Source organism: Melopsittacus undulatus, chromosome 3 (genome assembly GCF_012275295.1).
Source record: "Melopsittacus undulatus isolate bMelUnd1 chromosome 3, bMelUnd1.mat.Z, whole genome shotgun sequence".
Taxonomy (NCBI): domain Eukaryota; kingdom Metazoa; phylum Chordata; class Aves; order Psittaciformes; family Psittaculidae; genus Melopsittacus; species Melopsittacus undulatus.
Window position 1 is genome coordinate 111786883 of NC_047529.1, and position 122376 is coordinate 111909258.

The following is a 122376-nucleotide window of genomic DNA, read 5'->3' on the forward strand; positions in this document are numbered from 1 at the left end:
AAGCACCAGCATGACACAAGCCACACAACAGCCTTGGTTTTGCAACCCCAATTTAAGATCTCATTAAGCTCAAATTTCATAGCAAGAGGGCTTGCAGCCACACAGAGTAAGGTGACAGAAGCACTGACAGAGAAGAAATGCTTTCATTTGCACATCCCTCCATTAATGAAGGTGAGTGCAGAAGGCCAGCAAAAGCAGATGACATTTTTAACGTCACCTTTCCCTTCTCTGGTGCTTTGCATTATATCTCAAGCAAATCTTGATTATTTCCTTGTCAAAGGTGAGTAAAACGAGCAATAGTGTAACTTTATGTTTGACTATCACCCAGTGGCAGAAAAAGAGAGCGCAGCAAAGTCTGCAGTCTCAAAGCATGACTCAATTCACTAAATGACACAGATAAACAATGGCTTTAGTTCTTCGAGATGCAAACCCTCTTATTTAAAATGTAACAGTACAGCCTTTCCTTTGTAGCAGCTGTCAGGAAAGCATTCTCTGCATTTACCAAGCAGGGTACCTGTTAATAGAGGAAGTAAACAATTTCCTCTGGAGATGCCAGAAACCATCCATGAGTTACTACCACATTCCAAGATGTTCTACCAAAGCTTTCCTCATCTGTTACTACTGTATTTTACAGAGGCCTTTTAGTCCATGCCCATCTTCAAACACTAGTTTCCCCAAAATATTTACCAGTTCTCCATAAAACACATACTGAAGAGGGTTCCTGCAGCTGGCCCTCTTCCCTTCCACATCCCTCCGGAATGCCCACTTACATCATGTACAGGAGACATACAGGACCTGGTAAACATGGAGGAAATACCACCACTGACCCCTTTTAAACCAGCTGGAACTAGTCTTTAATAACATAGAAAAATGCAGCTTTCATTCATCATCTGACTACAGTGCTATAACGAAACACAGGAATCCACAGATCACGCGCAAGTTGATTCTGCATCTTGATTAACAGTTAATTGTAGTGTCTGATGTTGATTACACAGGCTGGAACTGAAGAAACCCAAATGGTGTAACTCGATTTCTAGGCATGTTCTGGATGTTGCTGCCTCTACCACAGCACCATGGTATGACATTAGAACATGCACTGTAATCTCTCCTGAACAGGAGGTCCTAAAACAGAAATAAACACATGCAAGACATCCTCTTCAATTCGAATCATACACAGTTAAATTCCATACATCACAAATCCTCCCAGTATAAGAAAACATACAGTTACATTAAAGGTGACAGATGATATTTAGGACAACTCCAAACAGAGCTGGGCATGGAAAAGCAACAGATTTTCTTTAAGGAGCACATAACAGTATGAAGATGCCCCACCATACTCCTCAGATACCAACAATGAGGCATGCCAACTCCAAGACAAGAGCAGACAAAACAAGGAAAAGGACAAGTACAGCGAGCTGTACATTTTCCTCTGGCACAAGAACAGAGCTACTGCACATGAACAGATTGTCTTTCACGTTTTGTCCTTGGTCACATTCTGGCTGAAGCACACACTTCCCTCGTACCTCTGGAGTATTCTAGGACAGCGGCACTTTATCATGGATGGGCAGTTAAACATGCTGAAGATTCAGTCTGCAAATAAATGGAGACCGGAAGGAGCCCAGGTAAAGATATCCATTGTGCTCATGTGCCTCACTAACATAAGCTACTGTTACCCCATTGGGATCATGAAAGCTTCTTTTGTAGGCTCCTGTCTCGCTTAGTTCAACAACAAGGCTGTATTTGGGCACAAATTTTGTCACAGTTTCCTGACTCAGCAACTAAAAGAAAAAGAGAAAAAAAAACAGAATTAACAACAGAAGACTTTGTTCTCCACAATTAGATCTCAGACACCCAGACAAAGACCACTCTCCTTGGAAGAAGCAGCCAAGAACATAAGCGCACATTTTGTGTAAACAGTATTACTCTGTTCTATGTTCACCTTTTGAATTTCAACTAATGCTTTAACACATGGTGGTTTTCCTTCTGTAGGACCAGGACGATTTTTAAAGCCGTAACTGAGGCTCTAAGAACAGGTCAAACTAACTGTTCATCTAGAGCCTGGTGGATGAAAGTAAGGATTAACCAAAGTCACTGTCTTTGCATGTGTACTACCTAGCTATCTTAATGCCATCTTCTTTCTCAACAGAGGCAATGTAAGCATACAAACTTGGAAGAAAAGGATGCCAAGAGAAGACCTGGCCAAGGAAATGACCCTGTAAGAGGCCATCCTAAAGTGTCTATTCCTTCACTGCAGTAATACCTCACTGAAAAATATAATTTCACATTTTCAGTTTTTCAAATCTTAGAAGTTCAGTTACACCAGTCCAGAGAACACACTGAGCAGTTTTCAGATGTTGTCATATATTGCTACCAAGGACTGATACTTTCAAGCCATAATTGAAGACACATGTAAATTCATGTACCTGTGTTAACTCTACTCACTCAAGCTGCTTTCTTATGGAGATATAGTTTTTCTCTCTCTAGTGAAGGCTTCAGTCTATTAAAAAACCCTGTTCTTGCATTTGTCACATTTGCTGGAAACATTTTTTTGGCTTGAAAAATGCTGTATTTATTCTGAGAATGAAGAGAAGACATCTTAAAATATCAAGGAAGAATTCAGAAACTCATTCTTTTTGAGGAACATGCCTTTTTCCCCCTTGGATTTGTCTGCCTAGAGCTCAAAACCAGACTGATACTGTCCCTCACGCTTTCCACACAGCTGAATGATTTTGCAGTTGATCGCTTCCACTGGCAAAAAGGTGTGAAGACATGTATGAAGGAAATCTCACCAGGCAGTTCTGCAGCCACTCCTCTTGGCAGGAATTAAAAAGTCTGATATTTATTTTCATTGAGAATAGGTTAATGGTTGGACTCAATGATCTTAAAGGTCTTCTCCAACCCAAGTGATTCTATGATTCTATACACAGGCTTAATACGTTAACTTTCACCTTAAATACTGCTTGTTTATTTATTTGGGTGGTTTTGAAAAGTGTTTTCAAGTCTTTGTACTGTTTAAAAAGCACCATGCCACTTCTTCAGCATCAGATACTCCTTATAAAATACATTATTCTTGCTCATCCTCATCCTAAAGGGTAGATGTGACACAATAACGGGCACATTGAGTCAGCACCTAGCAGCACACCTAACATGTACACTCTCCTAGGATGCCTAGGGTAGTCATTAGAACAGGTCAGACTTCCCAAATGCTCTCGAGATATCTGGCAATAAGTAGTTTAGGCTCTTTGGGCACAGAGGTGAGGTCTTCACATATCCAGCTGTAGATCCTGTGTTGGTGCATGACTAGGGCAGAAAGTCTTTTTCCATCAAGATGGAAAGCAACTTAAGAGATGTGTACCTGCTACTCAATGCGTACCTGCTACTCAGAAGTAATTGTTAGTTTTATGAACACAAAAGGGCTGTTCTGCCTGGGGACAGCCACAACAGTTTTAAACATAGCACTAAAAATTGTAAAATCTTCTTGTCAAGAGGAAGAACCAGGGCAAACTAAATATTTATCCCTTCTACTCCTATACTAAAGGTGATTTTTCTAAAGAATATTTTTTTTACTTTTTTTTTTTACCTTAAATATCATTCTTTTAATCCATGGTTTTTCAGACAAGAAATCCAACAAAGAAAATCCAGGATTGGGCCGGACAGCTGCCATAGCTACCCAATATCCTCCAGAGCTGCTTAATCTGATATTATCTGGAAGGCCAGGCATATTCTCAACAAACATATCTGCTCCACCTTTCATCAGCCCAGACACATAATACCTGAAAGGTATAGACAGTAGGATTAGGACATCTTAACTCAAGCATGAGCTTAAACCATTACAATAATAAATACAAGTCCCAAAAGGAATGGACTTCAAAAACTGAAACTAATTGATTTTTTCCTTCTTTTGGTGCTGGGAAATGCAGCACAGCCTCATTCTGCTCCCCAGGAAAGGAGCCTATGATAAAAAGATTATGCAGTCCAGATTCAATTCATTTATATAAACAGAAAGTAGTAATAATTTCAGCAAAATCATACTCACCTCCTGATTCTAGCCATGGTTGTCTCCTGCACCAGGACAAAGTCTTCCGCAGGAGAGAGCTGGACACCATTGGGAAACCTTAGCCCCACCATTAAGACTTTCACTTCTTTTGTCACTGTGTCATATTCCAGCAGACTGAAAAGAAAGAATATGATTTAGAGTGAAGACAGATTTACTCATCCTGGCTTTCTTCTCCAGGCATCAGATCTTCTCTCACATGCACTTCACCCAAGTTAAAAAGCCAGAATAGCCAGGAAGTATTTGTTTATGAACAGAGCAGAAATATTAAGGCACTTGAGAGTGGCAGCGTTCATGAATGATGTAGGCTGGATGTAATGCCAACATCTCCCCTTTTAAAACAACTGTTTCATACAATTCCTCTTGAAGGAAAAAGAGGAATCTCAATTATTTCACTGCAGTTTTCTTTAGCCACATCCACACCTTCTCTCACCCTCTCCTGGGCAGTGCAGTGTTTACACAGGGGGTGCATAAACAGAAAGGGACAACCAAGGAAGTGGTGGAATACCTTCCTACAGCTGAGCTTACAGTAAGTTAAATGTCTTAGGAAAAGATACTTGCCGCCCATCATCTGAGCCTTCCATGATCAAGTATAAGTAGTCTCGCCTTTGCCATTTGCTACTGGAGTCAGTGAAGTAGATTTTCCTCCCATCCCTGGTCACTGTAAGGTCATTCACAAATGACAGCTTCTGACCTTCAATTAGTGTTCTGGTTGACACAAGCATTTTCGTTTCACCTGGTTACAAAAAGAATTAAAAACAGAAGACATACAGGACAAGCTTTTTTAATGTCCTGCCTTGGAAAGGAGTGAAATACTAACAGGAAATTAGCAGGTACTTCATCTTTTTCTCATTCATGCCTCTGTTAACTAATAAGATTCTGGGCTATAACAGAACAACTCAACAACAAACGTGAATGACCAGAAGAAAATGTTCTTTGGAAAAATTGGAATAGAAGATGATGTTCCCTACTGGTAAGTGCATGACTTTCCAGGTTTCTTAAGCTCATATGAAACCAAGTACTAACTCAGCCCCTAACCCAATAAAAGGATGCAGGCAAGCCAAACACTGTTGCCTCTTTCCCTGTAAATTTGTAGGAACAAATAGTACTTTCTCAACATTTCTCATCAACAAGCATCAGAAGGTTCACTAAACTGCTCTGCCACATTACCAGGCAAATCTCTAAAAATTAACCAAAAAGCTATTAAAATAATCTTTGGGTATGAGTTTTCGGTTGGTTTGGTTGGTTTTGTCATGACTGAGGCAATATGGCAGTTGTCCCATCAAAAGGGGAGACCTTGATCATACACTCCCAATGCCACACAGTCTGAGCCCTTCTGTTACATCTCACCCAGCATTTGGCTAGCCCTCCTCTCCCTTCCTGAAGCCAATTTGGAGATGTAAACCGTCAGAAAATCAACCCTACACGAAAGCAAATCTTGCTTTCTGACAGCACAGCTCCTGAAACTGAGTTCTGGCTCAGGGACGTACAATGAAGGGCACGAAGCAATAGTGCTTTTCTCAGCAGGAACAAGCCACTTGATCTTCAGCAGCACCAAAAATACATCTTTCTTCACTTTCTATCGACTGGAGTTACAGGGAGTTAAAAGCTCCTCACTAACATACTGCAAGGTCAAAACAGAAACAAAAGTATGGCAAAAAGCTTGTGTAACAGCAGTATTTTTAACTCCCTTGATGAAAACTGAAGCAGCTACATAAAGCTTTATTCATGGATCCTGAGGTACCAATTTTAACAACCAGAAAGCATATGTCACAAGAAGATAAGCCACTGGTAACTCTGATCCAGACATACAGATAGAGAGATGAAGTGATTGCTACAAGACAATAAATACCAAGTCCTGCATGGTATATTTCATCCAGACAGCTCCAAGGCACTCTACAAAGCAGCAGGCATTGCTTTGCCTGCAATGCCTGACAAAACTGCAAATGAAGCCCAGGTTTGTCAGTGGAAGAGACCTTCTGAGCACAAAAGTCATACCTGTACCGGGATTAACTTCATAGAGTCCATAATAAGCATCTGCCACAAAAAGGGTGTTATTTGGTCCCACTCTGATGCCAAGTGGTCTTCCACATGTTGGCTCATCATCACGGGTTCCTTAGGAAAGAATTTTAAAATGGTTTTCCAAATAGAAATAAATACAAAGCATTCAGGCTACCTACACATGTCAAACTGTACACACAAGACTCTGAAGACTTTTTTGTGAGGAAGACAGGGAATACGACAGCAAATCTGTATTTGTCTACTTGAGTGAGTCCTGAGGAACATCTGTAGTTTCAAAGATCAGCAAGTGAACTTCTGGAGAAGCCAATCAGCCTTTCCACATCCCTTCTGAACTCAAAGCAGGGCAAGATGAAGTCTACACTCCCCAATACCTCGTTGGCCCCAAAGAAATAGGGCAACATAATCTTCCCACCTCTCCCAAGGTGTATGAGTTTAGAAGAAAGGAGCTTTATATCTGCTATATAAAGGAGCTTTATATCTGTTCCAATCCACATTCATGCTTAAGCAGCAGCTGGAAGTGCAGCTGGCAGCAGACTGGCTGTCAGTGCCAAGGCTGCCCTACCTGTTAGGCACCCAAGAGAGCTTCCAAATCAGTCCAGAGCCTAATCATAGAATCAAGCAGGTTGGAAAAGACCTTCAAGAAGAGAAAGCTCAGGGGTGGCCCTTCACCTCAGAATTCTGCTGACTTCAGCTTCCATAAATACCAGGCCAGGTTGCTGCCCATTTTTTTGTTTGTTTGCTTATTTGTGACATGTGCTTTTCCTAGATCAGCTAACAGGAAAAGGAATGTTATTTGTGATGCACTTCAACCTTGTCTTTCTCTGCTGGTGTTAGACAGGATCTTCTACCAACACATCAGGCATTTTAGTCAGGCACTGGAACAGGCTGCCCAGAGCAGAGGAGTCACTGTCCCCAGAAGTGTTCACAAACCATGTAGACAAGGTCCTTAGTGACATGCTTTAGGGGTGGCTTTGGCAGTCCTGGGTCAGCAGCTGGACTTAATGATCTTAAAGGTCTTTCCCAGCCTAGCTGATTCTGAGTCATCTATGCTGCAGCCTTGCGAGAGTGCAGGCCTTGTAGTCATGACATAAACCAAGTGCACCCACTCTCATTCCTTGGGCCCTTTGTTCTACTGTTCCTTCCAGTGCTTATATACATATTTCCATTCATGCTTCATTCATACAAATCTATTCATATTTCTGTTATCATAGAATCATAGAATGATCAGGGTTAGAAAGGACCTTAAGATCATCTTGTTCCAACCCCCCTGCCATTATAAATCTCTATCAAGGAAGATATGCACTTGCATGAGGAAACTGGGCAGAACACCAGTTTAATCAACACAAGCCTTGACCCAGACACTTTGAGGCACATGATGTTCAGATGTCACTCACCACAAGGACCGTGGCCAATTCTGGCTATTGTTTGTATTTCACCATCTTCAATTTTGATAATCTTCCCATCAGCTGTCCCAGTAAATAGCACATCTGCAAAAACAACTGGTGTGATTAGCTTGATCACAAAACTTTAGTGGCACACATCCTTCTATACAATCCTTCTATTAGCATGTTTAAGGTAAAGTAACAGTCTTCTTCAGTCATAGCAACAGAATAAAGGGGGAAGGGGAAAGATGAAGGCAAGCAAGAGTATTTAGTTAGATTTTTTTCCAGCTGAGAAAGAAGAGGAAGGATTGAAGCCCTAGGAATTACGAGTATGGGATATAAAGCTTTTCACCCATAGTAGTCCAAATCTTTGCTTAAAGATGCATGTAACAACTTCATGGCTAGTCACTATGTTGATCCCTCTGGGCAGATTTCTAAATAAGCATCAAATTGGATCAGGCACTGCATCCATCCTACCACTCTTCAACAAGAGCCTGACTAGATAAGACTTCTCATTCTGATACAGTCCACAGGCTGCTGGACATCTGCCAATGCTCATATTGTATCAGGTCTGAAGAAGAATTGCAAAACCCACAGCAACTGAACAACCACCCAAATCCAAATCATTGCCAAATTACTATATTCATGCCAAGTGATAGCATCAGGCAGATTCACTGAATACAAACAATGCACAAACTTTTCCTTACAACCAAATTAACTAAAAGACCACTGGATTTGAAGAGCCCACTGCTTCAACTTCTCCATCTCCAATTTAACTGATTTAGCTTTCAGTTTGCTAATTACACTTTCAAAAGGGAATAAGAAGACTTCAACATTTATTCATCCCAAACTTATTTCCAAACAGATTATTTCACCCATAAGTCAGTTGTCCCTTACAGGAAGATTTCCTTCCAATATCCAATGAGACTGACAAAACATTGAAACATTACCAGTACAGCTACCTTGTTAAGAAACTGCTCAGAGGTGGTGTGGCAGCTGTAATGCATGTGCCACAAATAAGTACATACACTATTTATCAATCTGAGATATTTTTTCTCGCATATTAGCAAAAATTAACACCACAAAACTTGGCTCCCTCAACAGCAGTCAGCATTAAAAGAGTAGGCATTACCCTCTAAATATTAATTCCCAGTTAACAGCTAAAGAGATGAAAATTGGAACCACTGCCTCCAAATATAAATGGCCCCTGACTACCTTGTTGCTGCTTTCAGTCCTGGAATACAGTGATTTTTAATCTGAAAACAAGATTTATTTTATACCGGGTAAAGAGGAGAAAAGCAGTATCATAGAATCTCAGACTGGTTTGGGTTGGTAGGGACCTTTACGCTAATCTAATTCCAACCCCCTGCCAGAGGCAGGGACACCTTCCACTAGACCAGATTGCTCCAAACCCCATCCAACCTGGCCTTGAATACTGCCAGGGATGAAGCAGTATATAGCAGCCAGGTTTTGTTGCATAACACATGTATTTCTAGAAAAACCCTGCACATTCAAAATAACTTGCAGAGTTTGTTATCTAAGAGTTGTACTGCTGAACAAACCTTGACCAATGCAGCAACATTTTGAGACCCTTCTTTAAAAGGTTATTTTGTCAGTGCTTACCCCCGATGTTGGCAATGGACTCGGGTCCAAGCAGCTGATTTTCCCATAACCTCTCAGCTTTCCGCAACTTGACATTGGGCTCAAGCACACCCGTCAGGAGCGGAGGTTCCTTCAAACTGCAAAACAGAACACAGACCTCATGATCCCTCCCTTAGATCTGCAAACACGCTTGAGCAACGCATTGCACCATTTTCTTTTCCTGGTTTGCCAACTCCTGCAAACCTGACCTATGTCTTACTTACAGCATATTTCCAAAAAGAAAACACAGCTGACAAGCTGAGAAATTGGCTCTTGTTCATCAAGGATCATAATTTTCTGGTTCTGATCAGAAAAGTTGCAGTTATGTTTTCCTAAGACATATCTGGAAATCCATACAGCTTAAAGTCCAACAACACTTTATCGCTCTCTACAATTACCTGAAGGGAGGATGGAGCCAGGAGGGGGCTGAGCTCTGCTCCCAAGGAACAAGTGACAGGACAAGAGGAAATAGGCTCAAACTGCATCAGGGGAGGTTTAGGCTGAATATTAGGCACAATTTCTTCCCCAAAGGGCAGTCAGACATTGGAACAGGCTGCCCAGGGTAGTGGTGGAATCACCATCCCTGAAAGTATTCACAAACCGTGTAGACAAGGCCTTCAGTGACATGGTTTAGGAGTGGCCTTGACAGTGCTGGGGAACGGTTGGACTGGATCATCTTAAGAGTCTTTTTCCAACCTAGCTTATTCTATGATTCTGTGATTTCTGCACTGTCACCACACAAATAACTGCTTACTTATTTAGCTGAACAAGTTGTTTGAACCAAAATATATTTCCCAAGTAGAGATAAGAAAATTCCAAAGCAAAAGAGCTTTAAAATGTAAAAGCATGGCATTTTACAGCACACTGAGAGCTGACACTGTACAGCGCTTTCATAATGAAACAAATAATAAAAATTGCTAATTGGCATATAGCTAGGGAAAAAAGTGCACCAGTACTTGGAGCACCAGCACACACCTGCTTCTGTACCAAACTGAAACACATTCCTGTTCGTGACTTGAATTTATTCCCATAGAGAAAGGCCAACCCAAAGCAGTAAGTTATATAAACTTAATGGGTACAGACTCAACTCTCAAAATAAGGTAAAATCTTGCAAACCTTTATTCACAAAAATAGCCATGTTCAAGCCAACTGGTGTTCCAAATAACTATAGAGATGTGGAGAAGTAGTGAAAGGCTTACACAGCTTCAGCTTAAATACCAGGCTCAAAAGCACTGTGCTTCAAAAACAGCCTTAACTGTGCTGGCAAACTTCAAGATGTTTGAATCTCTTAGGTTCTTACAAACCTCACACATAAGCCCCTGCAGCCCCCATGAGTTAAGGATTTCAAGTTACTACTAAAAACTGCACACATGTCCAAAGTGGTAAGCTTATTAGAGGTTCATTCACAAGAGTATGCTAAAGACTCCTCCCATGACCATATGCAAATACCTTCCACCTGTAGAACCTTAAAAAGATGAGTTTTGACTCCCAACCTTGCCCAGGTTCACAAGATCCAGGACCTATTTGTAATCAACCACACTGCAACTCATCTGGTAAAAACCATCACAGTTTCTAAAGCTGCAGTGACTGGAGGAAGTCAACTGAAGCTGCAAACTATAAAAGCCATGACAACTAAGGACAACAGGTTCACAACATGAAGAATTCAGAAGGAGGGAAAAGATAGATACTTTTATCTGTCTGGCTACAGGCAGCAAACCTTCCTTTAAGTATCTATTACTACAGTGGCAAAGCCAGATGAATTACTAGCTTCTGTCACAGGTGATTTACAGCAGAGTTGTCTTCAAAATCCTAACACAAATTCAGTTTTCATCCCTTTTTCCAAGCATAAGAGAGGTTAAGATGAGAAGCACAGCCTTCTGATAAGGAACTCATTTGCTGGGAACTTTGGACAGCTGTGTTTGCAAGCAGAAAATCCTCCCCGAGATCAATATTATCCAAGACAGGCTCATAGAGAAAGGAAATAAACCACAGTTGCAGGACTTTCACATCTGATCCCTATCTTCCCTCTTATTCCTCATTATTTCTAGTGGCTTACAGGAATAACATCACTATTGGCAAATGAGATTTCTCAAATGTGTCCTTTCACTGAAGGGATTGATTCAGGCCACATTCGCATCCTTGAGCTTTTTCCAAACATCTCAAACATCACACAGAATCATCCTTTCTACTGTACAGACTGGAACCACCCCTAGCAATTAAGCTAACAAGGTAATTGAGAATGTACAACAATGTAAGACAGTGATTTGGGCAGGAAGAATAATTCTCTCTGTCTTATAAAAGTCACTTAAAGTAAGAAATGTAAGCATGCAGAATGCTTTTACTCTGCACAAGAATCAGACCAGGCCTATATAACAGAAAAAGCATCATAGCCTTATCCTACTGGCTTTCAGAATTACTGTTCAGTTGCAATGTACTTCAGGGAATTGGGATTTGTTAAACCAAACTACAGCAGAAAGCATTTCATTATAATTTGAAATAAGGCAGATTATGTCTAATAGCCTAGTGGCAAGTACTACCACATTAACACTTTCTTTCAGCTCTAGAGATATTTACAGTGCTGTTGTTCCTTTTCAGTAAGGATTTATAGAGATGATAGTAAATATCAGACTGAGCATTTTCACTTACTTCAATGCCAGGAACATTAAAAAGCCTGACTTCACCCTCTGCTAGCAGTCAAAGCACAATTCCCATAACAGGTCACATCATCTCACATAAAGGATTCACTGTTATGCTACACATTTGATACAAACCTCAATTTAGACAGGGCAGGAATCACTTTGCTGCATTACTTTATGAGATTTGGCTTTAAATATAACATCACTGTGTGGTGCACTACATCAACCCAGTCAGGTTATCCATTTTGAACTTACGTACTCAGACAAACAGTCTCTTTTTGCAGAACTACAGTAACGGGTGCAGCTTGGTCCTTAGTGAAAATGCAGTTCTTGCCTCACAGAAGGCAAGAGTGCGCATAAGGAATCACAAGCGCCATTGACACCTTGGACAGCATTAAGTCATTCAGCTCCTTCAATGATCAACAGCACAAGACAGCTCAGAAACAGGCTGGGTATGCAAAGCAAGCCATGGCAGTGGATAATAATACAATCACTCCCCAGTTTCTTAACCCAGTTAGAAACCCTTTACACAGTTGACTCCTGTTTGGTGAGGAAAAAAAAAAGCCACAACCAACCAACCCAAACCATCAAAACCAGCAGCAGAACACATACAAGAAGTCATCCTTCAACAACATTTATTTCAAAGCAATGCAACAATTTACCTTATAGGCTGAGGGTCTATAGGACAATCCAGGAGAACCGTTACTCCAAGCAGAGGTACAGTTAGAGATGCAGCCAAAGTCAAGAAAGTAACCCGGAACACCTTGCTGCTGTAAGCACTGCCAAACCAGACAAGAAATAGGATTAGCATGCTAAACTGTTTCAAGATACAATAGTCTACAAAATCTTTAATGGCCTATTGCTCCACAAAAGGAAACAGGAATACTTTTACCTAATCACCATCCTGAATGATTGCTAAGGTCCATTTTGAACTCACTGAGATAAGAGAAAGGAACATTTACATCTGACTCAAAACCAGTAAAAACCTAGAGCAACACAAGAGTAATATGGACCTTCCCCCAACATAAGAGGGACTTGGAGCTGTTGGAGCAAGTTCAGAGGAGGCCAAAGAGATGCTCCAGGGGCTTGAGTAGCTCTGCTCTGGAAACAGGCAGAGAGAGCTGGGCTGGTTCAGCCAGGAGAAGACTCCTGAAGGGGAGACCTTAGAGCAGTTTCCAGTGCCTAAAGGGGACAACAAGGTACCTGGAGAGGGACTTTAGACAAGGGCCTGCAACGGCAGGACAAGGGAGAATAGTTTTAAACTGACGGAGGGGAGATGGAGAGGAGACATTAGGAAGAAATTCTTCCCTGTGAGGGTGCTGAGGCCCTGGCACAGGGTGCCCAGAGAAGCTGTGGCTGCCCTTTCCCTGGCAGTATTTCATTCTGATGACCCTGAAGGGCAGAGATAAGAATCTACAAAAGTACTCCAAGCTGAACAAACATAAAAGATGGGGAACTAAAGAATTAAAAAATCATTAACTACTTTATTTAGTGGAAGGCAAAGCAAACACCACCACTTCCTTACTGCAGCTACTGCATGTAGTTGCAGTGAAGCTCATTTTTTATAAAATTCCTAAACAGAAAATTGTAAATGAAATCTTCTTTAACTTAACCACAAACAAATAAGATTTATAAAATTATTCTTCCTCAGGCATACAACGCAGTTTTTAAACCACAGATTATTCTTTAAACTATTGCCAAATATAAACAGGCTAATCAGGGTTATACAGGATTTAATTACACACGCAATAAACCTGTGCAAGCCACAACGGGATAACTGCTTTTTCTTCATAGCGAGATATAAACTGTGCTCAAATGGACCCATTGAAAAAACAAAACAAACAAACAAAACACACCATAAATTAAACTGTTTGATTTATGCTAAAAGCTCTTCCTGCAGTGTGGCAGGTGTGCAGGCCCTGCCCCAGACACTCCTCCCTCTGTCAGCCAGCCCCAGCAGAAGATGAGCACTGGGGAGAGGAGCCTGTGCTGCAGGGTTAGGTGTAATCCCAGGCTGACACCCACGGAAGCCCCAGCACCAACCTGCGCTGCCACCCAGGAGAGGAACCAAGGCCTCCCTCCAGCCCCTTTCACTGCCTCCCCCAGGGCACTCTCACCCAGACCGGGGGCTCCCCCACCCCGGCCAGGCCAGGCTGGTGGAGCCCCTGCATTTCCAGCACAGACAGAAGAGAATCACAGAACCAGCTGGGTTGGAAAAGCCCTTCAAGCTCATCCAGTCCAACCGTGCCCCAGCACTGCCAAGGCCACCACTAACCCATGGCACTGAGGGTCTCGTCTACATAGTTTGTGAACACTTCCAGGGACGGTGATTCCAGCACTGCCCTGGACAGCCTGTTCCAATGCCTGACTGCCCTTTGGGGAAGGAATTGTTCCCAATATCCAGCCTAAACCTCCCCTGGTGCAGCTTGAGGCCGTTTCCTCTTGTCCCATCCCTTGTTCCTTGGGAACAGAGCCCAACCACCTCCTGGCTCCATCCTCCTGTCAGGCGGTTGTAGAGAGCAATAAGGTCCCCCCTGAGCCTTCTCTTCCCCAGACTAAACCCCCTCCTCCCCGGTCCCTCAGCTGTTCCCCATCACACTTGTGCCCAGGCCCTACATCAGCTCCGCTGCCATTCTCTGAACCCAAATATCTCCCTCAGGCCGGGCTCAAACATCACCCTACAACACATCTACTATGAACGCTCCTCAGCTCCCCGGACCCTCCCCTCGGGTGAATCCGAACAACCCCTCTCCCGGCCCAGGCCCGACCCTCAGCACCCCCCACACCGTCCCTCCTCTCCGCTCAGGCTAGGCCCAGGCCCAACTCCGCGGTCACCACAAGCACCTCTCCCCTGCCCATGGCGGGGGGACAGCGCCAGGCCCCACCTGCCCTCCTTGTCCTGCTGTGCGTGGCTGTCCTCGGTGATGACCTGCGGCCGCAGCGGCCGGCGCTGCCGCAGCCCCTCCGCCTCATTCATGCTGCCGCCGGCGCTGCCGCCCTGCCCCGCCTCCTCACACACCCCCGCAGGCCCCGCCTCCGCGCTCCCCTCCGCCCGCAGCCGCCCGGCCAGCCGGCGGCCAGCATGGGGCTGCGGACCCCTCCGGTGGGGCTGTACCTGATAACGGCTGTAGAGCCTGATAACGGTTACGGGTGGGCTCCGCCGCTGCCCGCTGGGCGGCCTGGGGCTGCCGGTGCGCGACCGTTCCTCTGCCGGTCGCGACCGCCAGAGCAGCAGGGCCCGCAAGATGGCGCCAGGAAACCGCGAGGGACGGAGGGAGAGCGGGCGGGGAAATGGCGCCCGGTGGGAGCGGGAGGCGGAGGGGCCGCAGAGGGGGTTCTGGAAGGTAAATCCTTCTTGGGTTCCTAGTAGCGTGAGCTGCCGGACCCGCCGTTGTGTCCCCCTGCACCCAAGGGTGATAACGCAGGCATGAAGGCTGACACCCAGCTTGGGCTCCCAGCACATCCCTGTTGGGCACAGCACATACCTCTCTTGGCTAACACCGTGTGCTCAGCAGCAGCAGTGCTCAGTAAAGATCCCTGGTGCCCGTGCCAAGATCAGCCCCGGGGCTTTGGGAGCACTGCAGAACACTTCTAGCACGTGAAACTCGAGTGCAGCTCAGCAGACAAGGGCTGGAACAGGGACTGGCCCGGCTGCCAAGGACTGGGAAAGGTTATTTGGCATCATGCCTAGGAAACAAAACACGTGTGTTTTGCAGAGAGGGGCTGTGGCCAGGATAGGGCTGGGAATGGCTGGGAATGGCTTTGCTCTCTGCTGGGTTGAATTCAGGCAGCAGCAGCTGCAGGAGAGCTTAGCAGCGCTGTTCCCTGCACACCCATCTCACCCCAGGCCCTGGGGTAGTGTTCCACATGAGGCTACTGGGGGTGCAGAGGAGTAAAATGGCAACTCCAAGGTCTAATAGGTAGAAAAAGAAATGTGATTGAATCTTCCTGCATGCCGGGTGCAGGATGAACACTGACAAGCACTGGGTTTCCATTCAACTGCAACCACAGGGATACACACCAGCTGCAGAGGAACCGAAGCAAGAGGGCAAAAGCTGCTGTAGTACATCACTCACCATCAATGGTTGTGGGCTGGTAATTTTGCACAACCATCACCATTTCTACCCCAGATGATGGTTACATCCCATATCCTTCCATCCACAACAAAGCAAGGCTAGGCTGGCTGCCATGAAAAACATGCTGCACCTCTGTACTCAGCCAGAAGGCAGGTCCTTGGCCAGAACTGTCTGTTCCAAGCTGAAAATAAATAAATAAATCTTTTCCTGCTTAGATTAAAAACAGAAACACGTTGTTGAAATAAGTTTCTGTAGCTTTAACGGGACACAGAGACGGCTGCTAAATATAATTGTGTTAGGCTGCAAAACAAGCCTCCATTTTACCAGTAAATTAATGAGGGCAGCTGCAGTAACAAGCACAAAGTGAGGAGATGAGCACCTGCCTTTCTCTCTAGGCCTTCCATGACTTGTCACTCTCTAGGAGCAGCATTGGAAATGTTCCAGAAGCTTTAGCCAGAGGTAACAGGAGAAATGGCTAATGAGGGTGTTCAGTGTCCATATCCCTGTGTTACAAGCAGGGTGCTGCTCACTTGGCACACAATCTTCCTCGCTTCTTCATTGACAAGGCACGCTGCAGAGGATGTGTTCCTGGCACTTCAAATGATCCATGGCACCTGGAAACAAATTTCTTCTCATCTGCTCAGCCATGGGACAGCTAGATGCTCACTTTCTACACCATGCTGTCTTTCATGTTCCCCACGCACATCCCATTTTCACTCCTTTTCTACGTGTGCATGTTCTGTATAAAACAAGGAGACACATAGCTGAGCCACCCATACTATAGGTTGAAAAAGACCTTCAAGATCATCCAGTCCAGCCATTTCCAGCACTGCCAAGGCCACCACTAACCCATGGCACTGAGGTCTTACCTACACGGTTTGTGAACACTTCCAGGGATGGTGATTCCAGCACTGCCCTGGGCAGCCTGTTCCAATGCCTGACTGCCCTTTGGGGAAGAAATTGTTCCCAATATCCAGTCTAAACCTCCCCTGGTGCAGCTTGAGGCCGTTTCCTCTTGTCCCATCCCTTGTTCCTTGGGAGCAGAGCCCAGCCCCTCCTGGCTCCATCCTCCTTTCAGGCAGTTGTAGAGAGCAATAAGGTCCCCCCTGAGCCTTCTCTTCTCCACACTAAACATTCCCCCCCCCCTCAGCTGTTCCTTATCAGACTCATCAGCTAACAGTATCAGCTAATGGTAATTAATTGTTCCCACTAATTGTTCCCCCTTTGCATCAGAGGAAAATTAGTGTAGAGCAGTGGGACCTCAGAGACATGCAGCATATTGATCTGCAAACACTACTTCAACTTTGTTACGCAGGGGAAGTTTTCTGGTAGTAACTCACTTCCTGTGAGCTACTGTTCAGAGCAAAGCAAAACAACAGTTCGGTCCACAACATGACTCATCCTGACCTCAGCCTCTTTTGGCAGACTAAAACAATCAGGCAGAAGCAAGACCAAAGAACTGAGAAAGTCCCAGACCCTTTGAGGCATGAAAGACCAGACACCTACAAGACAAAGCCAACCCATAACACAAAGAAAGGTATTTCCTTTAATGAAAATATGAATACAGAGATCATTGAAGAAACTGATTTTGGTCAAGGACAATAAATGTGTTTAAAGCATGATTACAAATTAATCAAATTAAAGGCTTAACATTAGACTGTGCAACACACCCCTCATCTCTAGAAAGACGGACTTTCCCCTTCTAAAGCCTCACCACCCCTCTCCCCATCCTACCAGATCACCTAGCCATTTCCTTCCTGCCTCCAGTTAGGTGCACACATTGTCTTTCCAGTACACAGTCCCCCTGGAAAAGGCAGCACTGCTCCACTTAAATCCAGCAATAAGCTGACCCTGGAAAAATAGGGTAAAACCTGGCAATTCTGACTATTACTATGAGGTCAAAACACAGCTCCATGAAACTAAACAGACTGTCACCTGAGAAAGACAGAGGCAGGATTACAAAGTTTGGAGTGACCCCAGCCACAGGGTGCCATGCCCCATAGCCCCTCCAGCCACTCCAAACCCCTCAGCCAGCTTAAATCAAATTAAGCAATGGCAGAAGTATCAAAGACATCTGTCACCTACAGGCTTCTCCATGACCTTACTAGAGGACAGGAGACCTACTAACAAATTCTTCTGAACAGCCCAAATATAAGGAGTACTTCAATCAAAATGTGTCCCTCATGAAATGCATCCAGAAATAAACCATTTAATATAGTAGTTGCAATTTTGAAAGTATATGAAAGGCAAAGGTTATTGTTCCCTGCTATTCTGAGGTTGCTGGTCTGGAATGCTATCACTTTCTAAGGCATCTAAAAGGCACTTGTTTCCCGTGGGTTGTGCAGTTTGCGGGTTCCCACATGGCACTTGATTCTTTGGAAGATCAGCATGGCAGCATGCTGATTATTGAAACAATAAGCATTAACTCATAACTTCTGAGAGGAGAACCAACCTACCTCCAAACTGGGTTCCTGTCTTTGTTGAAGCAGAAATCACACAGCCTGATACGTCACAGTGAACTCTCCAGGATGCCTCGCAGCATCAAATCTCTCTCAAGCACTTCAGGACTTGTTTCCCAATGCTTCAAAGCAAACATTGTCTCTTTTCACAGTGACTTAAAGAAACAAAGGCATCTACATGAAGCACCAACTGGCAACAAAGATCACCCAGTTGCAGACCACCAGCCCTTATATGCAGAAGTGAACCACAGTGGACAACATCAATCCAGTTGTCATCACCAATGAGGAAGAGTTACTTTAAAAGCCAAGTTAGTGATCTCAGTTTCTCAAAGCAAAATAAAACCATGTGGAACTAGACCCTTCCTGTGCAACTGGTAATGCACTGAGGACATGCAGGGAGTCCAGCAGCAGACTTAGTGGCTCAGTTTTGCAGCTGGAAGTGCTAGTGCTGGGTTGCCTAGGTGGGACATGAAAGGACACAGGCTCACCATCTCTGGCCAGTCCCAAGACATAGAGTGGTAGGAACAAATCCTTAGGAGCAAAGCAGAATGAGGTATTAGAACAACTGGGTAAATACAAGAAAGAATCATCAGACTAGCCATATCCTTCTCATTTCCCTAACAGCACAGGTGAAACATCTACTGGAATACCGAGCATTGCTGAAAAGGCACCACAGCTGCAGTGAAATACAGCTACTTTGGACTCAGCTATCATAGCTGAAATTAAAACTGAAGTAGTGCATTTCAGGGCTTCTTTTAAAACAGCAAAAGTATTGTATAAAAACATTTCCCTGTAGAGTAACATTAAAATGAGAAACATGAACATCTGCATCTTGCTTTAGTTAGTATTAAATCAGTTCATCGCTAATGGAAACCACCAGTGGCTGCTCTGTAGCAGCCCTAAAAGCAATGAAAGTGAGTTCAACTGCAGAGTGCTCCTAGCTCTGTGCATCTCAGCATCCATTTCTTGGGGAGTAGAAAATCCTGTTCCCCTGGAAGGAACAGGGGTTCATAAAAAAATAGAAAGAAAACAAGAGAGAGCTATGTCATTTGTCTTGTTATCCGAGACCTTTCATGTTTCCAGAGGAGAGATTCCAGAGCTGCCTGTTACGACAAGTTTTTCTCCTTGTATTTCTGGTAAGCATCCAGTATCTCCTTGATAACACTTGGATCATCAAGTGTGGTGACATCTCCTATGTTGCTTGACTGGTCAGTGACTACTTTCCTCAGCAGCCTTCTCAGGATCTTCCCTGATCGGGTTTTAGGAAGTCGTTTCACCACCTGCAGAGAAGGGAAAGAACCTGGGTCCTGCTGGAAATCACAAGGGGGATTGGCTGACCTGTCCTAAGCCTGCCAGAGCTCTTGCCAAGCATGGTGCTTTCAATGCTTTCTGTACATGCTATTTAAAGAGTTGTTTAGCACAAATGGAGCAGTCTCATAGTAGCCCTAAAGCAGGCTCTTATAACAGCCCCACCAAAAAGCAGCTGTAATAATCCAGCCACCCTCCGGGTCACTGCTGATTCTCAGGCATGGAGGAAGAGCACATGCAAACCATTGCATCTGCCCTACCCTACCTGGGGATCCCTCCAGCTGTTTCTGGTTTTCTGCTTCTTCCTCCCACCAGAGAGGGACCACAGCAGCACTGCAGGCAGGAAGGTGAGGCTTGCTCAGTGCAGCTGTTCCTGTTCCTGGTACCAGAGTTACAGTCTCCCACTTACCAGAATGTGGTCAGGCACAGCATATTTTGCTATCTTAGAAGCCACAATGGTTTTGAGCTCTTCTTTGATGCGGTCTGTATTGTCTGTCTGCTTCTTTAGCACTATGAAAGCAAAGGCACCTGGAAGACAAACAAGCAGAAGCCATGTAGCTCATATTAAATCCTGGCTGGTAAGAGCAGGGATGCTCATTTGAATGCTAAGGCAGGTTTCAAATCACCCCTATGCACAATCTAGGGACTGCAAAGAAAACCACAGATCCTGTTTAAAAAAGGGAATCAGTCTCCAGTCTTCAAATGATGGCCCAGCCTTGTCTTGGCATCTGTGACAATGACAGCTCAACATAAATGACCAAAGTGTCATTGTGATCAAAAGCTGGCCAACACCAATCACTAAGGGATATCTCTGAGCACAATCCTTTTAAAGGAAGCTCTACCACATACATAAGCAGCATATGTGAAAACAGTTTAGGGAGTAATCATAGAATAGTTAGGGTTGGAAATGACCTTAAGATCATCAAGTTCCAACCCCCCTGCCCCGGGCAGGGACACCTCACACTAAACCATATCACCCAAGGCTCTGTCCAACCTGGCCTTGAACACTGCCAGGGATGGAGTATTCACAACTTCTTTAGGCAACCCATTGCAGTGCCTCACCACCCTTACAGTAAAGAATTTCTTCCTTATATCTAATCTAAACTTCCCCTGTTCAAGTTTCAACCCGTTACCCCTTGTCCTATCATTACAGTCCCTAATGAATAGTCCCTCCCCAGCATCCCTGTAGGCCCCCTTCAGATACTGAAAGGCTGCTATGAGGTCTCCAAGCAGCCTTCTCTTCTCCAGGCTGAACAGCCCCAACTTTCTCAGCCTGTCTTCATATGGGAGGTGCTCCAGTTCCTGATCATCCTCGTGGCCTCCTCTGGACTTATTCCAATAGTTCCATGTCTTTTTTATAATGAGGACACCAGAACTGTACACAATACTCCAAGTGAGGTCTTACAAGAGAGACATGAGTCCAGCTTAGGAACATACAGTTAGTTTCACTGCTGGCTTTGCCTCTTGTGGCTGCAATGCTAGGCAACCTAAGGATAACTGCCCTCCCATTCCCTAGGCACCTCTTTAGCACACAGCTCAGGTTAGAAACTAAGGAAAGCATCCATAGGTGTCACATCAGGACACTGCTTTTCACATACCTTCACCCTTGATCTTGTGTGGATACCCAATCACAGCTGTCTCAGGGACCTCAGGGTGATCAGCCTTCACAAGAAGGGAAACAAAAATACACAGAGCATAACAACTGCTTCAAGCCCTGCAGAGTTTGCTCTAGGAACAGAACACCTTGCCCTATCTCACCCTCCCCTTAGGAGATCCTGCTGGAAACACAACAGGAAAACTGCATGCTACCTTCCTGCTGTGTGGTCAGCTGGTGGCCACAGCCATGGCCACATCTCTGGGATGTCCCTGCTTTTAAACTTACAAATAAGCACTTCTACACACACTGCTAAGCCCACTGCACACCAGGCTGAACTCGTACCAGCTGAAAACCGGTTTTCTCTTTCTCTGCCTATGCTCTTGTGTGTGCATGGCCTTGGTCCCAAGTGGTGACTGGCTATGGCTAAACCACAAACAAAACAAGCTCTGCATTGCTCTGTGCCACAGGGAGCTGTTGCCAGCAGAGCAGAAGCAAAGCTGCCAACATCACAGTCCACATTTGGCCAATGTTTGTAAGTGCCCAAAGCACAGCAGGAGGCAGGCACAATCAGGCTTCCTCACCTCCCCACAAGGGAGAAGGGTTGTTTTGCCAAATGCATATTTTTGTTCTTATGCTACACAAGAGTGATTTATTCTGTCACACTTCAGAGTTTAACTTAATATTCTCTGCAGCAGGGAGGCAGTTTGGGTGTACAAACTGGAAGAAATCACAAATCTGGATCCCACACCAAAGACTGGGTTATGCTATCCTAAATTAAATATGAAAGAAAACATCATAGAGCAATCTAAGGCTATAAATGTATTTGTATATACACATACATAAACATAAACAGAGTGGGAGATGGATCCTACATCTACAATCAGAAACCCACAGAGACACAAAATGACAGAGGAGAAAGTAGGATACTGTGTAATATGCAAACAGAGCTTGGGTTTTATTGAGTGTCACATTTAAGTACCATTTGCAGGCAAGGCACATAATACAAGAATAAATATTCAGGTCAAGCTTTGAAGATAAATGCTCTGAGGACTTTTTGTTTTCAATTCCGTGAGCTAATATTATTTTCTCTCGAAATGACAGGCTGGCTTTGCAGCTGACATGAATAGAGGTTACTTCATACACTGCTGAGTGCTCAGCTATTACTCAGCTAGTTCAAACAAGCAAAAATCACAGATGTGGGAAGGAGAGGTTGGTTGTTAGCAGAGGAGAAGGAACAAATAGAGAGACAAGTCCTTACAGAGACTCCACCAGCATCCAAATTGACAACTGCAACAGGAGATCACCGAGAGGAAGCACAACCCTGACAGTTTGACTGCAATGACTGCCCATGGCATAACTCCGCTCTCAGTTCCCCAGTCGCTGTTTCTTTTGCTATTCATGATGCATCAAGCTATGTGTATGCAGGGGTAGGGGTCAGAAGGCAAGAGACCCTGTGCTTGTTTCAATTCATCAGCTTCTTCAAAAGGACCACCTTGCCCCACAGATATGTCCTGTGAAGATACCTCTACCTGCTTGGAACTTACCATTGCATCTTCTATCTCAGCTGTCCCAAGCCTGTGTCCACTGATGTTGATGACATCATCCATGCGCCCCGTTATCTGATAATAGCCTTTCTCAGTCCTGTAAGCACCATCCCCTGTGAAGTAGTAACCTACAGGAAAGACAGGGTGCTGCTCAGCAGCAGGAAGTGTACCAGCCTGGTACTTTGGGCTCTGACATAGAACAGGCTGTGCTCTAGGATGGCGAGTGGCTTAGGTGGACCAGGCAGTTCGTGGGGCCTCCTGATCCACACACACCATTTCCCACCTCCCCAGCCTTTATCTACTCTGCCTCCTAGTAAGCACGTGAGCATCATGAGCTCAGATCTCTGCCAAGATGGACAAAATCAAATGGGGCACCTCTGCTCTGGAGACAGGCTGAGAGAGCTGGGCTTGTTCAGCCTGGAGAAGAGAAGGCTCCATGAAGAACTTAGAGCAGCTTCCAGTGCCTGAAGGGGCCAACAAGAAAGCTGGAGAGGGGCTTTTGACAAGGGCCTAATATTGGCATATCTGGGGGCAGAAGTGGCCCCAAAGAAAAGGTATTTGGATTAAAAATTAAATTTAAATTTTCTAAGAAAGAAAAAAAATCCCTTTAGAAAGGTCAACACTAGCTCAGATCATCAGTGCAGGCTTGGAGCACGGGACACACAGCCCCAGGGAACCCAGATCTGGCTGGCACACAAACATCATAAAGTGCTGCTGCACACATTCAGTGTGCTTGTAATTAGAGTGCAAACTGCCTTCCCCTGGCACTTCCCTTACCTGGGTAGGCTTTGAAATAGGCATCAACAAACCGCTGATGATCTCCATAGATTGTTTTTGCCATGCCAGGCCATGGATGGGCAATGCAGAGTGCACCGGACACGTCGTTGCCCTCAATAACCTTTCCCTGCAGGTTCAAGCACAGGAAAGATGATCAGGTGAACCAAACAGGAATAGTGAGGGCTTCTGTGTCATCAATCTGGCAAGAGCCACCCTGCTGCTCACAGAGCCACAGTTGAGAATATTAATCCACCCATGGAGCTACTATGGCACTGTCTGTATCGTGCCTTCCCTTGAGGCAGATCAGTACAGTAGATCAGACTAAAAGAGAAGTGAGTCCTGTGATTCTCTGGAGGGCAATACCAGCAAAGATGTGCCAAGCAGCCAGAAGATGCCTTCCACGTCTGTTAACTGCGACATTCCCTTACCAAAATGTACATGAGGGAGATTATATGTCTTGCTGTTAAAGAGAGCACTGGAATGCAGATGGAGCTTTACAGACCAGCACCAGGTTTGTCACAGGCTGCAGGGCCTCATGCCTTGCAGTTTCCTTGGAAAACTCCACCAGTCCTGCTGGCTGCTCCAGTTTTGCCATGCTACTGGGTACTGCACACACTGGTTCACCTGTCCATCTCCCTAGTTCCCAGGAGCTGTGTGTCTTCTGACCTCTCTCATACGTGGAAGCAACAGCAATTAATCAGAAGCAATGTAAGACCAAAAAGTGGTACTGAAAATGCAAATACTCCTCTAGAGATTTGCAGACAGTTTGCAATGCCCTGTTGGCAATCCATATGGGCATCTGAGATATGCTCAATACATAAATTGCTCACCCATTCTACCATTTTAATGGAGGAGCAAACATCCTCCTGGATGCTGTACCTCTGCCATCAGAAAGGTGATTAAGGCAGAAGCCCACAGCAGCTTCTTTTGGGCACCCAGCACAACCTCAACTCACATTCTCATCCATCAGCACGGGTACAATCCCAAAGAAAGGTCTCATGGCCATAGCTGGAACAATCTCAGCTTGCTCCTCTGATGGCCGTGGGGCAATGCAGATGCCACCAGTTTCTGGAAGAATAATGAAAAACAAAATATGGGGAGGTCCATCCAGTGCTGGATGAAAGCAAATGACAACTCTTCTTAGTTAAAGAATAGATGAGTGAAGCCACCTCACAAGAAAAAAGCCACTTGGAAGGAATTACACAACAACAAGTAGCACAGCCATCTGAAAGCACCATGGACCTGCTAAACTAAGAGCTCTTCATGAGATGGGAGAGCACTCACCAGCCTGATTTCCTATTCCAGATGTGATTTTATAGGGAAACTATAGGAATGACAGGCTGAAAGAGTTGGGCTTGTTCAGCCTGGAGGAGAGAAGGCTCCAGGGACACCTTAGAGCAGCTCCAGTGCCTAAAGGGCTGACAAGAAATCTGGAGAGGGGCTTTTGACAAGGGCCTGTAGGGACAGGACAAGGGGGAATGGCTTTAACCTGACAGAGGGGAGACTGAGATGAGACATTAGGAAGAAATTCTTCCCTGTGAGGGTGCTGAGGCCCTGGCACAGGGTGCCCAGAGAAGCTGTGGCTGCCCCATCCCTGGCAGTGTTCAAGGCCAGGTTGGACACAGGGGCTTGGAGCAACCTGCTCCAGTGGAAGGTGTCCCTGCCCATGGCAGTGGATTGGAACTGAATGAGCTTTAAGGTCCCTTTCAACCCAAACCAGTCTGGGATTCTATGGTTCGTGTCAAGGGATTTATCTCCCAGTGCTGTTTTTACAGCTATCTCAGGTTACAATGCATTCAGGAGTCTAAATTACTTTTATTACTGAGGATTAGATTAACCAACCGCTAACAGGCAGGCCGAGCTTATCTTCTATTTAAAACTGAACCATTTAATTATCCTTTTTCCATTCCTGCTGGGATGAACATTAAATCAGATTCCAACCTTAATCAGATCTTTTCTATTCTAAAACTAATTCACAAACACAAGAGAGAAACAAAAACATAGGTACATTAGGCTTTTAAAAACATGGCTCTATAAATCATAGTCATAGAATCACAGACTGGTTTGGCTTGGAAGCACGGAAGGAGGTGAAGTCACAATCCAGAGGGAGCTGCATAGTGGCAAGAGGGATTTAAAGGTTATTTGCATGGTAAAGACCAATTTTAAACTGGGCCAGCTGGAAGAAGCATGTTGCCAAAAGAGAAACAGACTCTTTTGGGGGGCATCAAAGCTCCAAGGCCAAAGCAACTAGAGCACAGTACTTCACTCCTGGGAAAAGCTGCTCCCAGACAACCTGGTTGACAACCCCTGTCCCCTACCCACCGATGCAGAGCCAGCAAAGCCTCCCCTCACTCCTTCCCAACCCACCAGAGCCATTGCACCAGGTCCTTTTGACTACACAGCTTAGTTTTCCACCCTCCCGTGAGCATTCCCAGGATGGAAAACAAAGCACACCTAAGTGGGGATTGTGGCTTCATGGTGCTGTAAATGCATTTTCATGATAAGACCTCACCAATGCCAGTACCTCTGGAGAAATAATTGAAAACAAGGTTTCCAATTCAAGCTGCCTACTTGCAGCTTTGCTCAGAAATTCAGTCTGCCTCCTATTTCCAGAACCCACTGAGATCTCCCAGGATTCAGCATATCAAAGAGCATTTATAGGGGAGAAAACAAAAAAAATAGCATCACTATTGCTTTTGTATGTTTCTATATTGTTATTATGTGCTAAAACTGACCAGCAACCTTCTAAAGCTGATCAGAAAGCCAGTAGGGTTTTGACAGATTTGTTGGATCAAACTGAACTGTATTAACCCTTCTGCATCCACCAGCAACCTGCCAGAGGTCAGGAACTTGGATGTCCCAAGGATGCCGTTTACCTGTCTGCCACCACGTGTCCACGAGGGTGCAGCGTCCTTCTCCCACCACATGGTAGAACCAGTGCCAAGCTTCGTTGTTGATGGGCTCTCCCACTAGACCAAAGTAAATAAGGACGCAGGCTGAGGCAGTTCATTCTCCCCTGTGGGGCACAAGCTGATCATGATATTTAAACACAATGCTTAAAGAAGTTTAAAGAACATGCTCTGAGGGCTGGAGCCCCTCTGCTGTGGGGACAGGCTGAGAGAGCTGGGCTTGTTCAGCCTGGAGAAAAGAAGGCTCCTGAAGGGGAGACCTCAGAGCAGCTTCCAATTCCTAAAGGGGTGACAAGAAATCTGAAGAGGGGCTTTTGACAAGGGTCTGTAGGGACGGGACAAGGGGGAATGGCTTTAACCTGACAGAGGGGAGATTGAGAGCAAAATGATCTAGGAAACAGGCAACCACAGTAAGGTCAAACAGCCCCAACTTCAGCTTGCTTTCCTTCTACTGAGAAAATATCTGAAAAGCCAGACAGTGAGCCTTCTTTATCTTCTGTTTTAAACCACATCTCATGTGGTCAGCCGAGCATCTCTGGTACCTTCATGTCATCACCTGTCTTTTGTAGATGAAGCATGCTTCCTACCTGATCCCAAGGTCTTCAAGGATGATCTGTCATATTTCTTCACCCACTCTTCTCCATAATTCAGCAGCAAGCGAATAGCCGTGGGTGCCCCATAAAACTGATTGATTTTCAGTCTTTCCACCATTTCCCAGTAACGACCTGCAAAAAAACACAAACAGGCTTTTTATGTGTCTAGCACTGATGTACCACTGCAACTGCTCAGCAGGAAGGTTAACAGCCAAAGCTGAAGCTGTGACTACTGTGAGTACAGAGCAAAACCAATGGCAACTTGTCTTTTTTCTTTTCACCTGGATGCACAGATGTTCCTCAATGTCCTATACACGTGTTCCAAGGAAATGGAGCTTACCTCCCCTATGCAGGCAGGTCACATTGGGCAGGTTTCTAAATCTCTTCTGTTACACAACCATGTCTAGCCAAACCTTTACCCCCCCACTTCCTCACCTGGGTCAGGGTACACTGGAGTGCTTTCAAAGAGGACAGAGGTGGCTCCATTGCAGAGTGGTCCATATACAACATAGCTATGTCCTGTGATCCAGCCAATGTCAGCCACACAGCCAAAAACATCGCCTTGCCGGTAGTCAAATACATACTGTAAAGATAAATGTAAGGCCAGCTGACTTCCTGTTGGCAGGCACAAAGAGCTTAAAGGTGCTGGACTGGACATCCAAGTTGGAGCAAGCGAGCATACAGGGCAAGTGGAGCCAGGCACGTAGGACACAGCAGCACAAAGGCTAGCCCAAGGTGAGGAAGCAGGTCAGAGGGACAAGTACCAGGGCTTCCAGGCTCCTGATTGCTTTTGCAAACATAAAGGGAGCATAGCTATACCAGCAGCTCCTGAGATTGGAGCTACAAAATGGCAACCAAAGCCTAGAGCCCTGGATACCAAAGGTTCCCTACTCCAAGCAATACATACAGAAGAGCTGACCCTCAACTGCAGGGAAACTGCAGGCCTTGGAGGCTCAGACTCCTCACCAATATCAAGAGCTTGTTTGAGGGATGGAGAAACTTGCATGACAAAGCTGGAGGAACTGAGAGGTGCCTGTGAAATGTTTCCTGAGAAATGTTGTTAGCTGCTCAGCCTCTCTATCAGTGTATTGCTTTCCACATGCTGCCTGCTACCCTGCTCATCAAAATCAGGATAAATACCTTGGAGAACACATTATCTTGTCTTTGTTATGGAAAACACTTCTCATAAATCTAATTCCTCTCCCTTATGGCAAAGAGGTCTTGACTCATAAGGCAGAATCAACTTTAGGTTTTAAATGAAACAAAGTGGATCCGAACCAAAAGAAAACCTGATGAGTGTGTAAAGACCCATAGGCCATGCAAATTGTCTGATCCCTCTGCCTAGGAGAGACAGTTCTCACCTTACTTTGGAAAGTGCCTTTCCCTCTCAAGCTCTGGAGTCCCTATAAAGGGGCTGCAGCTGTACACAGTGCCTCCCTGCATCTCTGCACTGGGTTCACATCTACCTTCTGGACTAAGAAAGATGCCTTGGAGATTAGTCTGTCATTTAGCAAAGCTGACATAACAAATAACCCTCAGGCAGAGAAGGCTGACACTTGTACATTCAGATCTAAAAACTCCACTCTGTCAGTGTAAAGAAAGCAAACCTCTGCCTGAGGCGTGGGTGATGACAAACAGGGTGATACCACCACAGCCAGATGGAAATCTTTCCGTTCTCTCCACATTTCACTGTTAACTTTTCATACACAGAGCTCAGAACAGAAGCTTCAAGAAGCAGTGCCTTGACTTTTTCTTTTCTATGAGAAAGGGGGTTAAAACACTCAGCCTGCATCACACAGAAAAGCAGAGCATGAATGTAACTGTTGATCTTCAGACAACAAATGTTATGCAAAGAGGTTGTTTTGAGTCCAGATCCTCTCTGAAATAAAAAAGCCAGCACTCCACTGCAAAATATTACAGTACTATCCACAGTACCAGTGCCAGTAAGATATGTACCTGCATCTCCTCACCTGCATCACTTTAACGTCTGCTGGCTGGCAACACTAGCACATTTTAAATGCAAAAGTAGCAGCACTGTGGTTTCCTTCCTTTCATAACTCAAGCTCTTATTTGCAGAGTGTGACATTCCCCAGGCACCAATCCTGAAGATTAGTTACACCTTTTCAGCCATGTTTCAGTTTGTTGAGACACAATAAGCCAGCTGGCAGCAAACGCAAACTACAGCCAACCTCAGCAGTCCAACGCCCTCCTGTTAGCACTGTCAGAAGACAAATGGAAGTAAGCAAATCCGCCTTTCCCAGAGGGTGCAGCTGACTTACCTTGTGCGTGAGAGCAGCATAGAGCAGGTATCCAGCCTGGGAGTGAACAATTCCTTTGGGTTTCCCAGTGCTGCCTGAGGTATACAGCATGAAAAGCATGTCTTCACTGTCCATGCTCTCTGGAGCACATACAGAAGCTGCCTTGGCCATCTCCTAAGGAAAAAAAGGTAGCAATAACAGAAAGACTTTGCTTAAATGAGTCCAGAGGAGGCCACAGAGATGTTTCGAGGACAGGAGCACATTTGCTATGTGGAAAGGCTGAGAGCTGGGCTTATTCAGCCTGGAGAAGAGAAGGTTCTGAGGAAACCTTAGAGCAGCTCCCAGTGCCTAAAGAAGCTGACATGAAACCTGGAGAGGGGCTTTGGACATGGCTTTCAGCAACCTGGTCTAACAGAAGGTGTTCTATGCTTACAGCTGAAGTGGTTGGCTAACTGGTTAGCTCCATACAGAATCACAGAATCCCAGACTGGTCTGGGTTGGAAGAGACCTTAAAGCTCATCCAGTTCCAGTCCCCTGCCATGGGCAGGGACATCTTCCACTACAGCAAGTTGCTCCAAGCCCCTGTATCCAGCCTGGCCTTGAACACTGCCAGGGATGGGGCAGCCACAGCTTCTCTGGGCACCCTGTGCCAGGGCCTCAGCACCCTCACAGGGAAGAATTTCTTCCTAATGTCTCATCTCAGTCTCCCCTCTGTCAGGTTAAAGCCATTCCCCTTTGTCCTGTCCCTACAGGCCCTTGATAAAAGCCCCTCTCCAGCTTTCTTATTGGCCCCTTTAGGCACTGGAGCTGCTCTATAGTGTCCCCGGAGCCTTCTCTTCTCTAAGAACAGCCCAACTTCAATTCTCCAACCTGAGACTGAACAATTTTCTTATCCATGTACAAACTTGGAATAATCACTTTTTATTCCAGATGCTCAACATACAAACCCAGCTGGCTTCCTTCTCTCAGCTCTGTCCCGTCCTAGATGAATTCCTGCAAGGGTTACAAGGTGTTTCTTTGCAGGAATTTCTAGGTACTGCCTTATTACAAGTATACACTGTAAACATGCTGCATTTACCAGTGAACACTACCAATAGCAGGTCCAGTTGTTTAAAAGTGCCTGACAAATAAAGCTTAATGAAAAATGAAGAGTTGATAGGGTCAGATGTAATTCTTAGTCTCTGAATTCAGCCTGTTCATTTCAGGTATTACATTGTGACATTTCAGCAGGGCCAGTTTGGGCTGACTTGACAGGTTTTGAAACTAAGATGGAGTTCTCTTATTGCTCAATTACAACATAAGCTTAAATTTTGCCGTAAGCCATTGCACAAGAACTGGAAAGCACCACTGCTCTAAAGATCAGGAACATCAGAAATAACAGCATTCATGGCTTAACTCTTGTTACATTTCAGGCCCCACAACTAACAGTGGGTTCAGCTCAGCTCCTGGATCCCAAAGCACCTCAGACTGCTTGCAGCCCAAGGAAAATCATTGGAATATGCTTTGTGGAGTAAGGAGTAACATAAATTCTGAATAAAACCTTCCTCCTCTAGTGTTTAACTTACCCTAGTAGCTGCTCCTATCTCATGTGACCAGCACATGGACTCCTGAGTACATATCTTGCCTGCAGATGGGTGATTTCCAGGCATCATTACAATGAGTAGCTTCTGTTTACTGCTGCCAGCAAACTGATAAAACTATTTCTGCTTTAGGCTGCAATCCCATGTGTACCAGTGAAACACATTACAATGATTGCTGTTTTCTCCCCGGGGAAGCACAGGCTCTAAATAGCCCCAAGCCATGACTGTCCTCCCACCATGGGGTAACTACCACACATCCACAGTCTGTCTTAAGCCTCTCCAGGAGCCTATTTCTGCACTGCCTTTCAACAGCAAACCCTTACAGAGTGTCTGAACACAATATAACAGCAGTAGCAATTGTATCAGTGCACTGTGAATCTCAGGAAACACTCCTTCCTTAAATCTCAGCACTGTTTGCAAGATTACCCAAATGGAGCAACACACCCCATCCCCATGCTAAGACAAATCAGGCATAGGCTGAGCCGCTTCAACTCACAATCACAGAAGACTGTAGGTACAGACAATCCATTAGAGGATGGAGATCCACATGCCATTAAGGGGCATCTCCTTGCCATCTGCAGAACACTGGTCCAAAAGACACAGATGGAGAGAAAAATGATCTAGCCAACACTCAGACCTAAAAGGAGTTATCCAGAGTGCCAGTGGGTGTCTGCAGAGCAGGGTGACTGCAGGGATGTGCAGATGCTGCCACTGCAACACACCTGTATCCATTAGCCCATCAGGGTGCTGTGGCAGCATGGGAAGAGCACCAGAAACCGAAAACCTGCTCCAGGGGCAGCATAATGGCCAGTCATCGCTGGCAGGTCTGGTGTGGATACACCAGCTGGTCCCTACTATTATTACTACACTATATTTCTCTCCCCCAGCACAGTAAACAACACACACTTCAAGAAACATCAGGAGAAACAGGCAAGGTTTACCAACACCAACGTACCTCATCAAGTGGAATATCATGGTCACCCATCTGGACTTTGTTATCTGTCCTCTGAGCCACAAAGACATGTTTGATGTTTGGACAGCTTTTCACAGCTTCATCCACAGTCATCTTCAGCTCTATGATCCGTCCTCCCCTGATGCCCTGGTTGTAGGTGATAACTGCTTTGCATCCAGCTAAAGAGAGAAAGAATTAGCAGAGACACCAGCCTGTCTACTAAGCTCATATGTGCACCCAGCTCTCATTATTCTGGGGGATGATGTATAGGACAACATGAGTGACAAGCACTGGAAATTCTACCTGTTAAAACCAGTCAGTCACTGACAAAAACATTAAAACTTGAGACCAGGGTCTGCTCCAGCTATAACACTTTCGACAGCTGTCAGTCCAATCTTCCTAAACCTTTCAGTAGTAACTGTTATACTGTTCCCACCAGTTCACTCCAATGTAGACATGCAAAATAGTTTCTTCCCAATTACTTGTTAAAGTGAATACTGAGTGTTGCTTTAACCTAACAGCTCACACACTGAAACCAGGGCAAGACTTCCTATGGCCTTAGTGAACAAGCACCTTTGCCACGTGTTCATCCTTCTCTCTGGGGCTCCAGAGACCTGTTGGAGTGAGTCCAGAGGAGGGCTGGAGCAGCTCTGCTCTGAAGCCAGGCCAAGAGAGCTGGGCTGGTTCAGCCTGGAGAAGAGAAGGCTCTGAGGACACCTTAAAGCAGCTTCCAGTGCCTAAAGGGGCTGATAAGAAATCTGGAGAGGGGCCTTTGACAAGGGCCTGCAGGAACAGGACAAGGGAACGGCTTCAAACTGACAGAGGGGAAATTTAGATGAGACATTAGGAAGAAATTCTTCCCTGTGAGGGTGCTGAGGCCCTGGCACAGGGTGCCCAGAGAAGCTGTGGCTGATCCATCCCTGGCAGTGTTCAAGGCCAGGCTGGATGGGGCATCCCTGCCTGTGGCAGGGGTTGGAACTGGATGAGCTTTAAGGGTCCTTCCAACCCAAACCTGTCTGGGATTCTATGATAAATGTCCATTGCAAAGTGAAGAACACCAAACTGAGTGGCCTCTCAGAGGCATTTCCCTGCTCAGAGGCACCTGTAGCCTTCTAAAACTCATATGGATCTTGAGGGGAAACCTCCTGGAAGTCAGAGCACACAGCAGTGCTCTTGCAGAGCACTTCCTATTGAGCCACATTACATTACTGCAAGAACTGTGGCTGCAGAGAAACAGCTCTTTAGCTCATTGCCTCCAAACAAGAGGCCTAAAGTGAGGGAGAACTAAAACATGTACTTGCTTTCTATACTCTACTTCCACCAAAACAGGTAAAGAAAGCAAGAAAATTGCTGTAAGACTTATTAACTCACACTACCCATAAAGAAACTGATGCAACTGCTAGAACATTAGCTACTCACTAGTTTGTTCTTCTGCTGGTATATTTAGTATTGCTTTTTACCTAATCACCCTGCAAGTGCTTTGGGCTAAGAACAGCTCTGCCTGTAGATACAAAAGCTAAGAGAGCAGGGGGCAGGCTGCCAACACTCAGAGTCCTACACATAAATCGCAGTGCCAGTCAAGGCCGCGGAATTAGCACTGTGCAGGAATACCAAAAGAACACTGCAATTGCACTGTGAAAGAACAAATCAGGCCCCATTCCTAAGCTCTGGTTTTCTCTCCAATTTCGTTCCTGTCTGGCAGTAACCCAGCACAGACTGAACGTTAAGCAACTTATAAAGTATTTTAAGGCCAGAGGATGCTGCCACTAAGGAAAAGGCTTTACAGGGAGGGTGTACTGTCCCACCAGCTGAGAATGAACCTCTTTCTGCTAAGAAAACATCGAACTGGGGTATGTTCTGAGCACTGTCCAGTGGGGTTTGCTCCCAGGTCTGTATCTACTTACAGTCCACAATCCTCCCAGCCAAGGAATCTGCGCTGAATCCAGCGAAGACCACGGTGTGGATGGCACCAATCCTGGCACAAGCCAGCATGGCTGCCACTGCCAAGGGGGACACGGACATGTAGATGGCCACTCTGTCTCCTTTCTGTATCCCATATTTCTTCAGGGTGTTGGCAAGACGGCAGGTCAGATCCAGGAGTTCCCTGTGGCATGGAGACAATGCTGTCATGTTAATGCACAACCTGATTCACGCCAGGGAGCAAAAAAAGGATGAACTTGAACTGAGTGAGGGTCACAACCCCCTCTGGATCCTGTAATTTCAGCAGTATAGGGCACGTTAGCTTTGGCATCTTAAAGAAGCTGCCTCTGCCATCAGGGAGAGAAGAAAAGGGGAGCAGAGAGCCACACTGGCTGCAGAAGGACCAGCCAGGCTCTGGTGTGGGTAAAGCAGCCAGCAAGTCAGTGGCTGTCCTGCTGCCTCCAGGAGTCAGGTTAGTCCATTTAGCCATCCTTGCTGACTTTTTCACCTATAAGGGTGAGTCAAAAGTTACTGGAAACTCCTGTGGGATAAAAACAAGATTAAATGGAAGCATTGTCCCACAACTCCCAGCACTGTTTATGTTTATGGAAGTGTTTTACAACTGCTAGCTTCTTTTTAAAGCACAAGGGTAAAAAACACATTTCACAGACTGGTTTGGGTTGGAAGGGACCTTAAAGCTGACCCAGTTCCAACGCTTGCCACAGGCAGGGACATCTACCACTAGAGCAAGTAGTGCAAGTAAAGCAAGCCCCATCCAACCTGGCCTTGAGCACTGCCAGGGATGGGGCAGCCACAGCTTCTCTGTGCAACCTGTGCCAGCGCCTCAGCACATCCCTCTTGTGTTGTTGCCCCCAGAGCTGGACACAGGACTGCAGGGGGGGTCTCACCAGAGCAGAGTAGGGGATGCTCTGGGGATGCAGCCCAGGACATGGACTGGAACAACAACTGTAAACCCCATCACCAACACACAGCATCTCTCTGATGTACGTCTGGGATGCCTGGCAGGAACATTGTCCCTAGAAGCCTGATGCTAATCTTTTCCCACAGCGAGACAGCCTGCAGCTTTCTAAACACAGGAAGCCAGTTGCTTGTACATCAAACAACATCAGAAAGCAGCCTATTGCAAAGTGTTTCTAGACTGTTTCCTAATCCCTTCAATGTTATATATGAGCTCTGGCAGCGCCTGCTTAGGAGGCTCAGCACAAGCCAAGGTCTCTGATGTTTCTGATGGATTGGGTATTTCTGGCAGTGACCAGTTATTTCCTGGAACCATCATTTGGATGAGGCTGAAATGATTTGAAAATTCAGGTCAAATGTCCCAAACAGGTCAGGGGAGGAAAAAAACAACACAACAGAAAAAAAAAACCCAAACCAAACAGATTTGGGCCTCTCTCAGCCCAACATCCTCCCATCTCACCTACTAGCTGTTGCTCTACGTGAATTACTGTGAGTAGCAGAGTTCAAAGGCAGCCTCTGCACCTTGTGGTCACAGAGTTATGGGCGCTGCCTTTGAGATGTCTGATTGAGAATAGCTGAAAAATATAAAGCTCTACATGAGGGTTTTTGGTTGAAGGTCATCCAGGCTTCCTGCAGACATCCTAAACCTGACACAAGGAAAACCCTTTGTGCCCTTTTTCAGGTGAGATGGTGAGAAGTCCATGAGCTGCCTTGGATGGGGAAAACTGAAAGCTTGGGCAAGATTTAGTTGCAACTTCAGCTTAGGAAGCAAACATAGGGAAGAGGAAAAAGAGTTTGCTGCCAATGAGAAACACCTTCCACATTGCACAGCCTGGTAAGAACCCACAAGGCTCCTGGATGAGGTCTTCACTGTGATCTCTAACACAGTTTCAATTACTTCCTCTCAGGCTGAGGAACCACCACTCCTTGGCTTGTCAGAGGCATAGCTGTGATGTGGCTAACGAAGATGTCCAACCACTTCTCTCCCATCCACTTAAGAGCCCTGTGGAAAGCTACTTAGGACCCTCATTTCTCGCCCTTCAGCTTCTGCTTTTCTCTTTGTGCTTTGCATTTTGAACATTCCCTCTGCCTGCAACAGTTTTGGCATCGGAGGGAGATCCTTCTTAAATTGAAGCACTGAGACCCAGCCTGCAACCCTTTCCAAAAGGGGTTAGCTAACGTGTTCTGCTGCCCACTTCTCCGCACAGCTCCCTTTGGCAGTATCCATAGGATCCTGCAGTGCTCGGAAACACTCCCTCACAGGTAGTTAATTTGTAGAAACCATGCTAAACAAGGGAATACCAGAGAGAATAAACAGCCCCACGTTACACAGGGGGAGGTCTGGCATAGCTTGAGCTGCTGTCTTTAACATTCCTTGCTGCTGAGCTTACAGAGGCTGCAACCCAGCACATCCAGCCACCAACTCCTCCTGTTTGTGCAGGGCACTCGATAATACAGCTCCCTTTAAACCCAGGCTCAGCAAGGCTTCAGGGAATTCCTCTGGAAGATTTCAAAGCTCCTGGGCCCTGACAACACCCACAGAGCAGGACAAAGCACTCCCAGCGGGGTTGGATCCTTCTGCCAATAAATCCAGCTGGCTGTTCACTGCAGCACACTCCTGGGGCTTAACTGCTGCTTCACCACTGCCTACCAATGAGTTCATGGTGGTTTAGGCTCTGGAAAGCCAGACCTCTTGATAACAGATTGACATGATCCATCCCTACTTGCTGACTGTAGCCACTAAGTCGCAGGAGAGCTGCAAGCTCTGTTTTCACAGAAGCAATATAAAAAACAAGTCTCCTGCCTTCCCATTCAAAAGTGGATGTACTTCCAAGCTTAGCTGAATTTCTACTTGATAAAAACAAAACCCAGAGGCAGAGTAAACACAAATGGAGCTTTCTTCCCCCCAAAGGCTGAGTTGCATCAGCTGGAGAGACAGGAGGAAACTCAGCAGTGAAAAAGATGATCACGACTGAGATTGTGATGCAGCAATCACCACTCAAGCAAAACTGAAATGTTTCACTCATGGCTTTGTGTACCCTTGCCAGTAAGGAGATGTTCAGAATGCTCTCCTAGAACAGAGCACTTGAACCCAGCTGCATTAACACAACCTACCTTGCAGACAAGCAGGTATAGGGATGTAGGCTGATCAATGGCACAGCCCCACCAGCCCTTCACCCACTGTGAGCAGGCAGTTAGTGTGGAGCAGCAGAGGCAAATGGGAGCTCTTATTTCTCCCACGGATGAGCAAGCTGGGACAGCACTTTCCAATGGCACTGTCTTACCAGTGCGTAGAGGAGGTCCCACTGATGGAAGCTTTCTCCTTCCTCAGGGAGGAGGATGCCTGTTCCAGCCCTTTTCCTGCACAGCCACCCGCTTCCTCTGCAGTGATGGGAATGGGGCCAGCACTCAGCTGTTTTCTCCCCAGAGGAGAAGGGGGAGGGCCCATGCCAGCAGCCAGGTCCCTCCTTGTGCCACCCAGGCCTTATCTATAGGGACAAACAGCTCACAGCAGCAAGCTTTGCAAAGGAGATAATGCAAAACAACAGTCCCTTGTACCTCTCTGAACATAAACCCTGGACACCTCCGAGCCCAGGTCCATAAGGCAGTGGCCAAAAGAAGGTCTTTACCTTCTTAGCACTTGACTTCAAAGCTGTTGTCCCATTAACCACACATACAGATTCTAAGGAAGGGGCACATCTGTGCCAGATACCAGAGTTTGGGTCCTCTAAAGAGTTAGATACCAAGACTTCCTGTGGCTCCTCTGCTTTCTAATCCAGAAGATCAAACATTTGGCTCCCTAAAACACAAACTGATGAATGTACAAGTATGGAAAACCTTTGACTACAGAAACAGATGATGTAAATTGCATTTTGGCAGGCATGCCTGTCTCCTGAGGGAGGGCACATAGCAGGGAGAAGAGAAATATCCTTGAAAACTGTCATATTCTAACAAATCCTACAACCTATAGCAGCAATTACAAGTCAGCATCATGCAGAGCAGCCTCAAGGTTGCTCCAAACTGCACTGAGGATGGGGAAGAGGAACAAGATGATGCCAGATCTCAATCTGAGCCACAGCACTGGGGCTGCATGTCCAATGCTGTATCTTGGAAGAAAGCAGAGTTTGACCCAGGTCTCTTCTCCCCACCCCACCAAGCATCATGAAGCCCCATGAGAAGGTGCCATACCTGTAGGTGACATGCACTGCAGTGCCAGGCTCATCTCTCTCCCAGATCAAAGCTACTCTGTTGGGGGACTTTTCGACATGTTGATCCAAGCAATTTACTGTAAGAAAACAGAGGTTTAAACAAAGCCTGGTCATATGCAAGGTGCTCTGTAAACTTAGCTTGGTCAAGCCTAACAGCAAGCTAGCCTAAGATGAAACATCACCTGCTAGCTAGCTAACTACACACTCAGTTATGGAAGTGATAGCATTTGGAGCACTGGTAAAGCTTTCCTTTGCCATACCTGTAGTATGCCAATACTAAATTGGTGTTCAGCTGTCCTAGGGATGGCCTCCTGATGAGAAGCCTCAGCTGATCCAGCTCAGCTTAGTTCCACTGCTTAAGCTGAAACCAGCCCAAACCTCTCCACTGCTCTCAGCAGCACAAAGACAAGACATTCTTGATGGTTTGTGCTCCCCAGAGCTGCTCTGCACTCACTCAATCCGACAGGCTCTCCTCTTCTGCTCATCTCATTGGAATTTTCTAATTAAAGCGCAGGTGAAACATTCTAATTCCAGGATATAACAGAAGAGCTGAAAATATAGAAACCTTTAGGATCTAGGGTAGGATCACAGACATCTACACTTTACCAGGCACTCGGGAAAAGTGAACATGGCTCCAGCTGTGTCCTACACCTCCTAAAACTTCAAGCTATAAAATCACCTTTTGAGGGTAAGAGAAGCTCGAGTGGACTTAGGGAGACAGCAAAAACCTGCCTGCATGTCCAGCAGCAACCTGCCCGAAGGTTAGAGATTAAAGTCTTAACTCCAAGCCCAAACCATGCTCACTCCTTATGTTCTTCCAAGTTATTCTGTTTCAATAGACAACTGCTGAAAACCAGTCATGCATGTGGCTACATAACTCAAAGAAAAAGCCCTTAACAACAAGTGTTGAGTTTCAGATTCTATTTCCCGGAAATGTAATACTGAAAGAGAAGGATTTTGTTGTTTTTCCCCAGATAAAGTGCAATAAAACCTGCCTGAGTTTAAGTAACCTGCAGCTTGGAAGTCAGCTGAGGCTGGTCTGTGGTCACAGCTGATTTACGTAACCACACAAAGAGTGTGAGTGAGCTCCTAAAGGTGCACAGAGTAAGAAGTCCCTCAGAATTCAATTTATTCCATTATAGGAACAACTGTCAAGCTCAACAATGTGAAAAGCTCACTTCAGCTGATGGAAGTCCTCATTTTTTTCAGCAGCAATACTATAAAAATAAAGGAGATAAAGCTATTTCTTAAGCCACGTTAATACAAAGCCCCTCCAGTTCTAACCCCCTGCCATAGGCAGGGACACCTTCCACTAGACCAGGTTGCTCCAAGCCCCATCCAACCTGGCCTTGAACACTGCCAGGGATGGGGCAGCCACAGCTCCCCGCCTAAGCCCTTCTCAGGGCTGCTCCATCCACTCCCCACCCAGCCGCGTTCGTGCTGGGACATCCCCGTCCCCGGCGGCGCTGACCCCCGGAGCCCCCAGCAGGGGCCTTACCGGAGACGTTGAGGCGTCCGCCGAGGAACCAGCGCACGGCCGCGGGGGGTCCAGCATCGCGGGCCGTGTGGAACGGGCGGTCCCAGCGCAGCGCGTCCCGTGCTACCTCCGACCAGAACGCGGCGGGGTCCCGGGCCGCCCGCTCCTGCCAGAGCCGGTACCTGCCCGACGGCAGCGCCCCGGCACCGCCGCTGTCATCGCTACAGCAGCGCCGGGGGCCGACCGGGACCGGTGGGACCGGGCGGCGGAGGGCGCGCAGCACCCGCACTCGGGCTGCCGCCAGCGCCATGGGCACGGCCCTGACCGCGGCCCCGGCACCGCCCCGGCACGGACCGCCCGCGGGGAGGGGCTGCACCGGCGGGGCGGCTCCGGGAGCTCCCACCCATTCACGGACCCGAGACAGCCCCGAACCAGCACGGGAGCACAAGAGACAGCCCTGAGAGCATCCCCCACCCCCGGGTGCATCCCACACCCAGAGACAGCCCTAGGAGCATCCCGCAACCCCGGGTGCATCCCACACCAAGAGACAGCCCTGGGTGCACCCTGCACTCAGAGACAACCCTAAACACGTGTGGCTCCTGGAGCACCCCACACCCAGTGGCATCCCTAGGAACATTCTATACGCAAGGACACCCCTGCACTGACAGGATCCTGGGAGCACCCTGCATCCCAAGAGAGATGCCTGCACCTTCACTGTCCGGGCACTGCAGCAACACTCACGCAGGTACACTCCAACCCCAGAGACACCTACCCAAAGGCAGCCAGCCCTGTGTACACACAGCCCTGGACATGTGCTAGGACGCTGACACCGGAGTCAGCACAGCAGCAGCATGGACCTCAAACATACCCAACCCTCGTGCACAGATAGCGGTTGTGCACCTGGGTATGTGGCAAGCATATTGTGCCCCCATGCACTGCCACATCATACCCCTGTACCCTCTCTGCTCCAAAAGGGGCAAGTCTAAGTGGACACACATGTACGTATTGCTTGGCAGCCCTGCGAGCATCCTCATTACCACAACGTGGAGCTGCTGGCTTTGGTATCACAGAATCACAGGGATGTGGAGCTGTTGGAGTGAGTCCAGAGTCCACAGAGATGCTGCGAGGGCTGGAGCAGCTCTGCTATGGAGCCAGGCTGAGAGAGCTGGGCTGGTTCAGCCTGGAGAAGAGAAGGCTCCTTAAGGGGAGACCTCAGAGCAGCTTCCAGTGCCTGAAGGGGGTGACAAGAAATCTGGAGAGGGGCTTTTGACAAGGGCCTGTCGGAACAGGACAAGGGGGAATGGCTTTAACCTGACAGAGGGGAGATTGAGATGAGACATTAGGAAGAAATTCTTCCCTGTGAGGGTGCTGAGGCCCTGGCACAGGGTGTCCAGAGAAGCTGTGGCTGCCCCATCCCTGGCAGTGTTCAAGGCCAGGTTGGACACAGGGGCTTGGAGCAACCTGGTCTAGTGGAAGGTGTCCCTGCCTGTGGCAGGGGTTGCAATTAGATGAGCTTTCAGGTCCCTTCCAGCCCAAACCAGTGTGTGAATCATGATTCTACAACTCACTTACATGAGCCATTTCTGCATGTGGTGCAGTTTGGTAGTGCTGGAGCAGTGCCCAGCTGCTGTGCCTGTTCCCAACCCTGGCAGGGCAGGATGGAGACTGTGCTGGTCTTGTCAGTGCAGTGTCTGGCCCAGTGCTGGTGGTCCCAGTGCAACGTCCAGCTCAGACTATGCTGGTGCTGGCACTCACAGTGTACGCCACTAGACCCTTGCTGGTGGTGCTGGAGCTGGTCCTGGCCCCAGAGCACTAGAACACAAAACCGCAGGCCAGCAGTTCTGGGGGTAACTCTGCTGCCAGTCCCAGTGCCATGCAATGCTCAGTCCCAGGCTCATGTGCTGACTCTGGCGCTGGTCCCATCAGTGCAGTGCCCAGCTCCACACTGTGACAGTCGCAGGCTCTGTGGAACAGTCCTGGTGAGACAGTCCCAAGACAAGGGAGTGCTGCTCCCAGCCAAAAGCACTGGTCCCAGTCCTCAGACCGTGCTGTGCCCAACCGCAAACTGGTGATGCCTGTGCAGGTCCCGACTGCTCAGAGACGAGCCTTGCACCAGTCCCCGTACTGGCAGTGCTGCCGGTTCCAGTCCCGGTGCCAGGGAGGTGCTCAGCATCCCGTGTCCCGGCAGCTGCAGCTCCCAGCCCCGTGTGCGGTGCCCGGTGGCGGCTGCCGGTGGCTGCGGGGCGGTCCCGGGGCGGTCCCGTTGGGCGGGGGCGGCCGCGGGTGATGTCAGGCTGATGCTGTCGGTGCGGCGCGCGGTGCATTGTGGGCAAATCCCGCCGCGGCTCCAAGTGGGAGGATGCACCCGGGGTCGTCCCGCCCCACAGCCGCAGCCGCAGCGCGCCGGGCCGGCGGCACCGAGCCCGGCGAGCCGCACTGAGGGGCGCGGGGCATGCGCTGCCCACGCCGGCCGCAGCGGGAGGCGCCGGCGGCGGCGGCGGGGCCAGGTGAGCCGGGTCGGGCCGCGGAGGCCGCTGCGGTCATTGCCGCCGGGGGGGGCAGTCCCGGAGGCTGCTTGGGAGCTGAGGGGCCGCGGGCCGCACCGGGCCGGGCCGGGCCGCGCCGCTGCGGGTCTGCGCTCGGGGCACTGTGGGAGATGTAGTTCGCCGCTGCGCCCGCTGCCGGCTGCGCAAGGAGCAGTGTCCCTAGCGGAGGACTCGGGTTCCCAGCATGCCTCCGGGGCTGGGCGGGCTCGAAGCGGAGTGACGAGCGAGCTCCGCCAATAAGAAAGCGGGACGGGGTGGGGCGAACCATCTGCCGAGAGGGGCGGTGGGGGGGCGGCGTGCCGGCAGCTGCAGTGCAGGGGCGGACGCGGCCACCTCCTCGGCGGGGGGAGGCGGGGCGGCCGGAGGTGAGGGGCAGGATGCCGGGGGACCCGGGGTGGCGGCGGCTTCCCTCCCGTTCCTCTCCTTCCTCCCCGTGCCCTCCGCCTCCTGCCCGGGGTTGCTGCGGGCCGGCGGCTGCCGCGGCTCAGGGCGAGGCTCGGGGGGTGCCCGCCGGGGGCGGGGCGGGCGGTGTCCTCGCAGGGGTGCAGGCGGCGGCATCGCCGTGTGTTGCTGCGGGGGCTGAGCGGAGGTGTCCCGGTCCTTCACGCCTTGAGAGGCCCCACCGAGGTGGGAATGGCCCCGCCGGGTGGTTCCCCGGTGTCAGGGTGCGGGCTGAGGTGCGAAGGCAACCGGCGGCCCTGCTGCCGGCAGGGGCCTGCGGGTACAGGTGAGGTGAAGCCCTGGAGGGTGAGGGCAGGCTGCGGCCGGGGTGATGGGACGAGCATCCCTCCGGGTGTTACCGAGTTAACCGGATACCGCAAAACTTCATGGGGCTTTTGTGGTGGGAACGTTTCCATTGTGTTATTTTGGGATCGCTCCTCAGTGCTTATGTTTTAAAGGGCTGGAAGTCTCTCCTTGTTGAGCTTTCACGGGTGGGAGGTTTTACTCCGGTGTGTGTTGGGGAGGCTGCTGCAGGTCTCCTGCCATTGTGTCTTTATTGCTCACGGTGTCCTAAGTTTGCACTGGGGAATGTGACTGTAGTCGTTCTGCTTTCCCTGCACACCAGGAGAGGAGGTATCCAGTAACCTGGGTCTGACCCACTGAGAGCTTTCAAGATGAACACGGTGACCTTGAAGTGCATCTTGTATTTACCGAGGAACCAGTGTGCTGTGTGAAGCGGTGGAGTGACATTGCCACTCTGTCAGTGTTGCTGAACTCCTTGCATGCCAAGTTCAAGACCCCCTGTGTGTGTTCTGAGGTGTGGAGATTTCAGTAGCTGTTTGTATCATGTTTCTGAGCAGTCCAGACCAGCTGTATAGTAAAATCTGTCTTTTATGTTGTTGAATTTCCTTAGGCTTGCAAGGAGGAAGTGTAGACAGTTTGATAGAAGGAAAGGCTTCCTAACTTACCAGTGCACATGGATTTCTTTATGTTCCTATACTGCCACTGAAAATGCTGCTTTTTAGCAACAAACTTCTCAGTGAGTCACAATAGATGTGTTCAGCCTCAGAACTTCTTTGTATGAGGGAAATTTCACCCCATGTTGTATGTGAGGCACGGTGTGCAGATGCTTCCCCACACTGTTACAGGTGCTGTATTCAGGTGCTCTGACTGATGCAGTGTGTGTCAGTACTGCCTCACCTGTAGCTGCTCACCACATTTCAGTGAACCTCCTGGTGTAAGAGGTGTAGGTGAGGAATTCGGTGTTACTCTGGGGGCTTTTTTCCCTTTGTGTGCCAGTGGTCATCCAGCTCACAACATTCTTATGGCAATCTATGTGTGATCAGAAGCTTGAGCTGTGATGCTCAGGAGTGATGTAAGTGGTGTCCGCTGCTGTGACTTTTGTGTTCTGTGTGATTTGGCGTGCTCTATTCTAACCTCATTCTTCCAGGAATGAGCAGAGTTCCTCGTCTCCAACTGGCAAAGAAAACCACTGTAATTACCATTCCCTTGTAGGCCTCTGGGGTTAGGGAATCTGTTTCACCTGCTCCCCAGGGTTGATGCTAATGAAGTGACATTCACGTGTGGATTTCCTTCTCCATACCTCTCCATCTCAACCCCAGCATTTGGTGGCAAAGGCAAGCGTATCTATACAGTGCAACAGGCAGCATGGATCTCTGCTGTGATGAAGCTGATGCTCTTTCTGAAGCAGAAGTGATGAGACAGATCAGACTGCCGCATCACCTTAGAGTTTGTTAGGTAGCCCACTGCTCTCTTGTGGATCTTGTTCTTCAGTTGTGTCCTGTCTGTTTTCTGCCTTAGTTTTATATATGTCTCCATGTGCAGGGTCCAGGTGAACTCTGCAGGAATGGTTCCACATGCTCAGAAGGTCCTAGGTTAGATTCATTTACCAGTGCTCCATCATGACCTTCCAGTAACATTGGTTCACTTTGAAAACAGAGCAGAAGACAGCATATAGGACCCCCTAGAGGTTGCTATAAAGTCATCAAGGGTTTTGCAAACTGTTCCCTCTTTTTTAAAGGATCATTGGCTTTGTTGGTATCTTTGAACATTGGATGGCACAGCCCAATGTTTGCTGGAGTGGCTGTGGAAGCATTTGCGAAAAGGAGTAAGATATAGAATAGGCACAACAAGTGCTTCTGACCCCTTCTTGCATCAAAAATAACTAAAAACTGGGTATTCTTCTGAAACATCCTGAAATCCCCTTTAATGTCCTTATGAGATGCTGTCTGAGTGGGGTAAAGGTTAAGATTGCTTTGGGAGAGAAGAATAAGGAAGTCCACCAGCTATGAGGCCTTCAGCAGAGGAAGAATGGGAGAATCTCTTGGACATTTACTGGAGCATTAGGAAGGAGAGGTGGGAGGCGAGGAACATGATGGGGGTTTTGCACTGTACATTTGAACCCAGACTGTGACTCCCTCACCTGTAAGAGCCTCACCAGCAAGAAACCAGGCAGTGACAGTCCTCAGTGACATGCAGGAACAGCTCTTGGTCTTCTCTACCACAGTGCCAACTCACAGCCTGTGTCTAACACTGTTGAGACCCACGACAGTCATCCCCCAAAAGAAAGGAAACAATTCAGCCGTAACAGTGTGACTTGGAGCTCAGTGTTTCAAGTGGCTTTTATTCACATGGACTCTTCTGTTTCTTGGAGACTGGCAGATACATCAGTGTATTAGACCTGATGTGGGGAAGAAAAAAATGCCACAGTAGCTTTATTCATTACTCAAAATCCCTTTTGGTCTTACCCACCTCCACACTCTTTTCCATTAAGTCTTCTTTACTACTCAGGAGCTGTTCACATGGGAAATGGTCTTTTTTAGTAATTGAGAAGGAAGACGTTGACAGTATGATGGACTGTAGAGGTAATGAGATCCGATGTACTTAGAAAACCTTTCCTTTGGGTGTCAAACTATGTCATCTTTAATCTGGTGAACAATATGAAAGGGACAAACTGCAGCTTTTGGGCTGGCTCTAGCTGTAGAGGCACAATGGGAAGCAAAGATAATGCCAGTGGGTGCTGATTGCCTCTTCTCTGATGAAATGGGGCAGTCCAGCCTCAAGAAAGAGATCCAGTGTCAGCTGTGACAGATGGAAGCAGATTCCTTGCTGCCTGTGTGACAGTAAATGTTGGGAGGCTCATGGTCATCCTGGAGGCTGTATTGTAGAAAATGTGATGCGTTACCAGTTGGTTATAAAAAGATTGCAAAAGAGATAAAGAGACATTGATGTCTAGTGGAAAAGGTTTGATGATAGGATTATAAAACAAACTGCTCATGCCTAAGGCCTGTATTGCTCTGGTCCTTTTCTCCCAGTGACCAAGAGATGATGCTGAAGGAAAGGCCCAGAGGACACGTAAAACATGCTTGCTCGAGTTACACCTTTCTTGGTGTTGCAGTCTGTGGTTTGTCAGTGTCTTTATTTGTTATCCTGAATAATCTTGTATGTGCATAAGGTGTGTTACCCCACTGATGACAGCGCTCTGTTGTGAAATGTAGCTGTGCATTCTTGTGTGTTTTCCTCTCTTACAGCCAGTTACTAGTTTTAGGGAGTCACAAAATCATCTATGTTGGAAAAGACCCTCAAGCTCATCCAGTCCAACCGTTCCCCAGTGCTGCCAAGGCCACCACTAACCCATGGCACTGAGGGCCTCATCTACACAGTTTGTGAACACTTCCAGGGCCAGTGACTCCAGCACTGCCCTGGGCAGCCTGTTCCAATGCCTGACTGCCCTTTGGGGAAGGAATTGTTCCCAATATCCAGCCTAAACCTCCCCTGGTGCAGCTTGAGGCCATTTCCTCTTGTCCCATCCCTTGTTCCTTGGGAGCAGAGCCCAGCCCCTCCTGGCTCCATCCTCCTGTCAGGCAGGTGTAGAGAGCAATAACATCCCCCCTGAGCCTTCTCTTCTCCAGGCTAGCCCTGCCAGGCCCAGGTCCCTCAGCTGGTTCTCATCACACTTGTGCTCCAGGCCCTGCACCAGCTCCGTTGCCTCTCTTGTTGTGAGGGGCTAAGAACAGATCCCAGGATTCGAAGTGCAGCCTCATCAGTGCCCAGTGCAGGGGCACAGTCACTGCCCTGACCCTGCTGGCTACACTGGTGCTGATACAGGCCAGAAGCTGTTCGCCTTTTTGGCTACTGGGGCACAATATGGCTTGTATTCAGCTGGCCTCAACGTGAGCCAGCAGCTGAAATGGATCTGAAGTACTGCTCCTTCACTGTCCTGGCACTTGTGTTTGACCCTATGATGAACCAGTTGAAGGGGCTCTAAGCCAAGGAAATAACCTTATTTATTAGGAAGAGGAATGTTTTTTTTCCACTGGTACAAGTCACTGAACTGCCTTGTGGTAGAATCCTGCCTGCAGAAGTTCAGGGCTTGCAGGAGAGAGGGGAACTGTTGCTCTTTGTTGAAGGTAGGGTTTTATGTTGGCTAACCAGGCATCAGGAGCTGTGGATTGAGGATCAATTTTATGTAGGCTTTATGGAGGAGGGGATACAGGTAATGTGATGTAATAGTGCTCCCACTGATTCTCAGCTTCAATTCATTAGTGTCCAGGCACCCAAAAATGTGACTTTGGGGGTTGGTTTTTTTATCATTGTTAAATTAGTAGAGGTTAAGCTGGACATGACATTAGAGGGATTTCCTGGTGTTGGATTTTCTGCTTAGATCAAAACTTGGATCAACTCAGCCAGCGAGACAGGTGGAAGGTAATAGACTTTGCTCTCAACCTCTCCTCCCTGTTCCCTTAGCTTTGAAGCTGAGATGTAGTTGGAGAAGATTAGGATCACACAAACTCTCAGGAGTGATGAAATTGTGTTTGGGGGGGTTGGCTTGTTTTGTTTAAGTCCTATGCTGTTACTTGTATGTCACTGTGCAGGCATTCAGTTGGCTGTGCAACCTGGTAGCCATAATAGCCCTTTCAGAGTGCATCTGTTACCATATTTAAGATATTTTGTGGATGTTCTGTGTTAGCAGAGAATCTGGACCTGTCTGTCTGGCTTGCAGCTTCTTTTGAGGGTGTTTGTTTGGTTCGGTTTTGTTGTTCTTCCCGGTCATGGCTACATCACTCCTTAATGGTCACAAACCTTGCAAAGGTGAAAACCAGACCCAATACATTGCAACCTCACCTTTAGATGTTTTGTTTTTTACAGAAATGAAAGGCTGTGAATAGCAAATCCAGAATTTCTCAGGCTGATGATGCCCTTGCATGCCTATGAGAAGAATATCTCCTAGAGGAGACTTTAAACTGCAGCTGCTAGGAGCTGAGCCTGCTCCCTAAGCAGGGCTGGCTACAGCAGAGGCAGGCAATGAAGGAGGAGATGTGTCTTCAAGGAACGATTCAGAACCTTGCAAGCTCCTGCTGTCAGACCTGCACTAAGAGTCTATGACTTGTTTTTCATTGCTGTTTCAAGTTCAGCAGGAGGTATGGTGTATTCCAGGGCTGAGGGGCTGGTTTAGTCCATTGCACTGTATTTTTTAATAACCAACTTGTTTGCTGTACTATCATATGCATTTTTACCCTAATAACAGAATGCTAATGCATGGTACAACTTCTTTATACAAAGATTGAAGGGGTGTTTTTTGATTCTTTTAATGTGAGAGATTTCATATTCATAATTGGTGGTGTGTGTTGGAAGCAAATGACATTTGTAAAACAGCAAGGGACACTGAGTGTGTGCAGTTAATGCTGCCATTAGCTGAGCCCCAGTTCTGCTGATGCTCAGTTGCACTTGGAAACTCCACTGGTTTTCTTTCTTCCTTTGAAAAACTCTCAATCCTACTTGCTATAGTCTCCTCTTATTCACCACCCCATCTATTTCATTTTGCCTAAATGCCAGAAAAGTTCATGTTGGGAACAGCTAAGTTATGCTTAAATTCTATTTACAAGTGGTTTGTTGTTTGTTCCTCCCATGCATGTATTGGGCAGGGGGATGGATCTCATTTCTAGACTGCACTTTACTGGGGCTACTTCTTTTGTATTTGCAGATGTCCAGCTTTGTAGTTTACATCAGCTTTCTAAAACACCACTGGGATCTGCTCTTAAGGTGGATCCTGTGTTCATGGAGGGGAATTTGATCAGGTAAAGAAAGTCATGGGCTACAGCAGTCTAAGTAAATGTCACTTGTTCTAATTGTTCTAATTTGTAGGCTTCCAGAGGTGAGGATGTGTCCTGAAATAAAGTGGGATATTGCAGTTCCTCCACAATGAGATTAAGACACTTAAGATAATCCAGGACCTTTAGTAAGATGGTGAGACAGACCTTCATAGCCTTGTTCTGTTGTTTAATAACCATCCTGCCTCTGAGTTTTCAACTTGATGTTTGTTTGGCTGTTTTTTGAGCACTGCCACCACCGTCTCTTGGGGCTGAAGTAAGCTGACATAGGAAAGATCTCATATAGATGTTAGGAATTTCCACAGGGAATGCTCCACTTTTTTCCAGTTTTCATTTTAAGAGTGCTCTGATCCTGTTAAATTAGGAAATAATATTTTCCAATAAAGCTGTTTAAAATGTTGCTTGCATGAAGGAGAGCATCATAGCATAGGAAACTGGGTTGTGTATGTGAGACTTCTTGATTGATTGATTGTTTTTTTGATCTCTGACCTCCTTGAAGGGATAAAAGAGACATATCCATTATATACACATTCCTCTGAAAGTAACTCATTAAAAACACAAGTCTGGCAATATTGAGTCATATCACAGGCCTGTCCTAAGTTGGCCAAGAGTGGGTATCTAGGGTAGAGAATAAGAGTAGGGAAAGCACATAAAATGACTCTGCAGAATGCTTTTGCCACCTTCAGTTATTTGTGATTTGAAGCTTCCTAAGCTAAAGATGGAATATTTGTATGTATGTTAATGGATTTTTCTATTATTATTTTTAGTGAATTTGTGAAGTCACTTTTTGAATCTATATAAGCTTTTAGCATCTGCAGTGAAGAATTCTTCAGCTTAACAACTTATATGAAGTTACTTTTGCTTGGTCTGGTTTGTCTCCTGATGAACACACGCGTGAACAAGCCGTTTGATGTAAGAACCTGTCACACTAACTACAACCTCAGGCCTTGCACTGAAATTCCTGCAGGCTTTCCTCTTAAGTTTGTTACGGTTGCCTATCCAGGTCATGCTTCTCTGCACAGCCTTGATTTTTGTGTTGGCTAAATCGCAGAATCCCAGAGTGGTTTGGGTTGGAAGGGACCTCAAAGCTCATCCAGTTCCAACCCCTGCCGCAGGCAGGGACACCTTCCACTAGAGCAGGTTGCTCCAAGCCCCTGTGTCCAACCTGGCCTTGAACACTGCCAGGGATGGGGCAGCCACAGCTTCTCTGGGCACCCTGTGCCAGGGCCTCAGCACCCTCACAGGGAAGAATTTCTTCCTAATGTCTCATCTCAATCTCCCCTCTGTCAGGTTAAAGCCATTCCCCCTTGTCCTGTCCATACAGGCCCTTGTCAAAAGCCCCTCTCAGAGTTTCTTCTAGGCTCCTATAGGTATTAGAAGACTGTGATATGGTCTTCCCAGAGCTTTCTCCAGGCTATGGTGCATCAGGTTTTTGTAAGGTGCCTTAAAAATAAGGAGACCATTTACCTGTGGGTGCTATTGACTGGAGCTACCTTGATGCCACAGAGGAGGAAGAGCTAGTAGGCCAACATATCGGAGTTCGTAGTAGGGATTATTAACCTGTTTAAGCATGCGGGCGGGGGGTTAGATTTCTTTTTCAAGGTCAAGACTAAATGTATAAAACTAAAGATTCTCCAGTATGGGCTGGAAGAGATGGCAGTATGCGAAAGCTCATTTCACACTTCTTCATGCTGAGGTTGGCCAAGAGATGGGATTTGCTCCTCTTGTCACTTTCTTTCTCACAGCTGCTTTCATTTCTGCTTCAATTCCTATTTCTAGGAAGTCAGTTTTAGTCTCTTAGGGTTGCTCAGCTCTCTTGTCTGTTTTCATGGTACAGTCATTTCTTGACAACCTGTACATTTCCTACAGGAAAAGATAGCCTGAAAGTTCTCAGTCACTATCTTCAAAATGATGCATCTTTACATGTTTATGGTCTGTACATTTTATAGCCAAGAGTGATGCAGATACATGAAAGCTCATATGCTTGGTCAGCTTTTGAATCAGGAGCAGCTTTACTGAGTTGGAGAGGTAGAATCCTTCCATCTCTCCTCCAGTTACCTTTAACATCAGTTAATATTTAACATGCATACATTGTGTTCTCTGCTGTGTGTTGGGGAGGAGGTGGTAGTGCTTCACTTTTCCCACACTGACCATTCTTCCCCACCTTCCTTCTGTAGCTACATTAGCCAATCCAGCTCTAGCAGGGGGCTGGCTGCAGGCTTTGATGTTAATCAAACGATATTGACACTGTATTTTATTGATTTAGAAAGTATTACAGTAATGCATAAGTTAAAAGCATAATTTAAATGTGCTATTTATTCTGCACAAAGGTAATTTCATCCCTTTTGCCCTCAGGAATAGACTTTTGATATGTTAACACTACTTTGTGCTGCTACTGTGATCTAAAACAGCTTGAAATTTGTCTCAAGCTGTAATTCAAATGCCTTTTGGTATGGCTCGTTTGTTTTCACTCTGGCTATACCAGAGCGTATCCATGAGCTTACGTCTGTAATTCCCTATTGCCAAATGGCTGCAGTTAATGGGAGTGCCAAGGAGGATTTTGATCTGTTCCAAAGCCAGTGAAAATGTGACTCCTTTAAATAACAAACCCATTCTCTACTTTGCACACATGTATTGTAACACTGATAAAGGAACATGGAATAGTGCACCAAGGAAAGCAGCTCTGGTTTGGATAGTGCTCACAGACTTTCATGCTGTGTTTCTCCTCTGAAGTGACTCCTTAGTTCCACCAGCAGTCACTAGACTGAAATCATAGAATCAGAATAGTTAGGATTGGAAAGGACCTAAGATCATCCAGTTCCATCTCCCATCCATGGACAGGGACATCTCCCACCGGATCGTGTCACCCAAGGTTCTGTCCAGCCTGGCCTTGAACACTGCCAGGGATGGAGCATTCACAGCTTCTCTGGGCAACCCATTCCAGTGCCTCACCACACTCAGTAAAGAACTTCTTCCTTGTATCTAACCTGAACTTACCCTGTTTAACTTTAAACCCATTGCCCCTTGTCATATTGCTGAAGTCCCTGATGAAGAGAATCACTAATATGTACATTGTGCATCATACATACTTTTGGGTGTTCTGCTTCAAAATGTAAAAATCATGGCAGATTTCTTCTGGAAAACTCACAGACTTCCTTGTATCTCTCTTTGCTGCTGCTACCACTCCACATCCTGGATCTTGAGCTGCTTTGTATCCTTTGCAGTCCAGAGCCTGAAGTGATGCCAAAAGACTTGGAAGAATAGGGATGCAATACATGCCTCTGTACCAGCGTGTTAACATTGAGGGCTTGGGACAGGCTGTAAATGACTTTTCTTTAAGTAACAGAAAAACAAGCTATCCTTAAAAGAGATTTTGGCAGGGGTTCTCTCTCCTGTGCAGTCTGCAGAGAGCTGCACAGCATACGCAAAACTCACCGGTAGCTTAGGGATGCTCAATTCAGGTATTTTGGTGAGCATAAAGTAGCCTGGGCATAGCATTAGGCTTGCTCATTAGCAGGAAGAAGCACCAACATTGCTGCCAGACACAGCAGGTACTTGCTCATTGGGCAGCTTTGCAGTTTATTCCTTCAGTACCTGGAGACTGAAAGGGCTGCTACAGGTGCAGAACTCTTTATGAGAATTGAGAGTGTTTTGCCGCACTGTTCTTCTGAATTTCTTTACTATTTCTTTTCTTCTTTCTCTTCTATCATTTTGATTGTCCTTTAGCAGATGTCAGATTATTTGAACATTTCTCAGCAGCCCTCTTACTGCATTAGTCTGCTGCTCCTTTATTCCATGTAGCTACATTCTATATCTAGAATGAAATCATCTTTTGTGAACATCTTTTGAGAAGATCTCTCTGAGACGACGTTTGATCATCCTCCGCCTTGCGCTTCTGACGTACTTCTGTCTGCTGCTTCCTTGTGCACACTATATGCTGGTCACTTTCTATCCTTCTCTCTCAGCCCTTTTATTGCTAGGGAATGAGCACTTTCTTTGAGCTCCTAATTCACTGGTGAATTGTTCCTTTTTTTGGGGCCTGAAGAAGTGTAGTAGTTGAATGACCATCTCTAATCTTCCTTTTTGTCTAATTTGGCATTTATGTTGTGAATCTGATTTAAGTCTGCAGTCAGTGCTACAGTAATATGCATTTTTAGGAAGGAAAATATTTCATATCTGGGGGGGGGAAGACAACAGAACTGCCAGGAAAGCTTTATAAAGGGTCCGTGCTTAAAAGATATGGCCTGCTTCTAAAGTCAGAAGAATACCTTACAGTAAGAGATGAAATGCATTAGGAAGATCTTATTAGTCCTGTTTCAATTCATTCTCTTCCAGGAAAGTGGAGCTAGCATGTAGCTGAAAGTAATTTTTGTAGAATTATAACCAAAAAGCCCTCAAAACAAAATTAATTTGCAGCATAAGCTGTCTGGAGCTCCCTCTAAAAGCAGGCAGAAGGGGTGTGAGGTAGAACAGAAACCCATAGGAACAAGATGTATCTCTGTATTTTAACTTGATCCTTTTTAGCATTGTGTGTATGCTCTAAGGAAGACTAATTCATACATGGCTGAAGCCCTTTCTAACCATCCCTGTCTTCTTTGCTTGGCTCTTCATCACAGTGAGACTGTCTGTAATCCTTGCTCTGTAAAGGCCCTTCTATCCTGTTCAGATGCTTTTAGGCTTATTGAATGTAATACCTGGCAAACCTTTCTGATTTGTGTTGGATGTCGTCCAGTGGTAACCATAAAAAGTGCCTATGCAGCAGCTGCTCTGTGAAGCAAGACCTTTTTGCCTGGTAACAATAACAGCTCTTGCAGCATTTGGCATTAGATTCTCTCTGACTTGTTGGCTGTCAGGCCCAATAGCACTGGAGTCCTGCATGGTATGGTCGGTAATTGTCACCCTTTTAGTTTGTGCTGCTGACTTGAAGCATGGTTGTGTCTGCCCAGTTTATGCATGGAGTGAGCTCAGGTGTTTGCAAGGTGAGTTTGCCTTCTTTTCTAAAAGGCTGGATCTGATCATGAGCAAAACGTGTGGAAGTATAGCATGTGCTTCTGCCGTGACCTATACTAATGTTGTCATTCATTCCCTCTGCCCCTTTCTTCCTCCAGATAAATGGCTCATTTAAATTGGGAGCTACTAAAATACTCTCTGGCTGGCAAATGCAGTGCCTAGCAGCAGTCATCAAGGACGAACCAAACATGAGTGGAGGAGGAGAACAGGTCGACATTCTTCCGGCCAATTACGTGGTCAAAGATCGCTGGAAAGTGGTGAGTAGCTCCAGCTTCATGCTTCCTTTGGTGGCCCTAACAGATCTCCTACTGTAGTAGGGTAGGAAATTGTCTAGTTAATGCTGGTCTTCGGGAAGTGAGGGAGGAGGGGTATGGTGTTCAAGAAGATGGTTAATATTGCTCTAGTGCTTTTTAGACTGGTATTTTAAGAAGTCTAAACCTGCTGAGGATTTTTAGGTGGGATTGAGCTCTCACAGCAGGCTGAGTCATCTTTGATTAAGAAACTTTGATTTTTGAGTTACTGTGGCAAAGAATACTACAGGCATGCCTATAGGTAAGTTGCATTACAATAAAATAATTGAAAAGCAAATGTTTAAGGTTGGAATGTCACCTGCTTCAAAAGTCAGAAATTCCATGATTAGATTGTTGGTACAACTTCTGTGTCAATTTATTAGGCCACTTTTTAGAAGATCATCACCACATGTTAACAGTCTTAGCTCTTCATGGAAGAGCTGTCTTATCTGCTGTGCAAGCTAGATGGGGTACACTGAATTAGCAGCCATTTAATCTTTTATGTATTTATTGTATGGCTCCAGATCACACAATCCACTTAAATTCATGATGTGAGTTTGCCATTTAAACTCAGCTGTGTTTCTTACTGCTGTAGTATGTGTTGGACGCATATATATGAGAGGGTTTTATTCATGCTTGTACCAGGTGACACAAGAGAGAACTATTAGCTTGCTTTTACGGCTAGGATTTCAAATTGAGTTAGATCTTGATTTTTATTATTTCTTACAGACTGCTTAATATTTATGACCAAAGCAGATCACACTAGACATCATGAGCATCTAAGCACCATGCTCATCACTCCTATAGATTGCACCTGGCTGTCTTGCTTTAGGCACCCAGCAGATGAGTATGTGATTAATGATGGCTTGACCAGAGTCATGCAAGAATGCTGTGGAAGAGACATGGGAAGCATCTCATTCTCTGGCCATGTTTCATTGCCACCGGATTTGTTTAGAGGATGCAGTGCCTCTTATGCATAAGGCTTTCTCTTTAGTCTTAAAGTGAGGTCTCTGGAATGGAGGGGAAGTAGCGTTATATTATCACCTCAGTTAAAGAAACTGGAATATCACACGTGAAAGAATCATTTACCTTTACGCTTCTTTACATTGTGCATGTGTTTTGTGACTTTTTTTGTCTTCTGGCTTTAAAATCTTTGCTTTTAAAAAGCTGAAAACACTGTAAGTCCCGTGTGTGCCATCGTGTCCATTTTTAGCTTGGGTTACCAGCAGTGTCTGAATCATTAAACTCTCAGCAGACACCTTGCTGGTTTTGACTAAGTGATTTGTAGTAGTAGCACTAAGACATTTCTTTGTGCTAACTAGCTGTGGTGCAGCTCTGCAGTGGGCTGTGAAGAGCAGAGGACTGGAGATACTCAGGCTTTTGAACCCGCTTCACTTCCAGGCTGTGGGTGTTATTTTCAACAGCCCACTTCAAACAACTTATTATCCTTTTGTTAGACTTGCCTTGAGCCTGTATCTCTTTGGTGCCCTGGACACTTCCACCCGGCTCTGTTCCTGTTATCCCCCATTGCCTCCCTCTCTTCTTTGTTTTTTGGAAACCACAGAACTCTTAAAAGCACCAAAACCTCAAAATGAAGCCTAAAATAGGCTCAGTTATGGTCATAAGGGAACATTTCAGACTACTTTTGTTTGGTAGAGGCACTAACTGTGGGATTTGGTGACTTCACTGCTGCATATACCTGTGACTGGGGATTGCTAGAAGCTGTATGCACTGATTCTGCCTTAGAAAATACAGAAGTGTGCAGGTGTATTGTCAAAACCAGCTACCTCTAACTGCAGAAATCCCCTCACAGGGAAGAATTTCTTCCTAATGTCTCATCTCAGTCTCCCCTCTGTCAGGCTAAAGCCATTCCCCCTTGTCCTGTCCCTACAGGCCCTTGTTGAAAGCCCCTCTCCAGATTTCTTGTCACCCCTTTAAGCACTATAAGCTGCTCTAAAGTGTCCCTGAAGCCTTCTCTTCTCCAGGCTGACCCAGCCCAGCTCTCTCAGCCATCTCCATAGCAGAGGTGCTCCAGCCCTCAGAGCATCTCCATGGCCTCCTCTGGACTCACTCCAACAGCTCCATGTCTCTCGTACATTGTTGCCCCACAGCTGGACACAAGACTGCATGGGGGGGTCTTGCCGGAGCAGAGCAGAGGGGGAGAATCCCCTCCCTTGATCTGCTGGTCACACTCTGGGGATGCAGCTCAGGACACGGTTGGTTTCTGCTGCAAGCACATAGAATTTATCAAAAGGCACTTGCACTTTATCATAGACCTTTCTGAATCTAATCCATAGCATGCAAGCTGGACAGTACAAACTTTGCTGTGAGTGATGGCTCCTGATCAAGCAGGTGTGTGGCAGTTACGTGATGCTGGGATTCAGCTGCCAGCAGGTTTCTTGTGTAATTTGTCTTCCTATTGTGACTGTCTCTGGCTGGGCATCTGCTTGGACCTTGTACTTTTTAGTGCTGGCATGCTTCCAGTATTGAGCCAATTTCTAACGTTAGATTGATGTAATGTATTCCTTGAATTCCTTTCCTCCTCTTCTCCTAGATGCTGCCTGACAAAGCTTTGACAAATGAAGATGGTAGTTCTCTGCAGTTAGCCTGTTTGTAGTTCATTTTCCTGCCACTCCAAGTCAGTAAAGTTTGGCTGTCTGACAGCAATGATAGTTTTGTCCTTGTTTTTGGAGAAAGACATGGATGGGAAATGCTTATTCTTTTATTGGACCTGACGTATTGTTTTGAATCATCATTCTTTACTTACAAATATATTTGATGCTTTGATTGGATGAAATTTGGACAGTCTTGGAACCATGTGGCTTTTGTTGAGACCCTAGAAGGTGAATTGATCCACGCTGAATGCCGAATGATGTAAATGCTCTGAATGATGTAAACTGCTTTGTTCAGGAGAGGAAATGATGCTCTGAATGATGTAAACTGCTTTATTCAGGAGAGGGAACAATGTCAAACTTCACTTGTGCTTCCTTTGAACTAGGTATAGATGCCAAGGCTGAAGGGGATGTATCTCCATCTTTCACCTAAATGCTTTGCACTGGGAACACACAACTGAGATTTATTAGTAAGACAGAGTTGGCAGCTCCTGCACTGAACTTTGAAATCCAACTGGCGACCCTTGTACACATGTATGCTCTGTTGTCAGGTGCCAGACCATCCTTTGGGTTCTTCCAGGTTGCTGAGGTTCTTGAGCTAAATGTTTAGCTACACTTGTCCTTCTCCTCTTTGTTTCAAAAACCTTGCTAGAAGCCCCACAAACCTTTTTGGACTCTTCACCTTACCTTGGTCGCAGAGACCACTTATGGTTCCAAGAGGGCACTTGTGACAAGGAAAGTGTTTTGTCAGTCTCGGGGCCTGGTTTGGTCTCACTCTGTGAAGAACTGCTTGAAGTGGTCTTTGGCAGGTCTTCAGATGATTTAGAATGTGGCTGATTGACTTCTCAGCTCATGCCTGTTGTATGTAAGTTAGCTTTCCCTTGGGATCAGTGTAACTCCAGTCCTCCTAAGCAAGTTGGGTGGACAATGGAGAGTTTGGTGAATGTAGGTCTGTTCTTCTTCACCTCTTGTAAAGTGAGGTGAGGCCTTGATCAAGTTTCCTATGATTTCTGGATCAAGTCACCCATGGAGTTGGGCTGTGGGAATTGCAGTGACTATACAAGTGCTCCTAAAAGGCCACTGTTTGACCTGGTCAGTGTTTGAAGTTTGTGGGTGACAGCCCTGTGACCCTGGCTCAGTTCACCTCGTGCCTGGGTCCTGGAGTGTTTTCCTGGAAAGGTTTAGAGTTAATGTTCCTGGAAGGCAGACTTAGGCTAGTGCCTTACATGCTTGCTGAGTAAAAGATTAAATTTGGAATTCAAGTCTATTTTTGGTTGCTTGAAGTGGGGGGTGTTGCCTTGGTTTTCTGAACTGTCCCTCTGAGATACTGATTTCTGCTCAGTGGGAAGGCTGCGTGTTGGGGTTCTGTTGGTTTGGGTTTTAATACACTCTGGAGGATCAGGCTGCAAAGTCTTTTGAGGATAAATCCAAATATTTCAGGATACTTAAAGGAGACTTTGAAGGGAGCCATCTGTGTCCTCTGTAACTACTGATACATCCAGGGGCCTTTGGGGAATGGCTTTCCTCATCAGGCCATGGCTGGCTTTGTATCAGTAGTCCTGGGAGATAGTCCATTGTGTTGGATTCCTGGAAGCCCCTAGTTGGAGACTGCCACACTTGAGAGGTCGAGCGTGGCATGAAACCTCTTAACATATGGGAGAAGCACTGCAAGGAGCTGTGTGGTCATGTGGGATGCTGAAAGAGCTCTTGTATCTGAGATGCAGGTTACTTGCTTTTAGTTGTCTGCGTGTGAGCCCTGTGTTTTATCAGATGAATGTTTCACTTGGCTCCACAGGCTCTGATGGAAACCTGGACACTCAGCTGATGTGCAGGCTCATGCAGTTAAGTAGAATGAATCCTGCTGGTGTTGTCAGCCTGTATCCTGGTCTTAACACTAAATTAACTGGTGGAAGGTAGGAAGCTGTGTGAGAACAGAATATTCCTGGAGAAGTGAGGCTACTGGCTCACTATTATTACCAGTTAGATGATTCTTGTTAGATGTTTCCTTCTCTTTCTTGACTTTGTGTTTAAGGGTTTCATTATTCATTTACTTCCTTGGGTGGTATATGCCCATCTCTCCTTTGTGTGCCCAGCAGAAGGCTGTGCTGAGTTGACCTTAGACAGTGAACTCCCAGAGTACCTGAGCAATAGTAAGCCCCTGACCTCAGCCACGACCTGGAGTTGCAAGATATCTTGCTCTGCAATGAAGAAAAGGCTTTTGACGTTGCTGAAAATTCAAGGAGAATGGCATTGCTGGTGGTAATGATGAATAGGACCATCTGGTGTGCTGGGAAAAGTATGCCAGAGAGTAATTTCCATAAGAGAGTGTGAAAGGATGTGAGGAAGGAGAGGCAGCTGGAGGGCTCTTGGGCAGTGAGGTGCATCCATTGGCTGGAATGTGTGTATTCAGCAGAAGCTCTGATCTTGGTCTTATTAGCAACCCAGCAAGATGTTTGGGTAGCCTCTTTCTTTTCCATCCCAGCTCTGCCGTCTTACATTTATTACTATTGACTTCTCCTTGATCTGTTACCATTTTCCCACTGAGACTTTTTTTAATCTTCCTCAAAGTTCTTCTAGATCCCAGCTATTCTGCCTTCTGCAGCTTTGTGTGTCCTTTTCCCTTCTGTGTCACTCATACCTCTGGCAACAGAAGATCTTGTGTATTGAGTGCTGAGGTATTAGCTGGCATGTTGTTGCTATGCTGAATGCAGCATTGTTTTGCTAGGAAGATTTGTAATAGCCATTTCAGTGTAAATTTCCAAATAGAAGTAGGGCTGCACTGTAATGACTTATGAATAATATGTGGTGACCTAGTTATTGGACTGTTTACTGCATGAATATTCCTGTGTAGCCTACTGCAAGGTTGTGAGGAAGAAAACAAGCTAAAGGAGAAGGATGACCCTGGACAGCACCTTTCAAAGGGTTATTGAGAAATAGCTTTAGAGATGATAGTCAGGTTGTTCATGCCTGCTTCATGCAGAGCTGATCTTCTTGACCTGGGAGCCTGAAACACAACTGGCTTTGGTCACCTTAAAAAGGAAAAAACCCTGCACTTGAAAGGTAGGGCCCTTTGTTCAACAGGCAGAGCAGATGTGCACAGCAAGCCTTCTGCAGTACCAAAGACTCTAAAATATCATCTAAACCTCATTAAATGTTGTCAAAGATACATGTTTGACTATCTGCCTGATTTTAACTTCTTCTTCAGGTGTTATTGCTGTTTTGGGAAGGAGCAGTGCTTAGGGCTTCCTGAGCAGTTGTTAACAGAGGGAACATGACATGCTGAAAGCAAGGGGTGCAGCTATGTTCAGTGACAAAGTGCTAATCAGATCAAAGGAGCCCTGATCTAGCTCTGCTGTAAACCTGAATTTGTTCCTGAGCAGCATAGTATGCTTTAAATATATCCAAGACAAACAAATATAAAATGCTTTTCCTGGCGTAGACATTGACACTTGCAGCATGTTGGGAGTCTGCCTTATACATCCATATGTGGAACTATATGTGCATGTGCTGTCAAGTCTCTGCAAAAAGAGGATCAAGGAATCACCTTCCAGGAAAGGCAGCAGATCCCAGCTTGCTCTCTGGCTGGGTGGCTGCTCTAGAACAGGCAGAGGACCTACCTCTAGTAGGTGCCTATCAAATATGTTGGGACTTGGACATCTTTAGCTTTGAGCTCGTCAGTTGAAATGGTTTTGATTTCTATGTAGTGATACCCTCCCATTGTGAAACAGTCTTTAAATCAGCTCAGAGACATAAAGGGCATCATTTGCTGCAGTTTAGGGTTTTTAAGAAGAGGAAAAGAGAATGAGAAACAATGGAGATGTATTTGTGGCTTATACATGACTGTTTTGAGGTAGTGCATTGGGTAGTTTGTATTTTTCTGGAATGTGGCAGTGAAATACTCTCAATAACAGAGCAGGTCAAGCATCTTGTCAAATATCCCAGTGGATGTTTGTTTCTATATTTAAAATCCTGTGAATGAGATGTAAACTGCATTTAACTTATTTCTTGAAAGCATTAGTTCCAGCACCGTGGTTGTGTTCTACTGCAGAGATGTGTTTGCTGAGAAGGAATGACAGTTTTTATCTGCCAGGGTCTGCATAGGGGTGTTACCATCTCCTTGAAGGGTCTTGCCTTGAATTTTGGCAAGAACATTATTGGGGTATTATCATTTGCTTATAAAACGTATCACATGTCATCACTTGCTAGGCTTATTCTTTGTTGTTACAGCAAAGAATTTATACATAGCACAGTCAAGTGGGTAGCTGGAATTTTGCCTAGGTTTGCGGTGAAGGGATTCAGGCACAGCACAGATTGGGAGCTGAGTTTGTTCTCCCCGTGCAGTAACAAAGCTAGTGGCTGGCTCTGTGAGAGCCAGTATGATGTCTCTCATGTACATGGTAGTAAACCTCTTTGTCCTTTTCTAGCTGAAGAAGATTGGTGGCGGTGGCTTTGGGGAGATCTATGAGGCGATGGATCTGCTGACCCGTGAGAATGTGGCCTTGAAGGTGGAATCAGCCCAGCAGCCCAAGCAAGTTCTCAAGATGGAAGTGGCTGTCCTGAAAAAGCTGCAAGGTAAAGGAGAAAACTCCTCAGAAGTGCTAAAGGTCTCTGTGCATGTTGACAATTAGAATCAGAAGTTGCAGATGTTAATGATTTTTCTCTTCAGCTTCCAGCTATATGTTATGTTACATTAAGACCTTCAGCTCAGAAAGTTACTACATTCCGCAGAGCGTACAAGTACTCTCTGTAGTGAGATCTAACTACAGGGAGTATTTTTGTCTGCCAGGCTATAGGAACAATGAGGAGACTCAAACTGCACTAGTGGTATGCTGGTCTGTGTAGTCTAGTGACACTAATTAGGTAGTAAGGACTAGAGGAAGCAATGTCTGGAAAAATGAGAGTAGCTGATTACCTCCCAGGGCACTAAGACAGTGTTTGTGGCTGTAGCACTGGGAGAATGACAGTGTCCAAGTAGAATGGTTGACTGCTTAGCAGAGGAGTGCAAGAAGTGGATAACATGAAGTATAAGGAAGTTTTTAGTTGATTTTTCGTGTACCTGACTCCTGAAGGAGGATGTGAAGTCATTTTAGGTCTTTTAGTTTTGGGAGTGGGGGGGTTGAATTATGTTAATTTAAATCATATGATTATTCTTAAGTTTCCCTAACACAGCCTTCTATCAGCTTAGATGTGGAAGTCTGCCCATCAATTTCTATAGCTGAACCTGGAAAAGCTTATAAGCAGGTAAACTGACTGGGAAGCAGCAAAATGGGAGCCTGCCTTGACTTGTGTCCAACCCGGCTTCCACTTCAGCAGTCACACTGAAGGGAGACTTGCTTTATGCCAGATGCTGTTAGCTCAGATGAAAGCATAAATAAGGCTAAAAGTTGAAACTTCCTATGCAGACCTTTAAAGTCTTCACAGTCGCAGTTACTTTCAGCAAGCTGATAGAGCAGTGTGAAGGAAGTCAGCCACTATCCCTAAGGCATTTGCAATGCTCATGAGCTACAGTTTAATGCCAAAGGGTACAGCAAGTCTTGCTGCAGTTCCTGGCTGAAGGAACATTGAGGGGGCTTTTACTAAAAACTGATTGCTAGAGGAAGATGTAAACCAGGAATTCCCAAATCCATCTTTGAGGAACAGAGAACTGCTGTTTGCTAAAGCGCATTGGGCATGGATTTCCTTGTGAAAGCAAGGGCAGCTCTTGACAGGTAAAGTTTACATATTCTAGTATATGCCTTCTAAGGGATGTTCCTTTTTGCAGGCTTCCCTTTTTGGATGAAGAAACACCTTCCCATGCATTAGCATCCTTATCACCAAGTCTTAACCTTCAGAGATAGTGCTATGGACCTGTGTCCGTTTTTATGATTCTGCCCTTGTATGAAACCCCAGGGATCTGGTTGAATTAGAGGGTGAGATTGTTTCAGGTCTTGTGAAACAGGTTACTCCATGGTTGTGGCAGATTGCCTCTAGCTAAGAGTCAGTGAATTATTCTTGAAGGTCAAATGACTTCCCACAGCTCAGCCCTGCTAAGAGGAGGACTGATAAGGCCTTTTTGAATACACTGGATTGTAATAAATGCAGCTGAGCTGGTAAAGAGAATTGAAACAAAGGAGAAATCAACCCATATCATTAGGAGGCAGCTTGTTCTTAACCTGTGACAGGCCTGGAGACACAGCTCTCAGAACAGCAGAGAAGGTGGCAAGGCAGAGATTTTGATTTTTGCATTTGGTTGTACACTTGGAAATGCCCTGAATTGAGTGAGGGTGTGACTGGGTAAAACAGCAGATCATTAGAGTACCAAGAGTTGATGCTGGCTAGTGTTGGTGTGTGGTACATCTGCAGCAGGAAATGCTTGAACAGCATGTCACCAAATCAGAACTACGATGCCCTATCCTTGGCAGTGTTCAAGGCCAGGCTGGATGGGGCTTGGAGCAACCTGGTGTAGGGGAAGGTGTCCCGGCCCATGGCAGGGGGTTGGAACTGAATGAGCTTCAGGATCCCTTCTAACCCAAACTAGTCTGGGATTCTATGAACTAGCATAAGAAAATGTGCAATGAGTTGACTATTACTCATGTTTTGCCATCAGTGTTTATGTCTGGAAAACTGAGAATATCAGATGCTTGAGAAAACACCCACCAGTGTACACTGTGTGATCCTGGGCACTGGGGAGAGGGAGCGGTGGCGTGTGGCAATAGTGAAGTCCCTTGGCAAAGCAGTTAGCAAATATTAAGGGACAGGAAAGATAGAAGCAGCAGAATTGGCTCTGCATCAGCTGTACTGGATCTGAGAACAACAGATTACTTCAGCCATGTTTTTACAAATCGAGCTGTTCTGTGAAGAATTCAGGTTTTTTTTGGTTCAAGGTGAATTCCCAAATGCCTTCCTGAAATAAACGCTGGAGTTAAAATAAGAAATTAGGTTAAGAGAGTTGGGAATCATGTATTGTGTATGTTTTCACGGTGAGCTGTTGCAAAGAGGTAAAAAACATTCCAGAAAGGGAGAGACTACCTTTACAATGACTGGATGGAAGAGGTTGGTGTTACCATAGGTAATGTGTTCGGTTCATGTTTTCCTGGTGAAAAACAATGGCACAGTGTTGTCTAAAATTCCCCCTACTTTTGTGTTTGCATTGAACATTGCAGTCCCCTTAAACAGTACAGCTGAATTGTTTTCTGTTTAGGTATCACACCAACATTAAAGGATTGAATCCTAGAAGCTACTGCTTCTCTTCTCAGAGCTTGTGATCAGGATCCTGCAAGTTGCTAGAGCTTCACAGTTTGAGATAAAGCAGGCTCACCATTAGCCCATACTGCAGACCTGCATCAGGACCTGATTTGGGTGCAGCCTGATCTCTCAGTGCAGTAGCTCTTTATTGGTTTGGACTGCAGGCTGTTGCCAACAGTGGGACTTTCTGGGACACTTCCTGGAATAGTCACATAATGAACACAGCTGCAAGTCTCTCACAGTGTCCTTTCTGAGCTGGCCGTCACAGAATCATAGAATACCAGATGGAATCCATGCAGAACAACTGGGGAACTAATCAGTTAATGACTGTTCTAGAGATTCTCTGTACCTTCTAATAAACACTGTGTGGAGTTTTCCACTGTGAGGGTGGTCCAATACTGGCACAAGTTGCTAAGAGAGGTTGGGTAGTCTCCATCCTTGGAGAGCTTCAAAACCCAACAGGATGCCGACCTGGAAAACCTGCTGTACTGTCTCTGCTTGAAGTGGGGGTGTGTGGACTAGATGATCTCAAGAGGTCCCTTTCGACATTAATGGTTCTGTGATATTTGTGCTTGGTCTGTGTGAGATCACTGCCACTTCAGTGTCCCTCAGCTGCCCTGCAGAGTTGTTCTGTTCTGCTCTTACTTGGTTTGATTGTTTTAGCTGCATAGTGCTTTTCCTTTGTTTGGATATTAATGTCTTTGCCAAAGGCAAAGCTCTTTATGACTTGTATTGTTACTTCAAAGGATCGTAGATCATCTTCTGAACAACCTTCCAAATCTTTATACTGTCCTGGGGCTGGCAAACACCAGCAATGGTGCCCTTTTAGGCTTTGGGTGAAACATGATTGAAAAGTCAGTTTAGAGTTTCTTGCCCAAGCAGGTGACGAGCTGAAGCTCTTGGTCTGCCTGTTGTTACACACCTACCTAAAAAGTTTCTACCAGCTTTTTGTCCTTTTTTTTGCCTCTATGGACTATTTTAGTCCTTGGCACTGTTGAACCAAAGCCATTTTCTCAGTGTTCATTGGTTATCTTGCTTGGGGAACAGGGAAATCACATTTCTTTTTGGTACCATTAGGAATACTGACCTCATTGTCACATTGTGTATTACTGTTTTTGATGGTCAGGAGGCCTGCACCCTCACTAGTGCCTGGTTTTACCCATGTCATCAGTGTAGATGGGGTCCTCCATGATGCCAGGTCTCTTCCACATGGAGTCACCATTTGAAAGCAAGTCTGTCTTTCCAAATCCTCACCCTGTGGTGCATGCAGGCATCCAGTGGCCACTATAGATTATGACCTTAGAACTCTCTTTTACTTCAGATCCCACCATGGGTTTACCCACTGTCAGCTAAGGGTGAAGTTCTCTGCTATTTATCAATGCCAGCCTGAGTAGCTCTTTTGGCCTGACTACTGGAGTCATTCACCGCTTCTTTCAGGCTTGGTCATCTCTGGCTTATCTGTCCCTTCCATGGATGAAAGAGTAAGCAGGACTAACCTTACCTGCAGTATCAGGAACCTTCCCTTCCTTGAAGAAGGCTGCTGTGCAGTTCTGAGCTGCTGGGTGTCATGGAGAGTCCAAGGAACCACATCAGAGAGTAGAATGCTGCAATAATATATAGTAATATATATTTATCTCTAAAATTTTCCATAAGTAACAAGTAATATGGAAATGATGAATGAAAAATGAATGAAAAATTCATAGTGTACAGCAAGAAGAAATGTGTGTATGTAGTTGGCAGCTATCAGGATAATAAATCTATGTAATACTATAAAAAAAGATGGTAAGAAACATTACCATATAGAAAGCTAATAGAAAATTACCCTACTAGGGACAAATAACAAATTCAGAAAGCATTTCAGGGATAGTTTGGCACATCTGCCCAGGGAAATTCTGCATGTATACAGCTCCTCTGTCAGAAGAATACTAGTGCCAAGCCCTCACTTTATTACCTTAATCACTACTGTAAAATTATCTCGAAGTGAGATAATTGTATGTGATTGTACCATTTGCACATCATTTTAACCTACTGGGCTTTTCTACTTTGCAGCAGGCATTTTGAAACCAAGCTAAGCTGCATTGGCAAAATACTTCTTGCAGATACAGCAGGGATCCAGCAGAGAAGGTGGCTGCTTTAGCTGTATCTGCAAGTGTTTTGCTGTGTAGACAAGCCTTTTGGCCACATGTGTTAAAGAGCAAGTGGAAATAAGATCTGCATGGCTAAGTGAATTAGCAACTTATCCAGGGAGCAAGAAGGGCCTTTGCAAGGTTTTATCTGTTTGACCCTTTTAAGCTCTGTCTACATTACTGAGCAGTGTAGTACCAGCAGATTAGTGGATAGAAGCAGTTGCTTGGACCAGCACATCTCTAGCATATATAGCTTGGGGATTTTACACTATAAACAACATGTGTTTGGGGGATTTTGCTTTGGGTTAGCTTTAATCTGGTTTCCCTTGTCTGAGGGGCCAGTTGCTGATTTGGACTGTCTCCTTTAGGATTTGGGGACTATTTGGTGTGTACCTGGAAGGGAGCTCCTGGGTCTGTTTGCTGAGGAAAGTTGACATGACCCAAAGGCACTCAGTGAACAGCGCGTGGTAATTGCAGTGATGTACACCAGTATGGAGGCTTGCTTTAAAAACTTATTGCCATTATAAACCAGGAGTCTGAGACTCCCATTCTTTGGAATCATGGGGAGAAAAGAATGGGATTGTTTGTTCTCACTGAACGCATGGAAGAGTCCCGTCACCTCTAGAAGCAGGGATGTTTATCTTCAATGCTTGTCTAACCCTTTGGAACACAGACAGATGGAAACCTGCCTGCTCTCTGTGACTTTTTTGTCCCCTACCTTGGATTTGCTGTGGAGGAATGTTCAGGAGGCAAAGGAGCACCTGTGAAATACTGTCCAGACACTGTTTCCCACTCCTGAGGTCTTTGAGTTTAATCAAAACACAGTGGCTCTGTTCGAACAGCTCTGGCACAGCTTCTGAGTTACTTGGCATGGGCTATCTCAGTGTCAGTTTGCCTTTCCAGTGGCAGCCTTAGTTGCAAAAACAGTAATCCAGTATCCCTGATTCAATCCCGTGGATTATTTGCTCCACCTTTTGGGCTGCTGCAGAGAGGGATGTGGAAACCATCTGCACATGCAAAACCAGGTACTGTGTCTGCTCTAGATGCTCACCTGGGCCTGTGTGAGGCCCAGCAGCAGATGCTTGAATTGAGAAATATTTTCCCTGTCCTTATGCACTCCTTGAGAGTTCTCTCTCAGAGCATTCTGAAGGCTTATGAGACCTACATAGTGCAAAAAGCTCTCATGTGAGGCATACAGTCCAGATGCCTTCTGGTCCACAGGCTCCCCAGAATACAGATGTGGCCACAGCATTCAGTTTCCTTGGATGGGATTCTCCTTGCAACAGTCAGGTGGTCAGCTGAAATGGGCAGGTTAGTTTGGTGCTGGGCACTGCTCTGTGTCACTGTGGTGGCAGTTTTGCCCTGGTGTGAGGCCCCATGTGCCTGCCTTTGACCTCACTCACAGCCAGATGCTCCTCAGCTCTCCATAGTGTGTCAGTCGCTCTGTCGAGGCAGCTTTTCAGCGGAACCAATCTCATTGCGTAGGACTCTGATTAATTTCATTCTGCAGTGCAGAGATCTTCTGCATATTGAGTAGCTGTGCAAGATGCAGCCTGGTCACAGTCACTGTGGGGTTGGAGTACCTGATGTTATTACAGCAGATAGGGAAGTAGGGCTGGGTTGCTTGGTCCCCGTTACTGCCAGGGGTTGGAAAGGTAAGGGTTTCCTGTCAAAATAAGAGAAGAAAAGGGATCTTGCTTGGGGTTTTTTTTCCTCATTTGCAAGTCCTAGTCTCTTCTTTTTGCATATATGAGTTTTTCATGTTCAAGTGGTGCCTTAACTCTCTATGGTTCAATTTATTACTTCTGTATATGTGTTTTATGTGTCTCTTGTATTTTGCTAGCTTGATGTAACTATCTGGAAAGCAGAGTACTTTACCCTTGGCAGGTTTTTAGGCTGTCACAGAATGGCAGCTTCAGAAACTTGATGCAGCTCTGCCTAGCACTGCATTTTTCCATGCGGAAGAGTCAAATGAACTGTCATTTGGGCCACAGGTTTTCTGCATCAACTGTGATGTCAAGGGAAGGGTGAGGATTTAAAACACACTTTTCTTCGAGGCTGGGTTGAATTTTTGCTCCTTCAATATTCTGCCTTGCCCTATGTGGGATCTATTATCTGCTGCTCATCTTAAATATTTTAGTGGGCTTGGGAAAGCAGATGAGGAACCATGCCATGCAAGGCCAAGCAGCTTTACCTTCTACTGTTTGATTAGAAGGTGACAACCAGTCTTTTGTTGTTATATCCATTAGTTCATTAATTTATTTAGTCGATCCATTCATTACAGAAGCACTAGCAAGGCTAACACAGTTGATTAAACACTAGTTGACTACTATTCAATAATGTCATTATTTAAGCCTTCCAGTGTAGAATTTGTTTGCTTTCGTGTTCAAAACTCCTTGTCTCCAGCTGGCTTGACAAGTCCCTGATGTCAGCTAGTTTGTCTGGCCAGAGGTAAAACTAACTGCAAAGGAAAGAAAACTGTATGCAGGTCAGCTTTGCCAAGCTACAGACACTGTTTCCAAGCAAGTTAGATAATGATGAAAATAACTCTCATCTCATTTTCTAGTCCTGATGGATCGTCTGTTTCTTTAGATCGTTTTTACAGAAGTGAATCCTAGTATCTGTGATAAGCTGATAAATCTGATTCTGATGTGGACAGGCAAGAGGATAGCTGTATAATGTACATTGCATCTCTAATGTAGGAGCATGAAAAATAGCTGCAGCTTCCCAAATGTTGCTAAAAGCAGTTGTGTAGCTGGATGTCCACAACTGTGCATCCTACAGAGACCCTGGCAATGCCAAGTGCTCAAGTAGGTTCTGTCATTAAGGACTTGGGCTTTTCCTATGCAGCGTTCTTCAGGGTTGAGCTGCTGGGTGGCTGTGCCATGCTGGGGTGTTTTGACCACCAGTATTCTGTTGGTTTTGATACTTCCTGTATTAACTGAATAGAAAGAAACTTGACTGATGATTCTAGAATTAAGCTGAGTTTGTGTTTAGAGGGGTCAGAGGCCACTGCTGATGTGAGAGGCAGGCCTTGAAGAAAATGAATGCCTGGCATGGATGGATTGAGAGGATGATTTGGGCTGGGAGTGGCACCTCTGGATGTCTCTAGTACAACCTCCTGCTCCGAGGAATAGATCAGGTTGTTATGGGCAGTGCTATTACTGATTACTGTATATCTTTGTGTTCCTCCTTTTTTAATTGTAAAACTGGGAAGTATCAAACAATAGCTTTGGTTGGAAAACTAATTTAAATTACCACTGCTCAAGTGCTGCAAAGACATACAGGGCAAAGCTCTACAATGGTACTCACCCCCTTTCCTGCTTAGAAACCCTACCAGGAACCACAATGTTCACCACTATGGTGTGTATGAACCTTTACTCTGTTATCAACAGTCGCTGTTAGAGGAACTCGTGCGTCACACAGAAACCACACCAGCACAACCCCATTACAGGTCAGGATCTGAAACCACAGCCTCTGTTCCCTCTGCATTTTGTAACACAGAGAATGACCATAGAGGACAGCTGAGTGTTGTGGGGTGGCTGGTTGGTTTTGATTTTGCCTGAATGGATGTAGTTCATAGCTCTAGCCCCATGCCAGAACTCAACATGAAACTGCCCAGGTTTGTTTCCTTCCTTTGTTATGAAATTGCTTTCATGGGCATTTTTTTTTCTATAAGCATCTTCGTTTTCCAGATGTGTCTGACTATTAAAATCAGGGTTTGTCCATGTTGATACAGGCTTAGTTTAGTTGTTCCAGGGCGTGCAGTACTGACAGGCAAATGTAGTAGTGCTACCACAAGTAGTTCAGGGATGGTGGTGGCTGTGGCAGTGTTGCCTGCATGTGGTGGTGGTATAAACTGCACTTCATCACACTCTCGCTTGTGTCCTCTGTCAGTTTGAGGATTTGAGAATCCCTGACACAGATTTCCACTCCTGGCTATTTCACAGGCAGTTTTCTTGATGAATGGCAGTGCTTTCCTGAGCTATGAGACAGGGAAGTAGAAACAAAATCAGTCTGTTCTGCAGAACTCCCTGCCTGATGCCTCTGGCAGTTGCAAGCCCTTGATCAGAAACCATCTTTCCAACAATCATGACCACAGTGTTGCCGTGTTCCATTTTGTGTGTTGCTGTTTCTTTTCAGGGAAAGATCATGTTTGCAGATTTATTGGCTGTGGAAGGAATGAAAAATTCAATTACGTGGTCATGCAGCTTCAGGTGAGTTCTGGGCTTCCCCTCAGCCCCCGTCCTACAGAGACAGCATCACAGGGAGGGAGTCACAGTGACAGCACTTGTAGAGACTTTGTTGTACAGAGAAAGTGGGTGGAATGGGAGACAGTGAGACCGGTGGGGGGGATGGGGTGTTGCTGTGATACCCTCCCTTGGGATAACTCCACTTGTCAGGATGTGCTAAGATATTTCACATCACACAGATTGAGGCAGTGCTGTCCATGCCGTGCCTGTTTCCTAAACAGTACATCAGCTGATTTCCCAGTGTAATGGTCTGGTGTCTTCTTCTGAGTCAACACAGCATTTGAAAGTTAAAACGAAGTATTGGCAGATCTTGTACAAGAGATAAAGCAGACATAAAGTGAGCACCTGTCTGAGGAGCATTTCTGCTTTTGGGGGGACGCACGTTAGAACTTGCAGCTGTGAAATGCTGTGTGTGATGGTTTGAGTGTTTTATTGATTGTTTCAGGGCCGGAATCTGGCAGATCTCAGGAGGAGTCAACCTCGAGGGACTTTCACGCTGAGCACCACACTGCGATTAGGCAAACAGATTCTGGAATCAATAGAAGCCATTCACTCTGTGGGATTCCTGCATCGAGACATCAAGCCTGTATGTTGTTTTGGAAATTTGGTTTTGGTTGTGTCTGTCTGTTCTGCTTGAATCAAAGACAGTCCGAGTACGGGTAGATCTCAGTGGAGGTGCTTAGTTCTTGCACATTCACACTTGTCTGACACATTGGCTACTTTCTCCAAGTACAGACTAGTAATATAGTGTTGTCATTCCTTTAAGTGCATAGAAAACTAGTTAGTATAGGCAGAGGCTGTGCCATGGTGGCTTACTAGCTGTCAGTCATACTTGTACCAGTTAAGATCACATAACAAAGCAATCTGATTTCAAACAATCATTTGGAGTCCGACCCTATAAAAGGGGTTCAGAAAGGATGTCTTGCTCTGTGACCCATCACTTGAATAAATGCTGTTTTGTGTATTTGACTTAGCTAAATAATCCTCTTAATCTTTTCTGAGCAATTGCCAAGAAAACTGGAGCAGAGGTTCCAGTGTCAAAAATACAGTCACGATGATGGTCATCTGCCTTGGTGAGGCACAGTCATTGCAACACGCATTGTAGGAGCCAGTCTTCTTCCAGCTCCTCACTATTTGACCTCAACACTTGTTGGTCTCTAAGACCATCCTCCTTCCAGCAAAATCATTTGCTGCTTTTAAAATCAGCTGGGTTTGGCTGATCAGATTCAGGTGAAGATCAGTCACTAGTGTAACTGGCCACAAATCCTTTATGGTAAAAGATATGTTTAAGATGGGGAGTTAAAAAAGAGCTGTTCTATTTGCTTGTTAGTTTATTTACTAAGAACCAAACCAAGTGATTTTTTAGTTGTCTGAATGCTTAGATCAATTAAGGTAATGCAGTATAGTGGATGGAGACTCTGGGGGTTAGGGCAGCATAAAGCGTGCTGGCAGCTGAATAATCAGAAGCATTTGTCTGCTGTAACTCCAGCCTGGTATGTATGTGATGGAGCTCTCACTTTTTCTTGTAGCAGCTGAAATTTAGTTAAGCTAATGTGAAATTTAGTTACTTTGAAACTCCACAGTCTTTTATCTGCAAAGTTAACCTCTTAACATGGCAGCGATTGACTAATCAGGGGTTTAAGATGCATCTTCAAATTCTTCTCTTTGACTTATGTTTCCACCAGAGGCATGTGGGGCTATGTGACAAAGCTTTGTTATTAAATGGTTACTCTTACCTGAGTTTCTGGTATCAAACTGATCTGGTTTTCTTTCTTTATCTAGTCCAATTTTGCCATGGGCCGCTTGCCTTCAACGTACAGGAAGTGCTATATGTTAGACTTTGGTCTGGCCCGTCAGTATACCAACACCACCGGTGAAGTCCGGCCAGTAAGTACATTTGAAGTCATTTTTTCCCACTTGCAACTGCTTAGGTGTGGAAAGCTTTGGGGTTTTGTTTGGTTTGTGGTGGTTCTGTTCAGTCATTATCTTTGATTCATTTTCTGCAAGCTGAGATGCAGCAGGTAGCTTCAACTGAGTTGAGAATCTAAGAAGGGATGCTTGGTGTTGTCTTACAAGGTTTTTGGCTTTGGTTTTTTCTTTTCCTAGAAGATAATGTTTTCCACAGGCTTGCAATACTTCCTGAGTATGTAATGGCCAAGCAAAGAGGGTGAGCTCAGTGCTGGCTGTGTAACTTCTGTAGTCCCAGAGGACGGGTCTAGTTCAGTCCTTTGTGATCTGGGGAACAAGGTTGGTGTGTCCTTAAAGCTTTTGATGACAAAAAGTTAAAATGCTGGAAGTTAGAGGCTGATTTGATCTCCAAGGCTGAGCTCACTGTGAACTGCAACCTGTAATGCTGTTCCAGCCTTGCCTGGCTTTGGTTTTGTGTACATTGCTCCCTGACAAGATTTCTTGGCAGGTGGATTTTAGTGTGCCTGCTTGGAGGGGAGGTAAGGGCAGAGGGCATAATTGCACTAGATAACATGTGGTGTTACCTTTATCAGCACTGTGTTATGTGGGGTCACCCATAAGGATACATTAAGCTTCAGGTGCTCTAGGTGTCATTTAGAGCATTCCCAGGCTTATTTTGGAATGCAGCTTGAGCAGGGAGGGCTCAAGACAATCTCTGTGTTTATCATCCTAAGCCTGTACCTTTGGGGTCAGCACATCTTTTCCATCTGCAAGATAACTGTTGTTCTGGAAAACGTGGACAATATGAGAGCTAAATTCAGAGATTCTGCAGTACAGGATGTGGTTGGGGAGTGGGAAGAAAGCAAAGATCAGTGAACAGATTCTGTGTCTTTTTAATTATTATCTTCCCCCCCACCTGGTCTCTTCAGCTGGACATTAAAAGCCTTTTCTTTATAGCTGTAGATGGAAGCAGCTCCAAAGCTTGTGTTTACGTCTTATTCTTAAGAAGACACACGCTATGTACTACTGGTCTTCCTTGTTCATGCTGTTGAGTTTAAGGATAACCCTCCTCCATACTGCCCTTTGCAAAATGCAGCCCCACTCCCTTCCTCTTTCTGCAGTTAGAATTCTAGCCCACTATGGGGTGAAACAGCGTTTCTGCAAAATCTCTCCATTGCTTCAGTGAAGTCATGAATACGTGTGTATTTCAAGTCCTGTTGTTTGAACAGTGTTTTGTCTTTGCAATTAAAGAAGCCAGTTGTTACAGATGTCTCTTCTTTTGGATCCTCTTTTTTTTCTTCTTTTCTCCCAGTAGAATTACTTTGCTTTTATTTTGCTTCATCCTTAGACAATACTCCCAGGCCCTGGTTTTGGAAACAGCACCCCATCCAGCCTTGATGTATTTCAGGGCAGAAGACTTCCGTGTATATTTCAGGCTGTGTCCTGCCTGAACTGGTGTGGGTGAGGTGGGGTTTGGTTAGGATGCAAGGCTCTGAGAAGGTTGGTCTTAATGCTGGTTGCTTGCTTGCCACAGATGGGTCTTGTGGAAGAGCTAGTAACACATAATCAACACATAATCAAGAAATACTGACTTCAGTTCCTTTTAACATTACATTTTAGTCACTGGGATGTTTGATCTTTGAGTGTCCCTGCTGCCTGACCCCACGGATGAGTCCAGCTTACCAGACTGTTTGCCTGGAGGAGCATTGTGAATTGCTGCCCAAGGGATGTGCTGAGGATTAGGAAGGAGATGGGGGTGAAGGGCAGTATGAAATGAGATTTTTATGTAGGGATGAGGAGTATATTTGTTTCCTTTTTTCTTTTTTTTTTGTTTTTAATTATTTTTTTAAGGAACTGTATCATTTATTTCACCAAAGAGTATTTCAAGCCAGTAGGCAGTCTTAGGTCTCCATTCTCTTTCAGTTTCTTTATCCACAAGGAACCATAGAATCCCAGACTGGTTTGGGTTGGAAGGGACCTTAAAGCTCATCCAATTCCAGTCCCCTGCTATAGGCAGGGACACTTGGTCCATGATAATGTAGGGCAGGTTTTGGACCATAACTCCTTGATCATTACTGTTCTTTATTCAGATCTGCCACTTGTGTCCTGAACATGCAGTACAGACGGCTTTATTCTCTCCCTCTGCCTGCGACACCCTGCTTTCAGAGACATGTTCCCTGTGGCTCCACAAATAGCAATTGAAAATGGTCCAGCATTTAGCAGCTTGGTCTTGATTATTTATTTGGAAACAGAGGCGAAGCCATGTTTTTGCTGGAGCCTCTCTCCTGTTGCGGGAGCTGACACTGGGCTGTTCTGCTCAGCAAGCATCTTTTTCGCTTAGTCAGCTGCAGCCCATTGATCAGCTCTTGATCTCCTCGTGGCTCCAACTGCAGTGCAGCACTTTGCAGCGCTGTGCTGAAGGCACCACTCAGCTGTGAGGGCGGCTCTGTGAGTCAGGGAGCAGAAGGAAGATGCCGTAGGCAGGACAGGGCATAGCCTGTTCAGACGAGCGTGATGAAGGCTGCAGAAATGTGTCAGCTAACTGAGAAAAAGGTATTTCTTTTCCACAATATCTGCCTAGTGTTAAAAATAAACCTTGCTGCAGTGAACAAGGTACTAGGAGAGTGTGATATGTAATACGTTTTTCTACGAAGTAGTTTCCCCCCCACTGGAAAATGGGCTGTAAAATAACAAAGGATATGAACTCCTGTATCGTAAGAACCCAAATGTTCTAACATAGAAGCCCAGTAGCCTTTACATTTGTTTAGTACTTGAAATATATGTAAAGCTGTAATGTTATGCTGGAGATGAGCATTTTGCAGTCAAATAAACAGATTTGTGGAGCTTTAGTACTCTGCTTAAGAAGAGATCGTTTTTGTCTTGGGCTTCATATGGTTAAAAGGTGATCGAAGAAAAGGCTGAAAGCACAGCAATCACGTAGGTTTAGCAGAGATGGGGAAAGGGAACAAAATGGACCTTTGTCTTTAAAAATACCTCACATTTAATATATTTACAGAAATGCCATTTCTGTGGGAATGGGTCAGTTATAAAACAGATTGTGAAAATTACATAAAGGTTCTTGCTGTTACTTTTATTGTTGGTGCAGCAAATTTGGACTTGAGGAGGGAGTTCATGTTCCAGTTTAAAACACTGCAACTACAGAAAGCCAGTGCAGTTGAAATGAAATGTATGAAAAGCAGGCTAGCTGATGGCTTTTGAAATGTATTAGCAAGCAGGGACTCTTGTATCTTGTTAGAACTAGTTGTTTCTCTACTTTCCTCCCCTGGTTCAGTGAGGGTGACCTCAGATCATCTACATCAGGTTGGTGGTGGTTTGATTTTATGTAGCAGCTCTCTGGTTAGAGCTCTGGTGCTGTAGGAGTGAGGGAAACAGAAGGACATCTCAGACTCAAATCCTATCTATACCTGCAGGGAACTGCGATCCCATTTTCCATTTCCAAGTGCCTTTGCTGCCAAGCTGCAGGGGGGATATATCTGGATGTATCATTCCTTCTGGTCAGTGCTGTTCCACTTGAAGCTTTGATTATTTTTCCCATGGGACTGCAGACAAAAGAAAAGGAAATTGTTATTATGTCTGCTGGTAAGGGAACAGGGGCTTCACCCACTGGGCAAGTGAATGTTGAACTGGATTACAGGTTAAGTCTCCCCTCAGTCAGGTAAGTGTATTTGCTGACAGGTTGCAGAGTGCCTGTGTTTCTCTTTTTAATAAATACTCAATTATTCTGTGCTAAAGGGGGTCTGTTGCAACAGGGATGCTCTAAGACTTGCATCTCAAAGCACCCTGTGGTGTAGGGGTGAGGGTGTGCTCTGCAAGGAGGGTGGTGTGGTTTCCATTTCTGTCTGAGGGGTGGAGAGGTTTGAACTTAGCTCTGCTGCATCCCAGTGTTTGCCACAACTCTCTCTTGTCGTCCTGTTAGTAGAAAAGGGTCGTCTTCTCCACCTGACTCCAGGACAACATTATGAGCTGTAAATCCCAAAGGAAATGAGATTAACACTTTGCAACACTCTCTAAAATACTTCAATTTCGGTGGTCCCTCAGCTCTGTGGTACAGCTCATGAAGAACTTCTCTTCCTTATTCAGCATTCGCTCAGTACTGCATGTTCCCCAGTGGGACCATGCCTGTAAGAAACAAGTGCAGCTCTGTGACCAAAATTCTCTTGTTAAAGATTGGATAATAATTGAATAATAGGATTATAGCTGGAATAAGCCTTTGAGTGAAAAAAAAGCTCATTATTAGCAGTGTTTCTAATGTGAGAAAGGCATCCTCATCTCCAGCGCAGAGTCTGGGGCAGGCATTGCATGATGAGGAAACACGATATTATTACCTTGGTCTCTTGTGATGGTAAAATCCATTGGTGATTTTGAATTCTCCTGAAGTAAAGAAGGGAAGGTGTCATTTTAACTCGTCTCCTTCAGGTCTTTTGCTTTGAAAAGAATAGTAGGAGACTGTCTCAAAACTGAAGTCATTGCAAAACCTACAGAGCTCCTGGAGCTTGCACATTTTTAGGGAAGAGGAATAGTAAGACTCAGAAGAAGCACCACTGAGTTGATTGCTCTGGATTGGTTGGTTTCTGTTGGAATCAATGTCTCCCAGCTGAGAGCTTTCCTCAGTTTAATGAATTGAGTTTTAAGGTTGTATAATACATAATACTAGCTCTTGCCTCTGATCATTGTGGCCCTCATGTTTTCACACTGTGCAGTTCACATCCTAAGATACAGTGACTGCTCATGTGACCTAAAAGAAGCACTGACTTTCATTCTGCTCTCTTTCAAACCACCATATAATCACAGAACTCCAGATTGTTTTGGGTTGGAAGGGACCATAAAGCTCACCCAGTTCCAGCCCCCTGCCGTGAGCAGGGACACCTTCCACTAGACCAGGTTGCTTCAAGCCCCTGTGTCCAACCTGGCCTTGAACACTGCCAGGGATGGGGCAGCCACAGCTTCTCTGGGCACCCTGTGCCAGGGCCTCAGCACCCTCACAGGGAAGAATTTCTTCCTAATGTCTCATCTCAGTCTCCCCTCTGTCAGGTTAAAGCCATTCCCCCTTGTCCTGTCCCTACAGGCCCTTGTCAAAAGCCCCTCTCAGGTTTCTTGTTGGCCCCAGATAACTTTATGAAGGGAAATCACAGTAGAATCATACAACTGGTACGTGGTTAGGATATATGCATCTCCTCTCAGCTTGGGGTTTTTTATACTGTTAGGTGTGATCTGTGAGCAGGGGGAAAATCGGTCTCTAGAGGGACCCCTTTCACCACTTGACAACACTCACACACCACAGGCTCACCCAAAGCCTGGGATCTAGTTGAAACTACACTCAGCAAGGACCAACAGCCCTGGGGAGGATGCTGGGAGATGGCAACAGCTACACAGGAGACCCAGGTTTCTGGAGGGATACAATACTGAATTGTTTTTTAATTCATTTCTGTTTAATTTTTTTCTCATTTTGTTGTTTTTTATCATGTTTTTCTTTGGGTTTCTCTCTGTTTTACAGTTCTTTTGGGCTCTTCTTTTGAGGCTGTGTTTGATGCGTTGGCTTCCCATCCGCTGCTCGTAACCATCTCTGCTATGAGTTGTGAGTGAGCCATCACCATGCTTCTGGGTTTTCATTTTGTTTTGTGCTTTTGTTATATACCAAAGTCCGAATGACACCTGGTTTTCTTCCTTCCCCTCATAATATGTTTGTCTTTCAGCAGGATCGTGACAGCCACCTAAATGTGCTGCAGAGGCCTAGAACACTTGGGATGCTGCCTGAGGGGCTGGCAGGCATTTGGGTGGTACCAGGGGCTGTGGTTTTGTCACTTCTGTTGTTGCAGAGGCCAGGGGAGGGGAGTTCTGTCCTCTTACATTTTTGGCTCCAGCTTCCTCTAAGTCATTTCTGACTCCCCATTGGGATAAAATACTAAAAGTGCTGCTGTTTAAATACGTGTAAAACACATTTAAGAGGTGCAGAATTTGCCTCCACAGAAGAGATGGAAATGCATATCCCTGCATCTCCTCCGTGAGCCTAACTGGTGGAAGCAGAAGATTGCTAGAAGTCACAGAGATACTTCCTTTTAGTGCAGTTGAAGCTTCCTTTCACTTTTCCTTCGTATCACAGTTTTTCCTATGGGTCATTGCAATCCAAGATGTATCTCCAAATGCTTTCCATGATCTGTGGCATTTCCTCTCTCCCGTTACCACCTTCTCTTTGATCTGCACTCTCTTCTCATTTTCTTACTGCTGGAAATCCTTTCCCTGTTTCCCAGAGAGGTGGGTCAGTAATCTTAGTCGACAGCAGGCCTGCCAGTGGCAAAGGTGATGGATCTCACAGGGTGTTTGTACCTCAGGCTTCCAGACACTGGGGGAGAACCAGCAGATACGTTCCATGAGAATAAATACCCCAGGCATAAGAAACAGCAGGAGGAAAATACTGACATCCAAACACAGGTTTTTAGGAAGGAAGCTGGAAACTGGGACATCCAAAATACCAATCTAGGAACCACTGAGACATGAGGAAAGATTCAGATTAATGAGGAAATATGAGTGTTCCTGGCATAAAGGGAGCATATCTAGGAAAGACAGATTCCCCATGAATTGTAAGGGTTGGCACTTAAAATACAGATGCTCGTGAGTGTTTGAGCTGGAGAATGATGAAAAGCTGATGGGTGCCAAAGGGCACAGTTTGGAACAATGCAGCTACTTCCTATGGGAGTTTATTACCTAATTCTGTCTTTGTCTGTGAGGTAGTGTTTATTACTAATGTACTAAAAGAAACACAGAGTGTAACTTTTGCTCTGTGGTAGTGATCTAACGCATTCTCCCAAGCTAAAACTCATTTTAAACCAAGCTTCTAACAGTGCAATATACTTCATATCTTGATCATCTTCCTGACAGCACTGTATAATAAATTACTTTAGCTTTGTGCTGGACACAATCTGAATGCAGGATTAGATGCACTTTACCCCGAATAACATTTTTGATGGTAATGCTGATATTGAAAAATGAAAGAAAAAGTCCTGTATGGTTTTAAATTGTATTTCAGTTTATTACTTTCTTACAATCTGGGGGATTCAAATAGGTGGGGTTAAATATTATTCCGTAGTCTGAAGTTCCTAACCTGTACACTTTCAGTTCTGGGTCAAATGTGGACTGATCTGGGCAGCAAGGTGCTTTATCTAGGCTCTTCTTCCATGGCTGGACAATGCAGTGGTGGCATGAAATGTATTAACTGGAAGAAATGAAGCATGTAAAGAAGTCATCTGGAAAATTAATGTTGATGAGTTCAGAAAAGAAGTCAATAACAGTTGGATAGGCATCATGTGCTACAATAGAAGCTCAGACAGGAGCTGTTTGTTTGGATGGAAAACAAAGTATCTCCATAGCCATGGAAGTGTTTGATTGCAGTGATCAGTGACACAGTCAGAAAGCATGACTGACTGCCTTGTGACTGCCTGGGCAGTCAGATGTGGTTAAAAGAGGTGAAACCTTTATGAGAAGATGCTGTTCACACAACATGTGCCTGGTTTATTGGAAGCTCTAAACATCCTGTCAAATAAATTGCATAGCCTTGCTCAGTTGCAGTGAGGTATCCTACAGGAGAAGACTGGAGAGAACCCTTTATCCTCAGCTGCAGGACTGGCTTGGTGAAGTGTCCTGTGTTGGCTGTGGGACATGCTCAGTGAAAAGATGGCTGAGCTTCTGGCTTGCTTCTGAAAGAGGAGGGGAATACATTTGCAAGCTGCCTAGAGTTGGTTTCAGAATAGATCTAATTAAAGACTGCAGCGCTAGCCTGTCTGCCAGAAATAGGGAGTATTGATCTAAAAAGGTTTTCAGAGACATTGCCAACCGTGCTGAAACCAGCACATGTGGTACTTGCCTCAGGATTTACACAGCTGATAACTGAAGACCCTGAAGTAGGGAAAGAACATGAAAGACAAACTCCCATGGACTGCAAACACTGAACAATGTTTGTTCTGAAAGCGTCAGGGGTTCCATGTTAGAATTGCTCATAATACACTCATGGCCCATGGAAAGTATCCAAACACACTGTCTTCCACATTTAATGGAAAAGAGGAATGTCCTCTTGCTTTTGAATATGTAGAGGACATTTACAGTGATGGCTGACTCCAACAGATGTACTCCACTGGCCAGTATTCTGCTTTTCAGGAACTCACATCAGTGAAATCACAGAAACCATTTTGAAGTCATTTGTCAGCAGGAATCCTAAATGTGTGCTCCAGGAGGGATGAGGTTCATGGATCATGAATAGAATATCTTGACTATTACCTGCTGCTGAATAAGTAGCTTATAGTTCAAACTGGAGTACTGCAAGATTAAAGGCTGCATTAAGTGCATGGGGTATGCATATAGGTTCTCCTCATGGAGTATTTGGTTAGCATAAAGAAGCTGTAAGACAGATGCAACTCTTTTTGCTTGGAGTTACTATAGAGAGCTGCATTATGCACCGTTCAGGAGTGTGTTAGTAGCATGGTATGGTGACCTTGCTTAAAACTATCTTCTCTGTTCTGAGAGTACTGAAACTCAGAGCAACTTCTCTGTATGCAGCTGAAGCAACTGAATTGTATGTATTTAAACTGATAGAAGGGTGCCCTAGAATAAAAGTGCAGAGCTTTAGACTTAGTTCTGGAAGCACAGGCACAGATAAAAGAGCAGACATGCATCAATTGACCAAAGCTGGACAAGTTACCTAATTAGAGTTGTTACTAATATGCTCAGGGTCTTGCTAGAGTAGGATCTTTACTATGAGTCCATTTAGTTCTTTGCCCATGCTTAGCCCAGTGGTGGCTGAGCTTGAACCCAGTTTTACCACATGAATTTTGAAAGCACTGCTGTTAATGCAGGTGCTTCTTAGCTAAACTAGAAGGATTTTGTGGGTGTCTTTATTTAAAAAGCATATTTTTTTTTCAGAACAATGACATCTTCAGTAAAGGAACTCATATGGTATGATGTTCTTGTGGAAGCAGCAATGGAAAGAGTTGGAAGTGTTGCTCAGCCCCCAGAACAGAGAAAGCCTCCAGCACAGAGGCACAGTTGCAGAAGCGCTGCCTTCTTCCCAAGGCTGCTATATCAAGCTGAGGATGGAAGGAACAGGAGAGTCAGACAAAGCAAAAATAGATGCCTGGTTTAGAATATACAGGGAAGAATTAGGAAAAAAACAAGAGTTCCGAAAGTTGGAGGTTCTTGATTTGAGTGTCACAGAAGATGTTGACAACAGTGCCAGCAAATGCCTATGGCTCAGTGTCAGAGTAGGGATCCCTGTTCCTGTCCCAGCCAGGCTGCCCTCAGACTGTGCTCAGCTCATGTTATTCACAACTCTGTTTTGCACTTGCAATTTGTTTTCAGCTTGTCTGTTGACCTGGAATTTAAAAAGGAAAATACGATCTTGGATAATGTTCTTAGCTCTGTGCCTAGACTCTTACTACTCTAATCTATCACTGTCACCACCTTGCCCTCTCTGTAAAATCAGCCTTTCTAGAAATGCACAATTGGAGAATGCTGGCTGCTAGAGCAGATGGAGGCAAGCAGGAGCTTTTTATGCCTTGGGTGCATATGAAATAGCAGTATAGAGGAGGAGTTCTCAGGAATTAGCTGCACCGGGGGTTTAGTAATCTGCTCTGTCACTGAGATGTTTCTTGTCTCCTTCAGCCCCGCAACGTTGCTGGTTTTCGAGGAACGGTCCGCTACGCCTCGGTGAACGCACACAAGAACAGAGTGAGTATTTGGGGTTATAAGGAGCTAACAGCAAAGTTGTTTCTCCTCGGAAACCTGTTTTCAGGAGCAGAGGAGTGAGAGGCGTGAGCTCTGGTTTGGTCCTTTTACAGAAGTTAGTCTATCAGATGACTTCCATGAGGTGGTCAAGGCTGTTGGCTATAAAATCAAATTTACGATTCAGTTATTGGATCCTCTCTAGATAGCAGCCTTAATAATTGCATTATCAGACACTTTAAGGGGAAAAAACCCAAACCACACTAAAGCAGAAACCAGGTTAAGTGCCTGGCTGCTTTCTGCTAGTTTCTAGCAGAACTTGGCTGTGAATTACCAGGTGCCAGGTCCCCAGATCCATTCTCCACCTGGAATATGTAACATTAACATCATGCCATCAGCTGAAGAGCCACATAGTGAAAGCTAGGTTTATATTTCCCTGAAAATATCCATTATTTACCCAGTATCTGGCCTGTTTAATTCTAAACACTTCCAGAAGTCTCGTTCAACATTCTTCTCAAAACACTTGTTCATCCTATTTGCTCAGTTTATGTTTCTGTGTAGACAGTAAACAGGAAGTTCTCTGATTCTGTAGCTTGCAAGATAGAAACTCAGGCTTCCTGACTTACCTCCAGGTTTTCAGCCTCAATTGGGGTGACTCTATAGGATGACCTGTGACACTTGAGGAGGTTTCAAGTTTTTTCAGGGAAAGATGTTCTTGGCTGCAGAACATAGAAAGTGTGATGTGCAGAGGGCAGTTGAACACCATCATGAATTCATTTCATTTCCTGAGAGACACTGAGAAACTTGAGGTACCATTTTTGGAGGAGCTGAATAGTGCCAGCTGTAGCTGGCATCAGCTGAAGGTATATTTAGGCACAAATATGGCTGTATAATGCATGCTATTCTGAGAAATCACATTCTAGACATTGGATGTTGAGCACCAAAAATTACTTCATGTGCTTTGACGAGTTCAGCCTTAATCCCTGTGTTTCAATTTCCCATTTGCTGAAGACTTTCTACACAGTTTGGAGTTTTGTTGGTTTGGTTTTTTTTTTCCTTAATCTGGGTTATTTCACATCCCATTAATATTTCCTCTTGTACACTCGGTGAGGGAGAGTCCTATGGAAAACTTGGGCTTTGCTGTATAGATAAAACACTTTTCACAACAAACAAGTGAGGTTATTCAGGTGACTGTATTGACATTGCCAAGTTTAATAAATGCTTGGGTTAGCATCTTTAGTCTTTAATCTGCCTTTTTTAATCACTGAATGGGAAGTATGACTTCTCTTCCTGCTTTCTGAAATGAGGTAGCTCATCTGGCAAGCACAACTGGACTCCTGAGCAGCAGGGAACTTTGCTCCTCAGTCTTCATCTCTCTCTTCTCCAGGAGATGGGTAGACATGATGATCTGTGGTCCCTCTTTTACATGTTGGTGGAGTTCGCGGTTGGTCAGCTTCCATGGAGGAAGATCAAAGATAAGGTAGGAAATCTCACCTCTATGCATACAATAGGCAGCTGCATGTTTATGGCTGTGACTTTTTATCATTCCTCTTGCAGCTAAGTGCAGCTTTTTGCTAAAGGAAAGCCAGAGCCTGCTTTTCATCAGATACTGCTGCAGGATGCTAACCTGCTTCTGTGTGTTCTGATGAATGGTGTAGAGCTTGTCTTACTTGGGGTTGCTAGACACTTTCTTATGCATGTTGTTAATCACATTTGATCAGGTAACTTCGACTCTTCTTGGAAAGCAAACAATAAAAGTGGAAAGGCTGACAAGTAAGCAGGAGAGGAGTGTAGACACAGTGCTCAGTCTAAGAAGAGGCAGTGTTCCAGGAATGATAAGACTGTATGAATATGAAGCAATAGAAGAGATTTTGGCTCTGAGATATTTTCTTTTTTCCAGGAGCAGGTTGGCATGATAAAAGAAAAGTATGAACACCGAATGCTGCTAAAACACATGCCTTCAGAGTTCCACCTTTTTCTGGATCACATTGCAAGCCTAGACTACTTCACCAAGCCAGACTATCAGGTACGAACTTTTCTTTGTTACCAGTGTGATAGATGGCACTGTTGGATTGGTATTTGGATTTTCTAACATTTCTGTGCACATGTTCATATCTGACTGAGGAATACCTTTCCTAGGACCAGGAGAAAAAGATTGGACTGTACAGCTCCTCAACAGCTTAAAAGTTTTGTCTTCTCTTTCCACCAACCTGTCCAGAGCAATCCCATACTCCAGATCAGAAAGCATCAGAGTACTTTTGGCTTTCATTAAAACACAGAAGTCTTGAGATACTAAATGTAACAGAATTTTAGCAGAGCTTGCCAAATGCAAAGAGCCTGTGCCACCAGCTCAACAGTCATAAACTCGCTGAATCCCAGACTGGTTTGAGTTGGAAGGGGCCATAAAGCTCATCCAGTTCCAGCCCCCTGCTACAGACAGGGACACCTTCCATTAGATCAGCTTGCTCCAAGCCCCATTCAACCTGGCCTTGAACACTGCCAGGGATGGGGCAGCCACAGCTTCTCTGGGCACCCTGTGCCAGGGCCTCAGCACCCTCACAGGGAAGAATTTCTTCCTAATGTCTCATCTCAGTCTCCCTTCTCTCAGGTTAAAGCCATTCCCCTTTGTTCTGTCCCTGCAGGCCCTTGTCAAAAACCCCTGTCCAGGTTTTCTTGTTTGCCCCTTTAGGCAGTGGAAGCTGCTCTAAGTTCTTCACGGAGCAGTGTTCAAGATGTTCCTGGAGCCTTCTCTTCTCCAGGCTGAACCAGCCCAGCTCTCTCAGCCTGTCTCCAAAGCAGAACTGCTCCAGCTCTCAGAGCATCTTCATGGCCCTCCACTCACCTGATGACATTTGCTTTCATTTCTTGGTACCTTTCATAGGCAAGATGGAGATTATAAGCTGTGCCTGGTCCTCATGCTCATATTTCAGATTTTTTGAAAGCCACCCTCAACTACTTCACATAAATTGTCTTTTTTTGTAAATTTATTCCAGCTAATCATGTCCGTTTTCGAGAACAGCATGAAAGAAAGAGGTATCACTGAAAATGAAGCCTTTGATTGGGAGAAGGCTGGTACAGATGTCTTGTTGTCCACTAGCACCTCTACTCCACCACAGCAAAACACCAGGCAAACAGCAGCTATGTTTGGGTGAGTGTTGCAGTTGCACAAGTCAGACTATTGACATCCTCAGTGATAAGCTCAGTATCCGCTTGGTTTTTTGAGATGTTTCAAGGCCTGTATGATCCTGGGAAGTTGGAGCTGTGTGGCTGCCACTACTTGATTTGACTTCATGTATACTGACATGTATCTGAAGTGGTGGAACCCAGTTTCAGACCCTTACTGTCCTGAAAACACATTTTCTAGTGGGGATGAGTGTGTGGGTTGGAGTCACATTAAGGGATGTCTGGAGATCTTTGGCCAGATTGATGGAGCCCATATGCTTGTAGATTTTGCATGTTATATGGAATGCGTGGCTGGAGCTCCTGTGAGAGCACTCACTGTGAGGCAGTTGTTGCCTTGCTGTGGGGTGGGTGTATGACAGATAGTCAGCTGAATCCTGCAGAATGCATGCACTCGTCACACCTTGGCACAGCTCATTGACTTTTACAGGGTGTTTCATGTGCTGCTGCAAAGGTACACAGAGGCTGGTGCTCAGAGATGGAGATGAGTCCAAACAAAAGTTGATAAGGCATAGTTCACTGATCTGTCTTGGTGCTTTTTGAGGGGGCTGACATTAAGGAATAATGATAATCCTTAGTAATATTATTGAAGATAAAAGCTTAATATTTTAGAAAATAAAAGCCATAAAGCCTTTTAAGCCTCATTTACTCATGCAAGGAGGGGAAGCTTCTTCTGAACTAAATCCTGTGTAATTGGCTTTTATGAAATTTTTAGCCTGCATATAAAGGGTCTCAAGATGCTTTCAATGATCCATCCCACTGTAAGTATGTTAGATGGAATCCTTCTGTTTCAGGTTGTCGTTTCTGCAATAATGCTGCCCTGCCTGTGTTATTTCAACCCTAAAAAGCTGCTGAGGAATTTCTGTGGGCAGAGCAGTGGGCTTCCTTCATTGAATACAAATAATCTTACTTCTTATCTCTTCCACAGGGTGGTTAATGTCACTCCGGTGCCTGGGGACTTGCTGCGTGAGAACACTGAGGATGTCCTGCAGGGTGAACATCTGAGTGATCAAGAGAATGCTCCTCCCATCCTGTCAGGCCGGCCAGCAGAAGCTCTTGGTCAGGCTCCAAACACTGCGTTCAATGAGGGGGAAGTTTGGGAAGAGACAGATGTGAATCGGAACAAACTCAGGATCAGCATCAGCAAAGTAAAGAACATTTCTTTGCCTCCGGTGGCTGTTGGATTTAGGGAAGTGGATTCATACACAGCTAGAAGCTGCTCGGATCCACTGCATCCAGTGTAGTGCAGCCCAAAAAGCGCTGTAGAATATCCTTATGGAAACTGGGAATTACAAACAATTTTTCCACAAAGCCATTGGGATTAATTTGGATCTTCATGGAAATTACATTTTGGGAGCCAATAATGCTGGAGCCAATAGTTTGTACAATCATTATGTCAATATCTAGGGTCTTGCTAACTCAAGCGGCCAAATTCCAGTCCTTGCATAGCTAATGCAATATCAGAAATGTCCCAGGTTTGGAAATTATAAACCAGGATTTTCCTGTGTCCTGAGCTCCTGGTTAAATGCATTTCATCAGAGATGTTTTCATAAGCCATGTTTTTCTACATCATGAATCATCACTAATTTTTCTCTTCCAATTTTTAACTGTCTATTCTAAGGTTAGCACAATTTATAAAGAGCATCTGATGGTGTTTTCACCCCTGTGAAGAGCCAGGGAAACTATCTCTTAATATGATCCTGGAATGGGGAAAATATTACACTTTTGAGCTTGCAGGAAGTATATATACTTCAGTTGGGTTTCCTTGCAATCCCTATGCTGTTTCTCAGTCATTTCTTGTAAGCGTTACCTAGTTTCTTGGGGGCATCCCCACTGAATGACGATTTCTTACTAAATGTTAAGTGTGCGAATCTGCCAGTTAGTTTATTTATGAGATCATCTTACATATTGTAAGTAAGTTAGTATTTGTTGTGTTGATCCTAATTCTGGTTTAAAAATCAGAATGTCACATGGCATGATATGAGGTAGAAGCAGAGTCTGTTAACAGAGAAATCTCACCAAACAGACTTAAAATGTTATCAAGGTGTATCAGATACACTTCACAAACCTGACTTTAATGGGCTAGCATGTTAAATCTACCAGACTTCTGTGTCTGATAGGAATTTACTTTGGTCTCTACTGGCACAAAGTTTGTCCTTTCAGCCATTTAGGTATCTCCGCTATCCTTAGTCTTTCTAGAAAACATTATTCTTGGACAAGAAATAATCTCATCTAACTTGCCTAAAATTCTCCAATGCAAATCACTTGGATCAAGATGTTATCTGCATGGAACGTTACCAGTGGCATCCCCCCAGTTCTTCATCTCTATCACGGGAACTCTGTGCATGCCCAAAAGTTCTCATTTGAAGGCACATATGATAAGAACAGTCTGGCAGAATGGAACAGTTCTGTTTCCCCAACATGCCCCCCCAAAAAATAGTATTACAGGGGAGTCCTAGTAACTCCTATGTGTTTTCCTGTTCTTTTGAACCACCAGCTGCCTTGATGCTCTTCAGTCCAGCTGAGGCATTGATGAGGGAGTTCCAAATGTCCTTTCTGCATGCTAGTCATACATCATGGCTTAGGTACCATGTGCTGTCATTCACAAGCCCTGTCATAACAACAGCTGGAGACAAGAGAGGTTTTTACAAGATCCACGGCATGACCAGGTGATTCTTCTGCCAAGAGATATGCTATTTCTTGTTGGTGTACTGGTAAAGAAGCTTAGGGAGTTAGTCAGCGTGGCAATGAGCACTTCAGTTCTGTAGCCACGCAGCAGTCTGTGAAATAGAGCCCAGGGCATCATGCTCTCCAAAGCTGAAGATGTCTGTCCTTTCTCTGTGTGAGGGTTATCTTTAGTGTGACTGTTCTCTGAGAGAGGATCAGGTTTTACTTTTTATTCACAGTCACCACATGGAGGAAAAGAAGGAGGCTGCAGATTTTATCTGTAAGGGCAGAGCCCCACCTCTGCTTGTGATCTCAGGCATCCCTTGTGTCTTTCAGGACTGCAAAGGCAGCTGGTGTGTAAAGCACCCTTCTGCTATTTACAGCTTAATCATCCTTCCTCTTCTGTCTTGTAGCACTAGAAGTAACTTTGTCTCTCCCTGTCTTGCTCTTTGTATTTAGGTGAGGAATAGATCTTGCTATGTTTTTTTTCTGCCCACTACCTCTCCAAGGTCATCCTCATGTCTCTTTCACACAGTTCCGGTGTCTTCCTATCCCACTTCTCCCATTTCTGTGCTAAGGACAGTTCTTCCTTGCTTACTGTCACCTCTCTTAAGTCCTCCTTCTGGTTCTCCTTCCTCCAGTGGACCAAAGTTCTCATTCTATGTTTCTCAGAAGCCTCTTCTTTCCCTCCCACACCTTTCCCCAGCTCTTGGATATTACCAAGTTGCCTGTTACTCTACAGTTACATCAGCACATTGCTCCTCTCACTAATACCTTTGACCTTCATTAACCTTCTCCTGACCTAAATAGGTTACAGATTAAATCATTGGCATCTCTTCTGCTTTTTCTACAATGCCTGAAAGTCCTCCACCTTCCCTACCTGCAAAGGCTTTTTAGTTATGCATTCCAAACCCAGCCTGGATGGTTTCAATCTGCTTGTTTATGGACACTGACTGACTTGCCATATACACAGTACATGTACAAAGGCAACTTGTCTTAGCAGCAGCATTTTTCTGAGAAGCCTGCTTACATTCAGAGCCTGTGGCATTAACAAAGGACAAGTGAATGTAGGGCATGCTGCAGAAAAGGGTAAACACTCTCCACACTAGGAACTTGCACTGGCACATCCCCACCCAGAGGCAGTGTGTGGCTGTCATGTTCAGGCAGCACAGCACGGCTGAATGTAAGTTCATGCAGCCCATGGACCATTCTGCCTCTATGCTTATGCTTAAGCAGGTCTCCTCTTCTAAGGAGAAGCAGCACAGTGGAAGGCAGAAGGCAGCTGTGTTAGTCACCTACTTTTGCTCCTTAACCTATCAAATTCCCTAAGGCCATATGAAAACAGAAAATATGTACTAGTAGAGTATGAACACACAATGCTCACAAGTGACCTCGAGCGTGTTCAGGTCCCTGCATGACCTTGGGTCTGTGGAAAGCTCTTACAGACCTTATGGTTGAGTGTATGTCTGGGAGGACTTTGTTTAGAGGACCAAGGTTAAAACAAGAAACAAAATCACGAAAATCCCAAGTCACCCTGGGAATTAAGAGGTGCCTGAGTCATATCAAGTTAAGCAAAAGTGAAAGTATGTGCATTGCAATATAACACAGAGATATATTGACAAACCTGGGCTCTTAGGCATCTGGGATAACCAGGGTTTGTGTGTGAAGTAGGTAAGCCCATGAGAGCACTTTGGATTGGCTATTCAGCATAACTGCAATGCAAAGGCTACTTTATAAAGATGTTTAAATATTTGAATGGATTTAAAATCCATACCTTGTTTAATAGTGGATAATTGCCAGGGCGTATGGGCCGTTGCATTCCTTCAGTGTAGACTGTGAAAATGCAGCTGGAACTATATCCTAGAAGAAAGCACAGAGCAACAGTGAAGGCTGGGAAGTAAATGTCCTTGGTCAGAGTTTGAGGTTGTCTGTGTTTACCCCCTCCAGACTCAGTGCATGGTGGAAGAGGAGCAGAGAAACGGTGTCTGCCCCAGCTCCCCTGTCCGAGTGCCTCCGGAGTCCCCCACAGCCCAAGCGCGCTCCCTGCGGTACCGCCGTGTGAACAGCCCGGAGTCAGAACGCCTCTCCACTGCTGACGGCAAAGGAGATCCACATGAAAGAAGGTTTGCTCACCCTCTGTAGCCTCGTGGCTTTTAGCAGTGTTTTGAGGAATGACTGTTGAGACCAACCCAACCATTAGATCCAGGCATTGGAAGTTAATTTCTTGTGGGAGGTGTTCATGAGCTTCATGATCTTTCTGATGAGACACTCATGTCTCTTAATAAGGAGAGGTAATGGGAATGATTCTTAATCTGTCCCTGGATGGGAAGAACTCCAGAGATGGAGGGGGTGACACTTGTCAAAGGGAAGGCAAAGCATCAGATCAGACATAATGTAAATAGTCACAAAGCTTTTGGGTGGCCTGAGATTGGAGGGAAAACCAGATCTTGTTAGGGTATGTACAGGGACACACGTATTCTGGGAGCTAGCTGGCAGATCCTGATCTGGTGGGTTTCATTATTTTCCAGTAACAGTGTTAATAGTATTCATTCTTCAGCATGTAGCATTGTACTTACCTGCATGTGAAAAGTACACAGTACACCCAGGTTTTGAGGGCCATGGGAATACCTTCTCTCAGATCCACAGCAAAGAAACAAAGAAACAAGCTTAGCGAAAGAAGCTTTTAAAGTACTGTGTGCTGGAGATGTGTTACAAGATAAAAGCACTTGGTGCTGGTAACTCCCTTTACGCCCTTTGTTACTCTGTCTCCCTCCTCCCATTGGAAGTCCAGGGCATGGGCTGTGGTTGCAGGATGTACTGGTAAAATGGCCCCTGTAGAAAAGATAGAGGAGAGACAGGTCTTCTTCTCAGAGACAGGCTGTCACTTCAGACAAGAGAAAAAGCCCCAAGGAGACAGTAGCTGGCAATGAAGGAGGATCAAAAAGAACTAGAGAGAAGATGTGCCTCTAGCACTACCCTAGTCTGTTACATAGTGGTTTATCCTGGGTGGCTGTGGGAAGCTGTAATGCTTCTCTGTAAGTCAGGAAAGATTGATTGTGTTGCTATTAATAATTCAGGGTTTAAATAATAAGTCTTGGGTCTTGCTACCTCTTCCTTTTCTTGCTCAGAAGAAAGGCCATTTAAAATAGGAAGGGAAGAAAGCCATTTATAATAGTCAGTGACGCTAGTCCTGTATATTGACTGAATATATATATATATATATATATATATATATATATATGAATAGCTTTTAAGTCCTTCCTTTATTTCTCCCACTCTTCCTTGTCTACTCAGCATCATGCTAGCTTAATATAGAAAATGTGTGCTCTCCAAAACACGTCCTTCTCTCCTGTTTTCTTCCTTTAGCTCCTGTTTTTAAAATCAAAATACGTTTTCATCTTCCAAGTAGCCTGCACCAAGCATGATGCAAATACAGCCTCCCTCTGCCACACAGGCTTCCCTTTATTGTGGTTGTGCCTTTTCACAACACAGACCTGAATCCCAGCACTGGGACATTCTTCCACTCCAGGAGCCTCTCTTCTGCTGCAGAACAGATGAAGACATTGGCTGAATCCAGAGTTTATTCATTTCTTTTAGCAACAGCTCTTTAAAATCCCGTTCTTCACACACACAGAATAGGTCATTTTGCGTTCTTTGCATATGTAGTGTTCCCTATTCACAATGATATATTTGTAAGACTTCGACAAATGCAGCCCCACTTCTTTCAGACCCATCAGATGGCTTTGTTTTTACTTACAGCTTCCTCTGTATCACCCTTTGGTTCACCTCCTTGTCTAATTCCTCTTTCTTTATAACAAATATTCCCATATTTCTTGTCATTCTTTCTGTCTTGGCTCTGGCCTTCCACATTGTTAAAGATGCCAGCTTTGCTTAGCAACCCTCACCCAATGGTCCCTCACTTTCCTGTTGCTCCTCATGCTTTCTCACACATGGAATATTTTTGCCAGAAGAGTCCGCAAGGCTCCTGCATGGTCCTTGTTGAAATCCTTTCATAAAGCACACTGCAGCTGTCTTTTGCTGGACAGCAGACACTGGTTTGTGCAGCAAGCTGCTGGCCTCTGGGATAGGGAAGTAAAGCAGGTGCAGGCCAAATGGGAAGCACGGATCATAACACTGTAGAGCAGAAAGACAAGTGCCTCAGTGGCCACTACAGAGACAACATGGTGCAGTTGAAGAGGTCATAGCAGGTCAACAGAGACACTGTTAAGTCAGACAGTAGATTTAGTATATAGAATCATAGAATGGTTGGGGTGGAAGGGATCTTAAAGCTCATCCAGTTCCAACCCCTGCCACGGGCAGGGACACCTTCCACTAGAGCAGGTTGCTTCAAGCTCCGTCCAACCTGACCTTGAACACTACCAGGGATGGGGCAGCCGCAGCTTCTGTCATCTACAAGGAAGGGAGATTCCAAACTGGCTGTCATAGGGAAGCACTTTAGGGCAAATACCCTTATGCATCGTAGGTTCTAAAGAAATACTTTCACTTAAGCTTATATTTTTGAAGCATACCAAGAAATGTGTGAGAAGGACTATACAGCTCTTATGATCCCTAACTTTAACACAAACCCAATGTATTTTTAATGGCTTCATGTTCTGTCTTTAGATCTCGAATGGATTTACCTGGCTCTCCATCACGGCTCGTGTGCTCCTCCCAGCCAGCCCAAATGCTGTCCATTGATACTGGGCAGGCTGACCGGCAGGCAAGTGGTCGGATGGATGTGTCTGCTTCGGTGGAACATGAAGCCCTCAGCAATGCTTTCCGCTCAGTGCCACTTGCAGAGGAGGAGGACTTTGACAGCAAGGAGTGGGTTATCATTGATAAGGAGACAGAGCTGAAGGACTTCCACCCGGGTGCTGAGCCAAGCACCTCTGGGACCACAGATGAGGAGCCTGAGGAACTAAGACCAATTGAAGATGGTGAGGAGAGAAGGCGCCTGGGGGCAGATGCTGCTGTCAGGCCGAAGACGCACGATGGGCGAAGTCGGGGTATGCAGCCTGTGACTGAGGAGGACAGTTCCCACAGACATGAAGGACCTTCTCAAACAGTATCTGACAGTAAACACGAACAGCAGACAGGAAGCCCAGCCCACTCCCCCCTACATTCAGCACCAGCTATCCGACAAAGGAGACGAGAATCTGAACCTACTGGTCCTCAGAGACAGGTAAGATCCCTGGGTCTGTATCTTGTTGCCTAGCATATTGTCATCTTAGGAGACCTCAGCTGTGCTGGAGAAGTTTGTGATTCCAAGCATGGATGCTCCTGTGAAACTCTTTCTGACAGTGCTTGAAAATGTTGTGAACACCTTAGAAGTGCTCCCTATAGCTAGTACCGTTGTCCCCTACTGAGGACACGCTGTTACCAAGATCTTTAAGCCATTCTGGCACAGGGACAAGAGGAGAGCACTGTTGTGGTTGTGGGTATCTTTAATCAGTTCTCTTATTGCTCTCCCACAGTGCTAATAACTGTTTAGTTCTATGGAGGTATTGCTAGTAAATCTCCACATAGTTTCTCATCAGCAACAGCAGTGTGTGGCAAGAGAATGCCCTCTAATCTAATTGTCCATCAGCACTGGGCAGGCCTGCAGCAACACAGATAACACAAGAACTCCCTGAAATGAAACTTTCTTCTAAATACCTAATAAAGCTCAGATTAACCAGCACACACATCCCATCAACCTTACTTCAGTGACTGGCATTGCCATTACCAGGTATTTACTCACAGAAATGGTCTTGACCTGCTGTCTTTTTTCCAGATAGTTGTAGAGGGCTTTTTGTTTCTTCCAGCTTTGCCTTTTATTTTTCTCTTGTGGTCATCTGTGGTACAAAGAAGTTCAGTTTTTAGTGGGAGGTAGTTTAAAAACACGGTATACTTTTAGGTTCAGAGTTCCTCTATCATATCTAATCGTCACTTCTCAGACATTCAAAAGGAGGCTGTCACAGAGTGTCCACTGCAAGAGACAACAAAATTGTTCTCCTGAGGGCTTTTTGTATTTGTATGTTAAAGAAGATCTCTCATGCACATGGAATCCACAAGTGAAGCAAGGAGCAGGCGAGTCTTAGGTCATGTACACAGTGATACCCATCTACAGCAGGCGTTTGTGCAGTCTGGAAGATGGGTAACTCCATCCCCCATTCCCTGTTGTGCTTGCTAGTGTGTATGAGGCTGCAGCATTTACAGGAAGGGTAAAAATACTGACAGCAGCACTAGTGGGACTGGCCTGCTAAGCACGAAATAGTAGGAGTACATACTTCTCATGGAGACTGCATCCAGTGGCAAGGTTCCTAGGTGGAAGTGTTTGCTGTATAAAGTCAGTATGCTGGATAATCCAGATATCTAGAGATTGCATAGGCAAGATCAGAGATTTGGGAGGGGGTGTGTATGAATTTGCTCTGGACACTTACAGTGCTGGTCAGTGCAAGATGATCTGCAAGATGCAGTGAACGTGGCAAGAACCAGCAGAGCCACTTCACTGACATATTTAGTGTAGCTGAAGTAGGCTGGAGGTGCCTTCTTAGCCATGGCACCTAACACTGCTGTGTGAACTGACTGGGGGAGTTGGGTATGATGCAGTAGGAAGGCTGCTTATCACTGCACAGGGATATTTACAAATCAAGCAGAAAAAGGGGAATGAGTGGGATTGTGGGGCTCACTGCTAATACATTAGACAGCCTTGGTTCTCCAGCAGATGTGCATTTTGTAACTGCTGTGTTCTGAAATACCTTCTAGTTTCTCCTTTCTAGCTTTGTACATACTACCAGCAGTGGACTTTTTTGGCTGGCTGGGATTTAGTTGTGCTTCTGTTGATGTCGGGATCCTTCAGTTGCCTCTGTGTACACAGCTTTGCAGTGACATTCATGTTTTTCCATTTGCTGCCACATGACTGGTCGCTGACTCTCAAAGGAAAAGGGACTTGGTGCCTACAGGAAAAGCAGAAGTCTTGGGTACAGCAGAGATGGAAGGACAGTTGGATGGGACATCAGTAAGTTCATAGAATCGCAGAGTGGTTAGGGTTGGAAAGGACCTTAAGATCATCTGGTTCCAGCCTTTCTGCTTCTCTGGGCACCCTGTGCCAGGGCCTCACCTCCCTTGTAGTAAATAATTCCTTCCTAAGATCTCATCTAAATCTCCCCTCTTCAATTTAAGCTGTTCCCCTTAAAGCCCTTCCTGTCCCTATGGGCCCTTGTCTAAAGCCCCTCTCCAACAAGATTTCTTGTTGGCCCCTTTAGGCACTGGGAGCTGCTCAAAGAGCTTTCTCTTCTCCAGGCTGAACAAGCCCAGCTCTCTCAGCCTGGCTCCATAGACATGTCTTCATATTTCCATGCTGACTGCTGTCAGTCACCTTCTCTTTCATATGTTTGGAAATGGTTTCCAAGAGGATTTGCTCCATGGCCTTTCTAGCCTGCACAACCTGTAGCTCCCCAAGTTATCCTCATGTAGAGCTCACGTTTGTTCAACCTGTTGGAAGAAATATATTGTAGTGCATGTGTGAGGGATGGTCATGTCCTCTTGAAACTGTGGGTGTAGGAGGGAGCACAGTATGATCAGATGATGCTGTGGGCAAGTGAAGTGAATAGCCTGGGGACATTTCTGACCCAAAGTTTCTTACATCTTAGTTATTTCCCAGTTTAAGCTGACAAGAAGGCAGCTCTGTTGGAGCACAGACCCCAAGGGAAGCCCTGATACAGGAGAATAGATCTGTCATGAAACTGTATCCTGTTCAAGCCCTTCTGTCTGTGCACCCAGCAAGCTGTTCAGAAAGCTCTTGGGGTTCACTTTGATGTGTGTATGTCAGGAATGTACTAATAAATCTCTGCTTGCCTTTATGCATTCATGTGCAGATAGAGCTATAGGAATAGCTAAAACCGAGGAGAAAAAAGCAACTGAACCTGCACTTCTGTTTACATATTCATCATGACATAGGATTGCTGTTATTGATGGAGGTAATTTATAGCAATATCATTTAAGTCTGTTCATGTTCTTAAAGACATTAAGTAAATTCACTGACACTTGGCAGGAATGGCAACTTGCTGCTGTCTTCTCTGTTGGAAAGAAATATAAATCATCATACATTGATGAATTTTAGCAATTACTTCTGACGGTAGGTCTGTGCTCATAGGTATTTCTTGACTCAGGATCTCCCTTGTTGCTAGCACAGTTGGCACTGTACAAAAGGGTTTGAGGCTTGCCTGCCTAAAACATGCCTGACCACAATAAAAACCACAAGTTGTAGTGGGAGATGATATTAACTCTTCCTTACCTATTCTTGGATATATTCTGCACTGTTTCAGAGCATCTTACAGTCCTGTCTACCAAAGCCAAGAATTCATCTTTTAGTAGAGGTTCCAGCAGGAAGAGGCACTGATGTATTTCCTTACCAACTTAGCTGGGTAGTTAGATTCACTCTATAAAATCTCCCTTGGTGCTGCGTTAGCCTGTTTCCCCCCACAGCCAGGGAATGCTACAAATGGACTCACTGTTCTAATTCTCCATGTCTTGACCCTGAGAGGGAGCAGGTGGGACCCATCCCCACCATGGGTGTCTTTGCTGAGAGATCACACAAGGATGCTTGGTGGGAAGGCCTGTGTTGGTAATACCCCCGTGGGTAAGACAAGAGACAGGCAGCAGCCCATTGCACAGGCTGCCTGGGTGAGCTTCACCTGTGAGCCAGCTTTACCCAGAATCACTGGTTTCTGTGAAAACTGTGCTTAGACCCTCACTGAGCCAAGAAAACATTCCCTGTTCTGGTGCTGAGCCCATGGGTGCCCATGTGCTCTGAACCTCATTATTGTCTCACCTGAGGGATGCTATAGTCGTGACAATGCCTGCTACCTTTGGGAGCAGTACAGCTCAACTAAATACAGTCATTTCTAAAGCTCAAATTTAGATTCAGGTCAGGGAATGACAACTTCAGAGACCCCCGTATGCTGTTCACTTCCTCCGTTGATTTGAATTGGTGATGATTATTCCTTTGGAAGAGACACAGGAGAGGATTGCCCCACGACAAGGACAGGGCTATAGTGCTCTGTGCATGATCTGTTCTGCCTCTCTGATTGATATGGAGCAGACACCTGGGTTGCCCTGGGCCTGTTACCTGCAGGAACTAAGTGGGATTTGGACTGAGGACTGAAAGCTGAGCAGGGCTTGCTCTAGGTTATAGTTTGAACCCTGGAGTAGTGATGAGGGAAATCCTTGTCAGTGCTGGAGTGCCTATAGACAGCAAGGAGGTAGGACAGGAGCTACATCTTCTCTGGCTCTGAGGCAGATGGAGGGAAAGCTGTGCTGAAATCATCAAGCAGTGGGTAGAAGCAAAGCACAGAAGGCTCTCAGGTTTATAACCCCAGGACTATAAACCTGAGAGAAGAGGTGGGCTGAGAAAAGAAGGCAGCAGGAAAGGTGAAGTATAAAAAGGTGCTGTGTGTCTTGGTTTCCTTTCCCTCCTACAGCATCGTCTGTGAGCTGTTCTGAGGGACCATTTCTCGGTGGGCATTTCCATTTGCAGAAGAGGGGCAGGCTCATTGCCCCTCACTCGGTGTAATTCCCTTTGAGCTCTACATGGTACCTGTTGTAGATGATGTGATTCTTTGACATTCAGCTCCTCTGGCTTCCCCCCGTGTGAGAAGAGCTTGCCAGATGATGGAGAAAGGTGTATGTAGAGTGGCCTCTCTGCCATATGTTCTTCAGATTCAAAGTCCCTGGCCATCCCTGTGTTGGGGAAAAAGGATCAGGAAAAAGGTGCTATTTTAAAAGTCTCATCAGGTCTGTTAATTTTATATGTTCATGTATACACACATAGGTCGTAACTATCAAAACCTTAAGCTCAGTAGAAATTCCTAATTACATTTTATAACTTTCAAATGTATTGAGCTTTATCAACATCACATTTTTCTGGGCCTTCACGTGAGCAGTGTCCTGTCCAAACAGAACAGAATAGACCTGATGGAAGGTGGTCCAGTCTGATTGCTGCCAATGGCACGGGGATAAAGGGGCAGCATCTCCAGTGCTGACTGTGTAATTTAAGCATTAGAGCATCAGTGAAGATAAGTGGTATGTCTGTAACCTCAGCTTTAGCCAGGAGGCAGCAATACCAAAGTGTGCTTGCTGCTGGGGTGCAATGTGCTTGGTCCTGTGCTGTAAAGGAGGTTCATCTGGGTAGTTGGAGTGATCCTTTTTGATCTGAGAAATCTCTACCATGTAAGAATGATGTATTCATCGGAAATCATACAACATGCTGAGCCCAAACATGGAGGAAAAAGTAATAATAAGAATCCCAGTGTGCTTAGTTGAGCAGCCTCCAACCAGTACACCCAGGAGTGAATGTCAGCACTGTCTACACAAAGAAGAGATGGTTGTCTTTATGAGAAATCAGAGCTGCTGACTAGAATCTCTTTTTCTCTCCCAAATACTCTGTGTGACAGCATTATATTATTATTATTATTATCTGAAAGTCTGATCCGTGCAGTGACACGCAGCACATTTAGGACTCTGAATAATTCCTTTTCACATCTAATGCCCACCACAAGCTAAGTAGTTCTCAGATGCTTATGAAGATACCTTCCTCAAAGCACTGCAGAGATATTGAAGGTGACAGGAAGGAGATGAGACTGGAAGAGGTTTAGGTCTTTTTCTTGTATCGTTTGCAAGGGCAGCATCTCTAGTAAGGTAAGGAGAGCAGTGCTGGCATAAGAAAATACGATACTGCCTTTTCACACCTGCCACTTACATTGTGAAACCTGCAGAGACTTCCTGAAAAGTAAAGCAGTACAAGGAAGGGAATGAATTTGAAAGGGAAAATGTAATTCCAGGAAAAATGACCTGGTTTTGGAAGCTGAGGTTGTTGGCAGCTGTGAAAGCCCTCGTTTCACAGCAGAGGTAGAAAGCAGAGGAAGGGCTTAGTGTTTTCAGGGTGAACAATCTGAAGCCATTCCTGTAATGCCTCTCTCTTCCATTCAGTGTGTAAGGGGAAGGTAGGGACTGGGATCTCATCCTGGCACAAGCTGTCCTCTGTAAGTATACTTTCCTCCCTCTCCTGGCCATCCCAGGATCACAGAAGCTGAGAAGGGACCTAAGAGTGCATCTTCTCCTCATTTCCTCCTGTGGTTTGAATTTCTCACTGTAAGGAGAACTATACTCTGCCTGCCTTTCCAGCCGCTGCCTGTCCTCCAGACTGGAAGCGTTAACACTCCCCCTGCAGGGACTCGATGTAAAAGTGTATCGGGAGGCCAGCAGCGTGAGAAAAGGAAAGTCCACTAACAAAGAGCCCCCAGAGTTGCCTTTGCAAATCCCTGGAGCGAGTTTTAATAAGAGCCATTGAAAGAGCCCCTGAGAATCCCTCACTTTTAAATAGATAGAATCATATTAGCACTGGGGTGTTTCACCTTTTCTCGTACACGTGGTTTCCGAGTGGGTTTGCTGCCTATGTGCAAGTGTATGAGTAGCCTAATGACAAGCGGAGTGATGCCAGAGGAACAGAGAGGTGAGGCATGTGGCCTGAAGAGCCAGAGGAGGGGACTGACTTAGCAGAGGCTGACACCGCTGGTGTCACTTGCGTCTGCGCGTGGCTGGGGAGAGCAAGGCAGGCCCCTTGCAGAGGCAGATCCCTGGGAAGGTGTTAGGCACAGAGCAGTAAGTAGAGCCCCACATAGGGCAAAAAAAAGGCATTTTTCATCCGCCAGCGAAGATGTCCGCAGCATGCGCATCACAAACCAGGGGCGAGTCAAGTCTTTGCCTGACACCTTTTCCTCCACTCTTCTTGGTCTTTTTCAGTTGGAGGAGGACAGGCCTTCTCAGCACTCCCTCCCGAGGTACAGCCCCCTGAGAAGACTGGCGTCCTCCGTTTTCTCCTCCTCAACCCTGGAGACAGAACACTACCCTCACGTTGGTGGCACTTTCATACAGCGCAGCCGTTCGGCGGAGAGCAGCCCCGTGCGCATGCCCCACCGCAGGCACATGCCCCTCACGGCAGGAAACCACAGACTCATGCCTTCCGTCCTCCGCATTTCCAGGTCCCAGCTCCAGCAGGTGTGGGCCCGCTTCACACACAAAACATAGCCTGGTCAGGGAAGCAGCAGCCTCCATAATGCAATAATAGATCCCACCTGCCCACAATGTGTCACCACTTAATGCAATATTGAATCCCAGACAACACTGGACTGAGGTACCTGTAACTTCCAAAGCCCCTGCAACCAGACCCCACCGAGACTGAAAACATCTGCCTTTCTAAGCCTCCCAGCACCCTGGGCGAGGGGTGGCAGCATGGCCGAAGAGGAGCACGCAGAAGGGGAACGTGTGATGTGTGAAAGAGGTGGATGCCAGGGCTCATCTCAGAGACTCCCTCGCGCGTCCTGCAGCCTTGGGGTAGGAAGTGCAGGGCTGCCTCACTGAACATGGGCAAGCGATGCCTAATTGTGACTGGAGGGGAGAGACTGTGGAGGTATTGGCAAGCGTTGTCTTCCCCGGGGCGAGTTGGTTCAAGCATCTTTGTTGGTGTCTTACACTAGGCCAAACCTAGAGGTGGTTTTATTCCATTTAGATACAGGCAGACTCCCGCTGGAAGCTCATCTGAGGCAGGACCTCAGGATCTGCCCCTCTTGTGGGCTTAGGGTTACATATCTCTTTGTTTCTTTGCTTTTGTTGCAGTTTGGTTTCCATACAGTGACCATCTATTTCCGTCCCTTTGACTTTGCCTCTGTTCCATGACAGTGGACCCATTTGTCTGCTCTCCACTCCTAAGCTGCTCCAAATCTACCTGCCTTCCCCCAGAGGCGCTGACTGTCAAGAGTTGGACAGCAAGGATTTCCTTGCTGATCCAGCTGCATATTCCACTTTTTCTAAATCCCGGAACTTTCAGGCACCTGCAGCTTTTCAGTGGCAGAGCAGTCCTGCCTCTTGGCCTTGCTTTGAAATGCCTGTGGAACAGATCTCACTCAAGAAATAAACCGGCCTCAGCACTTGTTATGCAGAGCCCCTGAAGCCCTTGTCTAAACCTGACTTGAACCTTGGAAGAAAAGGTGGGGGGGGATCAAAGTTAAATTGTCATAAGTATCCTTATTTCCTGAGTTTGCAGGGATATATTGTCCTTTCAGTATAGCTGCAGTGCGGAACACCAGACTGCACAAAGCCATTGTGTAAAGTGAATGTGGTAACTGTCTTCTGTCGAAATGAGCCTTGGGTCTGGTCCTCTGGGAGGAGAGACAGTATGGATGTTAAGGTTAATGATGAAAGGGTCATTGCTGGTGCTCAGTGCTTTAGGAAAGTGGAAGTCTGAAGTAATATACTCTGCAGAATGTATATAAACACAGGATACTGATAAGGAAAGCATATACAGAGAGCTCAGACAGATGTGGGTTTAAACTGATGGGATATTTAGGTCAGACATTAGAAATTCTTCCCTGTGAGGGTGCTGAGGCCCTGGCACAGGGTGCCCAGAGAAGCTGTGGCTGCCCCATCCCTGGCAGTGTTCAAGGCCAGGTTGGACACAGGGGCTTGGAGCAACCTGGTCTAGTGGAAGGTGTCCCTGCCTGTGGCAGGGGTTGGAACTGGATGAGCTTTAAGGTCCCTTCCAACCCAAACCAGTCTGGGATTTTTATGTGAAAATGGGCGTTGGAAGAAAGTTGTGACACTGAAGGTATTGCTGCATAGGTAGGGTGCTCCCAGTGGAGCTACAATGAATGCTTCCTTCCAAATACATATTTTTGTAGGTGTATCTGCCCTGCCTTGAGGCTCCCTTAACATCATTCACTTTTCTATAAGCCACCTATGGTCCTTCCTGAAGCTTACAGGACCTGTCCCAGTGGGTCTGCATGCTGCAGGACATGCTCAGGCAGGCTGGGTGTGTGCTGCCTGCCCACAGAGCATCCTGGTGGGATGGAGGTGGAGGGGGCAACACACCCTCCATGCGAAAATGCAGCATGGGCATGACCAGTCTCTTCCCACAGTCCTTCTTGAATCAGTGACATCAATTTCTATTGATTTTCCCCAAGAACATCAGTGAACAGGGCACTTCTCTACCCAGCCAAAATGTGTATCTGCAGGTTTTTGGTCAGTTTTGTTTTTGCCAGAAACACATGGACTGGATTGACCAGTTGCCTAATCCTGTTTCCAGTTCTTCTGTTGTCAGGCACAGAAACCAGAGAGGGCAATGCTTTGCTTTTGCTAGAGCGACATGAGAAGTGAATTATTCCCTTTGTTAGACTCTGCTCTGGTGTTATTTTTAGTATGTTCAGTAGAGACTTTACCATTGCAGAGAAAATGGAATTTGGGAAAGAAGTCGATTTAAGACAATGGCTCCTGATAATTTGTAGCTCCTCCCCTCCAGAATGCCGATGGTCACTTTTCAAGGTCAGTTTTAGGAATGAAAATTTCCTTTGTTCTATTAAATAAGAACATAGTTTCCTTAGTGAGGAAAGGGAACAATGGGATACCAGGGTCTTGGCAAACTCTGACCTGCCCCTTTCAGACAAAACCAATGATAAGCTGATGAGTAGCTCCATACATCAATTTTAAAGGGCAGTAATCTACCACCACTCATCATGGTTATATATAGATCTGTTCTTGCCAAGTAAGCTTGGTACTGGTATTCTGCCAAGTTCAAAAGTGTGGTTGATAAAGATGGTTGTTTTATACAGACTTTTTATGAGATTATCTTCTAGATAAAATTATTACTAAGTTGAAAACCACCTAACCAAACAAAGCATGGTTATCTGTTGGTATCTCTTATACAAGGAGATGGTTCTCCTTAGGACTCCTGATCTCCTGCCCTTAGCTCAGCACTATGCCATGCCTTTAGTGGCTGTCCAGAAGGGAAAGAAATCACTGAGGAAGACAGCTGACAGTGACAGGAAGATGGGTGGCTTAATAAGATAAGTGATGTGATTGCTGTTAGGAGCACCTGTTTGAAGAGAGCAGGATGGGTTTTTGTCTGCCAGGCAAATATACAGGTCTGGGTGCTGGCAGATAAAGTAACAGAGGTCAAACTAGAAGTAAGATGCTCATTCTAAAGTCATAGGTGGGTGGTAAACCTCTGAAATATGTTATTACAAGACACTGAATTCTTTGCTGTTCTGATTCTGTAAGGTGGGATATTGATCTTTAAACCAATCCTGTTAAACCATCAAATTTGGGCTCTATACCAGAATAACTGGACATGCTGCTGTTGCCTGGGTTTTATGGGAAGTTTTTCATGCTCAATATGTCTTTTACAGTTTAATTCTGAACAAATTAATTGGTGCTAATGGCTGGAATCCTGATGTTACAGTAGTATGCAAAGAGTATTAAAAATAGTCAATTTGCAGATTTTTTTAACATCTTCATCTAATGCTGTAATTACTATGGAATCCACACATTGTTGAGGAACAGTTGGCAAATGGAAGAAATGTGAAAATAGCTCTTTTTATATCTCTGCAAATGTAATAAATTAATATTAAAACTAGTTACAGTGCCATTTTAAAGAAAAACCTCCGTAGATTACATTTATATTGCATTTATTTTTCGTTCATAATGACTGCAATTATAAATGTAAATATGTCCAAAATCAAAACAAAAAACCCCAAAACCCTCAGCTAGAAAACTCAAGGGAGGTGGCAGGCAGCCATTTCCCATTGAAAGCTGCACTTCCATAGTCAAGGTGGGGGAACAGAAGCGTCAGTTCTCTAAGAGGTGCCCTCTGCTCCCACCCCATCCCAGCCATCCCTTTGAGCCTGTGCCAGTGCCTGTGTTCATGGGGCTCACTGACCTGCAGAGGGAAAGTTGTTTTCAGCTTTGGTTCATTTCCTGCTTTGGTTCACTGTCCATTTGCACAGCTGAGAGCACTGGCAAGCCAGGGTCAGTGGGGAAAAAACAACTGATGGAGGGCTGTCAGTCCTCATGGGGTGATGATGGAGTTAATGGGCTGAAAAGTTAGGTGCCCTAGTTATGTGTCCTTTTATGTTTGATAAAGCTACGTAAATTGTTTATCTGGGGTCACTCAGTGCAAATCAATCTCAGTGCAAGTCAATCCCAGTGCAATAAAAATCCCTTCCAGCATCAGACTCTTAGGCAAATTGTGTCCATCAGAAGGGTCCAAGAACAGGCTTTGCATCTTGAAGGAGATGTTCTTGCTTCCCATTGTACATAGTACTTGTTCTCCTCAGATTCCAAAATGAGGGCTGAAATGAGCATTTGCTACTCCTTTATGATACAGAGTCCATTAGCATCAGAAGGACAGGTAGCTGCTGCTAGGATCTCATGCTCTACTTCAGTGAGCAAATGCACATCAATTGTATATACATACAAAAGCCATCTTTTTATATCTTGGTTCCTTGCACTTTCTTTCTATGCAGAATGGGAAATGTTTCTAACTGATAACTCTCTTCCCACCCTCCTTCCCACAGGAGACAGGATTCCTGTGAAGATGTTACTGTAAATGCTTGGGTTAAGCTAGCATGAGTTGGGTAAATGCAGTTATGCAGCAAACATTCACTTTCAATGGAGAAGGCTATAGTGGGGAGGGGGCTGGCTCCAAATAAGTGAAGGGCAGGTAAGTGGCAGAGATATGTTGCATCACCTCTTTCACTGTTTAAAGTCTCTCTTGTTGCAGTGAATACAGAATGTAAGATATGAATGCCCTGGAAAACAGCCATATGGTGATACAATCCCATTCCTTTGCTACCTCTTCATGATGAAATGCATCTCTTGCTCTTCCACTCCTTCTGTATGTTGTGGGTCTGAACCTGGACGTTGTGGTGGTCAAGGCTCCTGCAAGGCTGTTGCTCTGAAAGGGACAGACTGGTTCAAAAGCTGTATTTGTGGGGCTAAGTGTCTTTGTGGTTCCTAGAGACTTCCAACCTGGACTGATGCTTTCCTTTCCATGTGACAGTCATTGACTTGGAGACCTTCAGCCCTTTTCCTGTGGTTCAGGTGGGAACACTTTAAGGGTCCTCAAGGACAGAGGCAGATCAATCCACCTCTGCAGTCCTGTGTCCAAGTGACCTCTGAGGAGTGTGTAGGAAGGTGCTCTAACTGCCTTTCTGTTACAGGGTACTCCAAGTTGGAGCATACCTTCTTCATTCCAGTGCTGGGAGGCAGCTGGCATCACCTGAGCTGTGCAGGATGGTGGGAGCTGACACCTCTCAAGCCCAGGGTAAATAAGCTGTACTTGGACAGTTGGCCTCCAGACTGGACTGAGAGAAGGCAGCTGATTTACCTGCTGACACTCTCCTCTGGGATCTCATGGATTGCTCTATAAGCAGAGATACTGCTGCTTAGCTGTCACCCAATTAGCTCATGTTTAAATCTGAATTTCAATGCAAGAACAGCAGTCAGCTGCAGCCCTGGGCTGTTAGTAGGCTTCACATACCTTCACCTCACTGCTTGAGAAGCTCTCTTAGATCTAGCTGCCTCTTTGTTCCCCTTTGCCTATCACATATTTTCCCTGTATGACAAAACTCTTACTCCAGCCTGGTTGCCAGCGCATGTTCCACTCCACATCCACGTGCCCCATTGTTGACTTACATTGGCATTTATGGTATCTCATCCCTTGCATCCTTATCGTGTCTGTGGATACCTGCACCACCTGCTGCCTCTGCTGTTCCCAAGAATATGGGAACCTTGCCTCCTGCACCAGTTTCCTACATACTGCATATCTCATGTTGCACCATATAGTCCCAGTAGCACTTCGTCAACCTATTGCCTTCCCCCCTTCTGATTTCCTTGGAGGAAACGGTGAAAAATGACACATTTGGCATTTTGAGCGATCTTGGCTCTGCATGGAGTCTGTGTGAGTAATAGTGACCATGTTGTTTAAAGGCTCTTTGATTTCAAAGATGATAATGGAAGAAACCTTCCATTTTCAGGAGAGGTTCATGAGTTTCAAATCCTGGAATCCTCAGGACTTAGAAACTCCCCAGAATGACTGTGTACATGAGGAGCTAAATTTAGAGAGCTGGCAATGCTTTTTCCCTGAAGGCACAGCTGCCATCTGATTGCAACCCATGTAAATGCCTGGTTAAACACCATTGCTGTTGTTGGGAGCTTGTCTCTTCAGTTCTGTTTAACTTGGTGCCTGGTCTCTGCAAGTGAGAAAATGTCTCAACTCCAGCTGCAAATAGTACAAGTTCTTCATCTTCTGGATGTCTTCTGAGCTGGCCAAAGTGTCTGTGCCCATTCTGCAGCCTGGGAGCTGGGGAGGAGTTCCAAATAAAACCAGAAATAGAGTATTTCAGTCAGCCAGGACAGGGCAATTATAAGTGCAACAGAGCTGACACTTCGGTCACATATTCTAGCTTTAACTCCCTGGTGTTCCCTCTCATTGCCTGTCCTATCTGGAGGTATCACAGAGCAGTGGATGTTTTAACTTGAGGATGGGTATTATTCACTTGGCACATATCATGCCAGTTCTTCCCTTACCTAACCTGTGCCACTGGTATTAGGCTGTCAAAGGATCTCGTTGCTTTAAGGCAGCTCCATGTTTCTTCTGCCATCCCGGTTGTCACCCTATCTCCCAAGCTGTTTCTGCAGTGTTACATGAGAAGGCAGCACGTCTTTGAGAATCAGTCACAGATCTTTATTTTTTGCCTTTTTGAGGTGAAACAAAAATCAACTTTTGATCTATTTTTTGCATGTAGGACCTCTGGCAAAAGGCCTGTTGTTTCAAACTGATCAGCTAATAAGGAAAGGTGTCCTCAGCAGCTTCTCTTGCCCACTCATGAGGCGGAGAGGTTGAGTAGCTCTTCAGTCATTGAGTTGCTTTTCTTTTCCAAAGGTGACTCCAAAGCCAGTTAGCATCCCCCTTCTTTTCTGCCTCCTCTAGGCTGTGAGCCTTTCAAGATGAGAAACAGCACAGGTGTTGTTTGGGACGTTTCTTTGCTCCCTGCATCAAATATTTCTTCCAAAAGGTTTCCTTTCAGAGCAACTCCAAAAGGCTTTGGAGTGTTGAACTACCTCATTTGTCTTTTATTTCAGTAGCATCCCCAGGCTTTGGTACCATCTTTATCACTCACGACACTGCCCCAAGTTTTATTGCCTTTTCTGAGAGACTTAGAAGTTGTTTTATAGTAGAAGCTTCCTGCAGTCAGATGGGAACCCTCTGTTCAATTTAGCCTTTCCAGAGTTTATTCAGAAACAGTACTAACAGTCACAGTCCTCATATCTTCCTATGGCCTCTTAATCCAAAAGCTTCCCAAGTGCTTTATTTCTCCTGTGAGTCACTTCCCTGCTGTTTGAGGAAGCCAGCAGCAAATAAAGCCATTTCAGGATGAAGCCAGATGTGAGAGTTTGATTGCACAGAGCGAATTCAGGAGGCAGAATGTCATTTCATCATCTGGACCTTGTGAGGATTGCGGGTGGGACCTATATACCAAATATAACCAATGTCATTGAGGTATTTCCTTGACTGCGAATCACCAGGAGCTTCACTTGCTCTCTCTTGTGAAAGTGCACTATTTGATGCTGGTGCTGTGATCCTATGTAAATAAAATTAAAGCAAGGAAATATAACCACTGCTGCTTTAGTCCTGTATTGTAAAATAGCTCAACAATAGGATGCACTGTGAGACTGATGATCAGAAAGCATGGAAAAATGTGTTCAGTCCATTCCCTGTTTCCTAATGCCATTCCCTCTCACGCCTCCATCTGCCGTGATGTGTATATGTGGAACCTCAAAGTGTTTGTCAGTGGCACAAGATGGCTCTTGAAAACATAGAGAGGTTTTTCTGCTGCTCCTCTGGAGGGATTGCTGATGCCCACTGTGTTTGCTCAGGGGATCTAGAATCTTTTCCTTGAGCCACACAGAATCTCTGTGCTATCCAGTCACATTCACACTACAGCCACATAATACTGTGCCAATGACCTTCTTTATTCTTATTGCAGTTGTAAAGTGTTGGGTTAGATGAATGATGCATTTTATTAATGTTGGTTGTCACTGGAGATTTATTCGTGCCACTCTCAGAACTCAACCTGGAGCTGAGACTGATTTCACATTGAATAAGAAAGGGCTCTTTTATCCCAATCTGTTAGAAGGGAAGCTTTTATTTTTATTTTTCCTTTTCTGTTTTTCCCAAATGGGAAAGAACTATTTGGAGATAGCTACAGTGTATTCATGGAGCTCTCTTGGCAATAACAGCTGGGCTTCAAGGGGCGAGCTATAAAAAAGGACAAAACTACATTTCCTAGCAGACAAGGTCAGAAGCCTTGAAAATCATGGATGATTTGCAAATCCCTAAACTCCTGGTAGTGTTTGTAGTGAATAAACTGCCCCAGGTATTTGTCAATTGGACCACTTTGGGTGCTTTTCTTCTTGGCCTGCTTCCCCTATAGCTGACAGAGTGAGAGGTTCTGGAGAGGTTGACCAGAGTAAGTCAGATGTGCTTCCTGAGTTCACTTTTGTCCCCAGGGTGGTGTTGGGATGCTTTTTGCTCCAGCTTCCATTTCTGATTGTATGTATGTTTCTATGTGTTCATGACCCACACATGGCGTGTGAATGGCCATATGTGGTCATGCCTTACAGAAGCGTTCCCATGCCGGTCATGGGCCACTTTGCACACATCCAAGTGCTCAAAAGGCTGTTGCAGAGGATGGATCTCAGTCAGTATCCCCGTGGTGTCTGGTTCAGGTGGCACACTGGCCTCCTTTGCTTGTGGCAGAGCTGGTTTTGGCAACCTGGCCCAGCGCGGTTTCTTATGCAGAGTCCTGTAGCACACATACCCCTCCATTGGCCATCAGCTGGTGGCAGGTGCTGCCACTCAGGATGTAATGTACTGGTATGCAAACACCTATTTTGGGTAATGTTAAACCATTAAACGCATAAAGGCTGATCCCTGTGGTATTAACTTCCTTTTGATTGCGTTGTTATACCATGAGGTTTGTGTTTGGGCGGCTGGAACACACAGACCTGCTCTTGCAGTTCCAGGGGCCAGTGCCAGGATTACTTTCTGGGAAGTGTTTCTAAGGATTGTTTGATGTATTGCAACTCCTTTGTATTAAACCTGCTGTTGAGAGAACGATGTCACAATGAATGTACGTTTTAAACAAGCTGCTAACCATGTACACTGGGGGTTGGAAGTGATCCCCACTTTACAGTCACCCGCATGTCTCTCGGTGTTTGAACAGGGAATTGCTTTGTGTTTGGAGGTTTTCTTTTTCCATATGCAAAGTGTTTCAAGTTGCTTACCTCACCTCGTGCACTTGCCTCATAAGGATCCCCAGGGCTTCCTCCAACACGTTTCTCTGTTTCATTCTGAGTGCAATTAATTGATCTGGCAACGCAAAACGCGGTAATGGGAAACTTCCTCCGAGCAAGTGTGATGAGGAGGATTTCCATTGGACTCCTTCCCCTCCAGCTTGGTCCTTCCTAAGATAAAAAAGCCAGATCAGGTTCTTCCTCAGCACTGCTGACTTCTGGTTATTTTTATGGCTAAGGAAGATGTTTAGCTTTCAGAATTTCCTTCTTCTTCTTTCTTGCTGCTATTAAGTTGCCTTTACAATTAGGGACTAGGACAACTTTTGGATGATCATTTCCTTCCACTTTGCTCACCATTTCCTGAGCCTCTTACGAGTGATAAGAATGAGGTGGGCCCCGTGTCTGCTCAGACCAGGAGCTCTGCTTTGACTCTTGCTGGAGACACTGGTGGGTGCAGAGGTGGGAAGCAAAGGGGCAGGTATTCCACCTTCACAGAGCTGTTGCTTCCATCCGAGACGCTAGGAAAACTGGCACAAACCTAAACATCTGAAAGCACAAATAGGGAGGAGCAGAGCATTTCTGCAGCATGGGACTGGACTGTCCTTGGTATAAAGGAAGAGAAAGGCTGTGGAGCATTAGATGCTGGAAAGAACATCTCTCTTGACATTTATGGTGCTGATTCTTGGAATGCGGAGGTCCTGCAAGCAAGCGTGGCAGCTCTAAGACCCCTGCTCCTTTTACCTCATCTGATGCTGGGTTGAAGAAAGAGCTGCTTCAGAAGCTCAGATTCTAGGGTTTTTCCCACTCACTGTTGTCAGTCCTGCCCGATCTCCCAGTCCCAAACAAGCTTAGTCTATGTTGGCAGAGGATAATGTCACTTCCAGGATATGCTAAGGTCCTGATAGTATCCAAATCAAAGCCGTTACAGGGAAGACCAGACTACGGCTCTTGCTGCCTGTGTGCCACCTGCATCTCTCAGGACTAAGGCCTCTTCCCATTCCCAATGGAACAATTACCGTCATGTTGGGAACTTGATTTCTGCTTCTCTGACTTTTCCAGCTCCCATCAAGAATCTCAGGGACCAGCATATCCTTCCTTTGCATTACCTTGTGTCACCTTGCTAGACTTCTGTTGCTGCTAAGCAGGAGAGAGTCCAAACCCTATTGAACCAACTGCTATTCAAAGTAGGAGATGATTGTGGGTTTCTGTAGTCCCTTCTGCTGGGAGGAGACAAAAGCTGTAGGTAACCTGCCGTGCTTCCTGGTTTGCTTGAGAACCTTCATCTGCTGGGACTTGAGTTTGCTGGAAGCAGTGGATCTCAGGGAAGTCCCCTTCGGGCAGGTCTCCGGCATTCGGAGCACAGCAGAAGGGCTTCCTCAAGTTGCCAGAAGTCCTCATCAATGGCCAGGGACGGGAGGTTTGAAGGAGCTGTGGAAGTTTGTCTCAGGGGGAGGGCAGCAGGGAGACGAGGGCAATGCTGTAGCTTTAAAGGCCGTACTGAGCAGGGAGCCACTTGGGAGGACGTAGTTGACTAAAGGGATCCAAAGCTTGTTTTCCTTGGGTCTTTTTATTCTTCCTGTATCTAATCCCTTTAGAGCCTAAGGTCAACCCCTTTTTGTACTGCAATAACACTGTAATATATGCTTGCACTAATTCTTCTGGCACACCGAGCATGCAAGACCAATTTAAAGCTTTTTTTCAGAAGAAAACCACTGTATTATTGTGTATATAGAAATCCTGAGAGAGAATCGGAATTCTGTCTCCTGTATAAAAGCATGCATTGATTACCTGTATGTAGACCATGCTGTAAATGCTGCAGAGTACTGTAAAATCCTACACTTGAAACCACAAGGAACAGGCAATGTCATCAAAAACAAACAAAACAGAAGCTGTGCAATGGATTTTGTGCCTTTTTTAAATCCATGTATGTTAATCCAGACAATCGGAAAAGAAAGGAAAGAAAACAAAAAGCTTGTATACTACCAAAACCTTATTAAAGAATCAAAGGCAGCACCCTGGTGATGGCTGGGTTGTTTGTTTGCTTGCTGGCTTCGTTTTTCTGTTCCCGTTGTTTTCCAGCTCTGGGAGGCATTCCCTGCTCATCCTTAGGAATGTGGGAGCACCGGGCAGGGAGATGAAGGAGCTCTGGTAGAACAGTGAGGGTTTCATTATTGTTTACTGATGTGATTGCTGAAAACTTGCTGTTAAGACTGATCTGGGAATAGAAACAAAGGCCTGGACTAGTGGAGATGTGTTCTATGTACTTTGGGAAGGCCACACTGGGAGTTCAATATACATCAGTTAAGGTCAGTACCAGTTTGACCTGAACCCAGTCACAGCACATTACAATTAAATCCAGCTTAGGTGAGTTTTTATGGCTCTGCCTTGATGGCTGCCAGCATCCAAACTGCCTCAATGTCAGCTGGTACAATCCAACACCTACAGACACAGCACAAACAGCTCATCACCTGTCTCTTGGTTTCCTGCTGGCAGCACAGGGTGGATGGATGGCTGCCTCCCATCGGACATCCGACAAGGTGTCCAGGAGCATCTGGTAAACTTCCAGCCCTTCCACCCCCCAAGCCCCAGGGAGGCAATGTGAAACTGTGGCTGTCCTGCAAGTCACGTCCTGCCTGAGCTGCTCAGGGATCCAACCATGCTCACCTGTCATCAGTGCCCTGCTTTGAAAGCAGTCTCTGCTGCAGAGCAGCATGCGGCTCAACCCCAATTGCTGTTGATCTGTTGGGATCAGGGTGGAAGAGGAAACATTCCACCACTAGCAGTATTCAAGGCCAGGCTGGACGGGGCTTGGAGCAACCTGGTCTAGTGGAAGGTGTCCCTGCCTGTGGCAGGGGTTGGAAATGGATGAGCTTTAAGGTCCCTTCCAACCCAAACCAGTCTGGGATTCTGTGATTCTATGCAATATGGTGATGGAGCATGTCTGGTTTGGTGCGAGGTGCACAATTACTAATTCAGTGCTTTCCTCCAAGTGGCTGAGAGGGAAACTGCAGACAGGAGGTGCATGCAAAGGCTCTGGTGCCTGTGGAGAGGCTGGTGCGAACTTTCCCCCTTGCAGAAGATGCACAAGACTTCAACTCCTCAAAGGCAGAGAGCAGTTTGTGCAGGCAGGTGAGCAAGGATTTGGCTCTGTGGTCCCTGACTTTCCAGGTCTTACAGTGTATGAGTCCCTTTTTATCTCCTGGAAACCGCATGGAAGCTCAGGATTCTTCTCTAGCCCTGAAGATACTCAAAACTCAGCCAGACAGGGCCCAGAGCAGCCAGCTTTAAGTTGGTCCTGCTTTGAGGGGTGGTTTAAGCAGAGACCTCCAGAAATTCCTTACACCTTGGTACAGGCTAAGCCTTCCCAGTCCTGATCTCCCATTCCTTCCCATTGGTACAGCCAAGCAGAAAAGTTCTCCAGCCTTTGGGGGATAGTACTAAAGCAGCTGGGTGTGCTGTGGTACAAAAGATGGTGGTCAAGACAGGACCCAAGCTTCTCTAGTGAGGGCTTCCAACAGGGAACAGCTTGTCCAGCAGGATGCCCACCTGCAGCTAGCTGCTCATCACATTAACAGTGAAGACTTTGATGCCCTAGGACAGTGTTCCTTGTTAACAGCTTCAGGTGGTGATAGCAATGAAGGTAAGAAATTATGTGTTAAAATAATACTTGCCCAGGAGACATTTCAACTGTGTCCTTTTTGTTGGGTTTGGAGGTAACTTCTGTGTTCCACATTTTTGGCATATTTGTGCTCTTTGGATTTTCTCCATGGTGCATTTACAGTGGCAAAACAACAGCTTTAAGGAATGGTGTCTGGCAGCTCTGGGGTACTGCATGCAACAGGTTAAGCAGTCCAAGTCTCACAAAGGTAGGTGGAAGCCAAGCAATCAGTGTTGTGCTTCGGGTGCAACATCCGTGAAAGGAAATGGGAAAGACATGAGAAATGAAATGACAGGCAGAAAGGCAGTCCATTTGCTAAAGAACACAATGAATTTGTACAGCCAAAGGTGGAAGTACATGAGGTTAGGAAGATATTACAGGCTGACTGTGAGGGTGGTGAGGCACTGGAATGGGTTGCCCAAGGAACTTGTGAATGCTCCATCCCTGGCGGTGTTCAAGGCCAGGTTGGACAGAGCCTTGGGTGATGGCTTAGTGTGAGGTGTCCCTGCCCATGGCAGGGGGGTTGGAACTGGATGATCTTAAGGTCCTTTCCAGCCCTAATTATTCTATGATTCTATGATTCAATGACAGCAAAGGGCGACCAGAGCAGCAGAAGAACCATAATTTCTCTTACACAATGTCATGCTGTCCTGCTCGGTGTCATACTGCTTAGTGCAGTCTTACCTCAGCAAAACTTGTGATGTCCTGCAAGGGAAAGAGCTGTCAAGGAAAGAGTGGTTGCTGGAGACAGAGCTGCTGGTGGGATAGAGTGCAGGGCATGGAAACCATATCTCTGGCCTATCTGGGATGTACACTGCAGGACTGGATTCAGTTCTCCTTGACCAGAAAGCAGATGAGGTGGCACAGGCTCCTGAGACCTGAGAGGAGGTTTGAAGGTTTACACAGACAAAGAGGAACCAGTGATCCTCCAACCATACCATCAGCCACAGCATCTGGAAAACAGGGTGAAGTCATTGGGGATGGGGAATACTTGAATTTATAAGACACAAAAAGAAATACTAAATGGATGACAACTTATCCCCATGCCTATCAACCTGATGCTGCCCACCCATCTATTTGAAACGTCCCTCTTTATACATGAGCATACAGCACTTTCTTAGGCATACTAATAGGGCAGTTGCTCTGCACAGGATAACGTGGAGATCCTCAGCACAATTGGAAGGCATATCATTGGACTGAAAAGCTGTTGAGGGCTTTTTTACCCCCCAGAGACAAGAAGACATGTTCCCATCACCAGAGGGACGTGCTAGCTGATGGCTGCTCTGTAGCCCACACAGTTAAATGAGTGCTTGTTTAGCCATGTAGCCTAAATGCCCTCTGATACTGTCAAATGCTGTTTGAAAATGCAGATGTTTGGAGCTCTTCTCTTCATGATTAGGACTTCTCAAGGGTAAGGCGATGCTTTATCAAGTGGTTGAGTTCATGGGGAGGCTTTTGCTTTCCAGCCTTCTTGCTGGAAGGGTGACCTAGAAGGCTTTTTTTACACCCATTTTGCAGAGCCATGCTGCTGTGGTTTTCATTTACAACCACTTGTTAATTAGGCCAAAATTGATGGCCATTTCCTATTTATTCTGCCCATTTTGCTTGGTTGGTGAGGTGTGTGCATGTGTGTGTGTGAGCTGCTGCTTTTCTGCTCCTGTTATCTGCCATCATTTCACAGCCTGTTCCTGGTGCCTTACAGGCAGCCTCTCCACACCAACCTGCTGCTCGAGGAGCACTGCTTCCACCAGCTGTCCTCTCCTTCTGTTGCTCTTCATGCTTGGACACCCCAGGGTCTCATAATGGTACTTTGTGTGTCAGCTTCCATGACTTGCTGAGCAGTTGAGTGAAAGCAGGAGCCTGTAGGAGGCAGAATTAGGAGCTGCAGGAGTGAAAGAGCACAGCTTGGAACACAGGAGCAATACAAAGATTCCACAGAGGTGGATGGTAACTGGAAAGTGATCAGGAAATCAGAGAGGCCCCTTGAGCTCTCTGTGGCCTGGGCATAAAAGATGGTTGCTGAATGGTTGCAGTAAGGAACGAGTAAAGCTGTGAGTATATACATGGAACTAAATGTTTTTAAGGTCCTTTCCAACACAAATATGCTAAATACTGAAACTAGTATATAAATACTGAAGAAGATTGGGAAGTGTGAAGAAATCCCAAGGAACTGCTTGCAAACAGCTCTTTTAGGTCCATGTTAAAGGCTGCAGCTTAGCAAAGAAGGCACATGTTTTTGCCTCCATTGGTAACTGTCTGTGAGTCTAAGGTTTGTACAAATCAGTGATCAAGTGACCACTGCTCAGGCTTGTATCCTGGAAGCTCCATGGACTTGATGCTTTCCACTGATGCTTCCCACTGCCACTGATCCTGATGTCATCTGTGTCGATGTCATGTCTGAATACTGACCCTTTTGTCACATCTCTCTTCTTGCAGGCCCTTATGCTGAAGTCCTTTGAAATGAATGGTCTGCCCAAGGCGGTGCCTTTAAGTTTGCCTTACCAAGACTTCAGAAAGGATGTGTGCAACTACTGGCAAAAGCCTAAAGTGTCCCAGCGGATAAAGAGAGTTGATTTCTCAAATGTTGTCCTGACTGCTCCTTGCAAACCTCTGGAACCTTATCTGGAAATTAATGGAAAAGAGGAGGAAGAGGAAGACGAGGAAGAAGAGGATGAGGAGGAGGAAGACGAGGAGGAGGAGGTGGAAGAGGAAGGGGATGAGATTGACATGCACAGCGGTTCCAGCAGTGACCTGAGTCAGAAGAGCACGGAGCGCAGCCAGGAGTGTGCCCCATCCACGCTCCTGGCTGATGACCAGAAGGGATCCAGGGGTCGAGCATCCACTGCTGACGGGGACCTGGAGCTGGAGGAGGGCTCAAAAACACTAGTGCTGTTTTCACCAGGTGATCTGAAGAAGTCACCGGTGACCACAGACCTGCCTCCAGAAGTGGATCTGGGCACTCTTGCTGCACTGACACCTCAGAGCGAGCGGCCACAGCCTATGGGGAGCCAGCTGGATGTATCCGAGCCGGGGACCCTGTCCTCAGTCCTTAAGTCGGAACCAAAGCCTCCCGTGGCCGTGGCTACAGCTTCCTCCCCCTTTACCAAAGTAGAGCGCACGTTTGTTCACATTGCCGAGAAGACCCACCTAAACGTCATGTCTTCCAGCGGCCAGCTGATGAGGCATGAGGAGTACTGCCCTTCAGGCCAGTTTGAGGAGGTCATCATCGAGGAAGAGCTGGAGGACAACCTGGTGCTGGTAGAGAACGGGAGCATACATTCGGGGCTGGAAGGGGCAGAGACGGAGAGCTGTGCGCTCTCCGCTAACCCCATTGAAGCCACCTTGGAGACAGTGGGGGAGCAGTTGGCTCTTCCCAGTGCAGCAAAGCCTCCCGAGGACAAGCCGGAGCTCTCCGATAAAGCAGTGCTCTCAGTGGATGTGGAAGAGCCTGGCAAGACAGGTACAAGGGAGCCTGACCTGGAGAAGTCAGCACCGGTGGCAGAGCTCCTTCAGCGAGCAGAGACCGTCCTTGACACCCCACAGCAGGGCCCCCGGAGACCCCTGGGCTCCAGGTACAGGAGCCGGATACCCATCTTGTTCTCGGAGGAGGACACTGGCTCAGACCTCTCAACTTCACTCTCAGCCAAAGAGAGGCTTTATAAGAGAGCAAAGCAACCTGACCTGGCTCGCCTAGTGATGGAGAAGAGGCAGAGCCGCCTCCTCCGCCTGGCCTCGGGGGCCTCCTCCTCAGCATCCTCCAGCGACGAGCGGCGCCGGGCATCGGAAACGCTCTCGGCCACTGGCTCCGAGGAGGACACCCATGACTCGGATGACTCCATCCCAAGGAAGGCAGGGAAGGAGAGGGCAGCCCTGCTGGGGAAAGAAGAGAGACCCACAAGCACAAAGAGCAGGATTCCTCGGCCCATCACCCCGGTGAAAGCACTGCTGGAGGCAGCCAAGGCTGAGAGCTCCATGGCGGCCGCAACAGCAGCACTGTGCAGCTCCCCGCAGGATGCCGCTGTTGCCCACAGGTAAGACTAAAACACTGAGCAATGTGGAATGTTGGACTGGTTAAGGAGGTGCAGCCAGGGCTCTGCTCATCTCCTGCTGCTTTACCCTTCCCTTGGCTTGAGCGCGTGGTCCATCCCTGTTTCCTGCAGTCATTTCAGCCCATGGTGTGTGGAATTCCCACCCCTCTGTCTTCTCCAGCTCAGTTTGGCCAAAGGGCTGAGCTCGTTTCCACTTGCTCTGGCTTTGAGGCCACCTCCTCTCCCTCAGGCTCTTCCATGTGGTCTGCTCCTGCTAACAGCAGGCACCTCCAGCTCTGAGCAGCTTTGCATCGTGCTGGGTACAGCTGTGTCTCTGCAGGGAGACCTGTCCTGGCTTCTGTGATTAGAGCTACAAGGGCTGTGGGGTGGCCACTTGTGATTGCCTCAGGTGATGGACAGTGTGAAGAGCTGGGTAGGAGATGCACACACGTGGGCTCTGCACAGCATGGGCCACCACCACATGCTCTGAATTCCCTACATCCCTATGCCTTGAGTGTTTCTGGAGGTACCTGGCTCTCTATCAGACAAACACAGAGCCGTAACTGGTGGCAGACCTGAATTCACTCATGTTTGGCTTTCCTGCCTGGCCTTGGGGCTGGTGGTCCAGCCCAGGAGCAGAGCTGCTGCCATGGCCCTGCCACCCGGCCAGCACACTGTGCTCTTTCAGAGACATGAGGTGAAATGAAGGAATCCCTGTGGGCTGGTTTGAGCCAACTCATTTCCAGATTGTATCTCCAGTCTTGGAAGAGGCTGCTGCATGCATGCTGCATGTTAAGAGTCCCAGATATCCACTATCAGCCAAACCATGCCTATACGTCACCCCAGAGGGTGCTGCAGGATCAGGGCAAACACTACTTAACAGCATGAGGAGTTAGAGGGTGGTGTTCAAACCAGTGTCCCATCTTCCTCACAGCATAGCTCCTGTCATCCTGGTGCCAGAGACTCCTTGTAATTGCCCAGCAAGGTTCATGTCAGATATGCCAGGAGCCCAGAGCCCCTTGCAGGACCTCCCCTTCATCCTCCCTCTTCTCTTCCCCTGCAGGCTTCAGGCACAGAGACCCACCGGGAGCATCCCCAACGAGTGCCGAGCAGCGCAGATACAAAGCCGGCTCCCTCCTTCGCCGAGCTCCACGTCTCTTCCCGCACGGAGCAGCTCACGGAGGTCCAGCTGCGCATCCCCTCGGAGCCCCGTCCTTCCTTCCAGGAACCCCAGCACTTCCCCCAGAAGCCAGCTGCCCCCTCGGAGGGAAAGCCCTTCTCCCTGCCGGCAGCATAAGCCAGGGACTGCTGCTCCTCAGCGAGTTCCTCCTTCCCCCCGACCCCAGCCCGCAGCTCAGGCCCTGGGGCCGACAGGAGATTCCCTGCCCTCTCCTGGCCTGGCCAAAAAACGACAGAGAGGAAAAACCCAGACTCAGAGTCCAGCAACCAAAGGAAAGCAGGTGTCCCTGGAAAGCAAGGCAGCTGCCAGATAATGACCTTCTGCCAGCCCAACAGACTGGGTAACTTCTGCATATAGTATACACTTGAGATGCTGCAGCACAGCCTTCCACGCTGGACCCACGAGTGTATAGCAGTAGCTGTTCTTCAAAGCTTCACTCACTCTCACCCCACACCGTCGCGATCAGCTCCCACAGGCCTGCAAGCCTCCGAGCCACGGAGCCTTCTCCAAGGGAGACCCCAGCCCGCAGCTCACGCTTGCTAACACACAGCACCAAGCAGTGACCCAGGCAGCCTGCCCAGTGCCTGTCCCTCCTTCCCCCCGGCAGCCCCTCTCCCTGTTAGCAATACCAGCTGCCAGTGCCAATGGCTGTAGAAAGAGGAGCAGTGGTGAGGAGAGCAAGGCCTGCTGGAGAGGATGCTCCCATCCTGCAGGCAGCTTCCTCCTCTCTCCTTGCTGGGAAAACACCAGCCTTGGCCACCACCATCTACCTGAGTGTTGGCTCACATCCTGCCACCTGTGTTAGCAAGGGATGGTCACCAGCTTAGCCAGGAGGGAGGGATGCATCCTTGTGTGCAGAGATCTTCTACAAGGGGCTCTTCTCTCCTTTGCCAGAGATGCCCCTGCAGGGGGGAATGGGAGATAGGCAGGGCTTGCTGGATGCTCCTACCCGCTCCGGTGTGTCCCACAGAGGAAGCTGTGTGGCACTGCTGCTCGGTGGCACTGCTGCTGTTCCAGCAGATGCCATGTGGTGGGTGTTTAAATGGAAGTAGGGATGTCATGGCAGCTTGCTGGGAAATCAAGAGCACTTGCTAACTGATGTAAAGGGAGCACCCTGCAGCCGCTTCTGTCTCAAGTACCAGACTGTGATCTGTGGAGACCACATCTCCCAACATGGGTGGTTCTTCTCAACCTGGATGTGGTTGGTGCCACAGACCCGTAGCCCACCAAACACAGCTCTCGTCTGAAGATGTGAAGAGTCACTGGATGCCTTTAGCTTGGGTGCCCCTTGCACCTGAATTCCTTGTGCTTTCTTGTCACGCTCTCGGTGTTTGTGGATTTTGGCACTGTGGTTGAAAGTTCCCTTACATGGCAGGGTGGGAAATGATTGTCCTGTCCTATACTCAGGAGCTGCTGCTTTGTGAGGAGAGGTTTGTCAGCACATGGGTACCTTGTGCCTTTCTGCCTGAGAGTGCAGAGGGTTCAGTTGAAGACGTGTCTTTCTCATGCTCAGCTCTTCCACACATGTGAGAACTGGCAGCGTGGGGGTAAAAGCAGGGGCTGTGCTCCTCAAGCAGTAGCATCAGAGCAGAGGCTCAGCACTCAGCTAGAACTAAACCAACTTTTTAGGCCCAAACTAATCAGGAAGGCTTGAAAGTGAAGCCAGGAGGACTGATGCATGGTGAGATCTTAAAGCAATCACACAATTTCACACACCTCACAGGGGCAGATGTTCCAGACCCAAATACCTGGGGCTTCACACCATTGTCATAGGCTCTGCATGAGGCAGAACAAAAACACAGCTGCTCCATGCACCCATTCCCACATCTATAACTAGCTGCAAGTATTCACTGTTTGCAGACAAAAAGCTTGATAGAGGAACCTGAACAGTTATAGTCTCTATTCTTTTGAACATGAATGCAGCAGCCACACTGATGGCCATTGACCATCACTCAAATCCTGAAGTTGTTCACATCTACAGGAAAGGAAAGGAGCAAGGGAGCTGTGCCAGGGTGGCTGGAAGAACAGGGTGCTCCTTGGACAGCTGAATAGGGAAATGTCTAGGAATGGGTGACAGGAATTACCTCTTTACATGACCATCTCAGTGTTGCCAATGCTAAGAATGTATTTCATCTGGCTCAGTGCTGTTTCCACTGATGATGTTCAGGTAAGAAGCACAGCTTCTGCTCTACAGATATGCCCTCACCTTTGCAGAGAAGCATGGGGAGCATTTGGTCACACAGCAGAAGTGGGGCAAGGAGAAGACAGAGGGTGACCACTTCTTCTGGTGGCACTTATGTGAATTTGACTTGGGGGGGGGGATGTCAAACTGCCACCTAATTGTGCCCTCTGTGTTTAGAACCTAGAAACAGAATTAATGCAAAGACAGATTCTTTCCAGAGATATAAACTGTACTGCACCTGTATTAGATTGTTGGGGGACTGTTCAGGTTGGAGTGCTCAGAGGGCAAGACTTGGAGGTGAAGCCTTTACCAGGAGCTCCACACAGGTTTAGATGCACATGCCAAACCCAGGACTATTCACAGGGTTAGCAAAGCTGCCTTAGCACGAGAGGCCAATAAAGCACAATGAATGTATTTCTTCAAGAGGAAGTTTAGTTTTCCTTGGCCCAGCATCTGTTGTTGGTGTGTGGCTCCTTCCTTGCTTCACTGCAAAGACATCAAAGAGAAGATGTAGCTGAGCAATCAGAGGAAATGGTTAGGAAGGATAAAGAAGGTTGGAGCCATGAGGAGAAGCAGGATTCGCAGCACTTCCCCATGTTGGCAGGAACTTCTGGGAACAGCTTGACACCGCTGGGTTCCCCATCAGTGTCTGCTGCAAGGTCTACCCTGGCAAGCTGCAGATGGTTGTGCCCATGTGTGTTTTGAGGGCACTCCTGGAGCAGGCTGCCCCTGTGCCTGCATTTGTGTGGTGGGGATAGGACTTATTCAGGAGAGCATATGTGTGTTGGGACCATAAGTGTCTTTGGGACTGCTTGGTACCATGAGATAAAGCTAATGCTCTGCTGAGAGCCTTTGCTTTGCTGGGGTCTGTGAAGTCCCTGCTCTTTGTTGCCTGCCAGCTGAGAAGGTGGCTGGTAAAAACCAGTCAAAGGATGCTGTATGGCCAGGAGGTGCTTGCAAAGAAACAAGGATACAGGGAAGGAGGCATGCCAAATGGTGAATCTGACAGGTCCCAGTGCTGAGCCAGGGTGACAACAGATGATATGAGCAGAGAGAGCAGAAGGACCGATGGCACCAGTCAGACTAATGCTATGCAGGGGCTTGAACATGCAAGTGGAGATGCTTAACCCATCAGGCAGCACAAATGCTTGCGGTTGTCTTGGTGCAAAAGGGGTTTGAGCAGCAGACAGCTCTGAGTCAGTTGTGCTTGGAATCTGTGAGGGGCAGGAGACTGCCCCTCAAAGTAAAGAATATTATAATATATATATTATTATAACAATATAATATAAGTAGTGCCCTTTCTAGATAGTGGCTAAGGGTTGTAAAGGATCCTGCTACCTTTAGAGAAGTGCCCGGATGCTACATGACCTGTGCTGTGCGCAGGACTCACTGCTGTGGGCAGTGCATGTGGATGAACAGGGTAACACTCAGCCAAAGTCCATGTGAGCCTTGAGGCTCCACTTGCCTGGTGGCCATCAGAGCTGCAGTAGGTGCTGGGCTGCCACACATCTGTGTGCCATGGACCAGGGTCTGGTGGCTGCCCTTGGTTAACACAAGCATGGTTTGCTTGCTAGTGAAACTACAATCCAAAGTAAGTTGTGTTGGGGCAAGAAAAGCTTTGAAGGTTCTCCTTCCCAACAAGATGTATTTGCTCAGGATAGATCCTCTGTAAGAAGATGCCTGAGGATCTGTTGATAGCCTGACCAGCTCCAGTAGCATCTCGGTGGTCCCTTAGCACTCTTCTTTCTTCTCTGTACTGACCCATGGCACGATCCCACCAGTATTCCGTGTGCTCCCATGCCCACCAAAGGCCTTTTCCAGCACATCAATCAACTGTAGTTTAATCTTGAAAACACACTGAAAGTCCCATGTGGACACAATGAGTTTGGTATCAGATGAGGTTTTTCTGGCTTAACTGAAACGTTCCCTTTTATTTCGAAGCTGCAGATGTCTGAACAGCAGGTTTAAAGCATGCATTGGTGCCCTCGGTGCCAAAAGGGAGCTACCACGGCAGATCCAGAGCTGGGTTCCTGGTAAGGACCAAGGTGAGAACTGCTCCTCTTAGCTCCCAGAGCAGAGGGCTGCAGCGCTGAGATGTCTCTTTGGTGAGGGTACTGCTGGGCTGGCATCAGCATGGGGCTGGCCAGGAGCTGCTCTGCCCTGCCCCGAGCACAGGGGGGTCTGGCACAGGGTCTCTGGAGGAGGCAGGGGCTGCTGTTTGCTGTTGAGACACCAGGCAGTCTCAGCCCGTCGCATGCAGGTGATGGGTGCGATGGGCTCTGCAGGACATGGGGCTTTAGGTGAAGTCCAGGTCCAACAGAGTGTGAAAACAGTGTCAGCAACGCTGCTGTGCCAAGGGACCTGGGTTGCTGCTGCTGCTCTGGATGGGAATTGGAGCTGGAAACGCAGATGATTTTGTATATCTCCTTTTAGCATGTGACTCTACACTCAGACATTGTACCTGGCACACCAACGTTGTTTTTCTTTGCCTCTGGCACAGTCTGACAAAGTCTTTTGGCCTGGGGACAGGACTTCTGCTCCTTGGAACCGCCTGCCTGGAAGTGTGACCAGGTCCCAGGGCTGAACCTCTCTACATATCCTCTTTGCATTCTTTAAAAGCAGCTGGAGAATGTTTACACACTGCAGACAGAATGTACGACTTCGACCG

At 46.2% G+C, this 122376-nt stretch overlaps 3 protein-coding genes across 4 annotated transcripts; 1 reads left to right on the top strand and 2 right to left on the bottom strand.

Moving 5' to 3' along the window:
• Positions 1–830: 830 nt before the first annotated feature.
• Positions 831–14733, bottom strand: APMAP (adipocyte plasma membrane associated protein). The gene is made up of 9 exons (XM_034061224.1): positions 14621–14733; positions 12398–12514; positions 9082–9197; positions 7471–7563; positions 6053–6169; positions 4616–4790; positions 4037–4171; positions 3581–3773; positions 831–1778 (listed from the first exon to the last, which is right to left on the bottom strand). The coding sequence occupies exons 1-9, from the start codon at positions 14710–14712 to the stop codon at positions 1569–1571; spliced, it is 1248 nt and encodes a 415-aa protein (XP_033917115.1). The 5' UTR covers positions 14713–14733; the 3' UTR covers positions 831–1568.
• Positions 14734–17388: 2655 nt separating this feature from the next.
• On the bottom strand, positions 17389–39682 carry ACSS1 (acyl-CoA synthetase short chain family member 1). The gene is made up of 14 exons (XM_034061126.1): positions 39394–39682; positions 37876–37972; positions 33693–33892; positions 31792–31967; positions 29278–29430; positions 27434–27581; positions 26993–27130; positions 26373–26465; positions 24452–24564; positions 23497–23623; positions 22720–22847; positions 21177–21240; positions 19988–20106; positions 17389–19550 (listed from the first exon to the last, which is right to left on the bottom strand). The coding sequence occupies exons 1-14, from the start codon at positions 39680–39682 to the stop codon at positions 19377–19379; spliced, it is 2019 nt and encodes a 672-aa protein (XP_033917017.1). The 3' UTR covers positions 17389–19376.
• An 8063-nt stretch (positions 39683–47745) lies between these two features.
• Positions 47746–120914, top strand: TTBK1 (tau tubulin kinase 1). 2 transcript variants are annotated; one of them, XM_034060863.1, is made up of 16 exons: positions 53419–53469; positions 53599–53757; positions 60827–60974; positions 69896–69969; positions 70451–70591; positions 71788–71892; positions 81583–81648; positions 83030–83122; positions 83543–83668; positions 84636–84790; positions 85751–85970; positions 89437–89612; positions 92113–92671; positions 99288–99311; positions 114770–116349; positions 117410–120914. In XM_034060863.1, exons 1-16 carry the CDS (start codon positions 53419–53421, stop codon positions 117837–117839), a joined length of 4107 nt encoding a protein of 1368 aa, XP_033916754.1. In that variant the 3' UTR covers positions 117840–120914. The 2 variants fall into 2 exon arrangements, with proteins under 2 accessions (XP_033916755.1, XP_033916754.1); XM_034060864.1 differs by lacking the exons at positions 53419–53469; positions 99288–99311 and adding an exon at positions 47746–47800 and having other exon boundaries at positions 114755–116349.
• Positions 120915–122376: the final 1462 nt, after the last annotated feature.

Excerpts from the sequence above, each read along its gene's own strand:
- APMAP (XM_034061224.1), bottom strand. The coding sequence starts at position 14,712 with ATGAATGAGGCGGAGGGGCTGCGGCAGCGCCGGCCGCTGCGGCCGCAG. Across the intron at positions 7,564-9,081 it reads GTCCATTGCCAACATCGGGG|ATGTGCTATTTACTGGGACA; the intron begins GTAAGCACTGAC and ends TTGTTTTTGCAG. Across the intron at positions 6,170-7,470 it reads AATTGGCCACGGTCCTTGTG|GAACCCGTGATGATGAGCCA; the intron begins GTGAGTGACATC and ends TTCTTTCCTAAG.
- ACSS1 (XM_034061126.1), bottom strand. The coding sequence starts at position 39,682 with ATGGCGCTGGCGGCAGCCCGAGTGCGGGTGCTGCGCGCCCTCCGCCGC. Across the intron at positions 33,893-37,875 it reads GCAGTGCATGTCACCTACAG|GGAACTCCTGGATCTGACCT; the intron begins GTATGGCACCTT and ends TCCATGCCACAG. Across the intron at positions 21,241-22,719 it reads CTGAGATAGAAGATGCAATG|GCTGATCACCCTGAGGTCCC; the intron begins GTAAGTTCCAAG and ends CTTCTTGTGAAG.
- TTBK1 (XM_034060863.1), top strand. The coding sequence starts at position 53,419 with ATGGTTGTGTCTGCCCAGTTTATGCATGGAGTGAGCTCAGGTGTTTGC. Across the intron at positions 70,592-71,787 it reads TGCATCGAGACATCAAGCCT|TCCAATTTTGCCATGGGCCG; the intron begins GTATGTTGTTTT and ends TTCTTTATCTAG. Across the intron at positions 99,312-114,769 it reads TCTCAGCACTCCCTCCCGAG|TCCTTTGAAATGAATGGTCT; the intron begins GTACAGCCCCCT and ends CTTATGCTGAAG.